The 136,037-nt window shown below is 48.4% G+C and overlaps 5 protein-coding genes and 55 non-coding genes across 60 annotated transcripts; all 60 read left to right on the top strand.

Annotated features, from left to right (window-relative positions):
- Positions 1–11,307: 11,307 nt before the first annotated feature.
- Positions 11,308–11,379, top strand: TRNAD-GUC (transfer RNA aspartic acid (anticodon GUC)). The gene has a single exon. It is a non-coding gene; the product is annotated as a tRNA-Asp (tRNA).
- Positions 11,380–34,986: 23,607 nt separating this feature from the next.
- Positions 34,987–35,058, top strand: TRNAD-GUC (transfer RNA aspartic acid (anticodon GUC)). Its single transcript has one exon. It is a non-coding gene; the product is annotated as a tRNA-Asp (tRNA).
- A 164-nt stretch (positions 35,059–35,222) lies between these two features.
- Positions 35,223–35,294, top strand: TRNAD-GUC (transfer RNA aspartic acid (anticodon GUC)). The gene has a single exon. It is a non-coding gene; the product is annotated as a tRNA-Asp (tRNA).
- A 406-nt stretch (positions 35,295–35,700) lies between these two features.
- Positions 35,701–35,772, top strand: TRNAD-GUC (transfer RNA aspartic acid (anticodon GUC)). The gene has a single exon. It is a non-coding gene; the product is annotated as a tRNA-Asp (tRNA).
- Positions 35,773–36,177: 405 nt separating this feature from the next.
- TRNAD-GUC (transfer RNA aspartic acid (anticodon GUC)) lies at positions 36,178–36,249 on the top strand. The gene has a single exon. It is a non-coding gene; the product is annotated as a tRNA-Asp (tRNA).
- A 408-nt stretch (positions 36,250–36,657) lies between these two features.
- On the top strand, positions 36,658–36,729 carry TRNAD-GUC (transfer RNA aspartic acid (anticodon GUC)). The gene has a single exon. It is a non-coding gene; the product is annotated as a tRNA-Asp (tRNA).
- A 164-nt stretch (positions 36,730–36,893) lies between these two features.
- On the top strand, positions 36,894–36,965 carry TRNAD-GUC (transfer RNA aspartic acid (anticodon GUC)). The gene has a single exon. It is a non-coding gene; the product is annotated as a tRNA-Asp (tRNA).
- Positions 36,966–37,133: 168 nt separating this feature from the next.
- Positions 37,134–37,205, top strand: TRNAD-GUC (transfer RNA aspartic acid (anticodon GUC)). The gene has a single exon. It is a non-coding gene; the product is annotated as a tRNA-Asp (tRNA).
- A 165-nt stretch (positions 37,206–37,370) lies between these two features.
- Positions 37,371–37,442, top strand: TRNAD-GUC (transfer RNA aspartic acid (anticodon GUC)). The gene has a single exon. It is a non-coding gene; the product is annotated as a tRNA-Asp (tRNA).
- A 5,283-nt stretch (positions 37,443–42,725) lies between these two features.
- Positions 42,726–42,797, top strand: TRNAD-GUC (transfer RNA aspartic acid (anticodon GUC)). The gene has a single exon. It is a non-coding gene; the product is annotated as a tRNA-Asp (tRNA).
- Positions 42,798–42,965: 168 nt separating this feature from the next.
- Positions 42,966–43,037, top strand: TRNAD-GUC (transfer RNA aspartic acid (anticodon GUC)). Its single transcript has one exon. It is a non-coding gene; the product is annotated as a tRNA-Asp (tRNA).
- Positions 43,038–43,191: 154 nt separating this feature from the next.
- TRNAD-GUC (transfer RNA aspartic acid (anticodon GUC)) lies at positions 43,192–43,263 on the top strand. The gene has a single exon. It is a non-coding gene; the product is annotated as a tRNA-Asp (tRNA).
- A 168-nt stretch (positions 43,264–43,431) lies between these two features.
- TRNAD-GUC (transfer RNA aspartic acid (anticodon GUC)) lies at positions 43,432–43,503 on the top strand. Its single transcript has one exon. It is a non-coding gene; the product is annotated as a tRNA-Asp (tRNA).
- A 165-nt stretch (positions 43,504–43,668) lies between these two features.
- TRNAD-GUC (transfer RNA aspartic acid (anticodon GUC)) lies at positions 43,669–43,740 on the top strand. Its single transcript has one exon. It is a non-coding gene; the product is annotated as a tRNA-Asp (tRNA).
- A 5,283-nt stretch (positions 43,741–49,023) lies between these two features.
- TRNAD-GUC (transfer RNA aspartic acid (anticodon GUC)) lies at positions 49,024–49,095 on the top strand. The gene has a single exon. It is a non-coding gene; the product is annotated as a tRNA-Asp (tRNA).
- A 168-nt stretch (positions 49,096–49,263) lies between these two features.
- TRNAD-GUC (transfer RNA aspartic acid (anticodon GUC)) lies at positions 49,264–49,335 on the top strand. Its single transcript has one exon. It is a non-coding gene; the product is annotated as a tRNA-Asp (tRNA).
- A 168-nt stretch (positions 49,336–49,503) lies between these two features.
- On the top strand, positions 49,504–49,575 carry TRNAD-GUC (transfer RNA aspartic acid (anticodon GUC)). Its single transcript has one exon. It is a non-coding gene; the product is annotated as a tRNA-Asp (tRNA).
- Positions 49,576–49,744: 169 nt separating this feature from the next.
- On the top strand, positions 49,745–49,816 carry TRNAD-GUC (transfer RNA aspartic acid (anticodon GUC)). Its single transcript has one exon. It is a non-coding gene; the product is annotated as a tRNA-Asp (tRNA).
- Positions 49,817–56,832: 7,016 nt separating this feature from the next.
- On the top strand, positions 56,833–56,904 carry TRNAD-GUC (transfer RNA aspartic acid (anticodon GUC)). Its single transcript has one exon. It is a non-coding gene; the product is annotated as a tRNA-Asp (tRNA).
- A 169-nt stretch (positions 56,905–57,073) lies between these two features.
- TRNAD-GUC (transfer RNA aspartic acid (anticodon GUC)) lies at positions 57,074–57,145 on the top strand. The gene has a single exon. It is a non-coding gene; the product is annotated as a tRNA-Asp (tRNA).
- A 408-nt stretch (positions 57,146–57,553) lies between these two features.
- On the top strand, positions 57,554–57,625 carry TRNAD-GUC (transfer RNA aspartic acid (anticodon GUC)). The gene has a single exon. It is a non-coding gene; the product is annotated as a tRNA-Asp (tRNA).
- Positions 57,626–62,957: 5,332 nt separating this feature from the next.
- On the top strand, positions 62,958–63,029 carry TRNAD-GUC (transfer RNA aspartic acid (anticodon GUC)). The gene has a single exon. It is a non-coding gene; the product is annotated as a tRNA-Asp (tRNA).
- Positions 63,030–70,917: 7,888 nt separating this feature from the next.
- Positions 70,918–70,989, top strand: TRNAD-GUC (transfer RNA aspartic acid (anticodon GUC)). Its single transcript has one exon. It is a non-coding gene; the product is annotated as a tRNA-Asp (tRNA).
- An 891-nt stretch (positions 70,990–71,880) lies between these two features.
- On the top strand, positions 71,881–71,952 carry TRNAD-GUC (transfer RNA aspartic acid (anticodon GUC)). The gene has a single exon. It is a non-coding gene; the product is annotated as a tRNA-Asp (tRNA).
- A 169-nt stretch (positions 71,953–72,121) lies between these two features.
- TRNAD-GUC (transfer RNA aspartic acid (anticodon GUC)) lies at positions 72,122–72,193 on the top strand. The gene has a single exon. It is a non-coding gene; the product is annotated as a tRNA-Asp (tRNA).
- Positions 72,194–72,602: 409 nt separating this feature from the next.
- Positions 72,603–72,674, top strand: TRNAD-GUC (transfer RNA aspartic acid (anticodon GUC)). Its single transcript has one exon. It is a non-coding gene; the product is annotated as a tRNA-Asp (tRNA).
- Positions 72,675–72,842: 168 nt separating this feature from the next.
- Positions 72,843–72,914, top strand: TRNAD-GUC (transfer RNA aspartic acid (anticodon GUC)). The gene has a single exon. It is a non-coding gene; the product is annotated as a tRNA-Asp (tRNA).
- Positions 72,915–73,563: 649 nt separating this feature from the next.
- On the top strand, positions 73,564–73,635 carry TRNAD-GUC (transfer RNA aspartic acid (anticodon GUC)). The gene has a single exon. It is a non-coding gene; the product is annotated as a tRNA-Asp (tRNA).
- Positions 73,636–74,043: 408 nt separating this feature from the next.
- Positions 74,044–74,115, top strand: TRNAD-GUC (transfer RNA aspartic acid (anticodon GUC)). The gene has a single exon. It is a non-coding gene; the product is annotated as a tRNA-Asp (tRNA).
- Positions 74,116–74,525: 410 nt separating this feature from the next.
- TRNAD-GUC (transfer RNA aspartic acid (anticodon GUC)) lies at positions 74,526–74,597 on the top strand. The gene has a single exon. It is a non-coding gene; the product is annotated as a tRNA-Asp (tRNA).
- Positions 74,598–74,764: 167 nt separating this feature from the next.
- On the top strand, positions 74,765–74,836 carry TRNAD-GUC (transfer RNA aspartic acid (anticodon GUC)). The gene has a single exon. It is a non-coding gene; the product is annotated as a tRNA-Asp (tRNA).
- Positions 74,837–80,159: 5,323 nt separating this feature from the next.
- On the top strand, positions 80,160–80,231 carry TRNAD-GUC (transfer RNA aspartic acid (anticodon GUC)). The gene has a single exon. It is a non-coding gene; the product is annotated as a tRNA-Asp (tRNA).
- A 169-nt stretch (positions 80,232–80,400) lies between these two features.
- TRNAD-GUC (transfer RNA aspartic acid (anticodon GUC)) lies at positions 80,401–80,472 on the top strand. Its single transcript has one exon. It is a non-coding gene; the product is annotated as a tRNA-Asp (tRNA).
- Positions 80,473–80,880: 408 nt separating this feature from the next.
- On the top strand, positions 80,881–80,952 carry TRNAD-GUC (transfer RNA aspartic acid (anticodon GUC)). The gene has a single exon. It is a non-coding gene; the product is annotated as a tRNA-Asp (tRNA).
- Positions 80,953–81,178: 226 nt separating this feature from the next.
- On the top strand, positions 81,179–85,966 carry LOC142578457 (uncharacterized). Its single transcript, XM_075687839.1, has 2 exons — positions 81,179–82,039; positions 85,313–85,966. The coding sequence occupies exons 1-2, from the start codon at positions 81,179–81,181 to the stop codon at positions 85,964–85,966; spliced, it is 1,515 nt and encodes a 504-aa protein (XP_075543954.1).
- A 3,657-nt stretch (positions 85,967–89,623) lies between these two features.
- On the top strand, positions 89,624–89,695 carry TRNAD-GUC (transfer RNA aspartic acid (anticodon GUC)). The gene has a single exon. It is a non-coding gene; the product is annotated as a tRNA-Asp (tRNA).
- Positions 89,696–89,863: 168 nt separating this feature from the next.
- Positions 89,864–89,935, top strand: TRNAD-GUC (transfer RNA aspartic acid (anticodon GUC)). Its single transcript has one exon. It is a non-coding gene; the product is annotated as a tRNA-Asp (tRNA).
- Positions 89,936–90,104: 169 nt separating this feature from the next.
- TRNAD-GUC (transfer RNA aspartic acid (anticodon GUC)) lies at positions 90,105–90,176 on the top strand. The gene has a single exon. It is a non-coding gene; the product is annotated as a tRNA-Asp (tRNA).
- Positions 90,177–90,584: 408 nt separating this feature from the next.
- TRNAD-GUC (transfer RNA aspartic acid (anticodon GUC)) lies at positions 90,585–90,656 on the top strand. Its single transcript has one exon. It is a non-coding gene; the product is annotated as a tRNA-Asp (tRNA).
- Positions 90,657–90,882: 226 nt separating this feature from the next.
- Positions 90,883–92,530, top strand: LOC142578456 (uncharacterized). Its single transcript, XM_075687838.1, has 2 exons — positions 90,883–91,743; positions 92,513–92,530. The coding sequence occupies exons 1-2, from the start codon at positions 90,883–90,885 to the stop codon at positions 92,528–92,530; spliced, it is 879 nt and encodes a 292-aa protein (XP_075543953.1).
- A 1,931-nt stretch (positions 92,531–94,461) lies between these two features.
- LOC142578455 (uncharacterized) lies at positions 94,462–95,670 on the top strand. Its single transcript, XM_075687837.1, has one exon. The coding sequence runs from the start codon at positions 94,462–94,464 to the stop codon at positions 95,668–95,670; it is 1,209 nt and encodes a 402-aa protein (XP_075543952.1).
- A 4,147-nt stretch (positions 95,671–99,817) lies between these two features.
- TRNAD-GUC (transfer RNA aspartic acid (anticodon GUC)) lies at positions 99,818–99,889 on the top strand. The gene has a single exon. It is a non-coding gene; the product is annotated as a tRNA-Asp (tRNA).
- Positions 99,890–100,056: 167 nt separating this feature from the next.
- TRNAD-GUC (transfer RNA aspartic acid (anticodon GUC)) lies at positions 100,057–100,128 on the top strand. Its single transcript has one exon. It is a non-coding gene; the product is annotated as a tRNA-Asp (tRNA).
- Positions 100,129–100,295: 167 nt separating this feature from the next.
- TRNAD-GUC (transfer RNA aspartic acid (anticodon GUC)) lies at positions 100,296–100,367 on the top strand. The gene has a single exon. It is a non-coding gene; the product is annotated as a tRNA-Asp (tRNA).
- Positions 100,368–100,528: 161 nt separating this feature from the next.
- TRNAD-GUC (transfer RNA aspartic acid (anticodon GUC)) lies at positions 100,529–100,600 on the top strand. The gene has a single exon. It is a non-coding gene; the product is annotated as a tRNA-Asp (tRNA).
- Positions 100,601–100,768: 168 nt separating this feature from the next.
- Positions 100,769–100,840, top strand: TRNAD-GUC (transfer RNA aspartic acid (anticodon GUC)). Its single transcript has one exon. It is a non-coding gene; the product is annotated as a tRNA-Asp (tRNA).
- A 168-nt stretch (positions 100,841–101,008) lies between these two features.
- Positions 101,009–101,080, top strand: TRNAD-GUC (transfer RNA aspartic acid (anticodon GUC)). The gene has a single exon. It is a non-coding gene; the product is annotated as a tRNA-Asp (tRNA).
- Positions 101,081–101,248: 168 nt separating this feature from the next.
- On the top strand, positions 101,249–101,320 carry TRNAD-GUC (transfer RNA aspartic acid (anticodon GUC)). Its single transcript has one exon. It is a non-coding gene; the product is annotated as a tRNA-Asp (tRNA).
- Positions 101,321–101,488: 168 nt separating this feature from the next.
- On the top strand, positions 101,489–101,560 carry TRNAD-GUC (transfer RNA aspartic acid (anticodon GUC)). The gene has a single exon. It is a non-coding gene; the product is annotated as a tRNA-Asp (tRNA).
- Positions 101,561–101,729: 169 nt separating this feature from the next.
- Positions 101,730–101,801, top strand: TRNAD-GUC (transfer RNA aspartic acid (anticodon GUC)). Its single transcript has one exon. It is a non-coding gene; the product is annotated as a tRNA-Asp (tRNA).
- Positions 101,802–101,969: 168 nt separating this feature from the next.
- On the top strand, positions 101,970–102,041 carry TRNAD-GUC (transfer RNA aspartic acid (anticodon GUC)). The gene has a single exon. It is a non-coding gene; the product is annotated as a tRNA-Asp (tRNA).
- A 169-nt stretch (positions 102,042–102,210) lies between these two features.
- Positions 102,211–102,282, top strand: TRNAD-GUC (transfer RNA aspartic acid (anticodon GUC)). Its single transcript has one exon. It is a non-coding gene; the product is annotated as a tRNA-Asp (tRNA).
- A 167-nt stretch (positions 102,283–102,449) lies between these two features.
- Positions 102,450–102,521, top strand: TRNAD-GUC (transfer RNA aspartic acid (anticodon GUC)). Its single transcript has one exon. It is a non-coding gene; the product is annotated as a tRNA-Asp (tRNA).
- A 169-nt stretch (positions 102,522–102,690) lies between these two features.
- Positions 102,691–102,762, top strand: TRNAD-GUC (transfer RNA aspartic acid (anticodon GUC)). Its single transcript has one exon. It is a non-coding gene; the product is annotated as a tRNA-Asp (tRNA).
- Positions 102,763–102,930: 168 nt separating this feature from the next.
- TRNAD-GUC (transfer RNA aspartic acid (anticodon GUC)) lies at positions 102,931–103,002 on the top strand. Its single transcript has one exon. It is a non-coding gene; the product is annotated as a tRNA-Asp (tRNA).
- A 169-nt stretch (positions 103,003–103,171) lies between these two features.
- On the top strand, positions 103,172–103,243 carry TRNAD-GUC (transfer RNA aspartic acid (anticodon GUC)). The gene has a single exon. It is a non-coding gene; the product is annotated as a tRNA-Asp (tRNA).
- Positions 103,244–103,411: 168 nt separating this feature from the next.
- On the top strand, positions 103,412–103,483 carry TRNAD-GUC (transfer RNA aspartic acid (anticodon GUC)). The gene has a single exon. It is a non-coding gene; the product is annotated as a tRNA-Asp (tRNA).
- A 416-nt stretch (positions 103,484–103,899) lies between these two features.
- LOC142578454 (uncharacterized) lies at positions 103,900–105,132 on the top strand. Its single transcript, XM_075687836.1, has one exon. It carries the CDS (start codon positions 103,900–103,902, stop codon positions 105,130–105,132), a length of 1,233 nt encoding a protein of 410 aa, XP_075543951.1.
- A 3,871-nt stretch (positions 105,133–109,003) lies between these two features.
- On the top strand, positions 109,004–110,218 carry LOC142578453 (uncharacterized). Its single transcript, XM_075687835.1, has one exon. The coding sequence runs from the start codon at positions 109,004–109,006 to the stop codon at positions 110,216–110,218; it is 1,215 nt and encodes a 404-aa protein (XP_075543950.1).
- Positions 110,219–113,746: 3,528 nt separating this feature from the next.
- On the top strand, positions 113,747–113,818 carry TRNAD-GUC (transfer RNA aspartic acid (anticodon GUC)). Its single transcript has one exon. It is a non-coding gene; the product is annotated as a tRNA-Asp (tRNA).
- The last annotated feature ends 22,219 nt before the right edge of the window (positions 113,819–136,037 follow it).

Below are 136,037 nucleotides of genomic sequence, written 5' to 3'. Positions count from 1 at the left end.
CCCGCCTTGATCGGATTTATGTTTCTTCATCGCTCCTCTCTCGAGGACTATCCTGCATTACTATCCCCGTTTCATTCTCTGATCATGGTATGGTTATCGCAAACTTTGGTGAAGAATTTGTAACTAATTTTCGACCACAGTGGGCACTCTGGAAGCTTAACTCTGAGCTCCTAAATGATCAGGAATTTATTAATCGCGTGCGCATGGCTCTAACCAATTCTCTTTCTAGTGACTTGCCATTATTTGCTGCTTGGGAACTCTTTAAACAAGAGGTTCGTACAGTGGCTATAGAAATTGGATCGGTGAAATCATTCTGTAGAAAGAATGAAGAAAAAACGCTTCTTAAGGGCCTATGTAGCCTTTATGAGATTGAATGCGAAATGCCAGGCACTTACATTGTAGACATAGAAAACATTAAATGTGAGTTACAAAAGTATCGCGCGCTACGTTACAGAGGTGCGCGAATTCGATCTCGAAACAGGCGTGCTCTGCAATCTGAGCAACCAACACGTCAGGCTTTACTTGACGAGCGACGTCACGGTATTTCCAAAGTAATTCCGGAAATATACTCCGACGGTAGTCTTGTAACAAATACTAATGACATAATTTCTCAGTTCGAAACTTTCTACACTATGTTGTTTAGTGCCCCTCCGGACGATCACGATGCAAAAGTTTTAGAGAGTTTTGTATCTCTTGTCAAACCATTACAGGATAATGACTGTGCAGTCATCAGTGGTAGCCTTACGATTCAAGAAATTGAACTAGCTATTGATCAGCTGCCTTTGTCGAAAACACCCGGCCCCGATGGACTTTCAAGTGAATTTTACAAAGCTTTCAAATCAATTATCAGCCCCATATTATTGGATATTTTTATTTCAAGTTCAGAGATTGACGCCCTTCCGCAGCCTTTTTGCAAAACCCACACAGTTTTAATTCCCAAAAGTTCAGATAACGAGAAACTGCGTTCCGTTGAAGGCTATCGACCAATCACATTGTCAAACGTGGATTACAAAATTTTTGCGAATGTTCTATCTAATAGATTGCAATTTGCGATGTCAATTTTAATTGGTTCCCATCAGACATGTGGAATCAGCGGCCGATCAATTCAAACCAACATACATATCGCCCGTACCCTTCTTCAATACTGTTATGGTTCCACTGAGCAGCTTGCAATGCTCCAGGTAGACCTTACTAAAGCTTTTGATCGTGTCAGTCACTCCTATGTATTTTCCCTTCTGGAGCATGTCAATGTGGCTCCATTGTGCTTAAAGGCGTTAGGCTTTGCTACACCTGTTGTACTACTCGTTTAGTTATTAATGGCCAACTCTCCGAACCCATTTCTATTTGCTCATCAGTAAAACAAGGTTGCCCGATGTCCCCACTACTATTCGCCCTTTACCTGGAACCGCTATGCTTAAGCGTAATTCAGTCGAGTAACATCCATTGCTTCAATATACTGGGTAATGAAGTTAAAGTCTTAGCTTATGCAGACGATCTAGCGTTCTTCTGCGCGGATAAGTCCAGTGTTGAAAAAGTAGTATCGAAAATAGAAGAATTTGGCAGCGTATCAGGAGCGCGAATGAAATCCTCAAAAACTTTAGGCTTATGGTTTGGCTCATGGTGCTATACACCAGAACAGTTTGCAAGCGTTAAGTGGACTGATGTCCCGCCAAAGTATCTTGGCGTGCCGCTAGACGCATATAAATTAAGCGCACACTAGTGGAAAGAACGAGTTTCGGTACTGCAATGTTACGCCCAGACATTCGTTCCACAACGACTTTCTATTTTTGGGAAAGCCGAAGCCTGCAATAAGTTCTTGGCAACGAAAATTTTCTATGTATTGCAAGTTATCCATTGTGCTAGGCTATACATCCAACGCTTTCACCGTATCTTTGCAACCTTCGTATGGTCTTCAACTTTTGAGCCCATGAGGCGCGACAATATCTTTAGGCCTGTCAGTGAAGGTGGGCTGGGCTTAGTACATCTTTATGTGCGGCAAATAGTGTCTCGTTTCTTTTATTTTCGCGATACTTCCCATCCTGTAATTCGTTCATACATGCAAGTCACACTTGTTAATGCATTACCTGATTTAGTTGTTTCTTCAAGTTTTTCTTCGCGCTTATGCATGTGAGGGTTCATGCAAGAAGTTTACTTGGCGGTTCGTTTCCTGACAGTTCGGTTTTCCACTGAATACTTGTATTCTGTGTCGCGCAAAACGTTGTACAAAGACTTACTATCCATGCTATTTCCGCCTCCACTTTACCGATCAATATACATTAAATTGCCAGGCCACGATGTGCTAAAGCGAGTTCGCAAAATGTATTTATCCCCTTGCTGCAAAACATTCTTTTATAAAGTTCATAGTGAAACCATACCGGTTAAAACATGGCTACAAAAAAGGGTATCTTTTTCTTTCTGGTGGGGGGAGATTTTAACGCCCCGAACGAGGCCTGGGGCTATGGCTACACTACCGCCAAAGGTCGACGCCTGTGGCAGGACCTACATGATGCCGAATTAACTCTTATTACCGATCCCACGGCGCCAACCCGCACGGGCACCTCTACGGCACGGGACACGACACCAGACCTAACGGCGGTCCGTAACATCCCTCAAGCAATGTGGCGCAATACCTTTGAAGATCTCGGTAGTGACCACATGATCATAGAAACACGAATTCCTCAGGCGGGTACACCCCCTTTTCCTAAGCTATTCAAATGGACGGACTGGGACAAATTCCGAAAGCAGCGAGCTGAACAGAGAGGTGAGGAGAACATCGATGACATCGAGGCATGGATGGAGACGCTCAACGACGACATGAACAAGGCGACGCAGACGCTCGCACCCGAATTCCAGGTTGACAAGATCGACAGCCGACTAGCCCACCTCTGGGAAGCCAAGACGTCACTAAACGCAAGATGGAAGCAGCAAAGGCACAACCGAAAGCTTCGTATGAAGATCGCACATATCAATCGCCAGCTGGAAGACCATTGCCGGACCTTAAGCCGCCAACAGTGGTATGACATCTGCAACGCAGTCGATGGGCAGCTCCACAATGGCAGCACGTGGCGTCTCCTTCGTCACCTCTTGGGGGAAACGCAGAGCAAGTCTGCTCAGCAAGCAAACCTGCAACGCCTTTTGCACAAGGAACAGGCTACCACGAGTGATCACCAGCTCGTGACACGCCTGCTAGCCAAGTACTTCCCTCGACGGCCCGATGTTCAACACGGGGATTACACTGGAGAGACAAATGTGACACTCGATGAAGAATTTCACGAGTCAGAGATCCGCGCAGCTCTCCACGACCTTAATGGCAAATCAGCACCTGGTCCCGACAAGGTTACGAACAAGACTCTAAGAAACCTCGATGATGCCTCGATAACCGCTCTTACGGCATACATCAACAAATGCTGGCGAGCAGGTTGCATCCCAGAGGCGTGGAAACGCTCTAAAGCAGTCCTGATACCAAAGCCAGGCAAGCCGTCCAGCCTCGATCACTTGCGGCCCATTTGCCTCACATCCTGCGTTGGCAAAATGATGGAGCACGCGTTCCTCTCCCGCATCAACCACCACCTCGAGGACACTGGAGCCTACCCACCCACTATGGTAGGCTTCCGGTCACACCTCTCCACTCAAGACGTCATGCTCCAGCTCTACCACCAGATTATCAATGACCCAACTAGCGGCAACCGGGCCATCCTCGGCCTGGACTTGGAAAAGGCATTTGACAATGTAGCACATGCAGCAATCCTGAGCCGCATAAACAAGCTCAACTTGGGTGCGCGAAGCTACAACTACGTCAGAGACTTCCTGTCGCGCCGCACAGTCACCCTCGCGGTCGGCAGCATGACATCCGACGAACATACACTAGGAAGCACCGGCACTCCTCAAGGATCGGTCATATCCCCGCTCCTTTTCAACCTCGTGATGCTGGGTCTCCCGGCCTACCTCGACGAGATCGATGGCCTCCATCACGCCTTGTACGCAGATGACATCACCCTGTGGGTCAACAAGGGCAGTGACGGTCAGATAGAATGCACCTTACAAGCAGCGGTCTCTGCAGTCGAAACCTACCTACAAGACACAGGTCTCCGACTATCTCCACTGAAATCGGAGCTGCTCGTCTACCGCTCGCGCCGCCGGCCCAAGCCTACAGCCGAATGGCGCCAATGTGACGACATAATCCTCTATACGCAAGACGGCTCCTGCATTCCCCGAGTCCCGAAGATACGCATCCTAGGCATGCATATAACAGCCAACGGGTCAAACATAGAAGCTATTCGCAAAATCGAAGGCAAGGTTACAGCGGCTACCCGCCTGATCAAACGCATTACAAACAAGCACACGGGCATGAAGGAGGACAGTGTCATGCGCCTCATACATTCTTTCGCAATCAATCACATCACTTATGTGGCTGCCTTCCACAACTGGAATGTCACTGAAAGGGAGAAAATCAACACCCTTATACGCAAGACTTACAAGATCGCCCTTGGCCTACCGGAGTCCACAAGCACTGCTCGTCTGCTACAGCTGGGGGTATACAACACGCTTGAGGAAATCGTGGATGCGCAAAGAACCTCTCAACTCGAACGCATGTCTCTGACAGCCACGGGCCGGTACATCCTGCGGAAACTCGGCTTCAACTACCACGTCCAACACGGTCAGAAACAGGTCATTCCACCTGACCTCAGCGACACACTGATTGTCGCCCCTATACCTCGAAACATGCACCCAGAATTTAATCGGGGCCGACGCCAGGCCCGTGCCAAGGCACTGCTGCGCTCCTTGGGTGGAAAGAGGACTACGCGCTTTGTAGACGCCGCAGAATACACGCGAGAACGCCGGTTCACGGCGGTAGTCGTAGACGTTAGCTCCAGGCTTACGCACGCGTGTAGTGTCGCAACGGAATACCCCGAAACAGCAGAAGAGGTAGCGATTGCGCTTGCGCTTACCGACCCCCTCTGCGAGGTAGTGTTTAGCGACTCACAATCCGCAGTTCGCAACTACGCGCGGGGGCGCATTTCCTCCGAAGCTCTCCAGATTCTAAGGAAAGCTGGTCGACAGCACTTCGATAACACCGCCATCATATGGTTTCCAGCGCACGTCGCCACCCCCACCGATGAGGGCCTCATTAACTTGAACGAGGTAGCACACCGCTCTGCGCGAGAACTGACCCGCCGCGCAGAATCGGGGACCGCCTCTTCGAGTTCGGAACTGCTGGCTCAAAGCACGCGAGAACGCCTGGTCAGGTATAATGACATCACCAAGCACTACCAGCTAGGCAGGCGGTTGCTGCCCCCACCTCACCCCATGCTGAAACGTCGCCAGGCAGTCATCTGGCGACAATTGCAAACACAAACATTCCCCAGTCCGGTGCGATTGCAGCACATTTTCCCCGCGCAATACCCGAATGCTCTTTGCAAATTATGTCAGGACACTAGAGCGACGCTGTCACACATGTTGTGGGAGTGTCGGGTTACATCAGCTACAATAGCAGTGGCTCCGGAGGCTCTTGCGTCGAAGTGGGCCGCCGCTCTGCGCAGCTCCAACCTCAAGACACAAGAGTGGGCTGTCCAGCAAGCCCGAGAGGCGGCGACGAGGCAAGGCCTCGAAGTCCCCTCATGGGAGACCTGAGCCCGGGTCATCAAATTTCCCGGATTCAGAATAAAGTTGTTTCCATCCATATCTTTGTCTCTTCTGTTAACTGTCGCCTTTGTGATGTACCAGAGACAATTGAACATTGTTTTATTAGCTGCACCGACCCCATCCTATTTTGGGATGTCCTCCAACGGACTTTAAAGAAAGACTTTGAGATGAACGCTCATACTGTGCGATACCTGCTACCAACCTCTGATAATCGTGCGCCTTTCGATATGTTTTTTATAATGGGAATGCACAGTTTGTGGAAAACGCGAATGATGGACCGCAACGCCGAAACGGTTGTACCTACAAGGGCAAATTTCATCCAAATGACACTACACCTAAAGCAGGTTTATGATGGACTCGGTGTACAACCGGACTGGTACCCTATTTTGTTGAGGTGCTTATCCTTGCCACCCTTCTAAAGTGACACGAACGTTTCTACTCACAGTATGAACGCTACCTTCTCTGTGTGTGACTTTCATTGTGCCCTCCACTCTCTGACTATGCAGAACTGGTGAACGTCTGGTTGAATGGTTGAATGCAAGTATAATAAATACCATGAAAGAAAGAAAAAAAATCCTCGTTAGTATAGTGGCCAGTATCCCCGCCTGTCACGCGGGATACCGGGGTTCGATTCCCCGTCGGGGAGTGTTTCTTTATTTCCTTCTTCTTTGTAGGCGCACGCGACGGCGCACTCGACACTCCTCCACAGTAGCTGTCTCTATTTTTTCCCACTTGTGCGCAAGATTGCGTCAACGCTTTTGCGATTTTCTTTTTTCAAATCGTGTATATACTGCTTTAGCTGGCACATCGCATGTCTCCTCGTTAGTATAGTGAGACGCGTCTTGGCTACCGAAGTGGAAGGACGTGCTATCATGTGCTCCCTTGTAGGGGCGGTCTCAGCGGCCCGTGTGGGCCGTGGTATCAGGTGTACTGAAAAGCCGGCTGAAGACTACCAGGTTGTTCTGCCTCATCTGCCTACAGGTGCTTCTGTTTTAAACACCGTTTTTTTTTTGCATGCCGATGGGAAAGCCAGGCCATATCGAGTGGAGCATGTCCGAGATAGCCTTGCACGTCTTTCGTTGCTGCCGGAAGTGGTTGCCCTCGGGGCATACCAAATGAATCACCTGTGGGCAGTGACGTTTAAGGACGAGGAAGGCAAGAGGAAGATATTAGAAGCTGAAGCGTTCAACGTTAAAGACCACCGCTGCATGGTCATCGACCCGCGCGATCGAGGTGTCCGACTGAAGCTATACTGGCTGCTTCATGGCGTACCGGACGAAGACGTGCGAGTGGCTTTGGCGCTGTTTGGAAAAGTGACGGAAATTAGCAGAGACAAGAGGAAGGTCAAGGGCTGCATTGACAAAGGATCAACCACCCGCTCTGTGACGCTGAAATTAAATGTGGGCCTCACCGTGGACGACCTACCACACCAACTGCGTGTTGCTGAGGATATAACGCTCGTCTTCGTTCCTTGCAGAGCGCCGCTGTGCCTCGGATGCCGTGGCATCGGACACATCCGGCGAGAGTGCCGCGTTCCACGATGTGGGGTCTGTCGTCGCTTCGGCCACGATGATTCCCAATGTGTGCGCTCTTATGCCAGCGTTACAGGCCCACTCCAAAGGGACGTAGTATCCGAACACATGATGGACGCCGCAGATGCCGAAGAAGCTAGCAGGGAGGACAACGACGTGGCGAAGACTCCTGCAAATCACCTTGAACCCTCCCCAGTAGCTGTCCAGGAAGCGAACCTGGGGGGTGAGCCCTTGGCTGCAGCCCCGGAAACGAAGCCAGAGACTGCAACATGCGACGCTGGCGTGAAGGCAGCAAGCGCGTCATCCTCACTACCGCAAGAAGTCGGCCAGGAAGCAACTGACGTCGAGATGCTTATGACCGGAAGCATCGCTGCAAAGCGTGCTCACGAAGACACTAGCAATGCAGGAATAACCACTGCGTCAGGCACCGGTGAACCTCCAACGAAAGCATCGACTACGCGACGGTCTATGCTTAAACCGAAGCCGAACGTGCCGCCTGGCAGTAGGGTGGCCCCTAAAACGCCTCCGCCCTAGCGGAGGACCCGTTCCAGTAGCCTTCAACGATGACCACAAGAACCCCACAGCTTCGATGTGAGTAGGACGCTTGGCCAAGCAACCCCATGAGATGGCGTCTAACTTTAAATCTAGCCTACGCGTTGCGACATTGAATGTGCGAGGAATGTGTTCGCGCAGGCGGCAGTGCCAGATTAGTCGCATGCTTTTAGAGAATGACGTTGGCCTCCTCGCTGTACAAGAAACAAAAATTGAGAGTGAGGAGCAAACAGAACAGATGGTTCAAGTTTTTCGATCTAGATACAGTGTATGTGTGTGCCATGCTGTTGGACGGTCAGGAGGCTGCGTCATTTTTATTCGCAATAGCATATCGGTTGTAGAAAAAGTGTCCACCTGCGAAAGTGGGAGACTTGTCGCATGTGATTTTATTTTTGCTGGTCTACTGTGGCGCGCTGTGTGCATCTACGCACCGAACAAAATTCATGAACGCGAAATTTTTTTTCAGTATGCTGAAGGATTTTTGAAAACAGAACGACATGTTGTGTTTCTTGGGGATTTCAACTACGTCTGTACGGCTGAAGATAAAACGACGAGCCTCAAAGTACGCGATAGAAGCGCTGAGCTGTTGAACGCGATAGTAATTGAGAGAGAACTTGAGGACATTGTTTATGCAATGACGCGAGATGGCCAAGCACGGTATACGCACTTTCAAGGTGATTCCCATGCGAGGCTTGATAGAATATACGTACCGGGGAAGTTTGTACCACTGTGTTCCTCTTATGAAATAGAGTATCTCAGTTTTAGCGATCATAGTTTGGTCTCGATTACGATTGGCGAAAAACGAAAGAGTGTCAAGTTTAATTGGTTCCTGTGGAAGTTCAATGAAAAACTGCTGCAAGACGAATTGTTTGTCACGAGAGCCAAGGAGTATCATTCAAATGCCCTGCATACGGAAACCAACTGTTTCCTATCAGTGTGGGAGCAGTTTAAATGCGACAATAAAATTGCTGCCATCGATAGAGCATGCGTATTGCGTCACAAGGAAAGGCAACAAGAGAAACAGTTACACAGTGAACTGGTGTACATGTAAGGGGTAGAACATAAAGTGCCTGGAGCGTTTAAAAATGAAATACGAGAGGGGAAAGCGAGACTCGAGTTGATCGACGAAGATAAGTACCGCGGCGCAATGATAAGGGCGCGCACTGAAAAGTTGTGGCTGGGCGAAACACCCACTAAGCGTGTGCTAAGTGAAGAAAAGAAGCATGTTGTAAATAAGGAGATAAATTAAATTCGATATTACAACAAAATTACACGAGAAAGCGAAGAGATAAAACGTGCATTTGTTGAATTTTATACTGAACTTCTCGGAGGAAGAATTTATGACCCCGAGTACTTCAAAGCCCACTTTCTAACTCTTATGCCAAGATTAGAGGACACGGTTAGAGAATCACTGGAATCCGAAATTACCGTGGCCGAAATTGAAGCGGCAATCAATGCCTTGGGTAATGGCAAGTCACCTGGGCCAGATGGACTGGGTGCAGCCGTATTCAAATTTTTAAAGGCAGAAATGGCAGTGGCTTTACACCGAGTGATCGCTGAATGCTATGAAAAAAAGCAAGCGCCTCTCTCGTTCACGACAGCGCACGTAGTAATGATCCCCAAAACTGACGATCCTGCAAAATTACTTTCAGTTGAGTCCTACCGTCCCATTAGTTTGACCAATACAGATTATAAAATATACATGAAAGTGCTAGCTAGAAGGCTCCAAAACGTTATTAAGTCCCTCGTTGACCCGCATCAAACCTGTGGCATTAAAGGTAGAACAATATTTACGAACATACACATAGCAAGAAGTATTCTGGAATGTTGTGACGCAATGCATGACCGCGTAGCTATGATTACGCTAGTTTTACATAAAGCGTTCGACAAAGTTGTACATGAAGTTCTCTTTTTATTGCTGGTGCACGTAAATGTTGGATCTGTAATTACCGAAGGTGTTAAAATGGTGTATCATGATTGCACAGCCAAATTAGGGATCAACAAAGAATTAAGTATGTCAATTCCTGTGCGGTCGAGTGTGAAACAAGGATGTGCGTTGTCCCCTCTACTTTTTGCGATATACTTGGAGCCGTTTTGTTTACGTTTGTTTGCAACACCATGTATTCGAGGCTTCACTTTTTTCAGCAGTGAAGTTAAGGTCTTAGCGTACGCGGACGACATAGCCGTGTTTTGCACTGATGCTAGAAGCGTGCAGGAAGTTGTCAGTGTTGCTAAGGCGTTCTGCACAGCAACTGGTAGCGTGATCAGTTGGCCGAAATGCCTTGGATTTTGGCATGGCAACTGGCAGAGCACACCCGAGCTGTACTGTAATATGAATTGGACCGTCTCCCCTGGAAAGTACCTCGGTGTCCCGCTAAATAACTACCTCAATGCTGATGAATATTGGTCTGAGGGAAATAAACGCGTCAAAAATGCTACCAGTAAATGGGGTGGCCATAACTTTTCAATGTTCGCAAGAACTTCAGTTTGTAATATGTTTTTAATTGCAAAAGTGTTCTACGTGTTGCAAGTGATGGCCATGGCAAGAACTTCGGTTCAAAAAATTCACCGAGTGTTTGCGACCTTTATTTGGGGATCGCAATAGGAGCGCACAAGCCGGTGCAATTTGTTTCACAAGGTGAAAAATGGTGGGCTAGGGCTCTCACACCTGTTTTTCAAGCAGCTGGTAAGCAGATTCTTCTTTGTCCGGGACCAAACTGATGTGTTTTTGAGAACTGTGATCCAAGCACGATTGCATGATTATCTATCTGACTTTGTCGTGTCATCTGTTTCTTTCGGAGCTGGACCGCTCAGTCCTTCTTTGCGTGAAGTGGTTACTTCTGTAAGCCTGCTCAAGGCAAGGTTCTCATATGAATACTTGTGTGATGTCACGAAAAAGCGTTTGTATTCTGATATCCTCGATGTATTTTTACCATTACCGGTTTACCGAGCTGCCTACAGGGTAGGTCCTGAGCGCGATGTGCTAAAGCGCGTTAAAAAATGCCAGTGAGACCCTCTGCTAAAACGTTTTTTTTTCAATTACATACCGACACTCTCCCTGTAAAGCCATGGTTACAAAGCAAAGGTCTTTTTGTACCTTGGTCGGTAAACTGCTTAATCTGTAATAAGCCAGAATCAATTGAGCATATTTTTATTCACTGTCATGACGCCGTATTTCTGTGGGACGTCCTGCAAAGAACACTTAAAAAAGAATTGCCGATAAGCCCTTTTGGAATCCGGTTTCTTCCACGTGCAGAAACAGGGGAAGCGCCGAGTGATATGCTAATGCTGCTTTGCTTGCACAGCGTATGGAAGACGAGAATGGACATCAGGCATTGTCATATACAGGCTCACTCAGCAAGACACTATTTTGTTGAGAGCATTATATACACACGCGGCTCGTTCAGAGCACCATGTGAACCCCCGGAATGGCTTCCTGTACTAGACCAATTGGCTTCTGTGAAGCTCTTTTAAACACCTTGCACTGGCCGAGCTGTGGCTGGTATTTTTAGAATATGTACATGTCGAGTATTTGATCGTTTTGTTTGCGGTTGTGAAAAGGCAATAAAGAAAATAAAAATCCTCGTTAGTATAGTGGCCAGTATCCCCGCCTGTCACGCGGGAGACCGGGGTTCGATTCCCCGACGGGGAGTGTTTCTTTTTTTCCTTCTTCTTTGTAGGCGCACGCGACGGCGCGCTCGACACTCCTCCACAGTAGCTGTCTCTATTTTTTCCCACTTGTGCGCAAGAGTGCGTCAACGCCTTTGCGATTTTTTTTTCAAATCGTGTATATACTGCTTTAGCTGGCACCTCGCATGTCTCCTCGTTAGTATAGTGGCCAATATCCCATTCTGCATCCGGCAGCCGAGCTGTTCGGATCGTAGGGTCATGGCCTCTTCCGGGGCAGCGACAGCGGCCACTTTTGGTCGCGGAAACAGGATTACGGAAGATGATAAGGAATATCCGTTCATTTGGCCTCAACTGCCTAAAGGACGAGTTGCGATTAACACCGTGTTTTTACACGGTGATGTGCGTGCGAGACCATACAAGGTCGAAGATTTCAGGGACGCCCTACTGCCGACGGGCCTCTTACCGGACGTGGTATGCACAGGGGCGTACCAGATAAACCACGTCTGGGCGGTGACCCTGAATGATGCAACTGTGACGGAAAGGCTAGTTTCCCTAAAGGACCTGCAAGTAAGGGACGACGGTGCGTCATCGTGGACCCGCAAGACCAGCAGGTGAAGCTTAGGCTTCACTGGCCGCTGTACGGAGTTGCCGACGAGGACGTCCGGACAGCGTTCGCGGCTTTCGGCAAGGTGTAGGAGGTGAGCCGGGAGCGGTGGCGAGTCGAGGGCATGGGAAACAAGACGTCGACCACCCGGACGGTGCTCCTCAAGCTAAAGAACGGCGTCAAAGTTGAGGACCTTGCTCATCAGGTCCGCGTCGGCGGAGAGTTGGCCTTGGTGGTCGTGGCCGGTCGACCCATGCAGTGCCTGCGATGCCAAGGCACGGGGCACGTCCGCCGAGATTGCACAGTCCCTCGCTGTTCCAGATGCAGACGTTTCGGCCACGTTGACGCTGACTGCGTCAAATCCTACGCCGCCGTGACAGTACCAGCAGCGAGGGACGTTGCGGCTGAACACGTTATGGACGTGGTCGAGACGGAGGACGCCGCCAAAGGAACCGCAGGCCTGGTTCCGACAGCGACAGTCAGTGGGACATCCACCGTCGGCGCAGAAGGCACGGTGGCTGAGGCTGGCGAGGAGAAGAGCAAGACGGTACAGGTCCTGTCTTCAGTGGGTCATGCTGCGGGGGGCGTTAACGACGAGGCACCCGATGATGACACGACAGCATGCTGCAGGATGAGGACACCAACCACGGTTAGCAGACTGCAACTCTCGGTGCCCCAGTCAAGCGCCCCCACGACGCGACCAAGGACCGGGACGGTAGTGCAACCAGCACCAACGAGGGGCCACCGCCGAAGGCGCCTCATGGGAGGCGGATGGGCTTCAAGCCAAAACCTAATATTCCGCCTGAAAAAAAGCCTGTTGTCAAAGTGGTGACGGCGACCAACGCCAGCAAGCCGGAAGGTCCCGGAGGCGGTTAGCCGAGGGCTAGTCCGGAAGGGTAAGCACCATGCTCCGGGCCTACCTTTTTTTCTTAGTTAAGATGGCTCTCTTACCGTCACTTAGTATCGCCACATTAAACGTGAGAGGGTTGGCGGCTAGTCGTAGGCAAAGTCAGGTCCTACGGTTGGTCACTGACCAAGACAGACGTACTAGCCGTCCAGGAGACCAAGGTTGACGGAGAGGAGGAGACCGGGAGCATGGTGCGGCGTTTCACGACTAGATATTATGCGGTCGTGAGTCACGCTGTAGGGACGTCCGCCGGTTGTGTTCTGTTTGTAAAGAAGTTGCCTGACCTTGTTGTTCAAAGTATATTTTCATGTCAGTCCGGAAGGATTGTTTATTGTGATTTTGTTTATCGTGAAATTGAATTTCGATTCATGTGCATATATGCGCCGAATTCTGTAGAAGAGCGCACCTTATTTTTTGAGAACCTTTTTCAGTATGTTTGCAGCAATAAGTGCATGATTCTGTTGGGGGATTTTAATTGTGTTTTGAGTGCTCGGGATAGAGCCAATAACGCCGGTGTTCGTGGCAGAAGCAGCAGTGTGTTGACTAAACTAATCAGTGAAAATGAACTGGACGATGTTTGCGAGTGTCTGGAGGGGGAGTGGGAAGTAATGTACACGCGATTTCAAGATATTAGTCACGCGAGGTTAGACCGCATGTACATATCGCAAGACATGATTCCAAAGTGCCGTAGTTATTCTGCGGCACCAGTATCGTTCTCAGATCACTTCTTGGTGAAATGTCACGTAGGCACGGAGAGGAAGAGAGAATCTTTTAATTGGGACCTATGGAAAATGAACGCCTTACTACTAAAAGACCAACCATTTGTAGAGGCAGTACATGAGGCCGTTAGGGAGGTTTGTGAGGAAAATAGTCAAACAACAGCAGAGAAATGGGAAGGGTTCAAACAAAACGTAAAAATGAAAGCCTGTGAAAGATCGAGCTGTTTAAAGTTTGAGAAGGAAATGAAAGAAAGGGGCTTGCGAAAGACACTTAGGCAGCTGATAGCGCTTGAGTGCGAAGAGCCAGGGGCGTATAAACAAGATGTGCGAACCGTTAAAGAAAAAATCGAACAGTTCGACAAAGAACGGTACCAAGGAGCGATTGTGCGCGCAAGAGCAAATGCATTAGTAGGTGGAGAGACGCCCACTAAAAGGGCGCTTGGACTTGAAAAAGCGCAAGGTCGAAGGAATCAGATCGATAAGATTCTATGGAAGGGCACAATTGCCGACGACAGTAAGAGTATAGGCCAAGCGTTTTTCGAGTATTACCAGCCCTCTTTGCGTTTCAAGAAGCGAATCTAGACGAGTTCAAAAAGGTCTTTCGCGGTCGCATGCCGCGATTGAGTGACGACACAAAAGAACGATTAGAAGAGAAAATAACAGAAAGCGAAGTTGAAAAGGCGATTGATGATTTGAATCAAGCCAAATCACCAGGACCTGACGGCCTGGGCGCTTGTTTATATAAAGGTTTCAAGAAGGAACTGTCACCGTTGCTAACACAGCTGTTTAATGATGCGTATGAGAACAAAGCTTTGCCACCTTCTTTTGGCAAAGCGCATACCATACTCCTCCCTAAGAGTGATCAAGTGGAGAAACTTAGGCTAGTGACATCTTACAGGCCGTTATCTCTAACCAATGTAGATTATAAAATTTTCATGAAGGTTTTGGCAGCCAGACTTCAAAGTGTAATAAAGGAAATTTTCTCAGATCACCAAACGTGTGGGATCAAAGGAAGGTCGATTTTTTCGAATATTCACACGATGCGGTCCGTGCTCGAGTGCTGCGACGTCACCTTGGGCGGACTCGCAGTGCTTCAGCTCGACCTCGAGAAAGCCTTTGATTGCGTCTCGCATGGTATTTTGTTTGCCATTTTGGATCACATTAATATTGGTTCCATCATCGCTGAGGGAGTGGCGTTGGCGTACCAGAACTGCACAACACGCTAATTTGTGAATAAATCATTGGGGGCCCCCATTAACGTCATGCGTTGTGTGCGTCAAGGCTGCCCCCTCAGTCCTCTTTTGTTTCGAATTTACATAGAAACTATGTGTTTGGCCATAATTCAATATGATCAAATACGCGGCTATAGCTTGGCAGACACCGAAGTCAAGCTCTTGGCATATGCGGATGGCATCGCAGTGTGTTGTACAAGCAAACAAAGTGTAACGGAAACGATAAGCGTAGTGAAAAGTTTTTGTGGTGTGACGGGCAGTAGAGTGAACTGGGGGAAGTCCCTCGGTTTGTGGCACGGAGAGTGGTCTTCCGCCCCGGACAATTTTGCAAATGTGAATTGGATGAAAACCCCGACCAAGTATCTAGGTGTTCCCATGGAGAGGAGGAGGAGGAGGAATAAACTTTATTAGTTGAAATGAGCTGACGGTAAAATCGTCCGAGGTGGGCGGCGTCCCTAGTCCAGGATGCCGTGGGCTTGAGCTGATAGCTTGGCCCTGCTCACCAGGCGATGCTGGTCTTCAGGGCTCGAGCTTATCAGTTGGGCCTCCCACTGCTCGACGGTTGGTCTGGTGATGGGCGGTGTCGATGGATTTTGTTGACATTCCCATACCATGTGGTAGAGGGTATTAAGCGTAGAGCAGAAGGCGCATTTGTGAGTATAGGTCGTAGGGTACATTGCGTGTAGCAGGGTGCCGTGCGGGAATGTGCCAGTCTGTAGTTTTCGGAAGATCACCGCCTCTTCTCTTGTCAGCTGGGGATGCGGGGGTGGATAGATCCTTCTACCCAGTCTGTAGTGGCTCAGGATATCGGCGTATCTTTTCGGGACGCTATCTTGTTGGTCTACCGGTGCTCGTGAACCTGGTGGGATAGCCCGGAGAATGTGATCTCGGGCAGCGGCATTAGCCGCTACATTACCCGCCAGGGACTCGTGTCCCGGGGCCCAGACAATGTACACCTCTGGAAAATTGTCTCGCTTTTCGAGGATGCTCAGGGCTTGTTTGGAAATGCAGCCCTTTTGGTAATTTCTACATGCTGTTTGTGAGTCGGTGATGATCGTGATTAGATCTTCCTCTCGCTGGCCCGTAGTGGCCGCCAGGGCTATCGCCGTTTCTTCCGCGCAGTCGATGTCTGGAGTGCTTACCGAGGCCGCTGCTACCTCTTGTCCTTGGCCGTTGATCACGCTGATAGCGTGGGCCGCTCTGTTCTTGTACTTCGCCGCGTCGGTGTATCGGACTTCTCCTTGTTTTGGTCCTTCGTAGGCCTTACGCAGAGCTTTCACTCTCGCGCGCCTCCTTTCTCTGTGGTATTCAGGGTGCATGTTTCTCGGGATGCTGGCCACCGTGATCTTCTCCCTCAGGGGTAGAGGAACCCGCTGTTTTCTGGACTCATATTCGACTGGGTAGCCCAGTCTTATTAGCGTGTCCCTACCCGTGCTGGTGAGCTTGAGTCGCTCTATCTGGCTCGTCTTGTGGGCCTCTACTAGTTCCTCCCAAGTGTTGTGGATGCCCAGGCTGAGTAGCTTCTCCGTCGACGTCGTCGGTGGAAGCCCCAGTGCCAGCTTGTAGGTCTTTCGTATTAGGGTGTTCAATTTGTCTCTCTCGCTGTTCTTGAGACCCAGGTACGGGGTGCCGTAAGTGACTCTGCTGATTACCAGGGCTTGTATTAATCTGATTGTGTCCAGCTCTTTCAGGCCGTGCTTTTTGTTTGTCACTCTTCGCACCAAGTGCGCGACTTGGGTAACTGTCGCTTGCAGTTTTTTAATGGCGGCGAGACCGGCACCGTCCTTCTGGAGAGTGAGGCCCAGAATACAGAGTGTGTCCACCTTGGGTATGTTGACTCCATTTAGTGTCAACGTTGGGTCAGGTGTCTCCTGCGGAGGCCGCCCTCTTGTCCTCTTTTTGAGGATCAGGAGCTCCGACTTTTCCGGCGCGCATGAAAGACCGCAGCGGTGCAGATAATGTTCGGTCCTGTCGATGGCTTCCTGCAGGGCGTCTTGTTGTTCGCCCGCCGATCCCGTGCACGTCCACATGGTCAGGTCGTCTGCATACATTGCGTGACGGATACCCCTGATGTTCTCCAAGAGGTTCGGCAATCCCCTCATCGCTATATTGAACAGCAACGGGGAGATCACCGACCCCTGGGGGGTTCCTTTCTGCGGTATTTGGAACTTCTCGGTCCTGAGATTCCCCAGGCCTATGGTCACCGTTCTACCCGTCAGGAAGTCCCGGACATAGTTGTATGTCCGCCGTCCGCAGTTGGTATGTTGTAGGCTGTTTAGCACTGCTTCGTGTGAGACGTTGTCGAAGGCTCCCTTCACGTCGAGTGCCAGGATGGCACTCTTGTGGAATGTGCTGAGGCCGTCGATGACTTCTTCTTTCAGCTGAAGTAGAATGTCCTGGGTGGAGAGGTTAGGCCGGAAACCGAACATAGTGTTCGGCAGGTGCCCACCTTCTTCCAGATAGGGCGAGAGACGATTGTGGACCATGTGCTCGAAGAGTTTTCCCGCGCATGACGTGAGAGAGATCGGACGCAGGTTCTGTAGGTTGATGGGCTTGCCGGGTTTCGGGATCATCGTTACGTCCGCGTGCTTCCAGGAAGCCGGTATACTGCCGTTCTCCCAGCTTTCATTGATAAACTTTAGTAAACTCTCCGTTGCCCCATCGTCCAGGTTACGGAGGGTCTTGTTGTTAATTTTATCCCTGCCGGGCGTCGTGTTTCTTGTCAGATTTCTTAAGGCTGCCACGATCTCCGACTTGGTGAAAGGTTGGTCTAAATCCGGATTGGGTTCCCCCTCGTACTCCGGGTGAATGACCGGCTGCGTCTTCCGTTGTTGCTCGTCGCCGATGTATTTCTCGGTGATGGCTTCGAGCGCTTCTTCTTCAGTTCCCTGGAAGTTGTGTATAAGTCTTTGTATGTGTTGCCCCGTGACAGTTTTTGATTCCGTCTTCGCTAGAAGGGTCTTTAGAATGGCCCAGGTCTTTCGGTTGCTGAGGGTTCCCTGTAACTGGTCGCACATTTGATTCCAATTCTGACGTCCGAGTTTTTCAGCATACTCCTCCGCCTGCCGTGAGACTGCGGCAATGCGGATCTTGAGTTTGCGGTTTCTCTTCTGCTTCTTCCATCTCTTCAAAAGTCCTCGCCTGGCCTCCCAGAGGTGAAGTAGGTGTGGGTCGACTTCGGGATTGTCCGCAGTGAGTTGGATGGTCTTTGTGTACTTGGTAACCAAGTCCATCACGTTCTTGGTCCACTCCTCGATGTCCTCTAGGCTTCTGGGGTGTTCGTCTTTCCGGAAAGCAGGCCAGTCCGTAATTTTGGCCTGACCTAATCTCACAGGGGTTTTGTGGTGCATGATTTCAGTCTGGATGATAAGATGGTCGCTGCCCAGAGTCTCGTCCAGTCTCGACCACTCGACTTGCCTTAAGCCAGTGGAGAAGGTCAGGTCTGGGCTGGTGTCTCTGGAGACACTGTTGCCGATTCTAGTTGGTATTAGAGGATCGGTCCACAACGTCAGCTGGTGGTGTTGTGCCGCGTTGTGCACGTCCATACCCTTCTTGTTGGTTGATCGGTAGCCCCAAGCCACATGTGGAGCGTTAAAGTCACCCACCACGAGAAGTTTTTGACCGTTGGTGACTTTCTTCACTTCTCTCAGGAACTTGTCCAAGTCCTTTAGTGTGTCGCGCGGAGGACTGTATACATTCAGGATGTAGAGGCTCTGCAGGGTTTTCTTGGGAGGAACCAGCTCAATCAGAGTGTGTTCGATTCTGTGGTATCACTGCGTGTACGACGGAGAAACGACTTGCGGAACTACTGGCAGCCAACAACTGTGGCATCCTGCATGCGAGGATGCTCGGCAAATCCACCTCAGCAGTTATCACCTTCGAAGGTCCGCACATCCCTTTCTATGTGAAGGTGGCCGGCTCGTACACACGTTGTCGCCCATACCGCAGATCGGTACAGTATTGCAAGGCCTGCGGAGAAATCGGCCACCGGCAGGACGTATGCCCCAACCCAGACAAACATATCTGCAACCGGTGCGGGGTGCAGAACCCACAAGCAGATCATGATTGCCAGTTGCAGTGCAAACTATGTGGACTACCTCACGAGACGGCAAGCAAGGAGTGCGAGAAAAGGCTCAAGCCAAGACCCCCACCCCTGTACGTGAGGGAGAGAAGTCAATCAAGAGGCCGACAACCACCTATAACAAGGGAGACAAGTTCAAGCTCCTCGCAATATGGAACAAGTAAGCCACAGCAACAACAGCAGAAGATCACCTGGGCGGAAGTGATAGCCAGTTCCAAGTCGACAACCGACTCATTTCCCTCACAGCCGACACAAGAGCGAAATTCGAGATACGAGGAAACCATCTCCTCTCTTAGAAGGCAAAACGCCGACCTGATCAAGCGGAATGAAGTGCTCATGAAACGTCTAGAAGAGCAAGAAGGTCGCCAGGAGGAACGCGACAGAAGAGCTCAGGCCAGAGAACAAGCCCTGGAGAGGAAGCTCCAACATCTCATTGACGAATTGCAAAAACAGCAGAAACTGACCACAACACCAACGCCGCCGAGGGAACATACTCCCCCGATAGAGGACCTCGATTCGGGAATAGAGTACAAGATGAACAAGGCCCGAACCGAAGACAAGGCCGAACTGAGAAATGAGTTCCGAGCCGAACTGGCTCAGGCCGCCGACACCATAAGCAAATCTGTGGCAGCCACCGTCCAAGCAGCCGTACAAACGCTCCGCCAGGAGATCACCCAGATGGGCAACGAACTCAACCAACGCATCTCCATTCTAGAAAGAGAAAAAGAGCAGGCAAGGAAAAAGCCAAAATACCCCATCAGAGAAGCCCAGATGAACGAAGCTCTGGGAAGCCAAGATGGCGAATAAGATAGCAAAGAAGAAAGAAGCGACCGAAACCCTCAAAATTTGGCAGTGGAATTGCAGAGGAATAAATCGGAAACGGCAAAATTTACTTCAGCTATGCACCCTACACCAACCTGACGTCATCGCGTTACAGGAAACAGAAACAAATAATATTACGATGCGCGGCTACAAAACGTACATTGCCCAAGGAAGGACCCGGACCGCCGTCCCATGGAGAGTTACAAAAATAACGACGAATACTGGACGAACCAAACTAAAGAAACTAGAGAAAAAGCAGAAAGGTGGAAAGGCATCAACCTGTCCATCTTCGCTAAGGCAACGGTGTGTAACATGTTTTTTATTACGAAGTTGTGGTACGTCATGCAAACGATGTACTGTTCAAGAGTAAACGTGCAAAAGCTGCACAGAGTGTTCGCGGTTTTTATCTGGGGCTCTACCTGGGAAAGGTGCAGCCGAACAAATCTGTTCAGGCACGTGAAGGAAGGGGGGCTGGGCTTGGCGCATGTTTTTGTACGACAGCTTGTCAACCGCTTTTTGTTTTTTCGCGATGTGCTCGATCCTTTTTTGCGCACAGTATGTCAGCTCAGGTTGAGCGACGCACTGCCTGCATATGTTGTTAGTACGGCAAGCATGACCGGAACACTGCGCGGTTATATTAAGGAAGTGGCCGACAGTGTGCGTTTCCTGTCAGTTCGTTTTTCAAACGATTATCTGTGTCACGTGAAAAGGAAAACACTGTATAAAGATGTGTGCGACATTGTGTTCCCAGTGCCGTTATACAGAGTCATATACAGTGGAGGGCCAGGACAAGACGTCCTTAAACGGGTGAAACGAATGCAGGTGCAACCAGGGGTTAAAACCTTCTTTTCTAAGCTCCACACAGGAACGCTCTCTGTGAAGACTTTTGTGGAAGAACGAGGCTGTCTTGTGCCGTGGGGATCCCACTGCTTGATTTGTCAGAAGCCGGAGACCATTGATCATGTTTTCTTGCATTGCTGGGCGGCGGTTTTCTTATGGGATGTTTTAAAGCGAACGCTGAAAAAGGAGTTGCCGGTGGACCCCCAAGGGATCAGGTATCTGCCAATTAAAGATGAAGACGGACTACAGTATGATTTTATTATGTTGAACGCCCTCCACTCGATATGGCGAGCTCGCATGGCCGGGTACCATTGTGACGCCGACGCTCGGCCAGCGCGTATATATTTCAGAGAGTGTATGTCAGTATTTATTGAAATGCAGAAAATGCAAGAGTGTGTACCGGATTGGCTGTCGAGGCTCGAACCTCTGACAGTCATGAAGGAATTTTAATTTAACAACGTCAGTCCTATGCGGATGGACGGCTTCGCTGCACTTTTTTGTTTCTTGCCTTCCTTTTCCTCTTGCTTGCATTTGTGTCATGAGTGTGAAATTCATATGTGCGATGTTATATTGAAAACCTGTAATAAAAGAAAGTCTCCTCGTTAGTATAGTGGCCAGTATCCCCGCCTGTCACGCGGGAGACCGGGGTTCGATTCCCCGTCGGGGAGTGTTTCTTTTTTCCTTCTTCATTGTAGGCGCACGCGACGGCGCACTCGACACTCCTCCAGAGTAGTTGTCTCTATTTTTTCCCACTTGTGCGCAAGATTGCGTCAACGCTTTTGCGATTTTTTTTTTCAAATCGTGTATTGCTGCCATCGATAGAGCATGCGTATTGCGTCACAAGGAGAGGCAACAAGAGAAACAGTTACACAGTGAACTGGTGTACGTGTTAGGGGTAGAACATGAAGTGCCTGGAGCATTTAAAAAAGAAATACTAGAGGTGAAAGTGAAACTCGAGTTGATCGACGAAGATAAGTACCGCGGCGCAATGATAAGGGCGCGCACTGAAAAGTTGTGGCTGGGCGAAACGCCCACTAAGCGTGTGCTAAGTGAAGAAAAGAAGCATGCTGCAAATAAGGAGATAAATCAAATTCGATATTACAACGAAATTACACGAGAAAGCGAAGAGATAAAACGTGCATTTGTTGAATTTGATACCGAACTTCTTGGAGGAAGAATTTATGACCCCGAGTACTTCAAAGCCCACTTTCTAACTCTTATGCCAAGATTAGAGGACACGGTTAGAGAATCACTGGAATCCGAAATTACCGTGGCCGAAATTGAAGCGGCAATCGATGACTTGGGTAATGGCAAGTCACCTGGGCCAGATGGACTGGGTGCAGCCTATACAAATTTTTTAAGGCAGAAATGGTAGTGGCTTTACACCGAGTGATAGCTGAATGCTATGAAAAAAAGCAAGCGCCTCTCTTGTTCAGGACAGCGCACGTAGTAATGATCCGCAAAACTGACGATCCTGCAAAATTACTTTCAGTTGAGTCCTACCGTCCCATTAGTTTGACCAATACAGATTATAAAATATACGTGAAAGTGTTAGCTAGAAGGCTTCAAAACGTTATTAAGTCCCTCGCGGACCCGCATCAAACCTGTGGCATTAAAGGTAGAACAATTTTTACGAACATACACATAGCAAGAAGTATTCTGGAATGTTGTTACGCAATGCATGACCGCGTAGCTATGATTCAGCTAGATTTACATAAAGCGTTCGACAAAGTTGTACATGAAGTTCTGTTTTTATTGCTGGAGCACGTAAATGTTGGATCTGTAATTACTGAAGGTGTTAAAATGGTGTATCATGATTACACAGCCAAATTAGTGATCAACAAAGATTTAAGTATGTCAATTCCTGTGCGGTCGAGTGTGAAACAAGCATGTGCATTGTCCCTTCTACTTTTTGATATACTTGGAGCCGTTTTGTTTACATTTGTTTGCTACACCATGTATTCGAGGCTTCACTTTCTTCAGCAGTGAAGTTAAGGTCTTAGCGTACGCGGACGACATAGCCGTGTTTTGCACTGATGCTAGAAGCGTGCAGGAAGTTGTCAGTGTTGCTAAGGCGTTCTGCACAGCAACTGGTAGCGTGATCAGTTGGCCGAAATGCCTTGGATTTTGGCATGGCAACTGGCAGAGCACACCCGAGGTGTACTGTAATATGAATTGGAACGTCTCCCCCGCAAAGTACCTCGGTGTCCCGCTAAATAACTACCTCAATGCTGATGAATATTTGTCTGAGGAAAATAAACGCGTCAAAAATGCTACCGATAAATGGGGTGGCCATAACTTTTCAATGTTCGCAAGAGCTTGCGTTTGTAATATGTTTTTAATTGCAAAAGTGTTCTACCTGTTGCAAGTGATGGCCATGGCAAGAACTTCGGTTCAGAAAATACACAGAGTGTTTGCGACCTTTATTTGGGGATCGCAATGGGAGCGCACAAGCCGGTGCAATTTGTTTCACAAGGTGAAAAATGGTGGGCTAGGGCTCTCACACCTGTTTTTCAAGCAGCTGGTAAGCAGATTCTTCTTTGTCCGGGACCAAACTGATGTGTTTTTGAGAACTGTGATCCAAGCACGATTGCATGATTATCTATCTGACTACGTCGTGTCATCTGTTTCTTTCGGAGCTGGACCGCTCAGTCCTTATTTGCGTGAAGTGGTTACTTCTGTACGCCTGCTCAAGGCAAGGTTCTCTTATGAATACTTGTGTGATGTCACGAAAAAGCGTTTGTATTCTGATATTCTCGATGTATTTTTACCATTACCGGTTTACGGAGCTGCCTACAGGCTAGGTCCTGAGCGCGATGTGCTAAAGCGCGTTAAAAAATGCCAGCGAGACCCTCTGCTAAAACGTTCTTTTTTCAATTACATACCGACACTCTCCCTGTAAAGCCATGGTTACAAAGCAAAGGTCTTTTTGTACCTTGGTCGGTAAACTGCTTAATCTGTAATAAGCCAGAATCAATTGAGCATATTTTTATTGACTGCCATGACGCAGTATTTCTGTGCGACATCCTACAACGAACACTTAAAGAAGAATTGCCGATAAGCCCTTTTGGAATCCGGTTTCTTCCACGTGCAGAAACAGGGGAAGCGCCGAGTGATATGCTAATGCTGCTTTGCATGCACAGCGTATGGAAGACGAGAATGGACATCTGGCATTGTCATATACAGGCTCACTCAGCAAGACACTATTTTGTTGAGAGCATTATATACACACGCGGCTTGTTCAGAGCACCATGTGAACCCCCGGAATGGCTTCCTGTACTTGACCAGTTGGCTTCTGTGAAGCCCTTTTAAACACCTTACACTGGCCGAGCTGTGGCTGGTGTTTTTAGAATATGTACATGTCGTGTATTTGATCTTTTTGTTTGCGTTTGTGAAAAGGCAAGAAAAAGAAATCCTCGTTAGTATAGTGGCCAGTATCCCCGCCTGTCACGCGGGAGACCGGGGTTCGATTCCCCGACGGGGTGTGTTTCTTTTTTCTTTCTTCTTTGTAGGCGCACGCGACAGCGCACTCGACACTCCCCCACAGTAGCTGTCTCTATTTTTTCCCACTTGTACGCAAGATTGCGTCAACGCTTTTGCGATTTTTTTTTTCAAATCGTGTATATACTGCTTTAGCTGGCACCTCGCATGTCTCCTCGTTAGTATTTTTTTTTTCGTTAGTATAGTGGCTAGTCCTGCTTCCGGAAGCCGAGCTGAGCGGTCAGCAGAATCATGGGCTCCAGTGGAGCAGCGACAGCGGCCACTTTTGGTCGCGGAAACAGGATCACCGACGACGATAAGGATTATCCGTTTATTTTGCCTCAGCTGCCGAAAGGACGAGTGGCATTTAACACCGTGTTTTTACACGGTGACGTACGTGCCAGACCATAGAAGGTCGAAGATTTTAGAGACGCCCTACTGCCGACGGGCCCCTTACCGGACGTGGTATGCATAGGGGCGTACCAGATCAACCACGTCTGGGCGGTGACCCTGACTGATGCCACTGCGACGAAACGCCTTATGGCCCTCAAAGAACTGCAAGGGAAGGGACGATGGTGCGTCATCGTGGACCCACAGGACCAGCAGGTGAAGCTTCGGCTTCACTGGTTGCTGTACGTCGTTGCAGACGAGGACGTCCGGACTGCTTTCGCGGCTTTCTGCAAGGTGGTGGAGGTGAGCAGGGAACGGTGGCGCGTCCATGGCATGGGCGACAAGACTTCGACCACCAGGACTGTGATCCTCAAGCTGAAAAGCGGCGTCAGGGTGGAGGACCTTCCTCATCAGGTTCGCGTCGGTGGAGAGTTGGCCTTGGTGGTCGTGCCCGGTCGACCCATGCAGTGTCTGCGCTGCCAAGGCACGGGGCACGTCCGCCGAGAGTGCAAAGTCCCGCGCTGTTCCAGGTGCAGACGTTTCGGCCACGTTGACGCTGACTGCGTCAAATCCTACGCCGCCGTGACAGGACCAGCAGCGAGTGACGTTGCGGCTGAGCACGTCATGGACATGGTCGAAACGGAGGACGCCGCCAAGGGAACGGGAGACGCGGTTTCGACAGGGACACTCAGCGGGTCATCGACTGCCGGCGCAGAAGGCTCAGTAGCTGAGACTGCCGATAAGGCGGGCAAGCCGGTACAGGACCTCCCTGCAGTGAGCCGTCCTACGGGGTGCGTTAACGAAGACACACCCGACAACGACACGACGGCAATGCTGCAGGACAAGGAAGTCAACGACGATGAGCGCACTGGGACTCTTGGTGCCCCAGTCAAGCGCCCCCACGACGAGACCAAGGACAGGGACGGTGGTGCCACCAGCACCAGCGAAGGGCCGCCGACGAAGACGCCACAAGGAAGGCGGATGGGCTACAAGCCAAAGCCTAATGTGCCACCTGAAAGGAAGCCTGTGGGCAAAACAGTCTCGCCTAACGACACGAACAAGCCGGGAGGTCCCGGAGGCGGCTAGCCGAGGGCTAGTCGTGAACGGTAAGCACCATGCTCCGGGCCTGCTTTTCTCGCTAGCTTAAGATGGCTGAGATACCGTCCCATATTATTGCAACATTGAACGTGCAAGGGTTGGCGGCTAGTCGTAGGCAAAGTCAGGTCCTACGGTTGATCGCTGACCACAACCTAGACGTACTAACTGTCCAAGAGACTAAGAGAGAGAGAAAAAACTTTATTTTCATGTTCGGTGGTAACGTGGAAAGGCCCTCAGTCCAGAGCCTCGCTTGCGGCATTCTTCATGCAGCACTGATAAACGCCGCAAGGTACCGTTGGTCGTCGGCGCTGGCTGCTTCTGTCAGCCACCCGGCATGGGGTTTAGGGGAAAGATTTGTGGGGGCAGGAAGGGGAGGTGGGGGTGGTCCACAGGACCAGAGGATATGGGATGTGTTCGGGTGTTCGCCACAGTATCGGCAGGGTGGGGGATCTTCAGGTAAGAGGCCGCGGAGGAGGTGCATTCTTGCTGGTGTAGGGAGTGTTTCAGTCTGGGCCTGACGAATCAGTACACCTTGTTCACGGGTGAGCACTTTGCTGAGCTTGGGGAACTTGCGTCTTGCCTCTTGATATGGCCGCAGAAGCAGGGGAGCCCACCTTTTCGTCTGGGCTGGTCGCGGAATGCAGGGTGCCTGGTTCAAAGTCTCGCAGGCGAGCTGATTAGCTCTTTCGTTTCCCGGCCGTCCGTCATGACCAGGTATCCAGATGATTTCCAGAGGACCCTGAAGGTGCTCTTGAATAAATGTCGAAGTGTGGGCAGGGAGATCGTTGTGCAACAATTTCCTGCAAGCCGCCATGGAGTCGGTAAATATGATTCTTGGGTAGGCTGAGTTACTAAGGGGCATGTGTTTGATCGCAGTTGCGATGGCTGTCAGTTCCGCTAAGGTCGGATCTGTCTCTGGGAGTAACTCAGTATGTAGAGTTTGGAGGTTGTTATTCACGACTGCTATAGCGGAGCCCCGTGCACCAACGCTAGCATCAGCGTACAAGTATATGCCGTCAGGGTGTCTTGCCGTGTACCTCTTGAAGTAGGCAACTCGCTGTCGTCGCCTCTCCTTGCCTCGTTCTGGATTCATGTGGCGCGGCAGTGGAGCTATAGTTAGAAGTTCGCGTTGTTTCGGGGGTAGTGGGCGCGTGTTCAGAAGGGGCGCAGCTTCAGGATGATGGCCGATGCTGTGGAGGATGTGCGTACCTTGACACGTGCGCTGCAAACGCAGTTCTTGGGAACGACGATGAATGCTGACTAGTTCCTCCACCGTGTTATGGCAACCGATGTCAAGTAGGAGCTTAGTGCTGGCACTAAACGGGATGCCGATGGCCAGCTTTGTCGCCTTCCTGATGAGCGCATCAAGGCGATTGATATCTTGCTTGCGGAGATTGGTATAGGGCAGGTGATAGCGCAGGCGCGACATAATTAGTGCGTTTCTTAGTTGAAGCATATCCGCCTCTTTCACTCCATTTGCTCGGTTGGAGACCCTACGCATCATGTGCAGCACCTGTTCTCCTTGTCTGAGCAGGTGATGCACCGTCGCAGCGGGACCTCCATCTTTCTGGATATGGAGACCGAGTACCTTAATACATTTTGGTTGGGAAATCGGCACGCTTTCGTTTACAATTTGTATGGTGGGCGGTCTCCATCTTTTGTGATGGACCAGTAGCAACTCAGATTTTTCCGGCGCACATCTAAGGCCAATAGTTTGAGCAGCCTCATGCACTCTGTTCATAGCCTGTTGGAGAGTTTCTTGGATATGCCCTGGCGAACCCGTGTTGATCCAGATGGTGATATCATCTGCGTAGATCGCATACTTGATGTCGGGGATGTCTCGTAGCGCTCTATGGACTACGCACATGGCAAGATTAAACAGAGTGGGCGAGATCACGGAACCCTGCGGGATACCTCTCTGCGGATGGGGATACTGTTGTGAGGTGATGTCGCCTACTCGTAGCGTGTACGTGCGACTCCGTAAGAAGTCCCTAATATAGTTATAAAGCTTGGTTCCGCAGCCAGTAGCTTCGAGCTCTTGCAGCATAGCATCGTGGTTAACATAGTCAAAAGCTTTCTTGAGGTCTATGGCAAGAATAGCTTTAAGTTGAGCGCTGCTTGTTTCCTTCGTGATTTCTTCGTGTAGCTGCAGCAGAACGTCTTGAGTAGATAAGTGATGTCTGTATCCAATCAAATTATGGGGTAGGTGTTGTGATTGCTCAAGGTGAATTAGAAGTCTGTTAAGCACGATGCGCTCCATTAGCTTGCCGACGCATGATGTTAGCGATATTGGACGCAGATTCGCTATGGCTTGGGGCTTGCCAGGCTTCGGAATGAAAATGATGCTGGCTGTCTTCCACTCTTCAGGCAAGCTGCCCGTGTCCCACACATTGTTAATTTGCTGAAGTAAGAATGCATGATCGGCTTCTGTAAGGTTGCGGAGCTGTGTTGTCGTAATTTGATCTGGTCCTGGCGCTTTATTCGGCTTTGCTTCTGCTAAGGCACGCTGTAGTTCCGCTAATGTGATTGGGCCGGTGAGACCCTCATTTTCTGGCTCTGCGCTTTTGTAGTCGGCATACTGTGGTTGCACTGGATCCGCAATGTGTGTTGTTATAAGCTCGTTGAATAGGTCATCGGTATGCTCAAATGTTTCGAGCAGCTTTCGGAGCTTATGCGACGTTTCCGTCTTTGTCTGGGTTGAGTCAATGAGTGATCGGATGAGATTCCACATGGAGCTCATATTCAATGTGTCATTGAGCTTGTTGCACGTATCGTACCACTGCTCACGAGTGAGATGTTCAGTGTAGTGGACGATCTGCTCGTTGAGCGTGTTGATGCGTGAGCGTAGTTTTCGATTGAGCTTATTTCTTTTCCATCTCTTAATGAGGGCGTGTCGTGCCTCCCAGAGATGAAGAAGATGCCTGTCCGTGCTTGGTTGCTCCCACTTCTCTATTATTTCCTTCGTGTGTGATTGGATTCGTTGCCTGACCATCTCTACCCAATCTTTCAAGTTCATGTTTTGGAAGTCTCCTACATGTGTCTTTCGGAACTCATTCCAATCCGTCAGGCGATGCTTGCGCTGGCGTTTTGGGAATCCTTTGATTTGTAGAAACATCTTTATGACAGTGTGGTCACTCGTTAAAGTATCGTGCGTGTTAACCCATTGCGCTGACAGTCGTCCTTTAATGAAGGCGAGATCAGGCGTGGTATCTCTTTCTACGGAGTTTCCGTGCCGCGTCGGGGAGTCGGTCTCGTTAAGGAGAGTTAGCTGGGCCTGTTGCATATGGTATAGTAGTGCGGATCCTTTGGAGGAGTTTTTTGTGTATCCCCATGAAGTGTGTGGCGCGTTGAAGTCGCCTGCTATTAGATGATCAAAATACTTCGTTTGCCGCAGATTCGCAACCTCCTTGAAGAAGTCTACTTTCTGTTTTGGCGGGCTATAAACATTTGTGATGAATAAGTGGGGCTGTGCCTTGCTCTTGACAATCTTAGTAGGAAAGACATGTACAGTGAGGCTCTGTTCAGTGCTGTGGACAACATTTGTCGCTATATCTTTACGAATAAGAATGGCCAATGCAGAATTATGGCTATACGCCGTATAGCCTGCAAGATGAGGTGTTTGGTTAGTTTCCTGGAGTAGGAGAATGTCGGGTCGACGATCTTGAGCGGCAATGTACTGCGTGAGCAGGCCCCGTTTTCGAGCAATCCCTCTACAGTTCCACTGCCACACCACCAGATTAGTCGCCATTGTTCTACTGATGATTTTGCGGAGCGCCCGCTGTAGGGTATGGAGTGGGTCGCGTTACGCTGGTAGATCGACGTGCTCTAGGTAGTTCGCGCTCTTCCTGGCGCGGTAATGCGGCCATCGCAGCCTGCACTTGCGTAGAGACAATCGCCTCTGCCTGGCTCCTGAGGAGCTCGTTGAACAGGGAGCGCATTTGGCTCATTATTTGTTGAGTGTATGTTTTTAGCGCCTCCTCAACTTGAGCAGCAACCTGTTGAGCTATCTTGGCCTCTAGACTGGTTTGCATGTCTTTCATTTCGTCCCTTAGTTGCTTAAAATCTGCTTCAAGGTGTTGTAGGGCTGTTGTGTGGTATCTTGCCTTTTTCATTGCCGGTTGCAATGACGCTGGTTCTGCTTCCTGTGATAAGGGTTGCTCTATATCACCCAATGGTGTAACTTCAGGTGCGTGTGCCTCTGCTTGCATGTCCATGCCTTCGGTAGGCTCTAGTGATTGTGACGATAGTGTTGACATTTCATTAGGTCTGCGAGTTTGAAGTAGAGCGTTCTTATAATCTTTGGCTACTTTGTGAGCTCGTGTTTGAACTTGAGATGCATAGGTCACGGGGGGAAAAGGGGAGGTGCCGGGTGACTGACTCACATTTCGCTGGTTTGCGGGTTGCTCGTCTTGTTGACCTCGGGAATGATTGTCATCCGGAGACTGGCTGCCACCACCGAGCCGGTTGCAGTCCCCAGACTGGCCGCCGCTCCCGGACTGGCCACTGCTGCCGGACTGGCTTTGGTCCCCGAAGTGGTCCCGGCCCCTGGAATGGCCGCGTCCCCTAGATCGGCTGCGGCCCCTGGATCGGCTCCTGCCTCTGGAGCGGCTGCGGCCCCTGGACCGCTGACGGCTTCTGGAGCTACTTCTGTCTCTCGATGTGTTGTCGGAGTTGCGTTTTGGGCTTGGGCTTCGGCTTGCGATGGTGACTGTTTTCATTTGCTTGTCGTCCTTTCGTTGTTTCAAACGCTTCAGGTAGGCCGCTTCTCTGACCGCTCTATCAGCGGCTCGTCGCACTTCACAAGTTGGGTCATCTGCCTTGTGGTCCTTGCCACAATTAGGGCAGCCTGGTTTGCAGTCATGATCCCCTACAGGATCTCCGACAGACTTTCCACATGTTCTGCACCTTTGTTTTCCATTGTCGCGACAAACGTCTGATCGGTGTCCTATAGCAAAGCATGTTGAGCAAAATTGCGCCTTGGGTCGGTGAGGGACGCAGCGGTATACACCTCCGCCGAAGATGACCTGGCGAGGTACATGTGAGCCCTTGAAAGTTATGATTGCAGTGGCTGTTCTACCCATCATACGAGCCGCAATAATCTCATAATTTGGGGCTCGGAGTTCACGCATCAATTCTTCGGTTGGGGTGTTCAGTTCCACGTTGTGAATCACACCTCTGCACGAGTTATGGGGTGAAGCGATATAGATGTGGACAGGGTAAGTTTTGCCATTAATAGTGGTTTCATTAATGCGCTGGAGTTTTTCTGTCGTCGAGGGGTCATCACTGGTTATTATAGCCAAGTTCTTTTCTTTTTTGATGTCTACTGTAGCGGCGCGAGCCTCTGCAGCAGTCAGAGCTGCTGAGACGCTTAGCGCGTCGTGAAGCGTTCGTGGGCTCCACTGAGGTAGGAAAAGGCCAGTTGGCGGACGCAGAATGAGCGTTGCAACGTGCTGCGTACCTTGGGAACGTTTTGATACTCGAGTGGTCCATCCATCAGTGTCGGTGACGAATTTCGGGGCCATTGCTGCTGAAGGAGTGCGGGCCGTTGGCGTACTTGACGGCAGGCCTACTCCCCTAGCCGTTAGGGCTAGCTGAGCACCCTGCCAGGTCCGTGACAAAAGCACGGAAACTCACAGTACGTTGGTCCGATCACAGCAGAAGTTGGTCAAAATGTTCGGATGATGTTCTAGAGGAGCCGAGCCGTGTCTGAGGACTGGTCCTTGTCGAATAAGTTGGCATTCGGGTCTTTCCTGTGGAGCGATGCGAAGGCACGTATGCTCGGACAGGAGCGACGCTCGCGTTCCAAGAGACTAAGGTTGATCGAGAGGAGCAGACCAGGAGCATGGTGCGACGATTCACGCACAGATATTTTGCGGTGGTTAGCCATGCGGTAGGCACGTCCGGGGGGTGCATTCTGTTCGTCAAGAAGCTGCCTGGACTGCAGATTCAAAGTGTATTTTTCTGCGAATCTGGAAGGATTGTTTTTTGCGATGTTTTGATATGTAATGTTGAATTCCGCTTCATATGCATCTACGCTCCGAATTCAGTGGAGGAGCGTGTCTTGTTTTTTTCTAACCTTTCTAATCACGTCCGTTGTGATAAGCGCGTTATTCTGTTAGGGGACTTTAACTGTGTGTTGAATGCCAGAGACCGAGTGAATAATGCCGGTGTGCGGGACAAAAGTTGCAGCGTTTTATCAAAACTAAAAGGTGAAAATGAACTTGACGATGTATTCGAGTGTCTGGAAGGGGGGCGTGAAGTGACTTTTACTCGTTTTCAAGGCAGTAGTCATGCAAGACTGGATCGAATGTACATATCGTTAGACACGATTCCAATATGCCACAGCTATAGTGTAGTGCCTGTGTCGTTTTCGGACCACTGCCGCGTAAAATGTCACATAGGTATAGTGAAAACTAAACATGCTTTTAATTGGGATCTGTGGAAAATGAACGACTTGTTACTAAGTGATCAGTGTTTTGTAAAAGCAGTAAGGGATGCGGTTAACGAAGTATTCGATGATGCAACGGAAACAATAACGGAGAAGTGGGAATGTTTTAAACAGAAGGTTAAAATTAAAGCCATAGAAAGATCGAGTTGCATAAAATTCGAGAGGGAAATGAAAGAAAAGGGCTTAAGAAGACTGCTTGAGCAGCTGATAACGCTTGAGTGTAGAGAGCCTGGTACGTACAAAGACGACGTGCGAAACATCAAGGAAAAACTTGAACAGTATGACAAAGAGCGTTGTCAAGGCGCCATCGTGCGTGCGCGAGCAAATGCACTAGCGGCAGGGGAGACGCCCACTAAAAGGGCGCTGGGTCTTGAGAAGGCGCACGGACGGCGAAACCACATCGATAAAATTCTAATGAACGGGACTGTCGTTGAAGACAGTGAGAGCATTGGGAGCGCCTTCTTCGAGTACTACCAGTCGCTCTTTGCATATCAGGAAGCGAATGTAGATGGTTTTAAAGCGCATTTTCTTAATCGCATGCCGCGAATAAGTGATGATTTCAAAGAAGGATTGGAAGCCAAAATAACTGAGGGGGAAGTCGAAAAGGCAATCGACGATTTGAACCCGGGAAAGTCGCCTGGACCTGATGGTCTCGGCGCTCGTTGGTATAAGGCATTTAAGAGAGAATTGGCTCCATTGTTGGCAGAGATATTAAATGACCCGTATCAGCAGAAATGTTTGCCCCCTTCCTTTGGAAAAGCGCACACTATACTAATACCTAAAAGCGATCAAACAGATAAACTAAAATTAGTGTCGTGCTGTAGGCCAATATCACTAACAAATGTTGATTACAAGATATTTATGAAGATTTTAGCTACCAGACTCCAAGGCGTCATCAAAGAAATAGTCGGAGAGCATCAAACTTGTGGCATCAGTGGGCGAACTATTTTTTCTAACATTCATAAGATGCGATGTGTTCTCGAGTGCTGTGACGTCACCGGAGGTGGCGTTGCAGTTCTTAAGCTCGTTGTCGAGAAAGCTTTCGATTGTGTCGCGCATGTTATTTTGTTTGCCATCTTGGATCACGTTAATGTCTGTTCCATCATCACTGAGGGCGTGGCCTTGGCGTACAAGAATTGCACAACAAGATTAATTGTTAATAAGTCACTGGGGGCCTCCATTAACATTATGCGTTCAGTGCGCCAAGGCTGTCCCCTCAGTCCACTTCTGTTTGCTATTTATATAGAGGCCATGTGTGTGGCAATAAATGAAAATGACAAAATACGTGGTTTTAGATTGGCAGCGACAGAAGTGAAGCTACTGGCGTATGCAGAAGACATTGCAGTGTGTTGTATAGATAAACCAAGTGTAACCGAAGCAATATCTGTAGTAAATAATTTCTGTGAAGTCACGGGTAGCAGAGTAAATTGGAGCAAATCCCTCGGGCTGTGGCACGGGGAATGGCTTTCTGCACCGGACTATTTCGCGAGTGTGAGCTGGGTGAAAACTCCGATGAAGTATCTCGGTGTTCCCCTAGACTGTTACAATAGCAGTGATGAATATTGGAGGAACCAAACAAGTGACATGAAAGAAAAAGCAGACAAATGGAAAGGTACTAACCTGTCTGTTTTTGCAAGAGCGACAGTTTGTAACGTCTTTTTAATTGCAAAGTTATACTATGTTATGCAAGCGTTATATTGTTCTAGACTAAACGTGCAAAGGCTGCACAGAGTGTTTGCGGTTTTCATATGGGGTTCAACATGGGAAGGGTGCAGCCGAACAAATTTGTACAGAAGAGTGAAAGACGGGGGTGTGGGATTAGCCCATCTTTTTGTTCGACAACTGGTCAACAGATTTTTCTTTTTCCGCGATGTGCGCGATCCTTTTCTTCGCACCGTATGTAAGCTCAGATTAAGCAACACATTGCCGGCACATGTTGTCACAACGGCCAGCATGAATGGAACACTTCGTGGCTATCTTAAGGAAGTGGCCGACAGTGTCCGTTTCCTTACTGTACGATTTTCAAATGATTACCTATGTCAAGTGAAAAGGAAAACGCTGTATAAACATGTTTGTGATATTGTATTCCCAGTGCCGCTATACAGAGCCATATACAGTGGAGGGCAAGGACAGGACGTTCTTAAACGGGTGAAACGCATGCAGGTGCCACCAGGGGTAAAATCCTTCTTTTTTAAGCTCCACACTGGAACCCTGTCCGCGAAGACGTTTATGGAAGAACGAGGCTCTCTCGTACCGTGGGGTTCACACTGCTTGATCTGCAAGAAGCCCGAAACCATAGATCACGTGTTCTTGCACTGCTGGGCCGCTGTGTTCTTCTGGGACGTCTTGAAGCGAACCCTGAAGAAAGAATTACCTGTAAACCCCCAAGGGATCAGGTATCTGCCTATTAAGGATGAAGACGGGGTCCCATATGACTTCATTATGTTCAATACTCTCCACTGTATATGGCGGTCTCGAATGGCTGGGTACCACTGCGATCCCGACGCACGGCCGGTTCACATATACTTCAGAGAATGTATGTCGCGCTTTGTTTATCTACAGAAAATGCAAGAATGTGCACCGGATTGGCTGTCGAGGCTAGAAGCTCTCACAGCCATGAAGGAATTTTAATTTGACAACTCTTCTCCTATGCGGACGGATGGCATTATTGTAATTTTTTTCTCTCTTTTTCTCGCTGTTGTGCATTTCTGAGATGTGCGTAATATTTGTATTGTCTGTGTTATGTCAAAGACCGGCATTAAATAAAAAAAAAAGAAATAGTATAGTGGCTAGTATCCCCGCCTGTCACGCGGGAGACCGGGGTTCGATTCCCCGACGGGGGGGTGTTTCTTTTGTTCTTCTTCTTTGAAGGCGCACGCGACGGCGCACTCGACACTCCTCCACAGTAGCTGTCTATTATTTCCCACTTGTGCGCAAGATTGCTTCAAGCTTTTGCGATTTTTTTTTCAAATCGTGTATATACTGCTTTAGCTGGCACCTCGCATGTCTCCTCGTTAGTATAGTGGCCAGTATCCCCGCCTGTCACGCGGGAGACCGGGGTTCGATTCCCCGACGGGGAGTGTTTGTTTTTTCCTTCTTCTTTGTAGGCGCACGCGACGGCGCACTGAACACTCCTCCACAGTAGCTGTCTATTTTTTCCCACTTGTGCGCAAGATTGCTTCAAGCTTTTGAGATTTTTTTTTCAAATCGTGTATATACTGCTTTAGCTGGCCCCTCGCATGTCTCCTCGTTAGTATAGTGGCTAGTATCCCCGCCTGTCACGCGGGAGACCGGGGTTCGATTCCCCGACGGGGAGTGTTTGTTTTTTTCTTCTTCTTTGTAGGCGCACGCGACGGCGCACTCGACACTCCTCCACAGTAGCTGTCTCTATTTTTTCCCACTTGTGCGCAAGATTGCGTCAATGCTTTTGCGACTTTTTTTTTTTCAAATCGTGTATATACTGCTTTAGCTGGCACCTCGCATGTCTCCTCGTTAGTATAGTGGCCAGTATCCCCGCCTGTCACGCGGGAGACCGGGGTTCGATTCCCCGACGGTGAGTGTTTCTTTTTTCCTTCTTCTTTGTAGGCGCACGCGACGGCGCACTGAACACTCCTCCACAGTAGCTGTCTATTTTTTCCCACTTGTGCGCAAGATTGCTTCAAGCTTTTGCGATTTTTTTTTCAAATCGTGTATATACTGCTTTAGCTGGCCCCTCGCATGTCTCCTCGTTAGTATAGTGGCTAGTATCCCCGCCTGTCACGCGGGAGACCGGGGTTCGATTCCCCGACGGGGAGTGTTTGTTTTTTCCTTCTTCTTTGTAGGCGCACGCGACGGCGCACTCGACACTCCTCCACAGTAGCTGTCTCTATTTTTTCCCACTTGTGCGCAAGATTGCGTCAATGCTTTTGCGATTTTTTTTTTTCAAATCGTGTATATACTGCTTTAGCTGGCACCTCGCATGTCTCCTCGTTAGTATAGTGGCCAGTATCCCCGCATGTCACGCGGGAGACCGGGGTTCGATTCCCCGACGGTGAGTGTTTCTTTTTTCCTTCTTCTTTGTAGGCGCACGCGACGGCGCACTGAACACTCCTCCACAGTAGCTGTCTATTTTTTCCCACTTGTGCGCAAGATTGCTTCAAGCTTTTGCGATTTTTTTTTCAAATCGTGTATATACTGCTTTAGCTGGCCCCTCGCATGTCTCCTCGTTAGTATAGTGGCTAGTATCCCCGCCTGTCACGCGGGAGACCGGGGTTCGATTCCCCGACGGGGAGTGTTTGTTTTTTTCTTCTTCTTTGTAGGCGCACGCGACGGCGCACTCGACACTCCTCCACAGTAGCTGTCTCTATTTTTTCCCACTTGTGCGCAAGATTGCGTCAATGCTTTTGCGACATTTTTTTTCAAATCGGGTATATACTGCTTTAGCTGGCACCTTGCATGTCTCCTCGTTAGTATAGTGGCCAGTATCCCCGCCTGTCACGCGGGAGACGGGGGTTCGATTCCCCGACGGGGAGTGTTTCTTCTTTCCTTCTTCTTTGTAGGCGCACGCGACGGCGCACTCGACACTCCTCCACAGTAGCTGTCTCTATTTTTTCCCACTTGTGCGCAAGATTGCGTCAATGCTTTTGCGACTTTTTTTTTCAAATCGTGTATATACTGCTTTAGCTGACACCTCGCATGTCTCCTCGTTAGTATAGTGGCTAGTATCCCCGCCTGTCACGCGGGAGACCGGGGTTCGATTCCCCGACGGGGAGTGTTTCTTATTTACTTCTTCTTTGTAGGCGCACGCGACGGCGCACTCGACACTCCTCGACAGTAGCTGTCTATTTTTTCCCACTTGTGCGCAAGATTGCTTCAAGCTTTTGCGATTTTTTTTTCAAATCGTGTATATACTGCTTTAGCTGGCCCCTCGCATGTCTCCTCGTTAGTATAGTGGCTAGTATCCCCGCCTGTCACGCGGGAGACCGGGGTTCGATTCCCCGACGGGGAGTGTTTCTTTTTTCCTTCTTCTTTGTAGACGCACGCGACAGCGCACTCGACACTCCCCCACAGTAGCTGTCTCTATTTTTGCGTACTTGTGCGCAAGATTGCGTAAACGCTTTTGCGATTTTTTTTTTGAAATCGTGTATATACTGCTTTAGCTGGCACCTCGCATGTCTCCTCGTTAGTATAGTGGTCAGTATCCCCGCCTGTCACGCGGGAGACCGGGGTTCGATTCCCCGACGGGGAGTGTTTCTTTTTTCCTTCTTTGTAGGCGCACGCGACGGCGCACTCGACACTCCTCCACAGTAGCTGTCTCTATTTTTTACCACTTGTGCGCAAGATTGCGTCAATGCTTTTGCGAATTTTTTTTTCAAATCGTGTATATACTGCTTTAGCGGGCACCTCGCATGTCTCCTCGTTAGTATAGTGGCCAGTATCCCCGCCTGTCACGCGGGAGACCGGGGTTCGATTCCCCGACGGGGAGTGTTTCTTATTTACTTCTTCTTTGTAGGCGCACGCGACGGCGCACTCGACACTCCTCGACAGTAGCTGTCTCTATTTTTTCCCACTTGTGCGCAAGATTGCGTCAAGCTTTTGCGATTTTTTTTTCAAATCGTGTATATACTGCTTTAGCTGACACCTCGCATGTCTCCTCGTTAGTATAGTGTCATTCTGCTTCCGGCAGCCGAGCTGAGCGGTCAGCAGAATCATGGGCTCCAGTGGAGCAGCGACAGCGGCCACTTCTGGCCGCGGAACCAGGCTAAACGACGATAAGGATTATGCCTTTATTTTGCCGCAACTGCCTAAAGGTCAAGTAGTGATTAATACCGTCTTTTTGCACGGTGATGTACGTGCGAGACCGTACAAGGTGGAAGATTTCAGGGACGCCCTTCTGTCGACGGGCCTGCTGCCTAATGTGGTATGCATAGGGGCGTACCAGATCAACCACGTCTGGGCAGTGACCTTCAACGATGCGACTGCCACAAGAAGAATGCTGGACCTTAAGGAACTTCAAGTTAAGGGACGACGATGCGTCATCGTTGACCCGCAGGATCAGCAGGTGAAGCTAAGGCTTCACTGGCTGCTGTACGGCGTTGCCGACGAGGACGTTCGGACGGCATTCGCGGCGTTCGGCAAGGTGGAGGAGGTGAGCCGGGAGCGATGGCGCGTCGAAGGCATGGCAACGAAGACCTCAACCACCAGGACCGTCATTCTCAAATTGAAAAGCGGCATGAAAGTGGAGGACCTGCCACATCAGATACGCGTCGGCGGAGAGTTGGCCTTGGTCGTCGTGCCCGGTCGAGCGATGCAGTGCCTGCGCTGCCACGGCACGGGACACGTCCGCCGTGAGTGCAGAGTCCCCCGATGTACCTTATGTAGACGTTTCGGCCACGTCGACGATGACTGCGTAAGATCTTATGCCACCGTAACAGGTCCAGTAGCTAGTGACGTTGCGGCAGAGCACGTCATGGACGTGGCCGAGGCGGAGGACGCTGCAAAAGGAACGCTAGACAAGGTCTCGACAGTAACAGCCAGTGGGACGACGCCTTTGGGCGTGGTCAGCAAGGTGGCTGATACCACCGCGAAGCCGAGTGGGATGCTGCAGGTCGCGACCGCTGAGGTCCAGTCTTCGCGGAGCAGTAGTGAGGACCCGCCCGACAACGATGCGACGGCAATGCAGCAGGAGGAGGCCGTCCTCGACTGCGACCGGACTTCGACTCTTGGAGCGCCAGTCAAGCGCCCCCATGACCAGACTAAGGACCGCAACGACGGTGCGACCGGCACCAGCGAAGGGCCGCCGACAAAGACACCTCTTGGGAGGCGCACGAGCTTGAAACCAAAGCCGAACGTCCCACCTGAGAGAAAGCCTGCGGACAAAGTGGCGCCCACAAACAACGCCGGGAAGCCGGGAGGTCCCGGAGGCGGCTAGCCGAGGGCTGGTCGTGAACGGTAAGCACCATGCTCCGTGCCTACTTTTTTCTTTAGCTCAACATGGCACAGATACCGTCCCTTAATATTGCCACTTTAAACGTGAGAGGGTTGGCGGCTAGTCGTAGGCGAAGTCAGGTGCTACGGTTGGTCACTGACCACGATATAGACGTACTAGCCGTCCAGGAGACTAAGGTTGACGGGGAGGAGGAGACCGGGAGCATGGTGCGCCGGCTCACGACCAGGTATTTTGCGGTGGTAAGCCATGCCTTAGGCACCGCTGGGGGGTGCATTCTTTTTGTGAAGAAACTGCCTGGACTGCACATTCAAAGTATTTTTTCTTGTCAGTCTGGAAGGCTTGTTTTTTGTGATATTATTTTGTGTGATGTTCAGTTCCGCGTCATATGTGTATATGCGCCGAATTCAGTAGACGAGCGCGCCCTTTTCTTTTCGAACCTTTCGCAGTATGTTCGATGTGATAAGCGCGTTATACTGCTAGGAGACTTTAATTGTGTAATGAGCGCTAGAGATAGAGCCAATAATGCTGGTGTGCGGGACAGAAGCAGTGAAATCTTATCAAAACTAATTAGTGAAAATGAACTCGAAGACCTTTTTGAGTGTCTGGAAGGGGGGCGTGATGTGACTTTTACACGTTTTCAGGGCAGTAGCCATGCGCGGTTGGACCGAATCTACATTTCGCTGGATACAATTCCAAGATGCCACGGTTATTGTGTAGTACCCATATCGTTCTCAGATCATTGTCTCGTAAAATGTAATGTCGGTATAGGGAAAAGCAAACATGCGTTTAATTGGGAGATCTGGAAAATGAATGCGTTGTTATTAAATGATGAATCTTTCGTAAAGGGAGTACGGGATGCTGTTAATGAAATACGCGAAGATGCAGCTGAAACAATAGCAGAAAAGTGGGAATGTTTTAAACAAAAGGTTAAAATGAAAGCCATAGAAAGGTCAAGTTGTCTTAAATTTGAGAGGGAATATAAAGAAAAGGGTTTGCGAACACTACTTCAGCAGCTGATAACGCTTGAGTGCAGAGAGCCTGGTCTGTACAAAGACGATGTGCGGAGCGTCAAGGAAAAGCTTGAACAGATCGACAAAGAACGTTACCAAGGTGCCATCGTGCGAGCAACAGCAGATTCACTAGCGGCAGGGGAGACGCCCACTAAAAGGGCGCTCGGGTTAGAGAAGGCTCACGGACGACAAAACCATGTCGATAACCTTTTAATCAATGGAGCCGTTGTTGACGATAACGAGAGCATAGCCCACGCCTTCTTCCAGTACTACCATTCGCTCTTTGCATTTCAGGAAGCGAATTTAGAGGGTTTCAAAGCAGACTTTCTGCATCGCATGCCGCGTTTGAGTGATGAAACTAAGGAGCGATTAGAAGGGAAAATAATGGAGAGGGAAGTCGAAAAGGCAATCGACGACTTGAACTTGGGCAAGTCACCGGGACCAGACGGACTCAATGCGGCGTTATATAAGACATTGAAAAGAGAACTGGCCCCTATATTAGTAGGAGTATTTAATGATGCGTACGTGCAGAAATCATTGCCACCTTCTTTTGGGAAAGTGCACACCATTCTAATTCCGAAGAATGATAAATTAGATAAACTGAGATTAGTATCATCCTACAGGCCCATATCACTAACAAACATTGATTATAAGATATTTATGAAGATCTTAGCGACTAGACTTCAAGGCGTAATAAAGGAAATAGTCGCAGACCATCAAACATGTGGAATCAAAGGGCGGTCAATTTTTTCTAACATCCATAAGATGCGGTGTGTGCTCGAGTGCTGTGACGTCACCGGTGGCGGCGTTGCAGTTCTTCAGCTTGATCTTGAGAAAGCGTTCGATTGCGTCGCTCACGTTATTTTGTTCTCCATATTGGATCATGTTAATGTCGGTACCATCATCACTGAGGGTGTGGCCTTGGCGTACCAGAACTGCACTACAAGGTTAATTGTTAATAAGTCGCTGGGGGCCCCCATTAACATCATGCGTTCAGTGCGCCAAGGCTGTCCCCTCAGTCCTCTGTTATTTGCTATATACATAGAAGCAATGTGTGTGGCCATTACCGCAAATAACAATATACGTGGTTTTAGATTGGCAGAATCCGAAGTGAAGCTGCTAGCGTATGCTGATGACGTTGCAGTGTGTTGCACAGACGAACCAAGTGTGACTGAAACAATTGCTGTAGTAAAACATTTCTGTGACGTCACGGGCAGCAAAGTCAATTGGGGCAAATCCCTCGGGCTGTGGCACGGGGAGTGGTCTTCGGCACCGGAATACTTCGCCAATGTCAACTGGGTGAAAAATCCGACGAAGTATCTGGGTGTTCCCCTCGACAGGTACAAGAGCAGCGATGAGTACTGGAGGAACCGAACTAATGAAACGAAAGAAAAAGTGGACAGATGGACAAGCACTAACCAGTCTATTTTTTCAAGGGCGACAATTTGTAATATGTTTTTTATAGCGAAGTTATATTATGTTATGCAAGTGTTGCATTGTTCCAGGGCAAATGTGCAAAGACTGCACAGAGTGTTCGCGGTCTTCATCTGAGGATCAGCATGGGAGAGAGCTAGCCGAACCAATTTGTTTAGAAGAGTGAAGGACGGGGGTGTTGGCTTGGCACATCTTTTTGTTCGACAACTTGTCAACCGCTTTTTGTTTTTTCGAGATGTGCGCGATCCTTTTCTGCGCACCGTATGTCAACTCAGGTTGAGCGACGCATTGCCGGCGTATGTTGTTAGTACGGCAAGCATGACCGGAAAACTTCGGGGTTATCTTAAGGAAGTGGTCGACAGTGTGCGCTTCCTTTCAGTTCGTTTTTCAAAAGATTATCTATGTCAAGTGAAAAGGAAAACACTGTATAATGATGTGTGCGACATTGTGTTCCCAGTGCCCTTATACAGAGCCATATACAGTGGAGGGCCAGGACAAGACGTCCTTAAACGGGTGAAACGCATGCAGGTGCCACCAGGGGTTAAAACCTTCTTTTTTAAGCTCCACACTGGAACACTTTCCGTGAAAAGATTTATGGAAGAGCGAGGCTGTCTTGTGCCGTGGGGTTCACACTGCTTGATCTGCAAGAAGCCCGAAACCATCGATCACGTGTTCTTGCACTGCTGGGCGGCTGTGTTCTTCTGGGACGTCTTGAAGCGAACACTGAAGAAAGAATTACCTGTAGACCCCCAAGGGATCCGGTATCTGCCAATTAAGCATGAAGAGGGAGTTCCATACGACTTTATTATGTTGAATGCACTCCACTGTATATGGCGGGCTCGCATGGCAGGGTACCATTGCGATGCCGACGCCCGCCCGGTTCACATATATTTTAGAGAATGTATGTCGCGGTTCGTTGATGTACAGAAATTGCAAGAATGTGCACCGGATTGGCTGTCGAGGCTAGAAGCTCTGACAGCCATGAAGGAATTTTAATTTGACGACGCCGGTCCCATACGGACAGTCGGCATTATTGTAATTTTTTTTTCTTTTTTTTCTTCCCCACAAGCTTGTATTCCTGACATGTGTGTAGTATTTGTATATTCAGTGTTATGTCGAAAACCGGCATTAAATAAAAAAAAAAGTATAGTGGCCAGTATCCCCGCCTGTCACGCGGGAGACCGGGGTTCGATTCCCCGACGGGGAGTGTTTCTTTTTTCCTTCTTCTTTGTAGGCGCACGCGACGGCGCACTCGACACTTCTCCACAGTAGCTGTCTCTATTTTTTCCCACTTGTGCGCAAGATTGCGTCAACGCTTTTGCCATTTTTTTTTTCAAATCGTGTATATACTGCTTTAGCTGGCACCTCGCATGTGTCCTCGTTAGTATAGTGGCCAGTATCCCCGCCTGTCACGCGGGAGACCGGGGTTCGATTCCCCGACGGGGAGTGTTTCTTTTTTCCTTCTTCTTTGTAGGCGCACGCGACGGCGCACTCGACACTTCTCCACAGTAGCTGTCTCTATTTTTTCCCACTTGTGCGCAAGATTGCGTCAACGCTTTTGCGATTTTTTTTTTCAAATCGTGTATATACTGCTTTAGCTGGCACCTCGCATGTCTCCTCGTTAGTATAGTGGCTAGTATCCCCGCCTGTCACGCGGGAGACCGGGGTTCGATTCCCCGACGGGGAGTGTTTCTTATTTACTTCTTCTTTGTAGGCGCACGCGACGGCGCACTCGACAGTAGCTGTCTATTTTTTCCCACTTGTGCGCAAGATTGCTTCAAGCTTATGCGATTTTTTTTTCAAATCGTGTATATACTGCTTTAGCTGGCCCCTCGCATGTCTCCTCGTTAGTATAGTGGCTAGTATCCCCGCCTGTCACGCGGGAGACCGGGGTTCGATTCCCCGACGGGGAGTGTTTCTTTTTTCCTTCTTCTTTGTAGACGCACGCGACAGCGCACTCGACACTCCCCCACAGTAGCTGTCTCTATTTTTTCGTACTTGTGCGCAAGATTGCGTAAACGCTTTTGCGATTTTTTTTTTCAAATCGTGTATATACTGCTTTAGCTGGCACCTCGCATGTCTCCTCGTTAGTATAGTGGTCAGTATCCCCGCCTGTCACGCGGGAGACCGGGGTTCGATTCCCCGACGGGGAGTGTTTCTTTTTTCCTTCTTTGTAGGCGCACGCGACGGCGCACTCGACACTCCTCCACAGTAGCTGTCTCTATTTTTTCCCACTTGTGCGCAAGATTGCGTCAATGCTTTTGCGAATTTTTTTTTCAAATCGTGTATATACTGCTTTAGCGGGCACCTCGCATGTCTCCTCGTTAGTATAGTGGCCCGTATCCCCGCCTGTCACGCGGGAGACCGGGGTTCGATTCCCCGACGGGGAGTGTTTCTTATTTACTTCTTCTTTGTAGGCGCACGCGACGGCGCACTCGACACTCCTCGACAGTAGCTGTCTCTATTTTTTCCCACTTGTGCGCAAGATTGCGTCAAGCTTTTGCGATTTTTTTTTCAAATCGTGTATATACTGCTTTAGCTGACACCTCGCATGTCTCCTCGTTAGTATAGTGTCATTCTGCTTCCGGCAGCCGAGCTGAGCGGTCAGCAGAATCATGGGCTCCAGTGGAGCAGCGACAGCGGCCACTTCTGGCCGCGGAACCAGGCTAAACGACGATAAGGATTATGCCTTTATTTTGCCGCAACTGCCTAAAGGTCAAGTAGTGATTAATACCGTCTTTTTGCACGGTGATGTACGTGCGAGACCGTACAAGGTGGAAGATTTCAGGGACGCCCTTCTGTCGACGGGCCTGCTGCCTAATGTGGTATGCATAGGGGCGTACCAGATCAACCACGTCTGGGCAGTGACCTTCAACGATGCGACTGCCACAAGAAGAATGCTGGACCTTAAGGAACTTCAAGTTAAGGGACGACGATGCGTCATCGTTGACCCGCAGGATCAGCAGGTGAAGCTAAGGCTTCACTGGCTGCTGTACGGCGTTGCCGACGAGGACGTTCGGACGGCATTCGCGGCGTTCGGCAAGGTGGAGGAGGTGAGCCGGGAGCGATGGCGCGTCGAAGGCATGGCAACGAAGACCTCAACCACCAGGACCGTCATTCTCAAATTGAAAAGCGGCATGAAAGTGGAGGACCTGCCACATCAGATACGCGTCGGCGGAGAGTTGGCCTTGGTCGTCGTGCCCGGTCGAGCGATGCAGTGCCTGCGCTGCCACGGCACGGGACACGTCCGCCGTGAGTGCAGAGTCCCCCGATGTACCTTATGTAGACGTTTCGGCCACGTCGACGATGACTGCGTAAGATCTTATGCCACCGTAACAGGTCCAGTAGCTAGTGACGTTGCGGCAGAGCACGTCATGGACGTGGCCGAGGCGGAGGACGCTGCAAAAGGAACGCTAGACAAGGTCTCGACAGTAACAGCCAGTGGGACGACGCCTTTGGGCGTGGTCAGCAAGGTGGCTGATACCACCGCGAAGCCGAGTGGGATGCTGCAGGTCGCGACCGCTGAGGTCCAGTCTTCGCGGAGCAGTAGTGAGGACCCGCCCGACAACGATGCGACGGCAATGCAGCAGGAGGAGGCCGTCCTCGACTGCGACCGGACTTCGACTCTTGGAGCGCCAGTCAAGCGCCCCCATGACCAGACTAAGGACCGCAACGACGGTGCGACCGGCACCAGCGAAGGGCCGCCGACAAAGACACCTCTTGGGAGGCGCACGAGCTTGAAACCAAAGCCGAACGTCCCACCTGAGAGAAAGCCTGCGGACAAAGTGGCGCCCACAAACAACGCCGGGAAGCCGGGAGGTCCCGGAGGCGGCTAGCCGAGGGCTGGTCGTGAACGGTAAGCACCATGCTCCGTGCCTACTTTTTTCTTTAGCTCAACATGGCACAGATACCGTCCCTTAATATTGCCACTTTAAACGTGAGAGGGTTGGCGGCTAGTCGTAGGCGAAGTCAGGTGCTACGGTTGGTCACTGACCACGATATAGACGTACTAGCCGTCCAGGAGACTAAGGTTGACGGGGAGGAGGAGACCGGGAGCATGGTGCGCCGGCTCACGACCAGGTATTTTGCGGTGGTAAGCCATGCCTTAGGCACCGCTGGGGGGTGCATTCTTTTTGTGAAGAAACTGCCTGGACTGCACATTCAAAGTATTTTTTCTTGTCAGTCTGGAAGGCTTGTTTTTTGTGATATTATTTTGTGTGATGTTCAGTTCCGCGTCATATGTGTATATGCGCCGAATTCAGTAGACGAGCGCGCCCTTTTCTTTTCGAACCTTTCGCAGTATGTTCGATGTGATAAGCGCGTTATACTGCTAGGAGACTTTAATTGTGTAATGAGCGCTAGAGATAGAGCCAATAATGCTGGTGTGCGGGACAGAAGCAGTGAAATCTTATCAAAACTAATTAGTGAAAATGAACTCGAAGACCTTTTTGAGTGTCTGGAAGGGGGGCGTGATGTGACTTTTACACGTTTTCAGGGCAGTAGCCATGCGCGGTTGGACCGAATCTACATTTCGCTGGATACAATTCCAAGATGCCACGGTTATTGTGTAGTACCCATATCGTTCTCAGATCATTGTCTCGTAAAATGTAATGTCGGTATAGGGAAAAGCAAACATGCGTTTAATTGGGAGATCTGGAAAATGAATGCGTTGTTATTAAATGATGAATCTTTCGTAAAGGGAGTACGGGATGCTGTTAATGAAATACGCGAAGATGCAGCTGAAACAATAGCAGAAAAGTGGGAATGTTTTAAACAAAAGGTTAAAATGAAAGCCATAGAAAGGTCAAGTTGTCTTAAATTTGAGAGGGAATATAAAGAAAAGGGTTTGCGAACACTACTTCAGCAGCTGATAACGCTTGAGTGCAGAGAGCCTGGTCTGTACAAAGACGATGTGCGGAGCGTCAAGGAAAAGCTTGAACAGATCGACAAAGAACGTTACCAAGGTGCCATCGTGCGAGCAACAGCAGATTCACTAGCGGCAGGGGAGACGCCCACTAAAAGGGCGCTCGGGTTAGAGAAGGCTCACGGACGACAAAACCATGTCGATAACCTTTTAATCAATGGAGCCGTTGTTGACGATAACGAGAGCATAGCCCACGCCTTCTTCCAGTACTACCATTCGCTCTTTGCATTTCAGGAAGCGAATTTAGAGGGTTTCAAAGCAGACTTTCTGCATCGCATGCCGCGTTTGAGTGATGAAACTAAGGAGCGATTAGAAGGGAAAATAATGGAGAGGGAAGTCGAAAAGGCAATCGACGACTTGAACTTGGGCAAGTCACCGGGACCAGACGGACTCAATGCGGCGTTATATAAGACATTGAAAAGAGAACTGGCCCCTATATTAGTAGGAGTATTTAATGATGCGTACGTGCAGAAATCATTGCCACCTTCTTTTGGGAAAGTGCACACCATTCTAATTCCGAAGAATGATAAATTAGATAAACTGAGATTAGTATCATCCTACAGGCCCATATCACTAACAAACATTGATTATAAGATATTTATGAAGATCTTAGCGACTAGACTTCAAGGCGTAATAAAGGAAATAGTCGCAGACCATCAAACATGTGGAATCAAAGGGCGGTCAATTTTTTCTAACATCCATAAGATGCGGTGTGTGCTCGAGTGCTGTGACGTCACCGGTGGCGGCGTTGCAGTTCTTCAGCTTGATCTTGAGAAAGCGTTCGATTGCGTCGCTCACGTTATTTTGTTCTCCATATTGGATCATGTTAATGTCGGTACCATCATCACTGAGGGTGTGGCCTTGGCGTACCAGAACTGCACTACAAGGTTAATTGTTAATAAGTCGCTGGGGGCCCCCATTAACATCATGCGTTCAGTGCGCCAAGGCTGTCCCCTCAGTCCTCTGTTATTTGCTATATACATAGAAGCAATGTGTGTGGCCATTACCGCAAATAACAATATACGTGGTTTTAGATTGGCAGAATCCGAAGTGAAGCTGCTAGCGTATGCTGATGACGTTGCAGTGTGTTGCACAGACGAACCAAGTGTGACTGAAACAATTGCTGTAGTAAAACATTTCTGTGACGTCACGGGCAGCAAAGTCAATTGGGGCAAATCCCTCGGGCTGTGGCACGGGGAGTGGTCTTCGGCACCGGAATACTTCGCCAATGTCAACTGGGTGAAAAATCCGACGAAGTATCTGGGTGTTCCCCTCGACAGGTACAAGAGCAGCGATGAGTACTGGAGGAACCGAACTAATGAAACGAAAGAAAAAGTGGACAGATGGACAAGCACTAACCAGTCTATTTTTTCAAGGGCGACAATTTGTAATATGTTTTTTATAGCGAAGTTATATTATGTTATGCAAGTGTTGCATTGTTCCAGGGCAAATGTGCAAAGACTGCACAGAGTGTTCGCGGTCTTCATCTGAGGATCAGCATGGGAGAGAGCTAGCCGAACCAATTTGTTTAGAAGAGTGAAGGACGGGGGTGTTGGCTTGGCACATCTTTTTGTTCGACAACTTGTCAACCGCTTTTTGTTTTTTCGAGATGTGCGCGATCCTTTTCTGCGCACCGTATGTCAACTCAGGTTGAGCGACGCATTGCCGGCGTATGTTGTTAGTACGGCAAGCATGACCGGAAAACTTCGGGGTTATCTTAAGGAAGTGGTCGACAGTGTGCGCTTCCTTTCAGTTCGTTTTTCAAAAGATTATCTATGTCAAGTGAAAAGGAAAACACTGTATAATGATGTGTGCGACATTGTGTTCCCAGTGCCCTTATACAGAGCCATATACAGTGGAGGGCCAGGACAAGACGTCCTTAAACGGGTGAAACGCATGCAGGTGCCACCAGGGGTTAAAACCTTCTTTTTTAAGCTCCACACTGGAACACTTTCCGTGAAAAGATTTATGGAAGAGCGAGGCTGTCTTGTGCCGTGGGGTTCACACTGCTTGATCTGCAAGAAGCCCGAAACCATCGATCACGTGTTCTTGCACTGCTGGGCGGCTGTGTTCTTCTGGGACGTCTTGAAGCGAACACTGAAGAAAGAATTACCTGTAGACCCCCAAGGGATCCGGTATCTGCCAATTAAGCATGAAGAGGGAGTTCCATACGACTTTATTATGTTGAATGCACTCCACTGTATATGGCGGGCTCGCATGGCAGGGTACCATTGCGATGCCGACGCCCGCCCGGTTCACATATATTTTAGAGAATGTATGTCGCGGTTCGTTGATGTACAGAAATTGCAAGAATGTGCACCGGATTGGCTGTCGAGGCTAGAAGCTCTGACAGCCATGAAGGAATTTTAATTTGACGACGCCGGTCCCATACGGACAGTCGGCATTATTGTAATTTTTTTTTCTTTTTTTTCTTCCCCGCAAGCTTGTATTCCTGACATGTGTGTAGTATTTGTATATTCAGTGTTATGTCGAAAACCGGCATTAAATAAAAAAAAAAGTATAGTGGCCAGTATCCCCGCCTGTCACGCGGGAGACCGGGGTTCGATTCCCCGACGGGGAGTGTTTCTTTTTTCCTTCTTCTTTGTAGGCGCACGCGACGGCGCACTCGACACTTCTCCACAGTAGCTGTCTCTATTTTTTCCCACTTGTGCGCAAGATTGCGTCAACGCTTTTGCCATTTTTTTTTTCAAATCGTGTATATACTGCTTTAGCTGGCACCTCGCATGTGTCCTCGTTAGTATAGTGGCCAGTATCCCCGCCTGTCACGCGGGAGACCGGGGTTCGATTCCCCGACGGGGAGTGTTTCTTTTTTCCTTCTTCTTTGTAGGCGCACGCGACGGCGCACTCGACACTTCTCCACAGTAGCTGTCTCTATTTTTTCCCACTTGTGCGCAAGATTGCGTCAACGCTTTTGCGATTTTTTTTTTCAAATCGTGTATATACTGCTTTAGCTGGCACCTCGCATGTCTCCTCGTTAGTATAGTGGCCAGTATCCCCGCCTGTCACGCGGGAGACCGGGGTTCGATTCCCCGACGGGGAGTGTTTCTTTTTTCCTTCTTCTTTGTAGGCGCACGCGACGGCGCACTCGACACTCCCCCACCGTAGCTGTCTCTATTTTTTCCCACTTGTGCGCAAGATTGCGTCAACGCTTTTGCGATTTTTTTTTTCAAATCGTGTATATACTGCTTCAGCTGGCACCTCGCACGTCTCCTCGTTAGTATAGTGGCCAGTATCCCCGCCTGTCACGCGGGAGACCGGGGTTCGATTCCCCGACGGGGAGTGTTTCTTTTTTCCTTCTTCTTTGTAGGCGCACGCGACGGCGCACTCGACACTTCTCCACAGTAGCTGTCTCTATTTTTTCCCACTTGTGCGCAAGATTGCGTCAACGCTTTTGCGATTATTTTTTTTCAAATCGTGTATATACTGCTTTAGCTGGCACCTCGCATGTCTCCTCGTTAGTATAGTGGCCAGTATCCCCGCCTGTCACGCGGGAGACCGGGGTTCGATTCCCCGACGGGGAGTGTTTCTTTTTTCCTTCTTCTTTGTAGGCGCACGCGACGGCGCACTCGACACTCCCCCACAGTAGCTGTCTCTATTTTTTCCCACTTGTGCGCAAGATTGCGTCAACGCTTTTGCGATTTTTTTTTTCAAATCGTGTATATACTGCTTTAGCTGGCACCTCGCATGTCTCCTCGTTAGTATAGTTGCCGGTATCCCCGCCTGTCACGCACCGGCGGGGATACGAGAATGGACATCAGGCATTGTCATATACAGGCTCCCTCAGCAAGACAGTATTTTGTTGAGAGCATTATATACACACGCGACTTGTTCAGAGCACTATGTGAACCCCCGGAATGGATTCCTGTACTAGACCAATTGACTTCTGTGAAGCCCTTTTAAACACCTTACACTGGCCGAGCTGTGGCTGGTATTTTTAGAATATGTACATGTCGTGTATTCGATCTTTTTGTTTGCGTTTGTGAAAAGGCAATAAAGAAAAAAATTACCGACGATTACGTTACTTCCTAATGCGAAATTTGAGCGCAGCAAATAAGCTGTTTCACCTTTTCGATAGATTGAGGCAAAGAAATCGAGCAATACATGTATGCGCTATCACAGAATTTTTTTTTTCACACGTATTCCTTTAACAAAGACTCCACTAACAGTTCTTGACAGTCATGAAGGAAGCTTTGTGGTCGGAGAAATAGACTGATATATGTTCGACTTGGTACACCAATGCTTGATTCTCAAAGACGAGATCTATACAAGTGCCTCGCGAGGTTGTCACAGCCGTGGGACGCGTTACGAGCGAGAGGAACGGGATGTTCTCCCGCATAAGTGTTAGGAAATTGCTGTTTGTCTTTATGTCAAGCCGCCACCGATCTGGCTCTCTGATTGCCACCGCACAGGGCGAACGGCAGCGGCAATTTCGGCTCGGGCGGTGCACATATACAGATCCGCCGCCACCGATCTGGCTCTCTGATTGCCACCGCACAGGGGTTGCATTGGAGGAGGAGCGAAGAAAGGAATTAAGTTCGAGCCGGCGCTTTGACAACCGGAGACTCGCAGGAAGAGGGGGGAGGGGGGCGGCGTGTACACCCAGCGGCAAACGATGGGGGCAGAAGCGCGCGCAGCAAGCGGACAACACGATAAAGGGAGGAGGGAAGAAATAGCAGCGACTGACTGATGCCGCTGACGCCGATAGTGAGTCAACCCCAGCTGCGGAGTTGGTTTCAGGGACAACGCCGCCGATGCCGACACAAACAATATGATACCCTCGCTTCCGCAGCGCTAAGAGCCAGGTCTAGCCGTGGGAAGGTGGTCACGTATTCGTCGACGTGCCGGGGCCTACGTGAAATAACCGGCGCGTCGGCAACTGAAGAGCACCCTATCCGCCACACAAGAACAGGGGGGGGGGGACCCTTTCCTCCTCTTTCTGCATGGCGGCGACGGTGTTCTATGCAGTCACGTTATCTTGACTCTCTAGTGGCGTCAGCGGCATCCAGCGGTATCAGTCGGTCGCTGCTAGCGCTGGGGGGATGAAAGGGGGGCGGAGCTGGTTACGAGGCCGACGACAACGCCGACGACGACGCGAAACCCAGGAACGGACGCCAAAGAGCTGCGCTCTAAAAAAAATCCTGGTTAGTATAGTGGCCAGTATCCCCGCCTGTCACGCGGGAGACCGGGGTTCGATTCCCCGATGGGGAGTGTTTCTTTTTTCCTTCTTTGTAGGCGCACGCGACGGCGCACTCGACACTCCTCCACTGTAGCTGTCTCTATTTTTTCCCACTTGTGCGCAAGATCGCGTCAAGGCTTTTGCGATTTTTTTTTTCAAATCGTGTATATACTGCTTTAGCTGGCACCTCGCATGTCTCCTCGTTAGTATATTTTTTTTTCGTTAGTATAGTGGCTAGTATCCATTCTGCTTCCGGCTCCCGAGCTGAACGGATCGCGGGATCATGGGCTCCAATGGAGCGGCATATGCGGCTGTTAGCCGCGGCAACAGGCTTTCGACGGAAGAAGATAAAGATTACCAGATAATTTTGCCTCGCCTACCTACAGGACGTATTGTTTTGAACACAGTTTTTTTGCACGGCGACGCTCGTGTTCGCCCGTTTCGTGTAGAAGATTTTCGAGACGCGCTTCAAGCTGTTGGTATGCTCTCTGGCGTCGTCGCCCTTGGAGCATACCAAATCAACCATGTATGGGCGGTGACGATGAAGACAGCCGAGGCTGCCGAAAAGCTGGCGGCCCTGAAGGAGCTGCAGGTGAAGGGGCGTCGCTGCCTGGTCATCGACCCCAAGGAACAACAGGTGAAGCTTCGTATCCACTGGCTTCTGCATGGGGTGGACGACGAAGACGTCAAGACCGCGCTGGCCTCCTTCGGCAAGGTGACGGAAGTGACCCGGGAGCGCTGGCGAGTGGATGGCGTTTCCGACAAGGGCTCGACGACCCGAGCAGTGCTGCTGCAGCTGAAGGCAGGAATGAAAGTCGACGACCTGCCCCACCAGATCCGCGTCGCCGGCGAGCTTGCGCTGGTGGTAGCCCCAGGACGTCCCATGCAGTGCCTGCGCTGCCGAGGCTCTGGCCACGTTCGTCGTGAATGCAAGGTTCCCCGTTGCTCGCGGTGCAGGCTTTTTGGACACAACGACGCGGACTGTGTGCGTTCATACGCAGTAGCCGCGGGTTCGGCGGAGAGCGAGCCGTCGACGTTAGACCATGTAATGGACGTGACCGAGGCGGAGGAAGCGGCCACGGGAGCTGGAAACGGCAAAGTGGCGGCAGAAACCGGCGTGACGACCAAGCAAGCCGAAGGAGGAAGGAATATCCCTCCCCCCAAAGAACCAGCAGCTACAGTCGAGAGCGTGAAGACGGCCCCGCATGAAAATGAGAGCCGCCAGCCAGCTACGGATGCAACGCAGGCAGAGGCGGACGACAACGCGACCCCTGCTAGCGCCCGCGTCGAATCCGTCTCGGCACCGGTCAAGAGATCCCTGCAGCACGAGGAGAAAGTCGACGGAAAGGCTGGCGGTGACTCCGAGGCACCACCCGCTAAGACGCTACCTGGAAGGCGCTCCACCCTCAAGCCTAAGCCGAACCTGGAGACTGACCGTAGGCTTACCCCGAAGCCGACCAAAGAGGAACCCGGGCGACGGCCGCCGGATGGCCACGGAGGCGTCTAGCGGTCAGCTAGACGTTAAGGTGAGCACCATGCTCCGGGCCTTCTCCCCTCCGGTTTTCACCAATAATGGCTACCAACCCGTCGCTTAGCCTCGGCACGCTAAACGTTCGAGGTCTGGCCGCCAAAAGGAAACAGAGTCAGGTTTACAGACTACTAGTGGACCACGACCTCGACGTTTTAGCCGTGCAGGAAACCAAGGTAGACGGCGAGGAGGAGACCGGGAGCATGGTGCAAAGGTTCACGTATAACTACTATACGATAGTGAGCCACGCCTTAGGGACTTCGGCAGGGTGTGTGCTGTTCGTGAGGAAGCTCCCTGGTCTTGTTATAGATGGTTACTTCTCCTGTACTTCTGGTCGACTTGTCTTTTGTGACTTCAGCTATTGTAATGTCCAATGGCGCGTGTTTTGCATTTATGCGCCTAATACTGTGCAAGAGAGGGCAAATTTCTTTTTGAGTTTAAAGCATCATTTACATGTGCAAAAAATGATAGCCTGTGTAGGCGACTTCAACTGCGTATTGAAAGCTGAGGATAGGTCTACGCGTCGCGTGGTTTGTGACAAAAGTAGTGATATCCTGGCGGAGATCACACACGAATTCGAATTAGAAGATATCGCAGAATGTTTTCGCGGTCACGGAGACGTAAGCTACACTCACTTTCAGGGCACAAGTCACGCACGCTTAGACCGTATCTATCTTTCATATGATTTAGTTGAAAAATGCCAGTGCTACACAGTTACGGCCATATCATATTCTGACCACTGCCTGGTAAAATGCACGGTGGGCAGGAAGAAAGAACGAAACAAGTTCGTCTGGGAACTGTGGAAATTGAATGCAGAGCTGTTACGGGATGAAACTTTTAACGAAAATGTAGTGGCTACTCTGAATTCTTTTGGAACAGACAGTTCTACGAAATTTGGTGAGGAATGGGAGTTGCTGAAGCAAAGCATTAAATTGAAGGCAATCGAAAGAAGTAGCGTACTGCGATATGAACAAAAGGCCAGAGAAAAGGATTTAACAACATTGCTAGAAAAATTTGCGAAGCTTGAATGCATGCAACCTGGCGCCTATCAACAAGATATGCGCGCCGTTAAGAAGAAGCTCGAGGTATTCGACGAAGATCGCTTCCGAGGTGCGCTAGTGCGCGCCAGAGCGGAAAGGCTATCATGCGGGGAAACGCCAACGAAAAGAGCACTGGGGTTAGAAAAAAAGCACTCGAGACGTAAGCAGATTGAGGCTATCGAATATGAAGGGGTGGTATTAACGGATAACAATAATATAGGGCGTGCTTTCTTTGAGCATTACAAAGAACTTTTTACATTCAGGCCTGTCAACATGCACGATTTCAAGAAATTATTTTTGCAACCAATCCCACAGCTGTCGAGTGAGGTTAAAGAAACCTTAGAACGACCATTAACAGAACATGAAGTGATGAAAGCCATCGAAGACCTGAATCCTGGGAAGTCGCCAGGTCCAGACGGTCTTTGTGCCGCATGGTACAAATCGTTCAAAAGCCACCTAGCTCCTATCTTAACAGCAGTTTTCAAGGAAGCATATGAACTGAAAATACTTCCACCATCCTTTGGCCAGTCCCATACAGTACTAATACCGAAAACAGAAGAGACCGAAAAGCTCAAGCAACTTTCCTCCTACAGACCCATAGCGCTTACTAACTGCGACTACAAAATATTGATGAAGGTGTTGGCACGACGGGTCCAGTCAGTTATTCAGGAAGTAGTCGGCCCACACCAGACGTGTGGTATTCGTGGAAGAACCATTTTCACTAACATCCATAAAATGAAGTGTGTGCTGGAGTGTTGTGACGCCATGTGCGATGCAGTAGCCATCCTCCAGCTAGACTTGGAGAAGGCGTTTGATTGTGTTTCTCACGACATATTGCTTACCATCCTTGAACACGTTAATTTTGGCCACATAATCACTGAAGGGGTGACCATGGCGTACCGGAGCTGCTATACCAGACTTATAGTTAATCAGATGTTGGGGGCCCCCATTAACGTGAAGCGCTCCATTCGCCAGGGTTGTCCACTCAGTCCACTCCTGTTTTGTGTCTACATAGAAACGCTATGTCTGGCCATCATTGAAAATGAATGTATTAAGGGGTTTAGTCTTCAATCAGCAGAAGTGAAGCTACTGGCATACGCTGACGATGTGGCTGTGTGCTGTAAGGACAAACAAAGTGTATTGAATACTGTGAATATCGTCAAAAAGTTTGGTAACGTCACTAACAGCTACGTTAACTGGCAGAAATGTTTGGGGTTTTGGCATGGAAGATGGGCGTCTACACCAGACCACTTTTCGAACGTAAACTGGGTCACGACGCCAGTGAAGTACCTTGGAGCACCCCTTGATGCCTACAAGGACAGTAGCGAGTACTGGAAGGAGCGGACAAAACAACTAAAAGAAAAAGCCGACCGATGGAACGCCTGTTACTTGTCAATATTCGCGAGAGCTACAGCGTGCAACATGTTTCTCGTGACAAAGATCTGGTACGTAATGCAGGTACTACAGTGCTCTCGTATTAATGTGCAGAAACTGCACCGCGTGTTCGCTGTATTCGTGTGGGCATCAAGCTGGGAGCGATGTAGCCGAGATAATCTCTTCCGGCGCGTGAAGGATGGTGGTCTGGGGTTGGGGCACCTCTTCTTGCGTCAACTGGTGAATAGATTCTCCTTCTTTCGAGATACAAACGACCCATTTCTGCGCACGGTGATCCAAATGAGGCTGTCAAGATCACTTCCCGAATTCGTTGTAGGTACGGAAATAATGCCAGGACCAGTCCGTGGTTTCTTTCGGGAAATAGTTCAGAGTGTTTCCTTTTTGCGTGTTCGTTTTTCAAGTGCATATTTGTGGAGTGTAAAACGGAAAAAGTTATATCGTGATTTATGTGACAGTGTTTTGCTGGTACCTATGTACAGAGCCCCGTACAGTGGAGGCCGAGGCCTAGATGTATTGAAATGGGTGAAGAAGATGCCAGTTCAACCAGCCACTAAATCGTTCTTTTTTAAATTACACACTGGTACTCTACCTGTTAAATTCTTCCTTGAACAACGTGGGTTCTACATGCCATGGGGAACCCACTGCCTTATATGTAAAAAAACAGAAAGTATCGATCACGTCTTCATCCACTGTTGGGAAGGGGTCTTTTTCTGGGACGTGCTACAAAGGACTCTAAAAAAGGAGCTACCTATAGATCCCCACGGAATCAGGTTTCTGCCAGTATATGACGACGAAGGTTTCCCGTACGACCTGATCATGCTTACGGGCCTCCACAGTTTATGGCGCGCAAGAATGGCGGGTTACCATTGTGACCCGGATGCCCGACCGGCGCGTCTGTACTTTTGTGAATCCATGCAACGGTATGTCGAAGTGATCAAGATGCAACAGCCTGTTCCTGAGTGGCTGTTGAGGGTTGAACCCCTTACAGCACTAAAGGAATTTTAATCCGACAACGTCGTGCCACAGTAGCGGACGGCAGCGAATGTAAATATTACTGTTCCTTGTTCCGTTTGTGTATTCATCCCTTTTTGCTTCTTTGGTCTTTGTTTATATCATTTAGGAATTTGTGTTGTGTTATGTCGTGGACTGGCAATAAAGAAAAAAAAATAGTATAGTGGCCAGTATCCCCGCCTGTCACGCGGGAGACCAGGGTTCGATTCCCCGACGGGGAGTGTTTCTTTTTCCTTCTTCTTTGTAGGCGCACGCGACGGCGCACTCGACTCTCCTCCACAGTAGCTGTCTCTATTTTTTCCCACTTGTGCGCAAGATTGCGTCAACGCTTTTGAGATTTTTTTTTCAAATCGTGTATATACTGCTTTAGCTGGCACCTCGCATGTCTCCTCGTTAGTATAGTGGGCAGTATCCCCGCCTGTCACGCGGGAGACCGGGGTTCGATTCCCCGACGGGGAGTGTTTCTTTTTTCCTTCTTCTTTGTAGGCGCACGCGACGGCGCACTCGACACTCCTCCACAGTAGCTGTCTCCATTTTTTCCCACTTGTGCGCAAGATTGCGTCAACGCTTTTGCAATTTCTTTTTTTCAAATCGTGTATATACTGCTTTAGCTGGCACCTCGCATGTCTCCTCGTTAGTATAGTGGCCAGTATCCCCGCCTGTCACGCGGGAGACCGGGGTTCGATTCCCCGACGGGGAGTGTTTCTTTTTTCCTTCTTCTTTGTAGGCGCACGCGACGGCGCACTCGACACTCCTCCACAGTAGCTGTCTCCATTTTTTCCCACTTGTGCGCAAGATTGCGTCAACGCTTTTGCGATTTTTTTTTCAAACCGTGTATATACTGCTTTAGCTGGCGCCACGCATGTCTCCTCGTTAGTATAGTGGCCAGTATCCCCGCCTGTCACGCGGGAGACCGGGGTTCGATTCCCCTACGGGGAGTGTTTCTTTTTTCCTTCTTCTTTGTAGGCGCACGCGACGGCGCACTCGACTCTCCTCCACAGTAGCTGTCTCTATTTTTTCCCACTTGTGCGCAAGATTGCGTCAACGCTTTTGCAATTTCTTTTTTTCAAATCGTGTATATACTGCTTTAGCTGGCACCTCGCATGTCTCCTCGTTAGTATAGTGGCCAGTATCCCCGCCTGTCACGCGGGAGACCGGGGTTCGATTCCCCGACGGGGAGTGTTTCTTTTTTCCTTTTTCTTTGTAGGCGCACGCGACGGCGCACTCGACACTCCTCCACAGTAGCTGTCTCTATTTTTTCCCACTTGTGCGCAAGATTGCGTCAACGCTTTTGCAATTTCTTTTTTTCAAATCCTGTATATAGTGCTTTAGCTGGCGCCACGCATGTCTCCTCGTTAGTATAGGAGGATTCCATTTCCGGCCACCGCAGTGAACGGACGCGGAATGCCTTGCTCCGTAGGGGCGGATACAGCGGCCCTCGGCCGTGGCACCAGGTGTACGGATAAGCCTTACCCGGATTATCAAGTTGTTTTGCCTCATCTGCCTTCAGGTACATCAGTTTTGTATACAGTATTTTTGCACGCGGATGTTAAAACCAGGCCGTATCGGGTCGAGCACTTTCGAGATGCCCTCGCGCGTCTTGCACTGCTGCCGGAAGTGGTGGCCCTTGGCGCCTTCCAAATGAACCATGTGTGGACGGTGACCTTCCGTGATGAAGCTTCGAAGAAAAAGATGCTTGCGGCAGAAACATTCAACGTGAAAGACCAGCCCTGTGTCGTTTATGATCCCTGCAACCAAGGCATCAGACTGAAGCTTTATTGGCTGTTACATTTCGTTCACGACGACGAGGTTCGAGCAGCGTTAGCCCCTTACGGAAAGGTTACAGATATCGCCCGCGAAAAGTGGCGGGTACAGGGATGTAATGATAAAGGGTCCACCACCCGTTTGGTGACACTCTTGCCAAAGCCTGGAATTACAGTTGAAGACTTGCCTCATCAGGTGCGCGTCGCGGAAAACTTAGCGCCCGTGCATGTACCAGGAAGGCCCCCGTTATGCCTCCGGTGCAATGGAACTGGACATATCAGGCGCGAGTGTCGCATACCACGCTGTGCACTCTGCCGACGATTCGGCCACGAAGAACAAGACTGCGTGCGATCCTATGCAGCGGTAACAAGTCCAGTTAAAGGCGACGAGATGGCTGAACACATAATGGACCATGCTGATGCCGATGCAGCATCCCGAGCAACGACCGAAGAACCGGCGGCAGACAGCACACCCTCTGACGCGTCTCCACTTCAGGAAAACTCCACTGGGCCCGGCGACAGCCAATCTGGCGAGGCAAAGAGCGTGCTGGTTGGGAAGCCGACTAACGACCAAAACGTCAATGAGAGAAAGCACGCGATTTTAGTAAGCGCATCAGTGACTACCGCGAAAGACGAGACCGAAGGCATTGAGGATGTTGAAATGACAGCAGCCGCTAAAGCAGCTGCAAAGAGGCCTCGTGAGGCCACTGACGGATCTCAAGCCTCACCCGAACCATCGAGCAGCGGCGAGCCGTCGCCGAAGACCGCTATAACGAGACGAATGGGCCTCAAACCGAAGCCGAAGATACCGCCTGATAGGCGGTCGGCTTCAACATTGACCCCGACTTAGGGGCGCGAAGTGTGTTCAGCCAGCCTGTCCTCAGTATAAGACGTTACATAGCGGACAAGTAGAATGTGACCTGTGCTGGTTTTTGCTATCACTGCCTGTCCAGATGTGAGTACCGTTCCGTCTGTTTGCTAATCCAAAAAATGGCTGTTAATCTGACATTTCCCCGTTGTGTAGCTACGTTGAATGTGAGGGGTTTGGCATCCCGCAGGAGGCAGTGCCAGTTAAGCCGTCTCTTGTTGGAAAATGACATTGACATAATGGCAGTGCAGGAAACCAAAGTAGAAAGCGAAGAGCAAACGCACAGAATGGTCGAACCTTTCAGGGATAGGTATAATGTATGTGTGTCTCATGCTAGAGGCACTTCAGCGGGTTGCATGATACTCGTTCGAAAATGCACCGATATTGTAGCGCAATCTGTAGAGTCCAGTGATGATGGCAGGCTACTATTCATCGACTTTGGCATTTGTGGCCTCCTTTGGCGTGCAATATGTGTGTATGCTCCGAATAACATTAACGAACGTGTAGAATACATAGATAACCTGAGAACATGCATGACGTACGAAAGGAACATAATTTTATTTGGAGACTTTAATTGTGTGTGCAGGCCGCAAGACAGAATCAACAGATTGACTTACCGCGATAGAAGTGCGACACTATTAAACGCGCGTGTAAACGAGCTTGAACTGGACGACGTTGGTTGTATTTTTGACGGTGACGAGCACGTACAGTATACGCACTACCAAGGTGTAAGTCATGCTAGACTAGATCGCATATATGTTCCGGCAATTGCGATACCACACATTACTACATACAAAGTAAAGAACGTCACATTTAGCGATCACTGCTTGGTGATAGCGACACTAGGAACCAAGACAAAAGCGTCAAAGTTTAGTTGGAACTTGTGGAAATTAAATGATACACTGTTGGAAGATGAAATTTTTGTTAAAAAAGTAAAGGAAAGGATAGAGGAAATATGTTCGGTTGAATCTTCCAATTTCACAGCGCTTTGGGAGCAATTTAAAAATGAAGTAAAGATTGCGGCGATTGAACGAGCTTGCGTGCGGCGCAGCATTGAAAAACAACAAGAGAAAGAACTTAGGAGCACGTTAGATTATATGATTGCGGTTGAGAGTGCTAACCCTGGACACTTTAGCAAGGAACTACGTGACCTTAAAAGTAAGCTCGAAGTGATAGATGAAAAGAAATATCGTGGAGCGATTGTCAGAGCACGGGCTGAAAGACTATGGCTAGGGGAAACGCCTACTAAGCGGGCACTCGGGGAAGAAAAAAGGCAAGCAGTAAAAAAAGAGATAAAAGAAATAAGATATAAAAACGATGTGACGCGCGACAAGGAACTGATAGAGAAAGCGTTTGTTGAATGCTATCGAAAACTGCTAAGCCCAAAAATAAAAGATACAGAAGCCTTTCGAAACGAATTTTTGTCGCTCATGCCAAGGCTAGGCGATGAAGTAAGACAAACGCTTGAACGGCCAATTAGTCTGAATGAAGTAAAACAGGCCATTGATGAACTAAGCACTGGCAAATCACCTGGGCCTGATGGACTAGGGGCTGCCATTTACAAATGCTTCAAGGAAGAACTGGCACAAGCGTTACATCGCGTGATAAATGAGTGCTATGAACAAAAAAGAGCACCTTTATCTTTTAGAAAATGTCATATAGTACACATTCCAAAATCGGATGATCCCAGGAAATTGTTGGATGTTGAGGCCTATCGACCTATAAGTCTTACGAATGTAGACTATAAAATATTTACAAAGGTGCGAGCCAAGAGATTGCAGAGCGTTATCACACACCTCGTATTACCTCACCAGACATGTGGCATCAAAGGAAGGACAATCTACACAAATATACACACCGCTAGAACTATCCTAGAATGCTGTGACATGACTCAAGATAACATAGCTATGATACAACTGGATCTTCAGAAAGCATTTGATAGAGTTAATCATGACATACTACAGTTATTACTAGAACATTGTAATGTAGGTAGCGTTATCAAGGAGGGCATCAAGATGGTGTATGAAGAGTGTGCAGTAAACCTTATAATTAACAACACCGTAAGTGAAAACATTCCAGTACTGTCAGGTATAAAACAAGGGTGTGCCTGTTCGTCTCTTCTTTTTGCACTTTATTTGGAACCCTTATGTTTAAAAATTCGCATAAATAAAATGGTGCATGGTTACTCCTTTTATGCTACTGAAGTAAAAATACTGGCATATGCCGATGATATAGCTATATTCTGCAAAGACAAAGACAGTATTAAAGAAGCTGTTAAGGAAGCTACATCATTCTGTAGTGCTACCGGAAGTGCCATTAGCTGGGATAAATCTCTGGGCATTTGGCATGGAAATTGGGGGCAAGAGCCGGAGGCGTATGCAAACATGAGATGGACAAGTATTCCTGCTAGATACTTGGGGGTTCCTCTCCAACATTATGGAAATACTGCAGAATACTGGGCAGGAGAGACAGAAAGGCTCAAGGATCAGTCTGAAAAATGGGGAGGGCATAACTTTTCTATGTTTTCCCGCGCTACAGTCTGTAATGTGTTTTTTGTTGCAAAAGTGTTTTACGTACTTCAAGTGTTCAGTATGAGCAGAACTTGTGTCCAAAAATTACACAGAGTGTTTGCCACCTATATATGGAATTCTACCTGGGAACGCACCAGTCGGTTAAACTTGTTCCTTTCGGTGCGACACGGAGGGCTTGGTCTGTGTCATTTATTTTTGAAACAAATAGTTTCAAGGTTTTTCTTTCTGAGAGACCAGAGAGATGTTTTCTTGCGTACTGTTATACACATGAGGTTGTGTAATCATATCCCGGATTATATTGTCTCAACAAATGCAGATACGCGTGGAACACTGAGCAGTTTTTGTCGCGAAATAGTGTCTGCATATCAAATACTGAAGCCACGGTTTTCCTTAGAATATTTGAGCGCAGTGGCACGTAAACGATTGTACAAAGATCTAATTGATGTGTTTTTACCAATACCGTTGTACCGCTCCATCTATCAACTAGGACCAGAACGAGACGTATTAAAACGAGTTCGAACAATGCCAGTAAGAGCGTCATCTAAATCATTCTTCTTCCAACTGCACACGGGCACGCTCGCTGTAAAACCGTGGCTTCAAAGCAAAGGTATCTTTGTCCCATGGGGATTACACTGCCTGATATGTCGAAAGGAGGAAACGATAGAACACATCTTTTTGGACTGTCACGATGCTTTTTTCTTGTGGGACATCCTTAAACGGACACTTCAGAAAGATTTGCCAGTAACACCCTTTGGTATCCGATTCTTGCCATGTGAAGATCCAGATGAAATGCCATGCGACATGTTCATGTTACTGTGTTTACATAGTGTGTGGAAAACGAGGATGGCGGTCAGAAATGCGGATGTCAACGCAAGATCGGCCATGCAAAACTTCAGTGAGAACTGTGTGTACATACGAGATGTTCTCAAAATCCAGAGGAACCCACCGGATTGGATACCTGTGCTCGATAAGCTGGCTTCTCTGAAGCCATTTTAGCTTCACACTCCAGCCATGAAAAGGCTCACGCGTCTTTTATTGTACTTGTAAAATTGTATTTAAGAGTTCTGTGTTTCGAAGTGCCAAACCGGTAATAAAGAAAAAAAAAAGTCTCCTCGTTAGTATAGTGGCCAGTATCCCCGCCTGTCACGCGGGAGACCGGGGTTCGATTCCCCGACTGGGAGTGTTTCTTTTTTCCTTCTTCTTTGTAGGCGCACGCGACGGCGCACTCGACACTCCTCCACAGTACCTGTCTCTATTTTTTCCCACTTGTGCGCAAGACTACGTCAACGCTTTTGCGATTTTTTTTTTTCAAATCGTGTATATACTGCTTTAGCTGGCACTTCGCATGTCTCCTCGTTAGTATAGTGGCCAGTATCCCCGCCTGTCACGCGGGAGACCGGGGTTCGATTCCCCGACGGGGAGTGTTCCTTTTTTCCTTCTTCTTTGTGGGCGCACGCGACGGCGCACTCAAAGATTCAAAGATTCAAAGAGTTTATTCAGACAACGTGGTACAGTTGCCTAGGGCGCAGACCAAAAGGCAAGTGGTTGCCTGACTAGGAGTCTGTGCCCTTGCTCCCATTCGAGAGCACAAGACATTCAGCGCATAAAATCAACACTAAACATGATCGAAATACAGAGTGGTTGGTAACATTGAGACGAGAGTTATTTCATATTGAATATGTATGTACAATTGGGAAAATTGCTGTAAGAGACAACAGAAAAAAAAAAGAAAGGAGTGGTTATGCCTGCAGTGACAATAGATACATAGTGATGCTATATTTTAAAGCTTTGAATGATTTACTTTCTTGGATAATGTTTACAGCAGGATGGTGATCGTTTAAAAAACTGGAAATTCTGTAGCTAAGTTTCTGGGTGCCGTAGTTTGTACGTATTTTTTCCTTATTGTAACATATGTGCCGGGTGTTGTAGGTGTGTGCTTTCGTTAGATATTGTTGAAAAAAAGCCGTAGGATCGGAATGCATTTGTAGGTAACTAGCTAACGCTATCTTTTTGTTTATAACATTCCACAGTGTAAGCAGTTGATGTTTTCTAAACAGTGGGGCAGTGTGGCTAAGGTATGGTGCATTATCTATTAGGCGCAAAAATTTCTTTTGTAATAAATATATGTTTTCTATGCTTGTTTTAGGTGCTGTGCCCCAGACAAGAAGACAATAGTGGAAACGCGAATGTACCAGTGTGTAGTATAGTTGTTTCTTTAGCCAGATAGGCAAAAGGCTCTTTATTTTATGCATGATACCAATGGACCTAGATATACCAGTGCGAACTTTTTCAATGTGAGGTGACCAGTCAAGATGCTCGTGAAAGATGACACCAAGAAATTTATGTGTTGGTACACGTTCGATAAATTCATCGCGAAATTGGATAACTATTTCTTGTTTTATACACTTGTTACGAGCGCGGAATATAATGTACTTAGTTTTTTTAGTGTTTAACTCTAATTCATTACCGTAGAGCCACGTGGACAAATTTTTCAGCCATACATTGGTTTCTACTTGGAGGACTTTTAGGTCTTGTCCGCAGAAGAATACATTGGTATCATCAGCGTACATTATTATTTCTGGTGTAGAGGGCACGTTAATTATATCATTTATATAGAGCAGAAATAACAGCGGCCCAAGAATTGATCCTTGTGGAACTCCATAATGTATCTGACCTAAACTGGATTTTGCATTCGTAATATTCGTGTACTGGTGGCGATTTAGGAGGTAATTCTTTATTAACGTGAGAGCCGTTCCTCTAATGCCATATTTATATAACTTGTACAGTAAAACAGGGTGCTTAATGGAGTCGAATGCCTTTTTAAAGTCTAGGAAAACACCTATTGTATATATTTTCTGCTCAAAGTTGTCTATTATCTTATCCTTAATTTTTACTAGCGCCATTTCAGTAGATTTCTCTTTCTGGAATCCGTATTGCTGTTCGGCGATGATATCGTTTCGCTTGCAGAAGTTTAGTAGCCTGATGTTTATAACTTGTTCAACTACTTTCGAGAGGATTGGTAGGACTGAAATTGGCCTATAATTATTTATGTCATTTCTATCCCCTCCCTTGTGTATGACAGAGATTTTTGCAATTTTTAATTTATCTGGAAATATTCCGGTACTCAGAATCAGGTTGCATATATGCATAAGTGGCTGACTAATCATGTGACTGATGGATTTTATAGGTTGAACTTTAATATCATCAGCACCACATGCACTGTTATTTTTTAGGTTTTTGATTACTGTACAGATTTCTAATTCAGTAGTGGGAAACATGAATATTGAGTTTTGGATGTTGGACGTGATATACGTTGTAAAATCACAATTACTTGCCTGAGGTTTACTTGAAGCCCCTGATATAAGAAAGTGTTCATTAAGTTTGTCAGCAAGCGACGCCCCTGTGTAAGGCACTCCATTTATAACGAGTTCAGAGATGCCGTCTCTTTTGTTGTTGGACATTAGCTGGTTTACTGTATTCCATACTTGTTTAGGGTTGTTGCAGATATCAGCAAACTTATGTTCGTAATAACTAGTCCTGGCTATTTTAATATCAGAGCTTAATTTATTACGAATTTGTTTGTATTCAATCAAACAGTCCATATTTTTCGTTCTGATAAAAGAGGCAAATAGTCTGTCACGTTCTCTAATTCTTTTTAGAAGGTCGGCATTTATCCATGGCTTTCTGGCTTTTTTACACTTTTTGATTTCTACGGTAGGGAAGGCTTGATTGTAGAGCTCAGTAATTGTTTTAATAAAGGCGTCATATGCTGCGACGGGGTCAGATAGTTGAAGAATATCTGCCCAGCTTGTTTCTGCTACTAAGTTTCTAAATATTGTGGTCTTAGCTTCATTAACGATTCTGTATGTAATGGGTGTACATGTTTTGGAAAGACTCTGTGGTGTATGGTAGGGTTTAAAGAACATAAAAATAGGTAAGTGGTCACTAATATTAGCTATTAGTACACCTGCTTGCACATCATCCTTTTTGTAACTTGTAAAACACACATCTAGTAAAGTATGGCACATGTCTGTCACTCTAGTTGGCATATGTATTACATTTTCACAACCAAACGAGAAAAAAATATCAAGCATTCTTTGTTGATTACAATCAAGCAATAAAAGATCGATATTAAAATCACCACAAATAACTAAGGGCAACTTAAACTGCATGCACTGTTCTAGCATGTTTTCAAGATATTCTAAAAAAGTAGCCTGTGATCCAGAAGGCGGCCTATATACAACGGAAAGTATGGTACCAGCACACTTTAACATGAGACATTCAAAGTGTTGATTGATTATACAAAACTCTTCTATGGTGACATAATTTAGGTAGTTCATTATATAAATAGCCACACCTCCCCCTCTCTTATCACTCCTTGAAATTGATACGCATTTGTATCCTGGAAACTGTATAACATCATAATCGTTGGTGAACCAAGTTTCAGTGAAAGCTAAAATTTCAAATTTATGGTCTAATTCATTTAGGAAGATTTCCACAGAATCCTGTTTCTTCCGAAGGCTGTGAGCATTGAGATGGAATAAGGAAATTCTTTTTTCTCGTAGGTGCTTTGAATGTTTGAACGAATCAGCATCATGATAAGAATATGTGAACGGGACTGTCATTTTCAAGGGTGTCAGTTATATCAGTTACTGCGATGCGCGTACCGCCCGTTTCTCAACGTATCTTGTCCAGATCGTTTGTCGTCCTAATCCTGATAGCTCGGCTGCGGGGGCCGCGACGGACAAACATTTTTCCATTCTTTAGCCAGGCAAACACATACTCCTTTTCTTTCGCCATTTTCTTCATTTTCCAGAAGAGCGCCTTGTTTTGTGCTGTCAGGTTTTCATTGAAGAAAATTTTAGATTTCGTTTCCTTTAGTTGTCCTTTTTTTGCAAGCCATGCGTCTCTAGTTGAACGGGATACGAAGCGAACAAGAACAGATGCAACCTTCTTAGCACTGTCCCCGACATCAATGTCATTGATAGACCGTGAGGGCAATCGATGAACAGCCTCAACATCTGCCTCGGAAAGGGGTGGAAGTTCGACATCAGTGGCCAAGACATTAAGCTTTTCCAGCAAGTTTTCATTATCATGATAGGGAAGCCCAACTATTTCTAAATTTTGACGTCTGCTGTACTGCTCTAGTTCGTTAACTTGTTGCCTTAATTCCTGGTTTTCTTGTTCTGTTACCCGAGCCTCGAGTTTTTCCACTCGCTTTCCGAGGGCAGACATGTCTGCATCCTGCTGTTTTATTTTTGACAGAACTTCGTCGTATTTTGTGGCCATTTCTTGCATAAACTGCTCAATACCATCCGACTCTCCTCCACATACCACTCGACTCTCCTCCACAGTAGCTGTCTCTACTTTTTCCCACTTGTGCGCAAGATTGCGTCAACGCTTTTGCGATTTTTTTTTTCAAATCGTGTATATACTGCTTTAGCTGGCACCTCGCATGTCTCCTCGTTAGTATAGTGGCCAGTATCCCCGCCTGTCACGCGGGAGACCGGGGTTCGGTTCCCCGACGGGGAGTGTTTCTTTTTTCCTTCTTCTTTGTAGGCGCACGCGACGGCGCACTCGACACTCCTCCACAGTAGCTGTCTCTATTTTTTCCCACTTGTGCGCAAGATTGCGTCAACGCTTCTGCAATTTCTTTTTTTCAAATCCTGTATATAGTGCTTTAGCTGGCGCCACGCATGTCTCCTCGTTAGTATAGTCGCCAGTATCCCCGCTTGTCACGCGGGAGACCGGGGTTCGATTCCCCGACGGGGAGTGTTTCTTTTTTCCTTCTTCTTTGTAGGCGCACGCGACGGCGCACTCGACACTCCTCCACAGTAGCTGTCTCCATTTTTTCCCACTTGTGCGCAAGATTGCGTCAACGCTTCTGCAATTTCTTTTTTTCAAATCGTGTATATACTGCTTTAGCTGGCGCCACGCATGTCTCCTCGTTAGTATAGTGGCCAGTATCCCCGCCTGTCACGCGGGAGACCGGGGTTCGGTTCCCCGACGGGGAGTGTTTCTTTTTTCCTTCTTCTTTGTAGGCGCACGCGACGGCGCACTCGACACTCCTCCACAGTAGCTGTCTCTATTTTTTCCCACTTGTGCGCAAGATTGCGTCAACGCTTCTGCAATTTCTTTTTTTCAAATCCTGTATATAGTGCTTTAGCTGGCGCCACGCATGTCTCCTCGTTAGTATAGTCGCCAGTATCCCCGCTTGTCACGCGGGAGACCGGGGTTCGATTCCCCGACGGGGAGTGTTTCTTTTTTCCTTCTTCTTTGTAGGCGCACGCGACGGCGCACTCGACACTCCTCCACAGTAGCTGTCTCCATTTTTTCCCACTTGTGCGCAAGATTGCGTCAACGCTTCTGCAATTTCTTTTTTTCAAATCCTGTATATAGTGCTTTAGCTGGCGCCACGCATGTCTCCTCGTTAGTATAGTCGCCAGTATCCCCGCTTGTCACGCGGGAGACCGGGGTTCGATTCCCCGACGGGGAGTGTTTCTTTTTTCCTTCTTCTTTGTAGGCGCACGCGACGGCGCACTCGACACTCCTCCACAGTAGCTGTCTCCATTTTTTCCCACTTGTGCGCAAGATTGCGTCAACGCTTTTGCGATTTTTTTTTTCAAATCGTGTATATACTGCTTTAGCTGGCGCCACGCATGTCTCCTCGTTAGTATAGTCGCCAGTATCCCCGCTTGTCACGCGGGAGACCGGGGTTCGATTCCCCGACGGGGAGTGTTTCTTTTTTCCTTCTTCTTTGTAGGCGCACGCGACGGCGCACTCGACACTCCTCCACAGTAGCTGTCTCCATTTTTTCCCACTTGTGCGCAAGATTGCGTCAACGCTTCTGCAATTTCTTTTTTTCAAATCCTGTATATAGTGCTTTAGCTGGCGCCACGCATGTCTCCTCGTTAGTATAGTCGCCAGTATCCCCGCTTGTCACGCGGGAGACCGGGGTTCGATTCCCCGACGGGGAGTGTTTCTTTTTTCCTTCTTCTTTGTAGGCGCACGCGACGGCGCACTCGACACTCCTCCACAGTAGCTGTCTCTATTTTTTCCCACTTGTGCGCAAGATTGCGTCAACGCTTCTGCAATTTCTTTTTTTCAAATCCTGTATATAGTGCTTTAGCTGGCGCCACGCATGTCTCCTCGTTAGTATAGTCGCCAGTATCCCCGCTTGTCACGCGGGAGACCGGGGTTCGATTCCCCGACGGGGAGTGTTTCTTTTTTCCTTCTTCTTTGTAGGCGCACGCGACGGCGCACTCGACACTCCTCCACAGTAGCTGTCTCCATTTTTTCCCACTTGTGCGCAAGATTGCGTCAACGCTTTTGCGATTTTTTTTTTCAAATCGTGTATATACTGCTTTAGCTGGCGCCACGCATGTCTCCTCGTTAGTATAGTCGCCAGTATCCCCGCTTGTCACGCGGGAGACCGGGGTTCGATTCCCCGACGGGGAGTGTTTCTTTTTTCCTTCTTCTTTGTAGGCGCACGCGACGGCGCACTCGACACTCCTCCACAGTAGCTGTCTCCATTTTTTCCCACTTGTGCGCAAGATTGCGTCAACGCTTCTGCAATTTCTTTTTTCAAATCCTGTATATAGTGCTTTAGCTGGCGCCACGCATGTCTCCTCGTTAGTATAGTCGCCAGTATCCCCGCTTGTCACGCGGGAGACCGGGGTTCGATTCCCCGACGGGGAGTGTTTCTTTTTTCCTTCTTCTTTGTAGGCGCACGCGACGGCGCACTCGACACTCCTCCACAGTAGCTGTCTCCATTTTTTCCCACTTGTGCGCAAGATTGCGTCAACGCTTTTGCGATTTTTTTTTTCAAATCGTGTATATACTGCTTTAGCTGGCGCCACGCATGTCTCCTCGTTAGTATAGTCGCCAGTATCCCCGCTTGTCACGCGGGAGACCGGGGTTCGATTCCCCGACGGGGAGTGTTTCTTTTTTCCTTCTTCTTTGTAGGCGCACGCGACGGCGCACTCGACACTCCTCCACAGTAGCTGTCTCCATTTTTTCCCACTTGTGCGCAAGATTGCGTCAACGCTTCTGCAATTTCTTTTTTTCAAATCCTGTATATAGTGCTTTAGCTGGCGCCACGCATGTCTCCTCGTTAGTATAGTCGCCAGTATCCCCGCTTGTCACGCGGGAGACCGGGGTTCGATTCCCCGACGGGGAGTGTTTCTTTTTTCCTTCTTCTTTGTAGGCGCACGCGACGGCGCACTCGACACTCCTCCACAGTAGCTGTCTCCATTTTTTCCCACTTGTGCGCAAGATTGCGTCAACGCTTTTGCGATTTTTTTTTTCAAATCGTGTATATACTGCTTTAGCTGGCGCCACGCATGTCTCCTCGTTAGTATAGTCGCCAGTATCCCCGCTTGTCACGCGGGAGACCGGGGTTCGATTCCCCGACGGGGAGTGTTTCTTTTTTCCTTCTTCTTTGTAGGCGCACGCGACGGCGCACTCGACACTCCTCCACAGTAGCTGTCTCCATTTTTTCCCACTTGTGCGCAAGATTGCGTCAACGCTTCTGCAATTTCTTTTTTTCAAATCCTGTATATAGTGCTTTAGCTGGCGCCACGCATGTCTCCTCGTTAGTATAGTCGCCAGTATCCCCGCTTGTCACGCGGGAGACCGGGGTTCGATTCCCCGACGGGGAGTGTTTCTTTTTTCCTTCTTCTTTGTAGGCGCACGCGACGGCGCACTCGACACTCCTCCACAGTAGCTGTCTCTATTTTTTCCCACTTGTGCGCAAGATTGCGTCAACGCTTCTGCAATTTCTTTTTTTCAAATCCTGTATATAGTGCTTTAGCTGGCGCCACGCATGTCTCCTCGTTAGTATAGTCGCCAGTATCCCCGCTTGTCACGCGGGAGACCGGGGTTCGGTTCCCCGACGGGGAGTGTTTCTTTTTTCCTTCTTCTTTGTAGGCGCACGCGACGGCGCACTCGACACTCCTCCACAGTAGCTGTCTCTATTTTTTCCCACTTGTGCGCAAGATTGCGTCAACGCTTCTGCAATTTCTTTTTTTCAAATCCTGTATATAGTGCTTTAGCTGGCGCCACGCATGTCTCCTCGTTAGTATAGTCGCCAGTATCCCCGCTTGTCACGCGGGAGACCGGGGTTCGATTCCCCGACGGGGAGTGTTTCTTTTTTCCTTCTTCTTTGTAGGCGCACGCGACGGCGCACTCGACACTCCTCCACAGTAGCTGTCTCCATTTTTTCCCACTTGTGCGCAAGATTGCGTCAACGCTTTTGCGATTTTTTTTTTCAAATCGTGTATATACTGCTTTAGCTGGCGCCACGCATGTCTCCTCGTTAGTATAGTGGCCAGTATCCCCGCCTGTCACGCGGGAGACCGGGGTTCGATTCCCCGACGGGGAGTGTTTCTTTTTTCCTTCTTCTTTGTAGGCGCACGCGACGGCGCACTCGACACTCCTCCACAGTACCTGTCTCTATTTTTTCCCACTTGTGCGCAAGATTGCGTCAACGCTTTTGCGATTTTTTTTTTTCAAATCGTGTATATACTGCTTTAGCTGGCGCCACGCATGTCTCCTCGTTAGTATAGTGGCCAGTATCCCCGCCTGTCACGCGGGAGACCGGGGTTCGGTTCCCCGACGGGGAGTGTTTCTTTTTTCCTTCTTCTTTGTAGGCGCACGCGACGGCGCACTCGACACTCCTCCACAGTAGCTGTCTCTATTTTTTCCCACTTGTGCGCAAGATTGCGTCAACGCTTCTGCAATTTCTTTTTTTCAAATCCTGTATATAGTGCTTTAGCTGGCGCCACGCATGTCTCCTCGTTAGTATAGTGGCCAGTATCCCCGCCTGTCACGCGGGAGACCGGGGTTCGGTTCCCCGACGGGGAGTGTTTCTTTTTTCCTTCTTCTTTGTAGGCGCACGCGACGGCGCACTCGACACTCCTCCACAGTAGCTGTCTCTATTTTTTCCCACTTGTGCGCAAGATTGCGTCAACGCTTCTGCAATTTCTTTTTTTCAAATCCTGTATATAGTGCTTTAGCTGGCGCCACGCATGTCTCCTCGTTAGTATAGTCGCCAGTATCCCCGCTTGTCACGCGGGAGACCGGGGTTCGATTCCCCGACGGGGAGTGTTTCTTTTTTCCTTCTTCTTTGTAGGCGCACGCGACGGCGCACTCGACACTCCTCCACAGTAGCTGTCTCCATTTTTTCCCACTTGTGCGCAAGATTGCGTCAACGCTTTTGCGATTTTTTTTTTCAAATCGTGTATATACTGCTTTAGCTGGCGCCACGCATGTCTCCTCGTTAGTATAGTGGCCAGTATCCCCGCCTGTCACGCGGGAGACCGGGGTTCGATTCCCCGACGGGGAGTGTTTCTTTTTTCCTTCTTCTTTGTAGGCGCACGCGACGGCGCACTCGACACTCCTCCACAGTACCTGTCTATATTTTTTCCCACTTGTGCGCAAGATTGCGTCAACGCTTTTGCGATTTTTTTTTTTCAAATCGTGTATATACTGCTTTAGCTGGCGCCACGCATGTCTCCTCGTTAGTATAGTGGCCAGTATCCCCGCCTGTCACGCGGGAGACCGGGGTTCGATTCCCCGACGGGGAGTGTTTCTTTTTTCCTTCTTCTTTGTAGGCGCACGCGACGGCGCACTCGACACTCCTCCACAGTAGCTGTCTCTATTTTTTCCCACTTGTGCGCAAGATTGCGTCAACGCTTCTGCAATTTCTTTTTTTCAAATCCTGTATATAGTGCTTTAGCTGGCGCCACGCATGTCTCCTCGTTAGTATAGTCGCCAGTATCCCCGCTTGTCACGCGGGAGACCGGGGTTCGATTCCCCGACGGGGAGTGTTTCTTTTTTCCTTCTTCTTTGTAGGCGCACGCGACGGCGCACTCGACACTCCTCCACAGTAGCTGTCTCCATTTTTTCCCACTTGTGCGCAAGATTGCGTCAACGCTTTTGCGATTTTTTTTTTCAAATCGTGTATATACTGCTTTAGCTGGCGCCACGCATGTCTCCTCGTTAGTATAGTGGCCAGTATCCCCGCCTGTCACGCGGGAGACCTGGGTTCGATTCCCCGACGGGGAGTGTTTCTTTTTTCCTTCTTCTTTGTAGGCGCACGCGACGGCGCACTCGACACTCCTCCACAGTACCTGTCTCTATTTTTTCCCACTTGTGCGCAAGATTGCGTCAACGCTTTTGCGATTTTTTTTTTCAAATCGTGTATATACTGCTTTAGCTGGCGCCACGCATGTCTCCTCGTTAGTATAGTGGCCAGTATCCCCGCCTGTCACGCGGGAGACCGGGGTTCGATTCCCCGACGGGGAGTGTTTCTTTTTTCCTTCTTCTTTGTAGGCGCACGCGACGGCGCACTCGACACTCCTCCACAGTACCTGTCTCTATTTTTTCCCACTTGTGCGCAAGACTACGTCAACGCTTTTGAGATTTTTTTTTTCAAATCGTGTATATACTGCTTTAGCTGGCACCTCGCATGTCTCCTCGTTAGTATAGTCGCCAGTATCCCCGCTTGTCACGCGGGAGACCGGGGTTCGATTCCCCGACGGGGAGTGTTTCTTTTTTCCTTCTTCTTTGTAGGCGCACGCGACGGCGCACTCGACACTCCTCCACAGTAGCTGTCTCTATTTTTTCCCACTTGTGCGCAAGATTGCGTCAACGCTTCTGCAATTTCTTTTTTTCAAATCCTGTATATAGTGCTTTAGCTGGCGCCACGCATGTCTCCTCGTTAGTATAGTCGCCAGTATCCCCGCTTGTCACGCGGGAGACCGGGGTTCGATTCCCCGACGGGGAGTGTTTCTTTTTTCCTTCTTCTTTGTAGGCGCACGCGACGGCGCACTCGACACTCCTCCACAGTAGCTGTCTCCATTTTTTCCCACTTGTGCGCAAGATTGCGTCAACGCTTTTGCGATTTTTTTTTTCAAATCGTGTATATACTGCTTTAGCTGGCGCCACGCATGTCTCCTCGTTAGTATAGTGGCCAGTATCCCCGCCTGTCACGCGGGAGACCGGGGTTCGATTCCCCGACGGGGAGTGTTTCTTTTTTCCTTCTTCTTTGTAGGCGCACGCGACGGCGCACTCGACACTCCTCCACAGTACCTGTCTCTATTTTTTCCCACTTGTGCGCAAGACTACGTCAACGCTTTTGCGATTTTTTTTTTCAAATCGTGTATATACTGCTTTAGCTGGCACCTCGCATGTCTCCTCGTTAGTATAGTCGCCAGTATCCATGCCTGTCACGCGGGAGACCGGGGTTCGATTCCCCGACGGGGAGTGTTTCTTTTTTCCTTCTTCTTTGTAGGCGCACGCGACGGCGCACTCGACACTCCTCCACAGTAGCTGTCTCTACTTTTTCCCACTTGTGCGCAAGATTGCGTCAACGCTTTTGCGATTTTTTTTTTCAAATCGTGTATATACTGCTTTAGCTGGCACCTCGCATGTCTCCTCGTTAGTATAGTGGCCAGTATCCCCGCCTGTCACGCGGGAGACCGGGGTTCGATTCCCCGACGGGGAGTGTTTCTTTTTTCCTTTTTCTTTGTAGGCGCACGCGACGGCGCATTCGACACTCCTCCACAGTAGCTGTCTCTATTTTTTCCCACTTGTGCGCAAGATTGTGTCAACGCTTCTGCAATTTCTTTTTTTCAAATCCTGTATATAGTGCTTTAGCTGGCGCCACGCATGTCTCCTCGTTAGTATAGTCGCCAGTATCCCCGCCTGTCACGCGGGAGACCGGGGTTCGATTCCCCGACGGGGAGTGTTTCTTTTTTCCTTCTTCTTTGTAGGCGCACGCGACGGCGCACTCGACTCTGCTCCACAGTAGCTGTCTCTATTTTTTCCCACTTGTGCGCAAGATTGCGTCAACGCTTTTGCAATTTATTTTTTTCAAATCGTGTATATACTGCTTTAGCTGGCACCTCGCATGTCTCCTCGTTAGTATAGTGGCCAGTATCCCCGCCTGTCACGCGGGAGACCGGGGTTCGATTCCCCGACGGGGAGTGCTTCTTTTTTCCTTCTTCTTTGTAGGCGCACGCGACGGCGCACTCGACACTCCTCCACAGTAGCTGTCTCCATTTTTTCCCACTTGTGCGCAAGATTGCGTCAACGCTTTTGCGATTTTTTTTTCAAATCGTGTATATACTGCTTTAGCTGGCACCTCGCATGTCTCCTCGTTAGTATAGTGGCCAGTATCCCCGCCTGTCACGCGGGAGACCGGGGTTCGATTCCCCGACGGGGAGTGTTTCCTTTTTCTTTGTAGGCGCACGCGACGGCGCACTCGACACTCCTCCACAGTAGCTGTCTCTATTTTTTCCCACTTGTGCGCAAGATTGCGTCAACGCTTTTGCAATTTCTTTTTTTCAAATCCTGTATATAGTGCTTTAGCTGGCGCCACGCATGTCTCCTCGTTAGTATAGGAGGATTCCATTTCCGGCCACCGCAGTGAACGGACGCGGAATGCCTTGCTCCGTAGGGGCGGATACAGCGGCCCTCGGCCGTGGCACCAGGTGTACGGATAAGCCTTACCCGGATTATCAAGTTGTTTTGCTTGATCTGCCTTCAGGTACATCAGTTTTGTATACAGTATTTTTGCACGCGGATGTTAAAACCAGGCCGTATCGGGTCGAGCACTTTCGAGATGCGCTCGCGCGTCTTGCACTGCTGCCGGAAGTGGTGGCCCTTGGCGCCTTCCAAATGAACCATGTGTGGACGGTGACCTTCCGTGATGAAGCTTCGAAGAAAAAGATGCTTGCGGCAGAAACATTCAACGTGAAAGACCAGCCCTGTGTCGTTTATGATCCCTGCAACCAAGGCATCAGACTGAAGCTTTATTGGCTGTTACATTTCGTTCACGACGACGAGGTTCGAGCAGCGTTAGCCCCTTACGGAAAGGTTACAGATATCGCCCGCGAAAAGTGGCGGGTACAGGGATGTAATGATAAAGGGTCCACCACCCGTTTGGTGACACTCTTGCCAAAGCCTGGAATTACAGTTGAAGACTTGCCTCATCAGGTGCGCGTCGCGGAAAACTTAGCGCCCGTGCATGTACCAGGAAGGCCCCCGTTATGCCTCCGGTGCAATGGAACTGGACATATCAGGCGCGAGTGTCGCATACCACGCTGTGCACTCTGCCGACGATTCGGCCACGAAGAACAAGACTGCGTGCGATCCTATGCAGCGGTAACAAGTCCAGTTAAAGGCGACGAGATGGCTGAACACATAATGGACCATGCTGATGCCGATGCAGCATCCCGAGCAACGACCGAAGAACCGGCGGCAGACAGCACACCCTCTGACGCGTCTCCACTTCAGGAAAACTCCACTGGGCCCGGCGACAGCCAATCTGGCGAGGCAAAGAGCGTGCTGGTTGGGAAGCCGACTAACGACCAAAACGTCAATGAGAGAAAGGACGCGATTTTAGTAAGCGCATCAGTGACTACCGCGAAAGACGAGACCGAAGGCATTGAGGATGTTGAAATGACAGCAGCCGCTAAAGCAGCTGCAAAGAGGCCTCGTGAGGCCACTGACGGATCTCAAGCCTCACCCGAACCATCGAGCAGCGGCGAGCCGTCGCCGAAGACCGCTATAACGAGACGAATGGGCCTCAAACCGAAGCCGAAGATACCGCCTGATAGGCGGTCGGCTTCAACATTGACCCCGACTTAGGGGCGCGAAGTGTGTTCAGCCAGCCTGTCCTCAGTATAAGACGTTACATAGCGGACAAGTAGAATGTGACCTGTGCTGGTTTTTGCTATCACTGCCTGTCCAGATGTGAGTACCGTTCCGTCTGTTTGCTAATCCAAAAAATGGCTGTTAATCTGACATTTCCCCGTTGTGTAGCTACGTTGAATGTGAGAGGTTTGGCATCCCGCAGGAGGCAGTGCCAGTTAAGCCGTCTCTTGTTGGAAAATGACATTGACATAATGGCAGTGCAGGAAACCAAAGTAGAAAGCGAAGAGCAAACGCACAGAATGGTCGAACCTTTCAGGGATAGGTATAATGTATGTGTGTCTCATGCTAGAGGCACTTCAGCGGGTTGCATGATACTCGTTCGAAAATGCACCGATATTGTAGCGCAATCTGTAGAGTCCAGTGATGATGGCAGGCTACTATTCATCGACTTTGGCATTTGTGGCCTCCTTTGGCGTGCAATATGTGTGTATGCTCCGAATAACATTAACGAACGTGTAGAATACATAGATAACCTGAGAACATGCATGACGTACGAAAGGAACATAATTTTATTTGGAGACTTTAATTGTGTGTGCAGGCCGCAAGACAGAATCAACAGATTGACTTACCGCGATAGAAGTGCGACACTATTAAACGCGCTTGTAAACGAGCTTGAACTGGACGACGTTGGTTGTATTTTTGACGTTGACGAGCACGTACAGTATACGCACTACCAAGGTGTAAGTCATGCTAGACTAGATCGCATATATGTTCCGGCAATTGCGATACCACACATTACTACATACAAAGTAAAGAACGTCACATTTAGCGATCACTGCTTGGTGATAGCGACACTAGGAACCAAGACAAAAGCGTCAAAGTTTAGTTGGAACTTGTGGAAATTAAATGATACACTGTTGGAAGATGAAATTTTTGTTAAAAAAGTAAAGGAAAGGATAGAGGAAATATGTTCGGTTGAATCTTCCAATTTCACAGCGCTTTGGGAGCAATTTAAAAATGAAGTAAAGATTGCGGCGATTGAACGAGCTTGCGTGCGGCGCAGCATTGAAAAACAACAAGAGAAAGAACTTAGGAGCACGTTAGATTATATGATTGCGGTTGAGAGTGCTAACCCTGGACACTTTAGCAAGGAACTACGTGACCTTAAAAGTAAGCTCGAAGTGATAGATGAAAAGAAATATCGTGGAGCGATTGTCAGAGCACGGGCTGAAAGACTATGGCTAGGGGAAACGCCTACTAAGCGGGCACTCGGGGAAGAAAAAAGGCAAGCAGTAAAAAAAGAGATAAAAGAAATAAGATATAAAAACGATGTGACGCGCGACAAGGAACTGATAGAGAAAGCGTTTGTTGAATGCTATCGAAAACTGCTAAGCCCAAAAATAAAAGATACAGAAGCCTTTCGAAACGAATTTTTGTCGCTCATGCCAAGGCTAGGCGATGAAGTAAGACAAACGCTTGAACGGCCAATTAGTCTGAATGAAGTAAAACAGGCCATTGATGAACTAAGCACTGGCAAATCACCTGGGCCTGATGGACTAGGGGCTGCCATTTACAAATGCTTCAAGGAAGAACTGGCACAAGCGTTACATCGCGTGATAAATGAGTGCTATGAACAAAAAAGAGCACCTTTATCTTTTAGAAAATGTCATATAGTACACATTCCAAAATCGGATGATCCCAGGAAATTGTTGGATGTTGAGGCCTATCGACCTATAAGTCTTACGAATGTAGACTATAAAATATTTACAAAGGTGCGAGCCAAGAGATTGCAGAGCGTTATCACACACCTCGTATTACCTCACCAGACATGTGGCATCAAAGGAAGGACAATCTACACAAATATACACACCGCTAGAACTATCCTAGAATGCTGTGACATGACTCAAGATAACATAGCTATGATACAACTGGATCTTCAGAAAGCATTTGATAGAGTTAATCATGACATACTACAGTTATTACTAGAACATTGTAATGTAGGTAGCGTTATCAAGGAGGGCATCAACATGGTGTATGAAGAGTGTGCAGTAAACCTTATAATTAACAACACCGTAAGTGAAAACATTCCAGTACTGTCAGGTATAAAACAAGGGTGTGCCGGTTCGTCTCTTCTTTTTGCACTTTATTTGGAACCCTTATGTTTAAAAATTCGCATAAATAAAATGGTGCATGGTTACTCCTTTTATGCTACTGAAGTAAGAATACTGGCATATGCCGATGATATAGCTATATTCTGCAAAGACAAAGACAGTATTAAAGAAGCTGTTAAGGAAGCTACATCATTCTGTAGTGCTACCGGAAGTGCCATTAGCTGGGATAAATCTCTGGGCATTTGGCATGGAAATTGGGGGCAAGAGCCGGAGGCGTATGCAAACATGAGATGGACAAGTATTCCTGCTAGATACTTGGGGGTTCCTCTCCAACATTATGGAAATACTGCAGAATACTGGGCAGGAGAGACAGAAAGGCTCAAGGATCAGTCTGAAAAATGGGGAGGGCATAACTTTTCTATGTTTTCCCGCGCTACAGTCTGTAATGTGTTTTTTGTTGCAAAAGTGTTTTACGTACTTCAAGTGTTCAGTATGAGCAGAACTTGTGTCCAAAAATTACACAGAGTGTTTGCCACCTATATATGGAATTCTACCTGGGAACGCACCAGTCGGTTAAACTTGTTCCTTTCGGTGCGACACGGAGGGCTTGGTCTGGGTCATTTATTTTTGAAACAAATAGTTTCAAGGTTTTTCTTTCTGAGAGACCAGAGAGATGTTTTCTTGCGTACTGTTATACACATGAGGTTGTGTAATCATATCCCGGATTATATTGTCTCAACAAATGCAGATACGCATGGAACACTGAGCAGTTTTTGGCGCGAAATAGTGTCTGCATATCAAATACTGAAGCCACGGTTTTCCTTAGAATATTTGAGCGCAGTGGCACGTAAACGATTGTACAAAGATCTAATTGATGTGTTTTTACCAATACCGTTGTACCGCTCCATCTATCAACTAGGAACAGAACGAGACGTATTAAAACGAGTTCGAAAAATGCCAGTAAGAGCGTCATCTAAATCATTCTTCTTCCAACTGCACACGGGCACGCTCGCTGTAAAACCGTGGCTTCAAAGCAAAGGTATCTTTGTCCCATGGGGATTACACTGCCTGATATGTCGAAAGGAGGAAACGATAGAACACATCTTTTTGGACTGTCACGATGCTTTTTTCTTGTGGGACATCCTTAAACGGACACTTCAGAAAGATTTGCCAGTAACACCCTTTGGTATCCGATTCTTGCCATGTGAAGATCCAGATGAAATGCCATGCGACATGTTCATGTTACTGTGTTTACATAGTGTGTGGAAAACGAGGATGGCGGTCAGAAATGCGGATGTCAACGCAAGATCGGCCATGCAAAACTTCAGTGAGAACTGTGTGTACATACGAGATGTTCTCAAAATCCAGAGGAACCCACCGGATCGGATACCTGTGCTCGATAAGCTGGCTTCTCTGAAGCCATTTTAGCTTCACACTCCAGCCATGAAAAGGCTCACGCGTCTTTTATTGTACTTGTAAAATTGTATTTAAGAGTTCTGTGTTTCGAAGTGCCAAACCGGTAATAAAGAAAAAAAAAGTCTCCTCGTTAGTATAATGGCCAGTATCCCCGCCTGTCACGCGGGAGACCGGGGTTCGATTCCCCGACTGGGAGTGTTTCTTTTTTCCTTCTTCTTTGTAGGCGCACGCGACGGCGCGCTCGACTCTCCTCCACAGTAGCTGTCTCTACTTTTTCCCACTTGTGCGCAAGATTGCGTCAACGCTTTTGCGATTTTTTTTTTCAAATCGTGTATATACTGCTTTAGCTGGCACCTCGCATGTCTCCTCGTTAGTATAGTGGCCAGTATCCCCGCCTGTCACGCGGGAGACCGGGGTTCGATTCCCCGACGGGGAGTGTTTCTTTTTTCCTTCTTCTTTGTAGGCGCAGGCGACGGCGCACTCGACACTCCTCCACAGTAGCTGTCTCTATTTTTTCCCACTTGTGCGCAAGATTGCGTCAACGCTTCTGCAATTTCTTTTTTTCAAATCCTGTATATAGTGCTTTAGCTGGCACCTCGCATGTCTCCTCGTTAGTATAGTGGCCAGTATCCCCGCCTGTCACGCGGGAGACCGGGGTTCGATTCCCCGACGGGGAGTGTTTCTTTTTTCCTTCTTCTTTGTAGGCGCACGCGACGGCGCACTCGACACTCCTCCACAGTAGCTGTCTCTATTTTTTCCCACTTGTGCGCAAGATTGCGTCAACGCTTTTGCGATTTTTTTTTTCAAATCGTGTATATACTGCTTTAGCTGGCGCCACGCATGTCTCCTCGTTAGTATAGTCGCCAGTATCCCCGCCTGTCACGCGGGAGACCGGGGTTCGATTCCCCGACGGGGAGTGTTTCTTTTTTCCTTCTTCTTTGTAGGCGCACGCGACGGCGCACTCGACACTCCTAGACAGTAGCTGTCTCTATTTTTTCACACTTGTGCGCAAGATTGCGTCAACGCTTTTGCGATTTTTTTTTTCAAATCGTGTATATACTGCTTTAGCTGGCACCTCGCATGTCTCCTCGTTAGTATAGTGGCCAGTATCCCCGCCTGTCACGCGGGAGACCGGGGTTCGATTCCCCGACGGGGAGTGTTCCTTTTTTCCTTCTTCTTTGTGGGCGCACGCGACGGCGCACTCGGCTCTCCTCCACAGTAGCTGTCTCTACTTTTTCCCACTTGTGCGCAAGATTGCGTCAACGCTTTTGCGATTTTTTTTTTCAAATCGTGTATATACTGCTTTAGCTGGCACCTCGCATGTCACCTCGTTAGTATAGTGGATTCGGCTTTCTGCCGTGCTAGCGAGCGGACGTGCCGATCATGAGCTCCGTAGGAGCGGCTTCAGCGGCCCAGCAGGGCCGCGGTACCAGGAGTTTTGCCTCAGAAGACCCGGAATACCAAGTTTTGCTGCCTCAATTGCCGACAGGTCGGATAGTTTTAAATACAGTTTTTCTGCATGCGGATGTGCGTGCCAGGCCGTATCGTGTGGAACATTTCCGAGATGCGTTGGCTAGCTTAGGCCTACTTGCTGATGTCATCGCCCTAGGGGCGTATCAGATGAGCCACGTTTGGGCGGTTACTTTCAAGAGCGACGAAGGCGTGAAAAAGCTTTCAAGCGCCAAGAACCTCAAGGTGAATGAACATCGGTGCATTGTCGTTGATCCTGCCAATCAGGCCGTGCGGCTGAAGTTGCATTGGATGCTTCATAACGTGTCGGACGAGGATATACGGACAGCCCTGTTACCGTTCGGAAAGGTCACGGACGTTTTCCATGAAAAGTGGCGTGTTCAAGGAGTTCAAGATAAAGCATCGTCGACAAGGGCGGTGTCCCTGGTTCTGAAGACGGGTATGACCGTAGAAGACCTGCCCCATCAACTTCGTGTAGCTGGTGAGCAGACCCTAGTTGTGGTACCGGGCAGAGCACCCCTTTGCCTGAATTACCGAAACACCGGACATGTCCGACGTGACTGCCGCGTCCCGAAATGTGCAGTATGCCGTCGCTACGGCCACCAGGATACGGAATGTGTTAAGACTTACGCATCCGTCGCAGGACCTGCGCTTCGAGAGGACGTGGCTGACCTGTTAATGGATGAGGCTGACGTTGATGAGGCTTCCCGCGTGCTAGTACCACCGGCGGACCTAGTTGCAACACCTTATGTGCCGGCTGCTAAAGCCACGAAGGTGGTAAATGTGCTGCCTACGAGCCCGAAAGATGCAGTGCAAAGGGCATGCGAAGAAGGAGCCAAAGAAGAATCGGCCGCAAAATCCGCCACTGCCGAGGAGGCCGCCACGGAGCACGGACCGGCAACTCCCTTGATGGACGTCGAAGAATCGAGTGCAAGCAATGTGGCTATGAAAAGAGCGAGGGACTCGACCGGCAACCTGGACGGCAGCCTGGACGGCAACCTTGACAACGGGGCCAAAGACGAGCCGCCACCAAAAGCGCAGGCGGGTCGTCGTGTGCCCGTACGCCCGAAGCCAAACATCCCGCCGGACAGACGGCCGGCGGCAAAACCGCCTAAGTAGGACTCGGCGCCTACTGGGGCGCCCGGACTAACGTCGTGAAGAGATGGCGTCCTTTTTGGAATCGGGCTTCGCGTACGCTCTAAAGGTACGCGTGTGGATCGAGCGGTTTTCAGTGCAAAAGTTATGCATGCAAATTTTTCTACAGTGTGTCTGGATCGCTTGTTCTTCACCGTGCGATCGGCTTGCTTTTGCAGATAAATGGCGGTGAAACTAGAGAGAGCACTGAGAGTTGCCACGTTAAATGTCCGTGGCCTTGGAGCGCGAAGGAGGCAGTATCAACTTAGCCGCTTGTGTATGGAGAAGGAACTCGATGTAGTTGCCTTACAAGAAACTAAGGTCGAAACCCAAGAGCAGACCGATCGCATGGTGACGCCTTTCACGGCGCATTACAATGTGTGCGTGTGCCATGCGAATGGCACATCAGGCGGATGTGCATTGTTAATACGGAAAAGTGCTGGTATTATTGAAGAAAGTGTAACTGTTTCTGAAACTGGCCGCTTGCTTATTGTAGATTTTTCTTTTTCTCACGGTTTGTGGCGGCTCGTATGCGTTTATGCGCCAAACAATGTGAATGATCGATTTTTGTTTTTTGAATGTATCGAGCAATATCTAAAATGTGATCGCTTTGTCATATTACTTGGTGATTTTAACTGTGTGTGTTCTCCGGAAGACCGACTAAAAAGGGAAAGGGTTCGCGATAAAAGTGCTCTCCTTTTGAGCAGACTAATTGAAGACCACAACTTAGAAGATGTGGGCCTAGTCCTCATTGATGGTATGATTCCGCAGTACACGCACATTCAGCGAAATAGCCGAGCAAGGCTGGACAGAGTGTATGTTTCTGACGACTTGATCACCCTTTGTAATAGTTATAACGTCGCACCGCAATCGTTCACGGACCATAGCCTGGTAAGCTTCTCGATTGGGGAAAAAGTTAAAAGAACACGATTCAACTGGAACATGTGGAAATTCAACGAAAAGCTGCTTGATGATGAACCATTTGTGCGCAGAGTTAAGGAAAAGATAACAGAGTTGATGACAAATGAGGGTGAATATTTTACTGCCACATGGGAGGAATTTAAGATTCAAGTTAAGTTCATTGCAATAGAAAGAGGAAGCAGCCTTCAGCACGATAAATTACAGAAACAAAGAGAGCTGCAAAGACAGCTAGAATATCTGTCAAGCGCACAAAATGCGGGTCACGATCTATTAGCTGAAAACGTAAAGAAAGTAAGACACGAGCTTGAAGTTATCGACGCCGAGCGATACAAAGCAGCAGTTATACGCGCTAGAAGCGAACGCCTATGGATGGGTGAGATACCAAACAAACGGGCAATGAGCGATGAAAAGCGTCACGCGTCAAGAAATGAGATCCAACAGATACGTCTTCAAAACGAGGTGACGTCAGACGCTTCGTCGATTGAGAAAGCTTTTGTGGAACACTATCGCGAATTGTTCGGCAATGTGACTCCTTCTGGACTGGCCTTCGAGAGTGAATTCATGAGCGAGATGCCAAGGTTGGATGACGACGTTAGAGAAAGTCTTGAGAGACCAATAGCTGTGTCCGAGATTGAAAGGGCGATAGAAGAACTGCCACCAGGCAAATCGCCAGGGCCGGACGGCCTAGGCGCCGCTTTTTACAAGGCATTCAGTCAGGAGTTTGCGTGTATATTGCACCGACTACTCTCAGAGGCGTATGAATTTAAAAAAGTACCACCCTCATTCCAGACTTCGCACATAGTATTAATTCCGAAAACCGATGAACGGGAAAAGCTCCTTTCAGTAAGTTCATACAGACCGATAAGTCTGACCAACACAGATTACAAAATATTTATGAAAGTACTGGCTCGACGATTTCAAAGCGTGATTCAGCAGCTTGTAGGGCCACACCAGACGTGTGGCATTAAAGGCCGCACCATTTTCACGAACACCCACATTGCAAGGAATGTGCTTGAATGTTGCGATGCCATTGGGGGTCGGGTGGCCATGTTGCAGCTAGACTTTGCGAAGGCGTTCGACCGGGTGTCACATGAGGTGCTTTTCGCTATACTGCAGTACTGTAATGTTGGGAGCGTCATTGTAGATGGCGTTAAAATGGCTTATGAAGACTGTTACATGCAGCTTATAGTTAATAAGTGTCTTAGTTCGCGGGTGCCACTCCGCTCGTCTGTACGGCAAGGCTGTCCCTTGTCTCCCTTGCTTTTTGCCCTGTACCTCGAACCCTTTTGTATGGCAGTCATACGGAATGAAAACATTCGTGGTTTTGCAATTTCTTTTTTTCAAATCCTGTATATAGTGCTTTAGCTGGCGCCACGCATGTCTCCTCGTTAGTATAGGAGGATTCCATTTCCGGCCACCGCAGTGAACGGACGCGGAATGCCTTGCTCCGTAGGGGCGGATACAGCGGCCCTCGGCCGTGGCACCAGGTGTACGGATAAGCCTTACCCGGATTATCAAGTTGTTTTGCCTCATCTGCCTTCAGGTACATCAGTTTTGTATACAGTATTTTTGCACGCGGATGTTAAAAGCAGGCCGTATCGGGTCGAGCACTTTCGAGATGCGCTCGCGCGTCTTGCACTGCTGCCGGAAGTGGTGGCCCTTGGCGCCTTCCAAATGAACCATGTGTGGACGGTGACCTTCCGTGATGAAGCTTCGAAGAAAAAGATGCTTGCGGCAGAAACATTCAACGTGAAAGACCAGCCCTGTGTCGTTTATGATCCCTGCAACCAAGGCATCAGACTGAAGCTTTATTGGCTGTTACATTTCGTTCACGACGACGAGGTTCGAGCAGCGTTAGCCCCTTACGGAAAGGTTACAGATATCGCCCGCGAAAAGTGGCGGGTACAGGTATGTAATGATAAAGGGTCCACCACCCGTTTGGTGACACTCTTGCCAAAGCCTGGAATTACAGTTGAAGACTTGCCTCATCAGGTGCGCGTCGCGGAAAACTTAGCGCTCGTGCATGTACCAGGAAGGCCCCCGTTATGCCTCCGGTGCAATGGAACTGGACATATCAGGCGCGAGTGTCGCATACCACGCTGTGCACTCTGCCGACGATTCGGCCACGAAGAACAAGACTGCGTGCGATCCTATGCAGCGGTAACAAGTCCAGTTAAAGGCGACGAGATGGCTGAACACATAATGGACCATGCTGATGCCGATGCAGCATCCCGAGCAACGACCGAAGAACCGGCGGCAGACAGCACACCCTCTGACGCGTCTCCACTTCAGGAAAACTCCACTGGGCCCGGCGACAGCCAATCTGGCGAGGCAAAGAGCGTGCTGGTTGGGAAGCCGACTAACGACCAAAACGTCAATGAGAGAAAGCACGCGATTTTAGTAAGCGCATCAGTGACTACCGCGAAAGACGAGACCGAAGGCATTGAGGATGTTGAAATGACAGCAGCCGCTAAAGCAGCTGCAAAGAGGCCTCGTGAGGCCACTGACGGATCTCAAGCCTCACCCGAACCATCGAGCAGCGGCGAGCCGTCGCCGAAGACCGCTATAACGAGACGAATGGGCCTCAAACCGAAGCCGAAGATACCGCCTGATAGGCGGTCGGCTTCAACATTGACCCCGACTTAGGGGCGCGAAGTGTGTTCAGCCAGCCTGTCCTCAGTATAAGACGTTACATAGCGGACAAGTAGAATGTGACCTGTGCTGGTTTTTGCTATCACTGCCTGTCCAGATGTGAGTACCGTTCCGTCTGTTTGCTAATCCAAAAAATGGCTGTTAATCTGACATTTCCCCGTTGTGTAGCTACGTTGAATGTGAGAGGTTTGGCATCCCGCAGGAGGCAGTGCCAGTTAAGCCGTCTCTTGTTGGAAAATGACATTGACATAATGGCAGTGCAGGAAACCAAAGTAGAAAGCGAAGAGCAAACGCACAGAATGGTCGAACCTTTCAGGGATAGGTATAATGTATGTGTGTCTCATGCTAGAGGCACTTCAGCGGGTTGCATGATACTCGTTCGAAAATGCACCGATATTGTAGCGCAATCTGTAGAGTCCAGTGATGATGGCAGGCTACTATTCATCGACTTTGGCATTTGTGGCCTCCTTTGGCGTGCAATATGTGTGTATGCTCCGAATAACATTAACGAACGTGTAGAATACATAGATAACCTGAGAACATGCATGACGTACGAAAGGAACATAATTTTATTTGGAGACTTTAATTGTGTGTGCAGGCCGCAAGACAGAATCAACAGATTGACTTACCGCGATAGAAGTGCGACACTATTAAACGCGCTTGTAAACGAGCTTGAACTGGACGACGTTGGTTGTATTTTTGACGGTGACGAGCACGTACAGTATACGCACTACCAAGGTGTAAGTCATGCTAGACTAGATCGCATATATGTTCCGGCAATTGCGATACCACACATTACTACATACAAAGTAAAGAACGTCACATTTAGCGATCACTGCTTGGTGATAGCGACACTAGGAACCAAGACAAAAGCGTCAAAGTTTAGTTGGAACTTGTGGAAATTAAATGATACACTGTTGGAAGATGAAATTTTTGTTAAAAAAGTAAAGGAAAGGATAGAGGAAATATGTTCGGTTGAATCTTCCAATTTCACAGCGCTTTGGGAGCAATTTAAAAATGAAGTAAAGATTGCGGCGATTGAACGAGCTTGCGTGCGGCGCAGCATTGAAAAACAACAAGAGAAAGAACTTAGGAGCACGTTAGATTATATGATTGCGGTTGAGAGTGCTAACCCTGGACACTTTAGCAAGGAACTACGTGACCTTAAAAGTAAGCTCGAAGTGATAGATGAAAAGAAATATCGTGGAGCGATTGTCAGAGCACGGGCTGAAAGACTATGGCTAGGGGAAACGCCTACTAAGCGGGCACTCGGGGAAGAAAAAAGGCAAGCAGTAAAAAAAGAGATAAAAGAAATAAGATATAAAAACGATGTGACGCGCGACAAGGAACTGATAGAGAAAGCGTTTGTTGAATGCTATCGAAAACTGCTAAGCCCAAAAATAAAAGATACAGAAGCCTTTCGAAACGAATTTTTGTCGCTCATGCCAAGGCTAGGCGATGAAGTAAGACAAACGCTTGAACGGCCAATTAGTCTGAATGAAGTAAAACAGGCCATTGATGAACTAAGCACTGGCAAATCACCTGGGCCTGATGGACTAGGGGCTGCCATTTACAAATGCTTCAAGGAAGAACTGGCACAAGCGTTACATCGCGTGATAAATGAGTGCTATGAACAAAAAAGAGCACCTTTATCTTTTAGAAAATGTCATATAGTACACATTCCAAAATCGGATGATCCCAGGAAATTGTTGGATGTTGAGGCCTATCGACCTATAAGTCTTACGAATGTAGACTATAAAATATTTACAAAGGTGCGAGCCAAGAGATTGCAGAGCGTTATCACACACCTCGTATTACCTCACCAGACATGTGGCATCAAAGGAAGGACAATCTACACAAATATACACACCGCTAGAACTATCCTAGAATGCTGTGACATGACTCAAGATAACATAGCTATGATACAACTGGATCTTCAGAAAGCATTTGATAGAGTTAATCATGACATACTACAGTTATTACTAGAACATTGTAATGTAGGTAGCGTTATCAAGGAGGGCATCAACATGGTGTATGAAGAGTGTGCAGTAAACCTTATAATTAACAACACCGTAAGTGAAAACATTCCAGTACTGTCAGGTATAAAACAAGGGTGTGCCGGTTCGTCTCTTCTTTTTGCACTTTATTTGGAACCCTTATGTTTAAAAATTCGCATAAATAAAATGGTGCATGGTTACTCCTTTTATGCTACTGAAGTAAGAATACTGGCATATGCCGATGATATAGCTATATTCTGCAAAGACAAAGACAGTATTAAAGAAGCTGTTAAGGAAGCTACATCATTCTGTAGTGCTACCGGAAGTGCCATTAGCTGGGATAAATCTCTGGGCATTTGGCATGGAAATTGGGGGCAAGAGCCGGAGGCGTATGCAAACATGAGATGGACAAGTATTCCTGCTAGATACTTGGGGGTTCCTCTCCAACATTATGGAAATACTGCAGAATACTGGGCAGGAGAGACAGAAAGGCTCAAGGATCAGTCTGAAAAATGGGGAGGGCATAACTTTTCTATGTTTTCCCGCGCTACAGTCTGTAATGTGTTTTTTGTTGCAAAAGTGTTTTACGTACTTCAAGTGTTCAGTATGAGCAGAACTTGTGTCCAAAAATTACACAGAGTGTTTGCCACCTATATATGGAATTCTACCTGGGAACGCACCAGTCGGTTAAACTTGTTCCTTTCGGTGCGACACGGAGGGCTTGGTCTGGGTCATTTATTTTTGAAACAAATAGTTTCAAGGTTTTTCTTTCTGAGAGACCAGAGAGATGTTTTCTTGCGTACTGTTATACACATGAGGTTGTGTAATCATATCCCGGATTATATTGTCTCAACAAATGCAGATACGCATGGAACACTGAGCAGTTTTTGGCGCGAAATAGTGTCTGCATATCAAATACTGAAGCCACGGTTTTCCTTAGAATATTTGAGCGCAGTGGCACGTAAACGATTGTACAAAGATCTAATTGATGTGTTTTTACCAATACCGTTGTACCGCTCCATCTATCAACTAGGAACAGAACGAGACGTATTAAAACGAGTTCGAAAAATGCCAGTAAGAGCGTCATCTAAATCATTCTTCTTCCAACTGCACACGGGCACGCTCGCTGTAAAACCGTGGCTTCAAAGCAAAGGTATCTTTGTCCCATGGGGATTACACTGCCTGATATGTCGAAAGGAGGAAACGATAGAACACATCTTTTTGGACTGTCACGATGCTTTTTTCTTGTGGGACATCCTTAAACGGACACTTCAGAAAGATTTGCCAGTAACACCCTTTGGTATCCGATTCTTGCCATGTGAAGATCCAGATGAAATGCCATGCGACATGTTCATGTTACTGTGTTTACATAGTGTGTGGAAAACGAGGATGGCGGTCAGAAATGCGGATGTCAACGCAAGATCGGCCATGCAAAACTTCAGTGAGAACTGTGTGTACATACGAGATGTTCTCAAAATCCAGAGGAACCCACCGGATTGGATACCTGTGCTCGATAAGCTGGCTTCTCTGAAGCCATTTTAGCTTCACACTCCAGCCATGAAAAGGCTCACGCGTCTTTTATTGTACTTGTAAAATTGTATTTAAGAGTTCTGTGTTTCGAAGTGCCAAACCGGTAATAAAGAAAAAAAAAGTCTCCTCGTTAGTATAATGGCCAGTATCCCCGCCTGTCACGCGGGAGACCGGGGTTCGATTCCCCGACGGGGAGTGTTTCTTTTTTCCTTCTTCTTTGTAGGCGCACGCGACGGCGCACTCGACTCTCCTCCACAGTAGCTGTCTCTACTTTTTCCCACTTGTGCGCAAGATTGCGTCAACGCTTTTGCGATTTTTTTTTTCAAATCGTGTATATACTGCTTTAGCTGGCACCTCGCATGTCTCCTCGTTAGTATAGTGGCCAGTATCCCCGCCTGTCACGCGGGAGACCGGGGTTCGATTCCCCGACGGGGAGTGTTTCTTTTTTCCTTCTTCTTTGTAGGCGCAGGCGACGGCGCACTCGACACTCCTCCACAGTAGCTGTCTCTATTTTTTCCCACTTGTGCGCAAGATTGCGTCAACGCTTCTGCAATTTCTTTTTTTCAAATCCTGTATATAGTGCTTTAGCTGGCACCTCGCATGTCTCCTCGTTAGTATAGTGGCCAGTATCCCCGCCTGTCACGCGGGAGACCGGGGTTCGATTCCCCGACGGGGAGTGTTTCTTTTTTCCTTCTTCTTTGTAGGCGCACGCGACGGCGCACTCGACACTCCTCCACAGTAGCTGTCTCTATTTTTTCCCACTTGTGCGCAAGATTGCGTCAACGCTTTTGCGATTTTTTTTTTCAAATCGTGTATATACTGCTTTAGCTGGCGCCACGCATGTCTCCTCGTTAGTATAGTCGCCAGTATCCCCGCCTGTCACGCGGGAGACCGGGGTTCGATTCCCCGACGGGGAGTGTTTCTTTTTTCCTTCTTCTTTGTAGGCGCACGCGACGGCGCACTCGACACTCCTAGACAGTAGCTGTCTCTATTTTTTCACACTTGTGCGCAAGATTGCGTCAACGCTTTTGCGATTTTTTTTTTCAAATCGTGTATATACTGCTTTAGCTGGCACCTCGCATGTCTCCTCGTTAGTATAGTGGCCAGTATCCCCGCCTGTCACGCGGGAGACCGGGGTTCGATTCCCCGACGGGGAGTGTTCCTTTTTTCCTTCTTCTTTGTGGGCGCACGCGACGGCGCACTCGGCTCTCCTCCACAGTAGCTGTCTCTACTTTTTCCCACTTGTGCGCAAGATTGCGTCAACGCTTTTGCGATTTTTTTTTTCAAATCGTGTATATACTGCTTTAGCTGGCACCTCGCATGTCACCTCGTTAGTATAGTGGATTCGGCTTTCTGCCGTGCTAGCGAGCGGACGTGCCGATCATGAGCTCCGTAGGAGCGGCTTCAGCGGCCCAGCAGGGCCGCGGTACCAGGAGTTTTGCCTCAGAAGACCCGGAATACCAAGTTTTGCTGCCTCAATTGCCGACAGGTCGGATAGTTTTAAATACAGTTTTTCTGCATGCGGATGTGCGTGCCAGGCCGTATCGTGTGGAACATTTCCGAGATGCGTTGGCTAGCTTAGGCCTACTTGCTGATGTCATCGCCCTAGGGGCGTATCAGATGAGCCACGTTTGGGCGGTTACTTTCAAGAGCGACGAAGGCGTGAAAAAGCTTTCAAGCGCCAAGAACCTCAAGGTGAATGAACATCGGTGCATTGTCGTTGATCCTGCCAATCAGGCCGTGCGGCTGAAGTTGCATTGGATGCTTCATAACGTGTCGGACGAGGATATACGGACAGCCCTGTTACCGTTCGGAAAGGTCACGGACGTTTTCCATGAAAAGTGGCGTGTTCAAGGAGTTCAAGATAAAGCATCGTCGACAAGGGCGGTGTCCCTGGTTCTGAAGACGGGTATGACCGTAGAAGACCTGCCCCATCAACTTCGTGTAGCTGGTGAGCAGACCCTAGTTGTGGTACCGGGCAGAGCACCCCTTTGCCTGAATTACCGAAACACCGGACATGTCCGACGTGACTGCCGCGTCCCGAAATGTGCAGTATGCCGTCGCTACGGCCACCAGGATACGGAATGTGTTAAGACTTACGCATCCGTCGCAGGACCTGCGCTTCGAGAGGACGTGGCTGACCTGTTAATGGATGAGGCTGACGTTGATGAGGCTTCCCGCGTGCTAGTACCACCGGCGGACCTAGTTGCAACACCTTATGTGCCGGCTGCTAAAGCCACGAAGGTGGTAAATGTGCTGCCTACGAGCCCGAAAGATGCAGTGCAAAGGGCATGCGAAGAAGGAGCCAAAGAAGAATCGGCCGCAAAATCCGCCACTGCCGAGGAGGCCGCCACGGAGCACGGACCGGCAACTCCCTTGATGGACGTCGAAGAATCGAGTGCAAGCAATGTGGCTATGAAAAGAGCGAGGGACTCGACCGGCAACCTGGACGGCAGCCTGGACGGCAACCTTGACAACGGGGCCAAAGACGAGCCGCCACCAAAAGCGCAGGCGGGTCGTCGTGTGCCCGTGCGCCCGAAGCCAAACATCCCGCCGGACAGACGGCCGGCGGCAAAACCGCCTAAGTAGGACTCGGCGCCTACTGGGGCGCCCGGACTAACGTCGTGAAGAGATGGCGTCCTTTTTGGAATCGGGCTTCGCGTACGCTCTAAAGGTACGCGTGTGGATCGAGCGGTTTTCAGTGCAAAAGTTATGCATGCAAATTTTTCTACAGTGTGTCTGGATCGCTTGTTCTTCACCGTGCGATCGGCTTGCTTTTGCAGATAAATGGCGGTGAAACTAGAGAGAGCACTGAGAGTTGCCACGTTAAATGTCCGTGGCCTTGGAGCGCGAAGGAGGCAGTATCAACTTAGCCGCTTGTGTATGGAGAAGGAACTCGATGTAGTTGCCTTACAAGAAACTAAGGTCGAAACCCAAGAGCAGACCGATCGCATGGTGACGCCTTTCACGGCGCATTACAATGTGTGCGTGTGCCATGCGAATGGCACATCAGGCGGATGTGCATTGTTAATACGGAAAAGTGCTGGTATTATTGAAGAAAGTGTAACTGTTTCTGAAACTGGCCGCTTGCTTATTGTAGATTTTTCTTTTTCTCACGGTTTGTGGCGGCTCGTATGCGTTTATGCGCCAAACAATGTGAATGATCGATTTTTGTTTTTTGAATGTATCGAGCAATATCTAAAATGTGATCGCTTTGTCATATTACTTGGTGATTTTAACTGTGTGTGTTCTCCGGAAGACCGACTAAAAAGGGAAAGGGTTCGCGATAAAAGTGCTCTCCTTTTGAGCAGACTAATTGAAGACCACAACTTAGAAGATGTGGGCCTAGTCCTCATTGATGGTATGATTCCGCAGTACACGCACATTCAGCGAAATAGCCGAGCAAGGCTGGACAGAGTGTATGTTTCTGACGACTTGATCACCCTTTGTAATAGTTATAACGTCGCACCGCAATCGTTCACGGACCATAGCCTGGTAAGCTTCTCGATTGGGGAAAAAGTTAAAAGAACACGATTCAACTGGAACATGTGGAAATTCAACGAAAAGCTGCTTGATGATGAACCATTTGTGCGCAGAGTTAAGGAAAAGATAACAGAGTTGATGACAAATGAGGGTGAATATTTTACTGCCACATGGGAGGAATTTAAGATTCAAGTTAAGTTCATTGCAATAGAAAGAGGAAGCAGCCTTCAGCACGATAAATTACAGAAACAAAGAGAGCTGCAAAGACAGCTAGAATATCTGTCAAGCGCACAAAATGCGGGTCACGATCTATTAGCTGAAAACGTAAAGAAAGTAAGACACGAGCTTGAAGTTATCGACGCCGAGCGATACAAAGCAGCAGTTATACGCGCTAGAAGCGAACGCCTATGGATGGGTGAGATACCAAACAAACGGGCAATGAGCGATGAAAAGCGTCACGCGTCAAGAAATGAGATCCAACAGATACGTCTTCAAAACGAGGTGACGTCAGACGCTTCGTCGATTGAGAAAGCTTTTGTGGAACACTATCGCGAATTGTTCGGCAATGTGACTCCTTCTGGACTGGCCTTCGAGAGTGAATTCATGAGCGAGATGCCAAGGTTGGATGACGACGTTAGAGAAAGTCTTGAGAGACCAATAGCTGTGTCCGAGATTGAAAGGGCGATAGAAGAACTGCCACCAGGCAAATCGCCAGGGCCGGACGGCCTAGGCGCCGCTTTTTACAAGGCATTCAGTCAGGAGTTTGCGTGTATATTGCACCGACTACTCTCAGAGGCGTATGAATTTAAAAAAGTACCACCCTCATTCCAGACTTCGCACATAGTATTAATTCCGAAAACCGATGAACGGGAAAAGCTCCTTTCAGTAAGTTCATACAGACCGATAAGTCTGACCAACACAGATTACAAAATATTTATGAAAGTACTGGCTCGACGATTTCAAAGCGTGATTCAGCAGCTTGTAGGGCCACACCAGACGTGTGGCATTAAAGGCCGCACCATTTTCACGAACACCCACATTGCAAGGAATGTGCTTGAATGTTGCGATGCCATTGGGGGTCGGGTGGCCATGTTGCAGCTAGACTTTGCGAAGGCGTTCGACCGGGTGTCACATGAGGTGCTTTTCGCTATACTGCAGTACTGTAATGTTGGGAGCGTCATTGTAGATGGCGTTAAAATGGCTTATGAAGACTGTTACATGCAGCTTATAGTTAATAAGTGTCTTAGTTCGCGGGTGCCACTCCGCTCGTCTGTACGGCAAGGCTGTCCCTTGTCTCCCTTGCTTTTTGCCCTGTACCTCGAACCCTTTTGTATGGCAGTCATACGGAATGAAAACATTCGTGGTTTTGCAATTTCTTTTTTTCAAATCCTGTATATAGTGCTTTAGCTGGCGCCACGCATGTCTCCTCGTTAGTATAGGAGGATTCCATTTCCGGCCACCGCAGTGAACGGACGCGGAATGCCTTGCTCCGTAGGGGCGGATACAGCGGCCCTCGGCCGTGGCACCAGGTGTACGGATAAGCCTTACCCGGATTATCAAGTTGTTTTGCCTCATCTGCCTTCAGGTACATCAGTTTTGTATACAGTATTTTTGCACGCGGATGTTAAAAGCAGGCCGTATCGGGTCGAGCACTTTCGAGATGCGCTCGCGCGTCTTGCACTGCTGCCGGAAGTGGTGGCCCTTGGCGCCTTCCAAATGAACCATGTGTGGACGGTGACCTTCCGTGATGAAGCTTCGAAGAAAAAGATGCTTGCGGCAGAAACATTCAACGTGAAAGACCAGCCCTGTGTCGTTTATGATCCCTGCAACCAAGGCATCAGACTGAAGCTTTATTGGCTGTTACATTTCGTTCACGACGACGAGGTTCGAGCAGCGTTAGCCCCTTACGGAAAGGTTACAGATATCGCCCGCGAAAAGTGGCGGGTACAGGTATGTAATGATAAAGGGTCCACCACCCGTTTGGTGACACTCTTGCCAAAGCCTGGAATTACAGTTGAAGACTTGCCTCATCAGGTGCGCGTCGCGGAAAACTTAGCGCTCGTGCATGTACCAGGAAGGCCCCCGTTATGCCTCCGGTGCAATGGAACTGGACATATCAGGCGCGAGTGTCGCATACCACGCTGTGCACTCTGCCGACGATTCGGCCACGAAGAACAAGACTGCGTGCGATCCTATGCAGCGGTAACAAGTCCAGTTAAAGGCGACGAGATGGCTGAACACATAATGGACCATGCTGATGCCGATGCAGCATCCCGAGCAACGACCGAAGAATCGGCGGCAGACAGCACACCCTCTGACGCGTCTCCACTTCAGGAAAACTCCACTGGGCCCGGCGACAGCCAATCTGGCGAGGCAAAGAGCGTGCTGGTTGGGAAGCCGACTAACGACCAAAACGTCAATGAGAGAAAGCACGCGATTTTAGTAAGCGCATCAGTGACTACCGCGAAAGACGAGACCGAAGGCATTGAGGATGTTGAAATGACAGCAGCCGCTAAAGCAGCTGCAAAGAGGCCTCGTGAGGCCACTGACGGATCTCAAGCCTCACCCGAACCATCGAGCAGCGGCGAGCCGTCGCCGAAGACCGCTATAACGAGACGAATGGGCCTCAAACCGAAGCCGAAGATACCGCCTGATAGGCGGTCGGCTTCAACATTGACCCCGACTTAGAGGCGCGAAGTGTGTTCAGCCAGCCTGTCCTCAGTATAAGACGTTACATAGCGGACAAGTAGAATGTGACCTGTGCTGGTTTTTGCTATCACTGCCTGTCCAGATGTGAGTACCGTTCCGTCTGTTTGCTAATCCAAAAAATGGCTGTTAATCTGACATTTCCCCGTTGTGTAGCTACGTTGAATGTGAGGGGTTTGGCATCCCGCAGGAGGCAGTGCCAGTTAAGCCGTCTCTTGTTGGAAAATGACATTGACATAATGGCAGTGCAGGAAACCAAAGTAGAAAGCGAAGAGCAAACGCACAGAATGGTCGAACCTTTCAGGGATAGGTATAATGTATGTGTGTCTCATGCTAGAGGCACTTCAGCGGGTTGCATGATACTCGTTCGAAAATGCACCGATATTGTAGCGCAATCTGTAGAGTCCAGTGATGATGGCAGGCTACTATTCATCGACTTTGGCATTTGTGGCCTCCTTTGGCGTGCAATATGTGTGTATGCTCCGAATAACATTAACGAACGTGTAGAATACATAGATAACCTGAGAACATGCATGACGTACGAAAGGAACATAATTTTATTTGGAGACTTTAATTGTGTGTGCAGGCCGCAAGACAGAATCAACAGATTGACTTACCGCGATAGAAGTGCGACACTATTAAACGCGCTTGTAAACGAGCTTGAACTGGACGACGTTGGTTGTATTTTTGACGGTGACGAGCACGTACAGTATACGCACTACCAAGGTGTAAGTCATGCTAGACTAGATCGCATATATGTTCCGGCAATTGCGATACCACACATTACTACATACAAAGTAAAGAACGTCACATTTAGCGATCACTGCTTGGTGATAGCGACACTAGGAACCAAGACAAAAGCGTCAAAGTTTAGTTGGAACTTGTGGAAATTAAATGATACACTGTTGGAAGATGAAATTTTTGTTAAAAAAGTAAAGGAAAGGATAGAGGAAATATGTTCGGTTGAATCTTCCAATTTCACAGCGCTTTGGGAGCAATTTAAAAATGAAGTAAAGATTGCGGCGATTGAACGAGCTTGCGTGCGGCGCAGCATTGAAAAACAACAAGAGAAAGAACTTAGGAGCACGTTAGATTATATGATTGCGGTTGAGAGTGCTAACCCTGGACACTTTAGCAAGGAACTACGTGACCTTAAAAGTAAGCTCGAAGTGATAGATGAAAAGAAATATCGTGGAGCGATTGTCAGAGCACGGGCTGAAAGACTATGGCTAGGGGAAACGCCTACTAAGCGGGCACTCGGGGAAGAAAAAAGGCAAGCAGTAAAAAAAGAGATAAAAGAAATAAGATATAAAAACGATGTGACGCGCGACAAGGAACTGATAGAGAAAGCGTTTGTTGAATGCTATCGAAAACTGCTAAGCCCAAAAATAAAAGATACAGAAGCCTTTCGAAACGAATTTTTGTCGCTCATGCCAAGGCTAGGCGATGAAGTAAGACAAACGCTTGAACGGCCAATTAGTCTGAATGAAGTAAAACAGGCCATTGATGAACTAAGCACTGGCAAATCACCTGGGCCTGATGGACTAGGGGCTGCCATTTACAAATGCTTCAAGGAAGAACTGGCACAAGCGTTACATCGCGTGATAAATGAGTGCTATGAACAAAAAAGAGCACCTTTATCTTTTAGAAAATGTCATATAGTACACATTCCAAAATCGGATGATCCCAGGAAATTGTTGGATGTTGAGGCCTATCGACCTATAAGTCTTACGAATGTAGACTATAAAATATTTACAAAGGTGCGAGCCAAGAGATTGCAGAGCGTTATCACACACCTCGTATTACCTCACCAGACATGTGGCATCAAAGGAAGGACAATCTACACAAATATACACACCGCTAGAACTATCCTAGAATGCTGTGACATGACTCAAGATAACATAGCTATGATACAACTGGATCTTCAGAAAGCATTTGATAGAGTTAATCATGACATACTACAGTTATTACTAGAACATTGTAATGTAGGTAGCGTTATCAAGGAGGGCATCAAGATGGTGTATGAAGAGTGTGCAGTAAACCTTATAATTAACAACACCGTAAGTGAAAACATTCCAGTACTGTCAGGTATAAAACAAGGGTGTGCCTGTTCGTCTCTTCTTTTTGCACTTTATTTGGAACCCTTATGTTTAAAAATTCGCATAAATAAAATGGTGCATGGTTACTCCTTTTATGCTACTGAAGTAAAAATACTGGCATATGCCGATGATATAGCTATATTCTGCAAAGACAAAGACAGTATTAAAGAAGCTGTTAAGGAAGCTACATCATTCTGTAGTGCTACCGGAAGTGCCATTAGCTGGGATAAATCTCTGGGCATTTGGCATGGAAATTGGGGGCAAGAGCCGGAGGCGTATGCAAACATGAGATGGACAAGTATTCCTGCTAGATACTTGGGGGTTCCTCTCCAACATTATGGAAATACTGCAGAATACTGGGCAGGAGAGACAGAAAGGCTCAAGGATCAGTCTGAAAAATGGGGAGGGCATAACTTTTCTATGTTTTCCCGCGCTACAGTCTGTAATGTGTTTTTGTTGCAAAAGTGTTTTACGTACTTCAAGTGTTCAGTATGAGCAGAACTTGTGTCCAAAAATTACACAGAGTGTTTGCCACCTATATATGGAATTCTACCTGGGAACGCACCAGTCGGTTAAACTTGTTCCTTTCGGTGCGACACGGAGGGCTTGGTCTGTGTCATTTATTTTTGAAACAAATAGTTTCAAGGTTTTTCTTTCTGAGAGACCAGAGAGATGTTTTCTTGCGTACTGTTATACACATGAGGTTGTGTAATCATATCCCGGATTATATTGTCTCAACAAATGCAGATACGCGTGGAACACTGAGCAGTTTTTGGCGCGAAATAGTGTCTGCATATCAAATACTGAAGCCACGGTTTTCCTTAGAATATTTGAGCGCAGTGGCACGTAAACGATTGTACAAAGATCTAATTGATGTGTTTTTACCAATACCGTTGTACCGCTCCATCTATCAACTAGGACCAGAACGAGACGTATTAAAACGAGTTCGAAAAATGCCAGTAAGAGCGTCATCTAAACAATTCTTCTTCCAACTGCACACGGGCACGCTCGCTGTAAAACCGTGGCTTCAAAGCAAAGGTATCTTTGTCCCATGGGGATTACACTGCCTGATATGTCGAAAGGAGGAAACGATAGAACACATCTTTTTGGACTGTCACGATGCTTTTTTCTTGTGGGACATCCTTAAACGGACACTTCAGAAAGATTTGCCAGTAACACCCTTTGGTATCCGATTCTTGCCATGTGAAGATCCAGATGAAATGCCATGCGACATGTTCATGTTACTGTGTTTACATAGTGTGTGGAAAACGAGGATGGCGGTCAGAAATGCGGATGTCAACGCAAGATCGGCCATGCAAAACTTCAGTGAGAACTGTGTGTACATACGAGATGTTCTCAAAATCCAGAGGAACCCACCGGATTGGATACCTGTGCTCGATAAGCTGGCTTCTCTGAAGCCATTTTAGCGTCACACTCCAGCCATGAAAAGGCTCACGCGTCTTTTATTGTACTTGTAAAATTGTATTTAAGAGTTCTGTGTTTCGAAGTGCCAAACCGGTAATAAAGAAAAAAAAAGTCTCCTCGTTAGTATAGTGGCCAGTATCCCCGCCTGTCACGCGGGAGACCGGGGTTCGATTCCCCGACTGGGAGTGTTTCTTTTTTCCTTCTTCTTTGTAGGCGCACGCGACGGCGCACTCGACACTCCTCCACAGTACCTGTCTCTATTTTTTCCCACTTGTGCTCAAGACTACGTCAACGCTTTTGCGATTTTTTTTTTCAAATCGTGTATATACTGCTTTAGCTGGCACCCCCCCCCCCCCCCGCATGTCTCCTCGTTAGTATAGGGGCCAGTATCCCCGACTGTCACGCGGGAGACCGGGGTTCGATTCCCCGACGGGGAGTGTTCCTTTTTTCCTTCTTCTTTGTAGGCGCACGCGACGGCGCACTCGACACTCCTCCACAGTAGCTGTCTCTATTTTTTCCCACTTGTGCGCAAGATTGCGTCAACGCTTTTGCGATTTTTTTTTTCAAATCGTGTATATACTGCTTTAGCTGGCACCTCGCATGTCTCCTCGTTAGTATAGTGGCCAGTATCCCCGCCTGTCACGCGGGAGACCGGGGTTCGATTCCCCGACGGGGAGTGTTCCTTTTTTCCTTCTTCTTTGTGGGCGCACGCGACGGCGCACTCGACACTCCTCCACAGTAGCTGTCTCTATTTTTTCCCACTTGTGCGCAAGATTGCGTCAACGCTTTTGCGATTTTTTTTTCAAATCGTGTATATACTGCTTTAGCTGGCACTTCGCATGTCTCCTCGTTAGTATAGTGGCCAGTATCCCCGCCTGTCACGCGGGAGACCGGGGTTCGATTCCCCGACGGGGAGTGTTCCTTTTTTCCTTCTTCTTTGTAGGCGCACGCGACGGCGCACTCGACACTCCTCCACAGTAGCTGTCTCTATTTTTTCCCACTTGTGCGCAAGATTGCGTCAACAAATTTGCGATTTTTTTTTCAAATCGTGTATATACTGCTTTAGCTGGCACCTCGCATGTCTCCTCGTTAGTATAGTGGCCAGTATCCCCGCCTGTCACGCGGGAGACCGGGGTTCGATTCCCCGACGGGGAGTGTTTCTTTTTTCCTTTGTAGGCGCACGCGACGGCGCACTCGACACTCCTAGACAGTAGCTGTCTCTATTTTTTCCCACTTGTGCGCAAGATTGCGTCAACGCTTTTGCGATTTTTTTTTCAAATCGTGTATATACTGCTTTAGCTGGCACCTCGCATGTCTCCTCGTTAGTATAGTGGCCAGTATCCCCGCCTGTCACGCGGGAGACCGGGGTTCGATTCCCCGACGGGGAGTGTTCCTTTTTTCCTTCTTCTTTGTAGGCGCACGCGACGGCGCACTCGACACTCCTCCACAGTAGCTGTCTCCATTTTTTCCCACTTGTGCGCAAGATTGCGTCAACGCTTTTGCGATTTTTTTTTTCAAATCGTGTATATACTGCTTTAGCTGGCGCCACGCATGTCTCCTCGTTAGTATAGTGGCCAGTATCCCCGCCTGTCACGCGGGAGACCGGGGTTCGATTCCCCGACGGGGAGTGTTTCTTTTTTCCTTCTTCTTTGTAGGCGCACGCGACGGCGCACTCGACACTCCTAGACAGTAGCTGTCTCTATTTTTTCACACTTGTGCGCAAGATTGCGTCAACGCTTTTGCGATTTTTTTTTTCAAATCGTGTATATACTGCTTTAGCTGGCACCTCGCATGTCTCCTCGTTAGTATAGTGGCCAGTATCCCCGCCTGTCACGCGGGAGACCGGGGTTCGATTCCCCGACGGGGAGTGTTTCTTTTTTCCTTCTTCTTTGTAGGCGCACGCGACGGCGCACTCGACTCTCCTCCACAGTAGCTGTCTCTACTTTTTCCCACTTGTGCGCAAGATTGCGTCAACGCTTTTGCGATTTTTTTTTTCAAATCGTGTATATACTGCTTTAGCTGGCACCTCGCATGTCTCCTCGTTAGTATAGTGGCCAGTATCCCCGCCTGTCACGCGGGAGACCGGGGTTCGATTCCCCGACGGGGAGTGTTTCTTTTTTCCTTCTTCTTTGTAGGCGCACGCGACGGCGCACTCGACACTCCTCCACAGTAGCTGTCTCCATTTTTTCCCACTTGTGCGCAAGATTGCGTCAACGCATTTGCGATTTTTTTTTTCAAATCGTGTATATACTGCTTTAGCTGGCGCCACGCATGTCTCCTCGTTAGTATAGTGGCCAGTATCCCCGCCTGTCACGCGGGAGACCGGGGTTCGATTCCCCGACGGGGAGTGTTTCTTTTTTCCTTCTTCTTTGTAGGCGCACGCGACGGCGCACTCGACTCTCCTCCACAGTAGCTGTCTCTATTTTTTCCCACTTGTGCGCAAGATTGCGTCAACGCTTTTGCAATTTATTTTTTTCAAATCGTGTATATACTGCTTTAGCTGGCACCTCGCATGTCTCCTCGTTAGTATAGTGGCCAGTATCCCCGCCTGTCACGCGGGAGACCGGGGTTCGATTCCCCGACGGGGAGTGCTTCTTTTTTCCTTCTTCTTTGTAGGCGCACGCGACGGCGCACTCGACACTCCTCCACAGTAGCTGTCTCCATTTTTTCCCACTTGTGCGCAAGATTGCGTCAACGCTTTTGCGATTTTTTTTTTCAAATCGTGTATATACTGCTTTAGCTGGCACCTCGCATGTCTCCTCGTTAGTATAGTGGCCAGTATCCCCGCCTGTCACGCGGGAGACCGGGGTTCGATTCCCCGACGGGGAGTGTTTCTTTTTTCCTTCTTCTTTGTAGGCGCACGCGACGGCGCACTCGACACTCCTCCACAGTAGCTGTCTCCATTTTTTCCCACTTGTGCGCAAGATTGCGTCAACGCTTTTGCAATTTCTTTTTTTCAAATCGTGTATATACTGCTTTAGCTGGCACCTCGCATGTCTCCTCGTTAGTATAGTGGCCAGTATCCCCGCCTGTCACGCGGGAGACCGGGGTTCGATTCCCCGACGGGGAGTGTTTCTTTTTTCCTTCTTCTTTGTAGGCGCACGCGACGGCGCACTCGACTCTCCTCCACAGTAGCTGTCTCTATTTTTTCCCACTTGTGCGCAAGATTGCGTCAACGCTTTTGCGATTTTTTTTTCAAATCGTGTATATACTGCTTTAGCTGGCACCTCGCATGTCTCCTCGTTAGTATAGTGGCCAGTATCCCCGCCTGTCACGCGGGAGACCGGGGTTCGATTCCCCGACGGGGAGTGCTTCTTTTTTCCTTCTTCTTTGTAGGCGCACGCGACGGCGCACTCGACACTCCTCCACAGTAGCTGTCTCCATTTTTTCCCACTTGTGCGCAAGATTGCGTCAACGCTTTTGCGATTTATTTTTTTCAAATCGTGTATATACTGCTTTAGCTGGCACCTCGCATGTCTCCTCGTTAGTATAGTGGCCAGTATCCCCGCCTGTCACGCGGGAGACCGGGGTTCGATTCCCCGACGGGGAGTGCTTCTTTTTTCCTTCTTCTTTGTAGGCGCACGCGACGGCGCACTCGACACTCCTCCACAGTAGCTGTCTCCATTTTTTCCCACTTGTGCGCAAGATTGCGTCAACGCTTTTGCGATTTTTTTTTTCAAATCGTGTATATACTGCTTTAGCTGGCACCTCGCATGTCTCCTCGTTAGTATAGTGGCCAGTATCCCCGCCTGTCACGCGGGAGACCGGGGTTCGATTCCCCGACGGGGAGTGTTTCTTTTTTCCTTCTTCTTTGTAGGCGCACGCGACGGCGCACTCGACACTCCTCCACAGTAGCTGTCTCCATTTTTTCCCACTTGTGCGCAAGATTGCGTCAACGCTTTTGCAATTTCTTTTTTTCAAATCGTGTATATACTGCTTTAGCTGGCACCTCGCATGTCTCCTCGTTAGTATAGTGGCCAGTATCCCCGCCTGTCACGCGGGAGACCGGGGTTCGATTCCCCGACGGGGAGTGTTTCTTTTTTCCTTCTTCTTTGTAGGCGCACGCGACGGCGCACTCGACACTCCTCCACAGTAGCTGTCTCCATTTTTTCCCACTTGTGCGCAAGATTGCGTCAACGCTTTTGCGATTTTTTTTTTCAAATCGTGTATATACTGCTTGAGCTGGCGCCACGCATGTCTCCTCGTTAGTATAGTGGCCAGTATCCCCGCCTGTCACGCGGGAGACCGGGGTTCGATTCCCCGACGGGGAGTGCTTGTTTTTTCCTTCTTTGTAGGCGCACGGGACAGCGCACTCGACACTCCCCCACAGTAGCTGTCTCTATTTTTTCCCACTTGTGCGCGAGATTGCGTCAACGCTTTTGCAATTTTTTGTTTTCAAATCGTGTATATACTGCTTTATCTGGCACCTCGTATGTCTCCTCGTTAGTATAGTGGCTAGTATCCCCGCCTGTCACGCGGGAGACCGGGGTTCGATTCCCCGACGGGGGGTGTTTCTTTTTTCCTTCTTCTTTGTAGGCGCACGCCACGGCGCACTCGACACTCCCCCACAGTAGCTGTCTCTATTTTTTCCCACTTGTGCGCAAGATTGCGTCGACGCTTTTGCGATTTTTTTTTCAAATCGTTGATATACTGCTTTAGCTTGCACCTCGCATGTCTCCTCGCTAGTATGGGACGCGTCTTGGCTACCGAAGTGGAAGGACGTGCTATCATGTGCTCCCTTCTAGGGGCGGTTTCAGCGGCCCGTGTGGGCCGTGGTATCAGGTGTACTGAAAAGCCGGCTGAAGACTACCAGGTTGTTCTGCCTCATCTGCCCACAGGTGCTTCTGTTTTAAACACCGTTTTTTTGCATGCCGACGTGAAAGCCAGGCCATATCGAGTGGAGCATGTCCGAGATAGCCTTGCACGTCTTTCGTTGCTGCCGGAAGTGGTTGCCCTCGGGGCATACCAAATGAATCACCTGTGGGCAGTGACGTTTAAGGACGAGGAAGGCAAGAGGAAGATATTAGAAGCTGAAGCGTTTAACGTTAAAGACCACCGCTGCATGGTCATCGACCCGCGCGATCGAAGTGTCCGACTGAAGCTATACTGGCTGCTTCATGGCGTACCGGACGAAGACGTGCGAGTGGCATTGGCGCCGTTTGGAAAAGTGACGGAAATTAGCAGAGACAAGTGGAAGGTCAAGGGCTGCATTGACAAAGGATCAACCACCCGCTCGGTGACGCTGAAATTAAATGTGGGCCTCACTGTGGACGACCTACCACACCAACTGCGTGTTGCTGAGGATATGGCGCTCGTCTTCGTTCCTGGCAGAGCGCCGCTCTGCCTCCGATGCCGTGGCATCGGACACATCCGGCGAGAGTGCCGCGTTCCACGATGTGGGGTCTGTCGTCGCTTCGGCCACGATGATTCCCAATGTGTGCGCTCTTATGCCAGCGTTACAGGCCCACTCCAAAGGGACGTAGTATCCGAACACATGATGGACGCCGCAGATGCCGAAGAAGCTAGCAGGGAGGACAACGACGTGGCAAAGACTCCTGCAAAGCCCCTTGAACCCTCCCCAGGAGCTATCCAGGAAGCGAACCTGGGGGGTGAGCCCTTGGCTGCAGCCCCGGAAACGAAGTTAGAGACTGCAACATGCGACGCAGGCGTGAAGGCAGCAAGCGCGTCATCATCACTGCCGCCAGAAGTCGGCCAGGAAGCAACGGACGTCGAGAGGCTTATGACCGGAAGCATCGCTGCAAAGCGTGCTCACGAAGACACTGGCAATACAGGAATAACAACTGCGTCAGGCACCGGTGAACCTCCAACGAAGGCATCGACTACGCGGCGGTCTATGCTTAAACCGAAGCCGAACGTGCCGCCTGGCAGTAGGGTGGCCCCTAAAACGCCTCCGCCCTAGCGGAGGACCCGTTCCAGTAGCCTTCAACGATGACCACAAGAACCCCACAGCTTCGATGTGAGTAGGACGCTTGGCCAAGCAACCCCATGAGATGGCGTCTAACTTTAAATCTAGCCTACGCGTTGCGACATTGAATGTGCGAGGAATGTGTTCGCGCAGGCGGCAGTGCCAGATTAGTCGCATGCTTTTAGAGAATGACGTTGACCTTCTGGCTGTACATGAAACAAAAATTGAGTGAGGAGCAAACAGAACAGATGGTTCAAGTTTTTCAATCTAGATACAGTGTATGTGTGTGCCATGCTGTTGGACGGTCAGGAGGCTGCGTCATTTTTATTCGCAATAGCATATCGGTTGTAGAAAACGTGTCCACCTGCGAAAGTGGGAGACTTGTCGCATGTGATTTTATTTTTGCTGGTCTACTGTGGCGCGCTGTGTGCATCTACGCACCGAACAAAATTCATGAACGCGAAATTTTTTTTAAGTATGCTGAAGGATTTTTGAAAACAGAACGACATGTTGTGTTTCTTGGGGATTTCAACTGCGTCTGTACAGCTGAAGATAAAACGACGAGCCTCAAAGTACGCGATAGAAGCGCTGAGCTGTTGAACGCGATAGTAATTGAGAGAGAGCTTGAGGACATTGGTTATGCAATGACGCGAGATGGCCAAGCACGGTTTACGCACTTTCAAGGTGATTCCTATGCGAGGCTTGATAGAATATACGTACCGGCGAAGTTTGTACCACTGTGTCCCTCTTATGAAACACAATATCTCAGTTTTAGCGATCATAGTTTGGTCTCGATTACGATTGGCGAAAAACGAAAGAGTGTCAAGTTTAATTGGTTCCTGTGGAAGTTCAATGAAAAACTGCTGCAAGATGAATTGTTTGTCACGAGAGCCAAGGAGTATCTTTCAAATGCCCTGCATAAGGAAAGCAACTGTTTCATTTCAGGTGGGAGCAGTTTAAATGCGACATTAAAATTGCTGCCATCAGTAGAGCGTGCGTATTGCGTCACAAGGAAAGGCAACAAGAGAAACAGTTACACAGTGAACTGGTGTACATGTTAGGGGTAGAACATGAAGTGCCTGGAGCGTTTAAAAAAGAAATACGAGAGGTGAAAGCGAAACTCGAGTTGATCGACGAAGATAAGTTCCGCGGCGCAATGATAAGGGCGCGCACTGAAAAGTTGTGGCTGGGCGAAACGCCCACTAAGCGTGTGCTAAGTGAAGAAAAGAAGCATGCTGCAAATAAGGAGATAAATGAAATTCGATATTACAACAAAATTACACGAGAAAGCGAAGAGATAAAATGTGCATTTGTTGTATTTTATACCGAACTTCTCGGAGGAAGAATTTATGACCCCGAGTACTTCAAAGCCCACTTTCTAACTCTTATGCCAAGATTAGAGGACACGGTTAGAGAATCACTGGAATCTGAAATTAGCGTGGCCGAAATTGAAGCGGCAATCGATGACTTGGGTAATGGCAAATCACCTGGGCCAGATGGACTGGGTGCAGCCGTATACAAATTTTTTAAGGCAGAAATGGCAGTGGCTTTACACCGAGTGATCGCTGAATGCTATGAAAAAAAGCAAGCGCCTCTCTCGTTCTGTACAGCGCACGTAGTAATGATCCCTAAAACTGACGATCCTGCAAAATTACTTTCAGTTGAGTCCTACCGTCCCATTAGTTTGACCAATACAGATTATAAAATATACATGAAAGTGTTAGCTAGAAGGCTCCAAAACGTTAAGTCCCTCGTTGGCCCGCATCAAACCTGTGGCATTAAAGGTAGAACAATTTTTACGAACATACACATAGCAAGAAGTATTCTGGAATGTTGTGACTCAATGCGTGAACGCGTAGCTATGATTCAGCTAGATTTACATAAAGCGTTCGACAAAGTTGTACATGAAGTTCTGTTTTTATTGCTGGAGCACGTAAATGTTGGATCTGTAATTACTGAAGGTGTTAAAATGGTGTATCATGATTGCACAGCCAAATTAGTGATCAACAAAGAATTAAGTATGTCAATTCCTGTGCGGTCGAGTGTGAAACAAGGATGTGCGTTGTCCCCTCTACTTTTTGCGATATACTTGGAGCCGTGTTGTTTACGTTTGTTTGCAACACCATGTATTGGAGGCTTCATTTTTTTCAGCAGTGAAGTTAAGGTCTTAGCATACGCGGACGACATAGCCGTGTTTTGCACTGATGCTAGAAGCGTGCAGGAAGTTGTCAGTGTTGCTAAGGCGTTCTGCACAGCAACAGGTAGCGTGATCAGTAGGCCGAATTGCCTTGGATTTTGGCATGGCAACTGGCAGAGCACACCCGAGGTGTACTGTAACATGAATTGGACCGTCTCCCCTGGAAAGTACCTCGGTGTCCCGCTAAATAACTACCTCAATGCTGATGAATATTGGTCTGAGGAAAATAAACGCGTCAAAAATGCTACCGATAAATGGGGTGGCCATAACTTTTCAATGTTCGCAAGAGCTTCCGTTTGTAATATGTTTTTAATTGCAAAAGTGTTCTACGTGTTGCAAGTGATGGCCATGGCAAGAACTTCGGTTCAAAAAATGCACCGATTGTTTGCGACCTTTATTTGGGGATCGCAATGGGAGCGCACAAGCCGGTGCAATTTGTTTCACAAGGTGAAAAATGGTGGGCTAGGGCTCTCACACCTGTTTTTCAAGCAGCTGGTAAGCAGATTCTTCTTTGTCCGGGACCAAACTGATGTGTTTTTGAGAACTGTGATCCAAGCACGATTGCATGATTATCTATCTGACTTTGTCGTGTCATCTGTTTCTTTCGGAGCTGGACCGCTCAGTCCTTATTTGCGTGAAGTGGTTACTTCTGTACGCCTGCTCAAGGCAAGGTTCTCTTATGAATACTTGTGTGATGTCACGAAAAAGCGTTTGTATTCTGATATTGTCGATGTATTTTTACCATTACCGGTTTACCGAGCTGCCTACAGGCTAGGTCCTGAGCGCGATGTGCTAAAGCGCGTTAAGACATGCCAGTGAGACCCTCTGCTAAAACATTCTTTTTTCAATTACATACCGACACTCTCCCTGTAAAGCCATGGTTACAAAGCAAAGGTCTTTTCGTACCTTGGTCGGTAAACTGCTTAATCTGTAATAAGCCAGAATCAATTGAGCATATTTTTATTGACTGCCATGACGCCGTATTTCTGTGGTACGTCCTACAAAGAACACTTAAAGAAGAATTGCCGATAAGCCCTTTTGGAATCCGGTTTCTTCCACGTGCAGAAACAGGGGAAGCGCCGAGTGATATGCTAATGCTGCTTTGCATGCACAGCGTATGGAAGACGAGAATGGACATCAGGCATTGTCATATACAGGCTCACTCAGCAAGACACTATTTTGTTGAGAGCATTATATAAACACGCGACTTGTTCAGAGCACTATGTGAACCCCCGGAATGGCTTCCTGTACTAGACCAATTGGTTTCTGTGAAGCCCTTTTAAACACCTTACACTGGCCGAGCTGTGGCTGGTGTTTTTAGAATATGTACATGTCGTGTATTTGATCTTTTTGTTTGCGTTTGTGAAAAGGCAATAAATAAACAAAAAAAATCCTCGTTAGTATAGTGGCCTGTATCCCCGCCTGTCACGCGGGAGACCGGGGTTCGATTGCCCGACGGGGAGTGTTTCTTTTTTTTCTTCTTTTTTGCAGGCGCACGCGACAGCGCACTCGACACTCCCCCACAGTAGCTGTCTCTATTTTTTCCCACTTGTGCGCAAGATTGCGTCAACGCTTTTGCGATTTTTTTTTCAAGTGTTGTATATACTGCTTTAGCTGGCACCTCGCATGTCATGGATGTGGAACGGTGTGGAACGGCTGTGCTCTAAAATGTTCTCTGCTGGCAACAGCGTATCGGCCCCAGGCCGAGGATCGTCGACCCCGTTTTTGAACGAAGATGCAAACTACAAAGTTGTCCTCCCGCGTCTACCAACCGGTAACGATGTTTTGAATTCTATTTTCCTTCATGCGGACTTGAGTGGCAGACCATACCATGCTCCCGACTTCCGAGACGCTCTGCTTGAGGTAGTGAATACTTCAGATATTGTAGGTGTCGGACAGTATCAAATGAGCCATGTATGGATGGTTACTTGCGCTAGTAGTGCGGCAAAAAAGACTCTCGTCGCCTGTGGTGAGCTCCGTGTCAAAGGGCTGAAGTGCATGGTGATAGATCCGGAGACTAAAAACATCAAGCTTAAATTACTATGGCTTCCACCTCACCTTGAACCACGACGCGTTGAAGAGGCGTTCCAGGCCTATGGTCAGGTGAAGGTGGAGAGAGAAGCATGGAGATGCACTGGCATGGAACAGTGGGTGACAACAAACCGGGAGGTTTCCTTGGTGCTCAAGGACACTATCACCGTAACCTCAATACCGCACATTATGTCCATTTATGGACACCAGTGCCTCGTACTTATCCCCGGTAGGCCTCCTCTGTGCCTTCGTTGCAAGCGCGTGGGACACGTTCGACGACAATGCAGAACACCGAGATGCTTACAGTGCCATCGATTTGGTCACTCAGCGGACGCCTGCGTGTCCACCTACGCCAATAAGCTTCGTTCTGGGCAATATAGCGCAGACGAGCCACAACTGGACCACCTCATGGATTCTACAGAGGTAGTAGATGCCACCGGAGAGACTACAGGTGGCATTAGGGACGAGGACCAGGAGTCCTTGAAGCCAATGCCAACCAGTCATAACAGCTCAAGTAATACTAGCGAAGCTTCCGGGGAGGATGACTCAGTTTGCCCACCTGGCCTAGCAAGCCTTAAAGGAAAGCCCCCTGATGACAAGGAAGAAGAGGAAGAGGCGATGGACATCAGTAAGGCCAGGAAACGTCCGGCACCATGCAACGACGAAGCAACAGAATGTGCACTACAGGCGCCTGAGAAAGTGTCTCCTAGTGATCAGCAAACTCCCTCTCCTGGTGACAATGTGCCCCGCCGGTTATATCAGCGTAGTCAGGAGAGTGGCACAAAGAAGTCCAAAGGGAGCAAAACCACAAATTTACCTGTGGCCAAGGGCAATGAAATACAAAAGCTTTAGGTGCGCAAAATGGCTACCGCCTTCACCCTCCCCTTATGTGTAGCGACACTCAACGTACGTGGGCTGAGGAATATAAGGCGTCAGCAGCAGTTACTACACGTGCTTAGGCAGCATGAAGTTGATGTTGGTGCAGTGCAAGAGACAAAGATATCGTCTGCTGGTGATGTCAACTTTGCGCTGCAAACTTTTCAACCTGATTACGAGGTGTGTATTAGCCAAGCATGTGGTGCTTCCGCTGGATGCTTTTTGTTAGTCAGAAAGCAGTTAAATCATTCTTCATTGTCGCTGCGTGTTGATGGGGAAGGCCGCCTTATATGCTGTGTTCTCTCTTTTCATTCCCGTAATTGGCGATTTATTTGCGTTTATGCTCCCTCAAAAGGGAGTGACAGGAAGGCTTTCTTCCTCTCACTTGCTCCGCTCCTAGATACTGACAGAGATTTGGTACCGTTGGGTGACTTCAACTGTGTTTGTCATTCCAGAGACCACTCATACCTAACTAATCGTTATGATGCAAGTGCTGTTTTCCTGCATCAGTTAACGGAAGATCACAATCTAATAGACGTGGGCGCCTACACACCATCTCGGGTGCGGTTCACGCACTTTCAAGGCGTCTCCCATGCTCGACTTGATCGTGTGTATGTTTCGACGAGTCTCTGGTCTAACATTCACAACTACGCCGTGAAGCCTGTATTTTTCACAGACCACTGTTTAGTAGCTGTTTCATGGGGTCCCCGAAAATTCCGCAGGTTTGCTCCAAACTGGGAACTGTGGAAACTTAATACACAACTTTTGCGAGAGGAAAGTTTTGTAAACAAAGTGAAAGAATTATGGCTAGAAATAACACAATGTCAACAGCTTCCTTTGTTTGCTCGATGGGAAATGTTCAAAAATAGAGTAAAAAATGAGGCGATTGCCATTTCATGTGAGCTATCTCAAGGAAAAAAAGCTGAAAAGCATTACCTTCATGATCTACTTCACAAGCTGCACGCTTTCGAAAGCCAGGAACCAGGGTTGTATAGCGATGAAATAAACACAGTTTTCACACAAATACAGAAATATGAGACGGAAGTGTACAAAGGAGCAATGGTTCGTTCACGCACAACTCGCGTCACAGAGGAACAGCCCACAAAAAGGGCTCTCGGTGATGAGAAGCGATACGCGCTTTCCAAGCAAATATTAGAAATTGAGTCTGGTGGGTCTATATACACGGACACGTCCCAAATAATAAGCCTATTTGAAGCTCACTATAAAGATCTTTTCGCTGCAGTTAAGCCTCAGAATGGATACGAAGAAAACGCTGATCAGTTTATTTCGCTTATGCCACACTTAGAAGAACATGATCGACTCAGCGTTGATGGGCCAATAACTCGAGAAGAAATTAATTTTGCCGTCGAAACGCTGCAGAAGAACAAGACGCCTGGTCCTGATGGCCTTAGTGCTGAATTTTATATAAAATTTCAGGAATTCCTGTGTCCATTTCTGCAGCAGCTTTTCGAGGCAGCCTATCAATATGGTGAGCTTCCTCCATCTTTCTATCAGGGCCACACAACCTTAATAACAAAAAGCACTGATGATGAAACAATAAAGAGAGTAAACGGGTATAGGCCGATATCATTATGTAACGTGGATTACAAAATATTTGCAAAAATACTGACAAATAGATTGCAGACAGTCATTACTAAATTAGTAGGTGATCATCAAACATGCGGAATTCGAGGCCGCTCTATACAGACAAATGTTCATATCGCACGTTCAGTCCTTGAGTGCATAGAGGGTAGTGCGGATCAAGTAGCTCTTCTCCAGATTGACCTCGCCAAAGCCTTTGATAAGGTTCAACACGAATTTTTATTCCAACTACTGCGACATCTTCAGTTAGGGGATGTATTATACAATGGTATAAGACTTTGTTATAAACACTGCACTACAAAGCTAATTGTGAACCGTACCCTCTCAGATGTAATACAAGTAAAGTCATCCGTTCGTCAAGGTTGTCCGCTCTCGCCTTTACTCTTCGCCATATACTTAGAACCGCTTTGCTTTAGCGTGCTTTGCGACTCGAGCATTAAAGGATATATGTATGCCGATGAGGAAATTAAAGTGCTAGCTTATGCAGATGACATTGCCTTCTTTTGCGTCGATAAGCCAAGCATTACCAAGGCAATAAACGCTACCCTGCGTTTCTGTGAGACTGCAGGAGCTACTGTAAATTTTGATAAAAGTAGAGGCTTTTGGCAAGGCATGTGGGCTCTCACTCCCTCTGCATTCGCGAATATTCATTGGAATCAGTCTCCGTTGCGATATCTTGGAGTACCTCTCGATAACTTCCGTAATAGTGGACCCCATTGGGTGTCCACGATAACCACTATCCGTCGAAAGGTGACAGCCTGGCAAGGACGTGATCTCTCCATTTTTGCGAGAGCTAAGGCATGCAATACATTTCTCGCTTCTAAGCTTCTTTATGTTCTGCAGGTCTTGCACTGCTCACGTGTCCATGTCCAGGCATTTCATAGAATATTTGCATGTTTTATTTGGCATTCATCATGGGAAGCCATGAGAAGGGACAACCTTTTTCTCCCGCTTGAAAAGGGAGGCCTGGGTCTTGTGCATTTGTTTGTGCGACAATCGGTCATGCGCTTATTTTACCTTAAAAATGTCCGTTATCCATTCCTTCTCGCAGTTAATCGAGCACGTCTTGCGTCACACGTCCCTTTTCTTTTTGTCACGACAAACTTTGCTCAAGAACTACCGTTATGGGGCTTCTTAAAGGAACTTGTCGACACTATTTCATTCTTAATAGCCAGATTCAACCTTGAATATTTGTTTACCGTTAATCGCACGTCGCTAAATGCAGCACTTATAGATAACCTTTTCCCTGAACCTCTGTACCGAAAGCCGTATCTGTCTCTATTTGGTCAAGATGTTCTTTGCCGTGTCCGTAGAATGTGCATTGCACCAGCAGCGAAAACGTTTTTCTTTAAGCTGCACACCTCCACACTGCCAGTTAAAACGTGGCTTCAGGAAAAAGGACTGTATGTACCCTGGAATACAAATTGTAGTCTTTGCAATCAACCCGAGACAATAGAACATTGCTTTATACTTTGTTGTGACGCATTTCTTTTTTGGGACATTTTACAACGAACTATCAAAAAAGACTTTCCTCTCACATGTTATGGTATCCGGTTCCTTCCTTTCAAAAAGACAGCCAGTAATACACCATACGATTTGTTTATGTTATTAGGACTTTATTCATTATGGAGAAGTCGAATGATCGACAGACATGCCGAGCCACCTCGCTCGACAAGGTCTATCTTCCGAGAAGAGACTGCTCAAGTCCTGAGTGTAGTGGCTACATATGATCCCGTCCCTGAATGGATTTCGCGTCTGGACGCTTGTGTTTGTTTACCAGAATTTTGAACTGTCATTGGACTGTATACTTTCTGTGAATTTGTTTCTCTTGTATGATCATATGTAATATAACTGCATCGGTTTGACAGTAACAATAATTCCATGCAATAAAGAAAAAAAAACTCCTCGTTAGTATAGTGGCCAGTATCCCCGCCTGTCACGCGGGAGACCGGGGTTCGATTCCCCGACGGGGAGTGTTTCTTTTTTTCCTTCTTTTTTGTAGGCGCACGCGACAGCGCACTCGACACTCCCCCACAGTAGCTGTCTCTATTTTTTCCCACTTGTGCGCAAAATTGCGTCAACGCTTTTGCGATTTTTTGTTTTCAAATCGTGTATATACTGCTTTAGCTGGCACCTCGTATGTCTCCTCGTTAGTATAGTTTTTTTTCTTTATTGCCTGATTTTTGTTACATAACTATTTACAAGAGGAAACAACCACTGTAACAAAAAACAAAGTGCAACATACATTTGCTGTTGTGCACGTATTCAACCAGTATCGTACTGGCTTAGTCTGATCAAAATTCGCGCAAGTACACCAACAGCTCTACTCTTAGGAGTCACTCGGGTGGTTCCTCTGTCGCTTTATGGAGGGCGATAAACCAGTACATTTGTTCCCTGAAATACATCCGTGCAGGCCGCGCATCTTTATCAACATGGTACCCCGCCATTCTTGCGCGCCAAATACAGTGGAGGCCCAAGAGCATAATTAGATCAAAAGGCACCCCGTCCTCATTATCTATGCTTAGGTACCGAATGCCATACGGGTCTAGTGGAAATTCTTTCTTTAGTGTCCTCTGCAATACATCCCAGAAAAACACACCTTCCCAACAGTTTAAAAAAACATGATCTATTGTCTCTGGCTGCTTGCAAATTAAACAGTGTGTTCCCCACGGTAAATACGCTCTCTTTGCCTCTAAAAACTTCTTAACTGGTAATGTTCCCGTGTGTAATTTAAAGATGAAGGCCTTTGTTCCTGGCGGGACCTGCATTTTCTTTACTCTTTTTAAAACATCGCTGCTTGGGCCTCCACCGTACAAGGACCTGTACAGTGGCACTGGGAAAAGAAGGTCACACAAAGCACAATACAGTTTCTTTTTGTTCACAACGGAAAGGTAATCATTCGAGAAGCGCACTGAAAGAAATCGAACACTCGATACAACTTCCTTGTAAAAACTTCGAATCCCTCCCGAAAACTCTTCGGTTGAAACCACATACTCTGGCAGCCGTCTACTCAGCCTCATTTGACATACCGTGCGCAAGAAAGGGTCGGTTGAGTCCCTAAAGAACAAGAACCGATTTACCAGCTGCCGCACAAAGAGGTGGCCCAATCCCAGCCCCCCTTCTTTTACCCTCCGGAAGAAGTTGGTCCGGCTACAGCGCTCCCAATCCGACGCCCAGACAAAGACGGCGAAAATCCTGTGTAGCTTCTGAACATTTGACCGTGAACAGTGCAATACTTGCATTACGTGCCAAAGTTTACTGATAAAGAAAAGGTTACAAACGGTGGCTCTGGCAAAAATAGAAAGGTTAGTGCCTTTCCATTTCTCAGCTCTCTCCTGTGTGTCTTTGACCTGCCCTTTTCAGTACTGCTCGCTATCACGACAGGCATCGAGCGGGACGCCCAAGTACTGGCCCGGGGTCGTCACCCAATGCACGTTGGCGAAATGATCTAGCTTCGTTGGCCACGATCCATGCCAGAGCCCGAGGCACTTCGACCAGTTAACTCCACTATACCAGTGACATGGCTAAATTTACGGACACATTTGACAGCCTCAATTATGCTTTCCTGATCCTCCGCAAAAACAGCGACATCATCTGCATAAGCCAGCAGCTTCACTTCTACTGCTTGAAGCTTAAATCCCGTAATTCTATTGTTTTCAATCAATCTCATACACAGGGTTTCAATGTAGATACAAAACAACAGAGGGCTGAGGGGGCAGCCCTGACGCACAGAACGTTGCAGCCTAATGGGAGCCCCCAAACTCTTATTCACGATCAATCTGGTCGTGCAGTTACGGTACGCCAGGGCGACCCCCTCGGAAATTACAGATCCGAGATTGGCATAGTCTAAAACGGCAAACAAGATTTCATGAGCCACACAGTGAAAAGCCTTCTCGAGGTCAATCTGTAAAATGGCAATCCGACTATTACAATCATCAACGCACTCAAGTACACTGCGCGCTTTGTGAATATTAGTAACAATAGTCCGGCCTTTAATCCCACATGTCTGGTGAGGCCCGACGATGTCCGGTATCACTGTCTGCAATCTTCGCGCCAATATCTTCATAAAGATTTTATACTCGATATTGGTGAGTGCTATGGGACGATACGCCGAAACATATCTTAATTTCGCTGCATCATCAGTTTTAGGAATGAGTACTGCGTGTGACGACCCATAAGACGGAGGCAATGTGTTCCATTTGTAAGCTTCGTTAAAGATTAAATTCAATACAGGGCTAATTTCGTGCTTAAATTCTTTATAAAATCCGGCGCTAAAGCCGTCTGGTCCAGGCGATTTTCCGGGGTTTAAGTTGTCTATGGCCTGTTCAACTTCTGATTCTGTTATCTCTAGTTCCAATCTTTGCTTTCTTTCGTCGTCCAGTCGGGGTATAGCACGCAAAAACTCATTCCCAAATGTGGTAGCGTCTACTTTGTGGTACGAGAATAGCGCCTGGTAATGCTCATAAAAAGCTGCTTTGATGTCGTCTGTGTCCGTTGATAAGGTCCCGCGTCATTCTATTTCGTCGATGTGGTTTCTTTCAGCGCGTCCTTTTTCTAACCCTAGCGCTCGTTTCGAAGGCGCTTCACCTGCAGCTGTGTCTTCAGCCCTTGCCCTCACCAGGGCTCCCCGATAGCGTTTCTCTTCAAGTTGCTCTAACTGATGTTTCACTTTTCTGATGTCTTCTATCCATTTGCCCGGTGCCTGAGATTCCTGCCTCAGCAGTTTATGAAGAAGTGCCTTTAACTCAGTCTCTTTTTGTTTCTCTGCGTAACGAATACAGGTAGCCCTCTCTATTGCCTTTATTTTTAGGGTTTCCTTACTCAGCTCCCACTGTTGCCATACATGAATGTTTTTACTGGGGTCTATTTTCCTTATTTCTTCTCTTACTGCTCGGTTAAACGGTTCATCCTGAAGAAGCTTATTATTTAATTTCCACGTTTCCCATGAGAAAGCGTTACCTCGCTTTGGAATTCCTATGCAGCACTGAAATAAACAATGGTCAGAGAACGACACTGGTACTACTTGGTAACTGTTACATTCCGGAAGGATAGTGGCTAGTATCCCCGCCTGTCACGCGGGAGACCGGGGTTCGATTCCCCGACGGGGGGTGTTTCTTTTTTCCTTCTTCTTTGTAGGCGCACGCGACGGCGCACTCGACACTCCTCCACAGTAGCTGTCTCTATTTTTTCCCACTTGTGCGCAAGATTGCGTCAAGGCGTTTGCGATTTTTTTTTCAAATTGTGTATATACTGGACGGCCGATGCAGTGTTTGCGCTGCAAAGGAAACGGTCACGTACGCCGCGACTGTAAAGTACCCCGATGTTCTCTGTGCCGACGTTTCGGGCATGTTGACGCCAAATGTGAGCGTTCTTATGCCGCAGCGGTAGGTCAGCCTGAAGGTGACAAGACAGCAGAGGAAGCCATGGACGTGGCAGAAGCTGAGGAAGCTGCCAGAGGTACAGGAGACGTGGCCAAACTGCAGGAGACCACCACTACAGTGGCACCTGCTGCAGAGAAGACACATCGCCCCCCTAAACTCCCGAATAAATCTCCGAGGACACCGGCAACGGCAGAGAAAGACGTTGAGAAAGGGGAGTATTTTCCGCAAGTTGTGGTCGGCGCGCTGACCGACTGCAAGGACGAGGCAGCTGACGGGACCACCAATACATCGGTTGCTGGCGCGGCCGTCAAGCGACCGCTGGAAAAAGAAGACCTCAAAGGTAGCCATGAGGCAAACAAGACGGATGAACCGCCTGCAAAGGCGCCTCTGGGGAGACGCTCCGGCTACAAGCCAGTGCCGAACGTCGGGGCAGGGAGGCGTGTCGGGGACAATCCGGCGCCGCAACAAAACGACACCGGGCAACCGGACAAGCATGGTGACGTCTAGCGTTGTGCTAGACGTTAAAGGTAAGCACCATGCTTCGGGTTTCCCTTTAAAACTATTAGTGAATGATGGCTTCCAACCTGTCTTTTAGTTTCGCCACACTTAATGTGCGAGGACTGGCTGCCAAGAAAAAGCAGAGTCAGGTCTATCGACTCTTGGTGGACCAGGACATTGACGTGTTGGCAGTACAAGAAACAAAAGTTGAAGGGGAGGAGGAAACCGGAGGCATGGTGCTTCGTTTCACGTCTAAGTATTTTGTGTTTGTTAGCCATGCCGTGGGAACATCTGCTGGCTGCATCATTTTTGTTAAAAAATTGCAAAGCCTTGTGATACAAAATCATTTCTCACGTGTGTCGGGTAGGATTGTGTGGTGCGATTTTTCGTTGGGCGAGCGTGACTGGCGCGTCATTTGTATTTATGCGCCAAACGCGGATAAAGACCGAACCTTTTTCTTTTCGGAGATTAAGAAGCATCTCAATGTCACGAAAAAACTGGTTTTGCTAGGGGATTTTAATTGCGTATTGAGTGGAAGGGATAGAGCGACAAAAAAGAGACCGAACGACAAGAGCACCGTATTGTTAAAAGAACTGATAGACGAGCATGATATTGCCGACGTTGCCGAATGTCTAGAAGGGGAACGCGAGGTGCAGTACACGCATTTTCAGGGCTCTAGCCATGCTCGGCTAGACAGGATTTACGTGTCCCTTCAAATCATACCTGCATGTAACACTTACACTGTACTACCCATCTCTTTCTCGGACCATTGCTTAGTGAAATGCAATGTGGGTGAAAAAAAAAGATGTAATAGTTTTAACTGGGATCCGTGGAAATTTAACGCAACGCTACTACGCGACGAGCACTTTATCCGTTTTGTGTCAGAAGAAATAAACGAGGCTAAACTGGACGGTAATAAACAGATAGGTGTTGATAGGGAATTACTGAAACAAAGTTTTAAAGTAAAGGCAATCGAAAGAAGCAGCGTCTAGAAATACCGTGAAAAAATGAGAGAGAACGGGCTGAAGGAAACATTGCGGAAACTAACTGCGCTGGAAAGCAAAGCGCCAGGTCTCTTTAAAGAAGACCTACTTAGGATAAAACAACAGCTGGAACAATTCGAGGAGAACCGCTATCGCGGGGCGCTCGTTCGAGCCAGAGCACAATCATGGGCCGTGGGTGAAACGCCCACGAAACGGGCGCTAGGTATCGAGAAGACGCACGAGTGGCGAAACGAAATAGAAGTGATTGAAGAGAATGGCCAAGAACTGAATGACCGGGAGAGCATCGCAGGGGCTTTTCACGGCATTACGAGCGGCTCTTTGCATACCAGCCAGTCGATATCGAGGCATACAGAGCAAACTATCTTTCCCGTATGCCTCAACTATCAGCGGAAACGAAGTCACTTCTAGAAGCACCCATTACACATGCTGAAGTAGAAAGTGCTATAGATAACCTGAGCCCTAATAAGTCGCCAGGCCCGGATGGTCTTGGCGCGGCCTTTTATAAAGCGTTCAAGAACGAGTTGGTGCCTTTGTTGAAAGCGTTGTTTGACAAAGTTTCTACTACCAACAGATTACCACCGTCTTTCTCTGAAGCCCATACCGTGCTTATTCCTAAGACGAACCAAAAAGCAATGCTGAGGCTAGTCACAGCATACAGACCCATTTCATTGACCAACACGGATTACAAAGTTTTAATGAAAGTACTTGCAAGCCGATTACAGTCAATAATTAAGGACCTTGTAGGACCACACCAGACTTGTGGTATAAAGGGACGCACTATTGCGACTAATGTACACACGATGAGAGGTGTCTTGGAATGCTGTGACGATTTTCAATATGCCGTTGCCATCCTGCAGATAGATTTAGAAAAAGCCTTTGATTTTGTCCCACATGAAATTTTGTTATTAGTTCTTGAGTACGTGAATGTAGGATCAATCATCGCTGATGGGGTAGCTCTGGCGTACCGGAACTGCTCAACACGGCTGATTATTAACAAGACACTGGGGGCCCCCATTAAGATAGAGCGTTCCGTGCGCCAGGGGTGTCCTCTCAGCCCGCTTTTGTTTGCCATCTATCTAGAAAGCTTATGTTTGGCAATTATTCAAAACAGTAGCATAAAGGGCTTCAAACTCATGGAAGCCGAAGTGAAACTCCTGGCATATGCAGACGATGTAGCGGTGTGCTGTATAACTAAAGAAAGCATTACAGAGGTAACAACCATTGTTAAACATTTCGGAAACACAACAGGGAGCTTTGCAAATTGGAATAAGTGTCTCGGTTTTTGGCATGGTGAATGGCAGTCAACACCGGAAATGTTCGCCAACATTAGATGGATTAAAGCGCCAGCTAAATACTTGGGCGTTCCGCTCGAACATTACCGGCGGAATGAGGACTATTGGCTAGAAGAGGCCAAAAGACTCAAGGAAAAAACAACAGATTGGAAAGGTGCTCATCTCTCAATGTTTGCGAGAGCTACTCTATGTAACTTGTTTTTAATAAGCAAAATATGGCACGTTATGCAAGTTTTCTGTTGCTCTCGTTTAAATGTGCAAAAGTTCCACAGAGTTTTTGCTGTGTTCATTTGGGCATCAGAATGGGAGAGGTGCAGCCGCGCGAACTTGTTTAGGAGAGTCAAGGACGGGGGCTTAGGCCTGTCACATCGTTTTGTGAAGCAGCTAGTAAACCGGTTTTCTTTCTTTCGAGACGTGCATGACCCCTTTCTGCGCACAATGTGCCAGTTACGACTGAGCAAGCATCTGCCGATGTACGTGGTCTGCAATTTAAGTATGCCTGGTGCTCTTCGAGGGTACCTAAGGGAAGTCGTTGACAGTGTCCGTTTTCTGTCCGCACGTTTTTCTAATGATTATCTCTTTTCGGTGTCGCGGAAGAAATTGTACAGGGATGTAGTTGACATGATTATGCCGGTTCCGATGTACAGAGCCATAAACAGTGGAGGACAGGGAAACGACGTGTTAAAGCGTGTTAAGAAAATGCAGGTGCAGCCAAGCACTAAATCCTTTTTCTTTGAGTTCCATACCGGAACTTTGCCGGTACGGGCCTTTTTACAAGAGAAGGGTTTTTATTTACCATGGGGAGCAAACTGCCTTATATGTAAACAATTAGAAACAATTGACCATGTTTTTTTGCATTGTTGGGCAGGGGTTTTCTTTTGGGACGTTGTTCAAAGAACACAACAGAAAGAATTGCCTTTAAGCCCATTAGGTATTAGATTTTTGACGGTAGAAAATGAGGATGGCATGCCATTGGACTTCATTATGCTAATGGGCCTCCACTGTTTATGGAGGGCTCGAATGGCCGGTTTCTTTTGTGAGCCTGACAGCCGGCCCGTGCGGCTGCTCTTCCGGGAAGCTATTTCCAAGTTCATCGATGTAATAAAAGAACAAGAATGTCCTCCGGATTGGCTGGCGAGGATTGAGCCCCTGGCCACATTAAAGGAATTTTAAACTTGACATGGCCAGTCACAACGTGACTTTCGCACAATATGCATGCGCACAAAGTTGAATGTGTGTGTGAGTGTATATTTTTGTATCGCTTACCTTATTTCAAGAAATGATGCCATCTTTGTTAGCTTGGTGAAACTTCCGGCAATAAAGAAAACCTCGTTAGTATAGTGGCCAGTATCCCCGCCAGTCACGCGGCAGACCGGGGTTCGATTCCCCGACGGGGAGTGATGTTTTTTACTTCTTTTTTTAGGCACGTGTAGCTGCGCCCGCGACACTTATCTGCAGTATCTGTCTGTATCTTTCGCGCACTTGTGAGTAAGCTTGTGCGAAAACTTTTGCGCTTTTATTCCCATCGTGTATATAGCGCTTCAACTGACACCTCCTGTGTCTTCTCGTCTCCTCCTGTGTCTCTCCAGGTAGACCTTGCTAAAGCTTTTGATCGTGTCAATCACTCCTATTTATTTTCTCTTCTGGAGCATGTCAATATTGGCTCCATTGTGATTAAAGGCGTTAGGCTTTGCTACACCCGTTGTACTACTCGTTTAGTTATTAATGGCCAACTCTCCGAACCCATTTCTATTTGCTCATCAGTAAAACAAGGATGCCCGATGTCCCCACTACTGTTCCACCTTTACCAGGAACCGCTATGTTTAAGCGTAATTCAGTCGAGTCACAACCATGGCTTCAATATACTGGGTAATGAAGTAAAGGTCTTAGCTTATGCAGACGATCTAGCGTTCTTCTGCACGGATAAGCCCAGTGTTGAAAAGGTAGTATCGATAATAGAAGAATTTGGTAGCGTATCAGGAGCGCGAATGAACTCGTCAAAAAGTTTAAGCTTATGGTTTGGCTCATGGTGCTATACACCGGAACAGTTTGCAGGCGTTAAGTGGACCGATATACCGCCAAAGTATCTTGGCGTGCCGCTAGACGCATATAATATAAGCGCACACTATTGGAAAGAACGGGTTTCGGCCCTGCAAAGTTACGCCCAGACATTCATTCCACAACGACTTTCTATTTTTGGGAAAGCCGAAGCCTGCAATAAGTTCTAGGCAACAAAAATTTTCAATGTATTGCAAGTTATTAATTTTGCTAGGCTATACATCCAGCGCTTTCACCGTATCTTTGACACCTTCGTATGGTCTTCAACTTTTGAGCCCATGAGGCGAGACAATATTTTTAGGCCTGTTTGTGAAAGTGGGCTGGGCTTAGTACGTCTTTATGTGCGGCGAATATTGTCTCGTTTCTTCTTTTTTCGCGATACTTCGCATCCTATAATTCGGTCATACGAGGAAGTCACACTTATTAATGCTTTACCTGATTTAGTTGTCTCTTCAAATTTTTCTTCGCGCTTATGCTTGTGGGGGTTCATGCAAGAAGTTTACTTTGCGGTTCGTTTCCTGACAGTTCGGTTTTCCACAGAATACTTGTATTCTGTGTCGCGCAAAACGTTGTACAAAGACTTACTGTCCGTGCTATTTCCGCCTCCACTATACCGATCAATATACATTAAATGGTCAGGCTACGATGTACTAAAACAAGTTCGCAAATTTTATTTATCCCCTTGCTGCAAAACATTTTTTATAAAGTTCATAGTGAAACCATACGGTTAAAACATGGATACAAAAAAGGTATCTTTGTCTCTTCTGTTAACTGTCGCCTTTGTGATGTACCAGAGACAATTGAACATTGTTTTATTAGCTGCGCCGACGCCATCCTATTTTTGGATGTACTCCAACGGACTTTAAAGAAAGACTTTGAGATTAACGCTCATACTGTGCGATACCTGCTGCCAACCTCTGATAATAGTGCACCTTTCGATATGTTTTTTCTCATGGGAATGCACAGTTTGTGGAAAACATGAATGATGGACCGCAACGCCAAAACGGTGGTACCTTCAAAGGTACATTTATCCAAATGGCCCTACACCTAAAACATGTTTATGATGGACTCGGTGTACAACCGGACTGGTACCCTATCTTGGTGAGGTGCTTATCCTTGCCACCCTTCTAAAGTGAAACGAACGTTTCTACTCACAGTATGAACTCTACCTTTTCTGTGTGTGATTTTCATTGTGCCCTCCATTCTCTGACTATGCAGAACTGGTGAACGTCTGGTTGAATGCTACTATAATAAATACCATGAAAGAAACAAAAAGAATCTTGGTTAGTATCGGACGAGAACCGGCGTATTCCTGAGTGTCTGTCGAGGGTTGAACCCCTGACAGCACTAAAGGAATTTTAATCCGACAACGTCGTGCCACAGTAGCGGACGGCAACGAATGTAAATATTACTGTTCTTTCTTCCGTTTGTGTATTCATTCCTTTTTGCTTCTTTGGTCTTGGTTTATATCATTTAGGAATTTCAGAGTTGAAATGTCGAGGACTGGCAATAAAGAAAAAAAAAATCCTCGTTAGTATAGTGGCCAGTATCCCCGCGTGTCACGCGGGAGTCCGGGGTTCGATTCCCCGATGGGGAGTGGTATTTTTTACTTCTTGCTTTTAGGCACGTGTAGCTGCGCCCCCGACACTTATCTGCAGTATCTGTCTGTATCTTTCACGCGCTTGTGAGTAAGGTTGTGCGAAAATTATTTCACTTTTATTCCCATCGTGTATATAATGCTTTAACTGACGCCTCCCGTGTCTCCTCGTTAGTATAGGATTCCACTTCCGGCCACCGAGCGGGACGGACGTGTATATCGTGTGCTCCATAGGAGCGGATTCAGCGGCCCAGACGGGCCGCGGTAACAGGATTTCTGCCTCAGACAACGAGTATCAAGTTGTTTTGCCTAGTCTGCCAACGGGGCGTTTTGTTTTGAATACCGTTTTTCTACACTGTGATATCAGGGCCCGCCCATACCGGGTGGAAGATTTTCGCGATGCGCTCGCTCAGTTATCGCTCCTGCCGGAAGTGGCCTACTGTATGAGCCATGTATGGGCCGTGACCTTCAAGGACAGCGACGCGGTGATAAAGATCGTCAGCGTTGGAGAGCTTCAGTTCAAAAAGGGCCGGTGTCTCGTCATCGACCCCGCCAACCAGGACGTAGGCCTGAAAGTGCATTGGGTGCTGCCTAGCGTTCCTGACGAGGACGTACGTTTTGCCTTCGCGCCGTTTGAAAGGTCACCGACGTCGTCCGTGAGCGCTGGTGGGTTCACGGCGTGGCTGATAAGAACTCAACAACAAGGCTGGTTACGCTGAAGTTGAAGCCGGGTGTAAAGCTCGAGGACCTTCAGCATCAGGTGATGGTCGCCGAGAAACTGGCTCTCGTGGTTGTGCCGGGCAGGGCTCCTCTCTGCCTACGCTGCCGCGGCACGGGCCACATTCGTCGCGAGTGCCGTATTGCACGGTGTGGTGCCTGCCGACGCTTCGGTCATGAGGACAGCCAGTGCGAGCGCACGTACGCTAACGTGACCAGACCCGTGGGCAACGAGGACAACTCCGCCCTACTCATGGACGAGGCGGACATGGAAGACACGTCGTCCGCGGCGGGTGAAGCAGCTGACGTTGTGGCATAGCCGGCGGTGCGGCTTGAACAGGAGGAGAAACAAGTCGCTCAGGCCGTTGCCACAGGACACCCACAAGCGACTGCAGAGGGCACCGCGGCCACGCCGAATGTTGAAGAGAAATCCCCACCTGAGACGTAGGTGACCTCCTGCCTCGTTGAACCTGAAGGCATGGACACCCTTACCGGCGCAACTAGCCAAACGACGGGGAAACGGCCCCACAACCAGACCGTTAGCCGGACGTCGAAACAGGACGGCAGCGGCGGAGACGAGCCACCGGCCAAAGCGCCAGGTATAAGGAGGTCGACGTTGAAGCTGCAGCCTAACATTACGGTTGATCCACGGCAGGCGGGTAAACCGCCTCCGTAATTCCGTGCTGTCTAGCTCGAGTGGGGTTGGGGGGTTGGTGAGTGCAATGCCCGTCATCCTGAGCGCTAGTTTTTCAGAACCTTGCCAGGAAGGGGGACCCAAGTTGCACTTGAGTGCCTTTCCGGAAGGTCGAGCTGCGTCTCCTTTAGAGGCATTCGACGTGGTTATCGGCGCACCTTTATGAGCGCTCATGCCTGTGTAACTGTGATGGGCACCACTCTACCGTGTAGCCATGGCGGTTAATGTAGAACGAAGGCTAGGTGTAGCTACGTTAAATGTACGAGGGCTCATTGCAAGAAGACGGCAATGTCAGCTAAGTCGTCTCTTCTTGGATAATGACTTACATATACTAGGAATCCAAGAAACGAAAATTGAGAGCTAAGAGCTAACCGACAGAATGGTGTCCAATTTTAGAGCTCACTTTGACGTGTGCGTTTGGCAAGCGGTTGGTGGATCAGGCGGCTGCGCTATATTGCTAAGAAATAATTTTGACATTTGTTTGTAGCCAGTGTTTTCGCGTGAAACTGGGCGCCTCTTAGTGGCTGATTTTTGTTTTGTGGATGTGGATTACCGTGCTATTTGTATCTATGCGCCGAATATTGAAACGGACCGTCGATCCTTCTTTGAGCGTCTTGAAGCATACGTAAACTGCTCCAAGGTCGTAAAACTGCTGGGTGATTTTAACTGTGTTTGCTATGCTGAAGACCGAGCAAAATTTTCACGCGTTCGTGATAAGAGTGCCGAATTTCTAAACGCAGTGGTGCATGATTATGACCTGGAAGATGTGGGTACTGTTTTTCCCAGCGGTACTCGCCCGCGATTTACACACTTCCAGCGTGATAGCCACGCTCGACCAGATAGATTATACGTGTCAGCCGAACTAGTGCCCTTATGTTGTGAATATGATGTGCAATCTGTAGCATACAGTGATCACTGCTTGGTAACTGCCACGTTTGGGAAAGGACAGAGCAAACGGCCATTTAACTGGGATCTCTGGAAAATGAATTCGCAGTTGTTGAATGACGATCCTTTTGTCGATGCTGTAGCGAAGGAACTAGAAAACCTGACTTCAGCAAAGCCATTAAGCTTTGCCATTCAATGGGAAGAATTTAAACAGAAAGTAAAAACAATGGCCATTGAAAGAAGCAGTGTCATTCGACACAAGCATAAACAAAGCTTCGCCAGCAACTGCAATGTTTTATTAGCATGGAAAGTGTTGAGCCTGGTGTGTATGTTAACGAATTAAAGGAAGTTTGAACTCAACTGGAAAGGATGGATACTGAAAACTACAAAGCAGCACTAGTGAGATCAATATCAGAGAAGTTGTGGCCGGGAGAAACTCCAACGAAACGAGCTTTATCAGACGAGAAAAAGTACGCTTGTCGGAAAGAAATCCGCCAGCTAGCTCAAGGCAATCACATTACATTCGACGAAAATGACATCAAGCAAGGGATCGCCGTTCACTTTAAAGCAATTTTAGCTCATCTGCGGAACCCTAAATGTAGCTACCAGAATGAATTTCTCTCGCTCAAGCCGAAGCTCGATGAAGAAATCAGGACACGGCTGGAATTGCAAATTAGCCTGAGTGAGATAGAGTGCGCAATAGACGAGTTATCCATCGGTAAAGCACCTGGGCCAGATGGCTTGGGGGCCACTTTCTCTAAAACCTTCAAGTCTGCATTGGCCCGTGATCTTCACGAAGTTATCAGCGAAGCGTATGAGCGAAAATTGCCCTTGTCATTCACAACCTCGCATATCGTGCTAATTCTGGAGTGTGATAACGAGGAAAAACTTTTGTTGCCAGGGTCATATCGCCGGATAACTCCAGCCCATGTCAACTATAACATATTCACGAAAGCTTTGGCCAAACGACTGCAAAGTGTAATTAAAAGATTGGTAGGGCCGCAGCAGACTTGTGGCATTAAAGGCCGCAGCATTGCAACGAATGCACACGTGGCTCGAAGTGTGCTTGAGTGTTGCGGTGTGACTGGCGACCTCGTCGCGATGGTGCAGATCCATTTGGCAAAGGCTTTCGACCTCGTCTCGCACAAGGCTTTGTTCTGCATACTCGAACATGCGAACGTTGGCAACGTCATAACGGAAGGCGTCATGATGGCGTACAGAGAATGCTTAAGGCGAATCATTGTTAATGGGAAGCTCACCGATAGCTTTCCCGTGCTCTCGTCGGTGCGGCAAGGATGCCCGCTGTCGCCCCTTCTATTTGCTGCTTATCTCGAACCCTTCTGTTTGGCGATCAGAAATAACGAGCGCATAGCAGGCCATCGGCTGCAGGCAGCGCATGTAAAAATCATGGCATATGCCGACGATATCGCGATTTTCTGCGCAACCAAAGCGAGCATTAAGGAGGCAATGACCGTCGTTGAAAAGTTTTGTGATTCAACTGCAGCCCAGATAAACTGGGATAAGAGTTACGGCTTCTGGCATGGTAGTTGGAACGACACGCCGGAGAACTTTTATCGACTGAAGTGGTCGACGTTACGAACGTAATACTTGGGTGTGCTTCTCGGAAATTACCATGAACCTGAATCGTACTGGCTAGATCAAGTGTCGAAGGCAAATGAAAAGGCGGAAGGGTGGAGAGGAAAACAATTGTCAATGTTTTTTAGAGCCACTGTTTGCAACTTTTTTTTAGTTTCTAAGATATGGTACGTTATGAATGTGTTGTGTGCTGCGAGGGTAAGCGTACAAAAAATTCACCGTGTTTTCGCTGTTTTCATTTGGGCCTCCACCGGGGAGAGGTTGAGTCGAACGAACTTGTTCCTCCCGGTTAAGAAAGGTGGGCTTGCTTTAGCTCATTTGTTTTTGCGACAAGTCGTGTCACGCTTTGTGTTTTTAAGGGATCAAAACGATCCTTTTCTCCGAACAGTGATACAGGTACGGCTGTGTAGACAACTTCCAGGATTCATTGTTTAGACTGTTCACAATATGCCAGGAGCAGTGACTGGTTACCTACGTGAAGTGGTATGTTCATATAAGATGTTGAAAGTACGTTTTCACAGCAATACCTGTCCACCGTTACCAAGAAAAAAAACCATACAGAGATCTCGTGGACACCATGTTCCCTCCACCTGTGTACCGTTTTCCGCAACGTGGAGGCCCAGGACAAGACGTTCTAAAGAGAGTGAAAAAAATGCCAATAGGCCGTTAGCTAAATCTTTGTTCTTCAAATTGTACCCAAACACACCTCCCGATAAGAGCTAGCTTCATGAGAAGGGTATTTTCATCCCCTGGAGCACCGACTGCTTATTATGCAAAAAAACCGGAAATAACAGAACATGTATTCTTAGATTGCCGGGACGCCATATTTAACTGGGATGTTCTGCAGAGAACATTGAAAAAACAGTTACCCCTGGACCCATATGGAATACGCTTCTTACCGATCGATAACGCCGAGGATGTCCCGTATGACCTTATTATGATCCTGAGCCTCCACGCTATGTGGAAAACTAGATTGCAATTTCAAAACGAAGACATTGTTGTTCGACCGGCTCGGGAAAACTTCATTGAGAGCGTTGTGTGTGTGAGAGATGCTTTCAAAGCGCTGCCTGATCCACCACAATGGATCTCCTTATTTGATGAATTAGCGTTGTTAAAAAGATTTTATTACCGTGTTGGCCAAAGTGTGGTCCACACGTTTTATCTTTGTAAATCTTGATTGAGTACGTCGAAGTCGGCAATAAAGAAAAAAAAAGCATAGTGGCCAGTATCCCTGCCTGTCACGATGGAGAGCGGGTTTCGATTCCCCGACGGGGAGTGGTGTTTTTTACTTTTTTTTTAGGCACATGTAGCTGCGCCTACGACACTTATCTGCAGTATCTGTCCGTATCCTTCGCGCACTTGTCATTAAGGTTGTGCGAAAATTTTTGCGCTTTTATTCCCATCGTGTATATAATGCTTTAACTGACGCCTCCCGTGTAGGTCTTCGCTACCGAAGTGGAAGGACGTGCGTTTCATGGGCTCCCAAGGAGCGGTGGTTGCGGCTAACAGCGGCCGCGGAGTCAGGATCGACGGAGTGGATACCGAGGGATACGAAGTGGTTTTGCCTACTCTGCCATCAGGTCGTAGTGGTTTGAATACTTCATTTTCGCACGCGGATGTCTGGTCGAGGCCTTACCGAGTCGAACATTTCCGGGACACGTTGGCGCGTCTTGGTTTGCTCCCTGAAGTGGTAGCGTTGGGGACATATCAGACGAGCCACGTATGGGCTGTGACCTTCAAGGGCACGGAAGGGATGAAGAAAGCTTTGGCATCCGGCAAAATGAAGGTGAAGGGCCAACGTTGTTTGGTGATTGATCCGGCAAACCAGGACGTGCGTCTGAAGCTCCACTGCCTTCTTTTCAATGTGGCTGACGATGATGTGCGTGTAGCGCTTCCTCCGTTCGGAAAGATGTCCGATGTCTCGAAGGAAAAGTTGAGAGCTCAAGGTATCCAAGACAAGGGGTCCGCGACACGCCTCGTGCGTCTCAAGCTCCATAACGGCATTAAGGTTGGTGACCTTCCACACCAGCTTCGCGTAGCCGGTGACATGACCCTTCTAGTCGCACCCGGTACAGCGCCACTGTGCCTGCGGTGTCACAGTAAGGGCCACATCAGACGAGAATGCCGAGTTCCTCGCTGCACGTACTGCCGTCGTTTTGGACACGAAGAATCTCAGTGCGTGAAGACATACGCAAGTGTTGCGGGGCCGGTTGGAGGAGAAGGCACTGCGGAACTAGTCATGGACGAGGTTGACGCTGAAGAAGCCGCAAGCGCAGCAACGTCGAAGCTCGAGGAACTTGATGCGGCAACGTTAACCCCATCCGACATGCCCCAAGACGCAAGTGTTAACAAGGAAAGCCGAAAGCTGACCGACGCAGCTGGCGACGCCACCGTCGTCGTGAAAGTGCAGGATGCCTCAACGCCGTCGAAGTCACCTGAGGAGCCAGCACTCATGGAAGTAAGCGAGGGAACAAGCGGAGCATCAGTCTCCAAGCGTGGCCACGACGCTACGCTGGAAGAGCATGAGGCCCTGGCTGCAAGGATCTCGGAAGGACCGCCGCCAAAGGCGGCGATCATTCGGCGGTCAACGCTGAGGCCGCGTCCGAACATACCTTCGGACCGAAGGGCGGCGGAGACGCCGCCGACGTAGCCGCGAGAGCGTGTGCTTCGTGGCGTCTCTTCTAGGCCACCTAGTGATCAAGCTCAACTCAAGGAACGATGGAACGCCATGACAGGGACATCAACTGTGCCTTCCTAAGGCTGCCATGGCAGCTGCGGAAGGTTTGTGCAAAATGCGAAGGCAGCTTTGGCCCCAGACGCATGAGGTGGGGAACATGCGGCTCGTTTGTTCTTCATAAAACATAACAATGGCTGAAAACACTGCACTTCGTTTTACTACTATATATGTCCGCGGTCTTTGTGCCAAAAAGCCGCAATTCCAGCTTAGCCGGAATTTCTTAGAAACAGATTTTGATACAGCAGCGGTGCAGGAGACAGAGATAGAGTTAGGAACAAACTGATCGCATGGTGCTGCAGTTTCGCAATAGATACAATGTTTGTGTATCACAAGCTGTTGGGACTTCCGCGGGGTGGGCTATCTTCATTAGAAACAACCTGGGAATTAGAGAAGAATGGTTTTTTCTTGTAAAAGTGGAAGACTGGTTTTTGTGGATTTTTCTTCTTTGGGCGTAGGTTGGCGCGTGATATGTTTCTACGCCCCAAACACTGAAAGTGAGCGTGTGCCTTTCTTTGAGAGAGTAAATTAGCATTTACAGTGTGACAGGAAAGTCGTATTGCTAGGAGATTTTAATTGTGTATGTTTAGCGGCCGATCGAGTGAAAAACCTTCCAGTGCGTGACAAAAGTGCTTTACTTTTAAACACACTAGTGCAAGATTCTAATCTCGATGACGTCGGTAATTTCCTGTGTACTACCGGAACGCCTGCATTCACACATTTTCAAGGACAAAGTCACGCAAGGCTAGATAGAGGGTATGTCGCACTGGAGCTTGTTCCGATGTGTGGCAGCTATAGTGTGTAACACGTCTCGTTCAGCGATCACAGCCTTGTAACTTTTAGTGTAGGTTCCAAAGAAAGAATATCGAGATTTAACTGGAAGTTGTGGAAATTCAACGATGGGCCATTAATGAACGAATCCTTTTGTAAATGCGTGAAGCAAAAGTTAGATAATTTGATCGAGGCCGAAGATGGCAACGTGCTAGAACTATGGGAGGACTTTAAACAAGGAGTCAAGATCAGTGCTATAGAAGAAGCTACTAAGCAGAAATTTATTAAAAGGAAAAAAAAGAAAATGGAATGCAACGTGAGCTTGATTTTTTGTACACAGTGGAAAGCGAGAGACCCGGGAGCCGAACAAAAGAAACAAAGAACTGGAAAACCAGCTTGAGCTTATCGAAGAAGAGAAGTTCAAAGGAGCAGTTATAAGGGCACGAGCTGAAAGGGTTTGGCTAGGTGAGACACCGACTAAACGAGCCTTATCTGACGAAAAGGCATACGCGAGGCGAAATAAAATCAGAATGATTCAATACGAAGACGAGATCATGAGCCAACGTCAAAAAATTGAAGAGGCGTTTCTTGATCATTACAGCAAATTATTCGGGACTGTTAAAGACGTCAGAGAAGAATTCAAGGCGGATTTTTTGTACTGATCTGATTTGATATAGGATTTTTTTATTTTAGAACACTGTAACGCCTTGGTGAACACTGTGCTATGTTACAGTAAGACATGCTGAAGTTTTTCGACCGTGTGGCCCAGAAAATCTTTTTCAGTATTCTAGAACACATAAAGGTAGGGGATTTGATCTTAGATGGAGTAAAGATGTGCTATCAAGACTGTACCGCCAGCCTCATTATAAACAAGGAGTTTACGAAAAGCTTTAGCGTCCGGTCATCTGTGCGCCAGGGGTGTGGTTTGTCGCCTCTTTTATTCGCAGTTTACCTAGAGCCGCTTTGTAGGAAAATCAAGAATGACAATAGAATATAGGGTTTCAGAGTGCAGTCCGTGGAAGCTATAGTGATGGCATACGCGGATGACATAGCGATGTTTTGTCGGGATAAAGAAAGCATCGAAATCGCTGTCGCAGAGGCTTTATCATACTGCAGAATGACAAGCAGGGCCATCAACTTTGATAAATCCCTAGGGGTATGATCGGCAACTGGGAAGACCATCCGAGTACGTTTGCAAATATCCGCTGGACAGTCACGCCGGCAAAGTAGCTAGGGGTGCCGCTTGAGCACTACCGTGACGCCGTTGATTACTGGAATGCGGAAACTGAAAGGGTTCGTGAATGTACACTTAAATGGGGAGGCCGCAATTTCTCTATGTTTGCTCGTGCGACAATGTGCAACCTGTTTGTCGTTGCTAAAATTTCTTACGTGCTCCAAGCGTTGTGCATGTCAAGGGCCAACATACAACGTTTACACAGAGTACTCGCAGTGTTGGTATGGGGTTCATGCTGGGAGCACACCAGTCGCACTAATCTCTTTCGTTCGGTTAAAAATGGAGGATTAGGTCTGGCACATTTGTTCATTAGGCACATTGTGTCGAGGTTTGTTTACTTACGGGACCAAAATGAGCTATTTTTATTAACTATGTTTCAAACAAGGCTGAGCGAAGCTATACCTGAGTTTATTGTATCATCACATCGGTGCAGTCAAGGCAGAGCGCGTGGTTTTCTAAAAGAAGTAGTCTTGGCTTTTCAACTGTTAAAGGTTCGATTTTCCATGGAATACTTGAGTAGGGTACCACGAAAGCGCTTATATAAGGACCTGGTAGACACAATGTTGCCGGTGCCATTGTATCACTCGATATTCTGGATTGGACCTGAAAAGGACGTACTAAAAAGAGTAAAACGAATGCCAGTACGCCCGTCGGCAAAGTCCTTCTTTTTCCAGCTCCACACCAATACTTTACCTATGAAACCGTGGCTAGATGAAAAAGGACTTTCCGTGCCTTGGAGCGTCAACTGTTTACTATGCCAGAAACCCGAAACAGTAGAACACATTTTTCTTGACTGCTGGGGTGCTGTGTTCCATTGGAACATCTTGCAGAGAACACTTGAGAAGGGCTTGCCGATTACACCATATGGGATTCGTTTCTTGCGTACTGTGGTATAGTGTCTCCCCCTGCGTGATCTCCGTGTTATCATACGCTTATGTTTAGTAGTAGTCTAGCTAGATGGCGCACCCCCCTTCGGTCGTGTGACGAGCTTTGACCAATCAGGAGGTGCCTTCTGGCGTGTGTAGTCTTCGTGGAATAAACGGCCGCGAGCCGGCTCAGTCCTTTGTCCGGTTTTCATCAGGAGCAGTTGGCTCCGCGTCTCCCTCTCTGGTTCGGGCGCTCGCCGCGCGCTCGCTGGGCGCGGGCCCCCGCTTGCCTGCCGCTGCGGACACTATATCTTATGGCGACGAGGATGGGATTCCCGCTGCGGTTCCGACCGAAGCCCCGGGAAACCAACCAGCTTCCTAAGTGAAGCGACCCTTCCTGTGTCTGCACGGCATGCAAACGCCGCCGACGCACTTGGCGTCACGAGGCTTCCAAGCCTAGGCCTTCTCGATCCCCTTGTTCTTCCTTGACCCATTCCTGCTGCGAGCTCCGGCTTGTCTCCTGCACTGTCTCCGGCACACTACCCGGCATGGCTTCTTTTACGGCGAACCTTCCCGGTTTTCTTGAATTGTCCGGGCCACCGTTAATTTTATGCTATCGATGGAAAAAAAATTTTCAGACCCACCTCGAAGCGGCCGGCGGTGGCGACTGAACGGACGCGCGACGAGCGTCCGCGCTCGTCAGCGCTGTCCAGCGTGAGGGACAACGAAAGTACTTTGCAGACGAGGAGCAGGAAGCAGCAAGGCAGTTAACCGGCGCAGCGTCAGCGTCAAGCGAAGCAGCGAGGCAGTCGACCGGCGCAGCGTCAACGTCAAGTGATGCGGTCCCGCCAGCGTTAGAGTTCGAGAAACTCTTGCAGCGGCTTGACTGGCTCTTCGCCGCGTCAACAAATGTTCTGGCGGAGAGGCACGAATTCACCAGTCGAAGGCATTTCGAGGGAGGATTCCTGGAATTCGTGACCGCACTGAAGGAGAAGGCGGTACAGTGCAACTTCGGCACAACCTACAATGAGCGCGTCCGAGACCAAATAATACATGGGGTAGCGAACGTCAGCGTTCGTGAAAAGTTATTAGCTCATGGCGAAACCCTGTCCCTGGACAACGCAGAAGAAATTGGACGCTCTTTAGAAGCCCTGCATCGAGCGAACCGCGCGTTCGACTCCGAAAAAATACAAAGGGTCGAGGCAGCTCAACCTCGCGCTCCGTCGACGAGCCAAGATGGCCGACTTCTTCCGGGGAGGCCCCAAGATGGCCGACGTAGTCCGGGAGGCCATGAAGATGGCTGACTTCTTCCGAGGAGCCGCCTAGATGGCCGACGTCTTCCGGGAGGCCACCCAGATGATGTACATTTTCCCCGAGGCTCCTCCGGGACCCGCAATAAAGCACAGGATGCGAAGAAAGACCCTAATGTCGACCGTAGTTCATGCGATCGGTGTGGCAGCACGAAACACATTACAACGTACAGGAATTGTCCACCAAGAAATCGACGGTGCAAAGCATGCCACACGGTGGGACATTTTGCTTCATTATGCCGAAAAACCCGTACTGTGCAACACGTCTCTTCCGCAGAGACGCTGTTTTCTTCAACTTCCGCAGGGGAGCCGTACACGTCTTTCTTGACGGTAAGCACTTTGAAAACTAAAAAAGGATTTGCAAGTACCGGTCGTAGTTAGCGGCGTCGCCATGCGGCTGCTCGTGGACACAGGAGCGTCTGTCTCATTGATGACGGCCGAAGATTTTAGAAAGCACTTTGGTCGACAGCACAGACTGTCAGAAACAGCAGTGGACTTGAGGAGTTTCTCCAAGCAACGCATCGACATTCAAGGCCTTTTCCAAGCCACTGTCCAGTTTCTCCAAAGGTCGTGCTCAGTCACGTTCCACGTAACGTCTACAGGAACATCACTGTTGGGTCTTGACGCCATCCAGCGCTTGGGAATACAAATCGACGGTACGTCGCTGACATGCTGCCTGGCTTCGCTTCCTCCAGTACAGAGCCCCACAGGTGTGCCTCCGGGTTTTGATCACCGCCTCAGTGGCGAGTTGGGTCTCGTCAAAAACTTCGTGCACCGAATACACTGGCGGCAAGGTATGAAACCAGTATCTTCAAAGTTCCGCAGACTACCCCTGGCTCTCCGTGAGCAGGTTACAAATGAACTGCGACGTCTCGAGGACTGCGACGTCATCGAGCGCGTCGAGGCTTCTGAATGGGTGTCTCCACTCGTTGTGGTGTGCAAAAAGGATGGAGCCATCCAGCTCTGTGTAGACCTACGGGAACCGAGTAAGACAATTGTCATTGATGGGTATCCTTTGCAACACGTCGAAGAGTTATTACAAATGTTTCATGGTGCCAGATATTTTTCTAAGCTGGATCTAGCATCTGCTTATCATCAGCTGTTACTGGAAGAAGAGAGTAGAGATCTCACTACATTCATAACTCATGAAGGCTTATTTAGGTTCAGGCGTGTCTGTTTTTGCTTGGCATCCACGCCAGTAGTGTTTCAGAAAATGATGTCACAAATCTTGCAGAGTTGTAAGAATGTTGTCCGTTACCTTGATGACATTTTGGTATGGAGCCAGACAGAACCTGAGCATGATGCTAACTTAAGAGAAGTCTTGCTTTGTATTTCAAACAGTGGTATGAAACTGAATGAAGAATGTGTCTTCTCTCTGAGAGAACTGACTTTTCTGGGCCATAAAATTTCAGCTGAAGGCATTTCGCCTACGGAGAGCAAGGTAAAAGTAATCCTGAATGCGCCTGCTCCTACAGATAGTAAGTCATTGCAATCGTTCTTAGGATTAGCTGGTTACTATGCCAAGTTCATTGATCATTATGCAGAATTCGTAGAAC

Source organism: Dermacentor variabilis, chromosome 4 (assembly GCF_050947875.1).
Source record: "Dermacentor variabilis isolate Ectoservices chromosome 4, ASM5094787v1, whole genome shotgun sequence".
Lineage (NCBI taxonomy): Eukaryota > Metazoa > Arthropoda > Arachnida > Ixodida > Ixodidae > Dermacentor > Dermacentor variabilis.
Note: the sequence above shows the minus strand (reverse complement) of the source record. Positions and strands in the feature narration are given on the sequence as shown.

What these genes read in the sequence shown, in the direction of transcription:
- LOC142578457 (XM_075687839.1), top strand. Translation starts at nt 81,179, where the DNA reads ATGAGCTCCGTAGGAGCGGCTTCAGCGGCCCAGCAGGGCCGCGGTACC. An exon ending in CGGCTGCTAAAGCCACGAAG is followed by an intron (nt 82,040 to 85,312) that starts GTGGTAAATGTG and finishes TTGCCTCATCAG; the next exon opens with GTGCGCGTCGCGGAAAACTT.
- LOC142578453 (XM_075687835.1), top strand. Translation starts at nt 109,004, where the DNA reads ATGTTCTCTGCTGGCAACAGCGTATCGGCCCCAGGCCGAGGATCGTCG.
- LOC142578456 (XM_075687838.1), top strand. Translation starts at nt 90,883, where the DNA reads ATGAGCTCCGTAGGAGCGGCTTCAGCGGCCCAGCAGGGCCGCGGTACC.
- LOC142578454 (XM_075687836.1), top strand. Translation starts at nt 103,900, where the DNA reads ATGGGACGCGTCTTGGCTACCGAAGTGGAAGGACGTGCTATCATGTGC.
- LOC142578455 (XM_075687837.1), top strand. Translation starts at nt 94,462, where the DNA reads ATGCCTTGCTCCGTAGGGGCGGATACAGCGGCCCTCGGCCGTGGCACC.